The sequence below is a fragment of the Notamacropus eugenii genome, chromosome 3 (genome assembly GCF_028372415.1).
Source record: "Notamacropus eugenii isolate mMacEug1 chromosome 3, mMacEug1.pri_v2, whole genome shotgun sequence".
In the NCBI taxonomy this organism is placed as follows: domain Eukaryota; kingdom Metazoa; phylum Chordata; class Mammalia; order Diprotodontia; family Macropodidae; genus Notamacropus; species Notamacropus eugenii.
This window is the reverse complement of record NC_092874.1, coordinates 285919415-286063593: the sequence shown is the minus strand read 5'-3', so window position 1 is coordinate 286063593 and position 144179 is coordinate 285919415. Positions and strand designations below refer to the sequence as shown.

General features: G+C 39.5%; 1 long non-coding RNA gene across 4 annotated transcripts; it reads right to left on the bottom strand.

Annotated features, from left to right (window-relative positions):
- Positions 1 to 36366: 36366 nt before the first annotated feature.
- On the bottom strand, positions 36367 to 104679 carry LOC140534582 (uncharacterized). 4 transcript variants are annotated; one of them, XR_011977382.1, is made up of 5 exons: positions 104560 to 104679; positions 88688 to 88857; positions 59988 to 60141; positions 48477 to 48528; positions 36367 to 38072 (listed from the first exon to the last, which is right to left on the bottom strand). It is a non-coding gene; the product is annotated as an uncharacterized lncRNA (long non-coding RNA). The 4 variants fall into 4 exon arrangements; XR_011977381.1 differs by lacking the exon at positions 36367 to 38072 and adding an exon at positions 45366 to 48307; XR_011977383.1 differs by lacking the exon at positions 48477 to 48528.
- Positions 104680 to 144179: the final 39500 nt, after the last annotated feature.

Here is a 144179-nt window from a genome sequence, read left to right as displayed (position 1 = left end):
GAGACATGGTCCTCCAGCAATTGGAATGTTTTAGGGGAATGGTCCTTAAAGTACACTCCAAGGAACCCTGAGGGTCCTTTCAGGGGATTCTTGAGGTCAAATCTATTTTCATAATAATACTAAGATGTTATTTCCTTATTAAAATACTCCATTTTCTAACTCCATATCTTCTGATGGTTTACCATTTCATGACAGAAAATAAGATAATATGTTTTTAACTTAGGATATTGAAATCAGGACTCACAATTGTATTGGATTTTAAATTGGTTGTCTTCAGTTATATTAATGTAGTCTTTGCGTATATTATTCTTTTGTTTCTGGTTTCATGGCTCTGCATTTATTCATATGAATCTTTCCAGGTTTTCTTTTCTGAATTCCGCATAGTTGTTGTTTCTTATAAAGAAATAATATTACATTATTTTCATATGCTGCCATATATTCTACTGTTCTCCAATCACTGGAGACATAATTACTTTCCAAGTTTATTAGTCCATATAATGCTGTACTGAATATGTTCTGAATTTTCCTTTCTGTCATTGACTTCCTTCAATGACAAATATTGGGATTAATGAGTGATGTGATCAGTTTATCCGTTTAATAACATTTTCACATATTTAACAGAACAATTAAAAGCCTCTTTTTCTAAAACCCCTTCAGTATGGATTATTTCCATTTTTTATCATCTTTGACAATTTGATGAATGTGAAGAGTTGTTTAAATTTGAATTACCAGAGGTGGGTTGCAAAAGGAGTTTTTGTTTTACAAAATTTATTAAGATGGCCTATCCATTTGAAATTTGTTACAATGGCTGGTTTAAGACACTTTTCTAAGCAGATTTACCACCAAACTACTTTCCAATGATCCTAAATAGCTCTTGTGCATTAACACCTTCTTCTTCCAATTATTTGCATCTTTGGGCTTATCTAATATTACTAAGTAATCATATTAATTTGTATCTGGGCCTAGATTATCTGGTTTATTTCACTTTTCTCATTTTAACCAGTGTCAAATAGCTTTGATAATTACAACTTTATAATACGAGTTAATGATGAAAGTACATCTTTCTTTTAAAAATTATTTCCTTTCTTGATCTTTTATTTCTTCAGACATTATCATTTTATCCAATCCCATAAAGGTAGTTTGAATATCACAGCCCCAAAACTGTTCACTCATTTAGGTTATTGTCATTTGTGTCCTGTCAGCATTCTCTAGTCATGAAAGTGGAATACAAATGGGGTTTTCTGGTGCCAAAACATTTTTGTGCACCATGATGGCCTGTTGCTTGCTTGGCCCTCCCTATTTAGCTTGTATATCTTTACTCATTGCTAATTCAGATTTGTTCATTGCTAAAAGCTGGTTAGTCAAGTACAATCCACTAGGAAATAGGACCTGACTTATCATGACGTTGGCCACTGAGTCTAAACCAAGTTGTTGAATTTACTGAAGTTTCAGGACAACGAAACTGGAACATCTGGATCTGAATCTTGAATTGCATAACAATTAGAGTGAAAATGTCAACTGTCTTTATGGGAGATATATTTTTTTTGCTACAATTAGTTTATGAGGTACAGGCTGGTAGGCGATTCTCAAAGGTCCTTTCTAGCCCTTTAATTTTATAAAGACAGGCAGTATAGCTTAGTGAATAGTATTAGACTTGGAGTTAAATCCTGGGTTCAAGTCTCACCTTAGACAATTTCTAACTGTGTGATTCTGAGTAAATGCCTTAACTTCAGTGAGTCTCAGTTTTTTTACATCTGCAAAGTGGAAATAAAACTGATACTTCCCTCACAAGGTTATTGTGAGAAACAAATTAGAAAAAAAATTATAAAGTAGAGCATATAAACATGAACTATTAACACTACACAGCATTGTGATAAGCAGTGTTGCATTGTGAGTAGAGAACCATCCTTGAAGCCAGGAACATTTATGTTCACATTTGACATCATGTATGTATTGGCTGTGGAACCCTGGGCAAGTCACTTCACCTCTCAGTGTTCCAGATAGCTCTCTGAGACTGTATGTTGGCAAGAAGATCAATAGGCCTTCGTGGATAGAGGGGGTTTTCTCCTTTGGAAGTTTCCTATATAAATGAAATTCACAGGTCCTTTCCCAGTGCCAGAGAGGAAACGACCAATCTAAGGAGGGCATTAAAGGGCAGAGGAAACTTTCAGGGTAAGAAAGCTATGGTGGCATGTTGTAAATCAATCCATAGTACCCATAAGATGGAACTTGATTTCCTAGACTTGTGTTTATAGGTTCCTTCCTAGACTCATATGAACAAAGTAGATGCTACATACGTTACTGTGTTCTGTAACCTTTTTTTACCCGACATCATGTTTTCATGGAACTAATCGATGATGTTAGGGGCAGGGAGGAGTATGCCTGTATAATAATAGCTAGCATTCATACAGCACTTCAAGGTCTGCAATGCACTTTTACAAATATTATGTCATATGATTCTTAAAACAACCCTGGAAAGTAGATTCTAACATTATCCCCATTTTAGAGATAAGGAAACTGAGACAAAGGGTAAATCACTTGACCAGTGTCATACAATAGCATGGGAGGCCAAATTTGAATTCAGATCTTCTTGATTGCAAGTGGATTGTTTCAAACTTGTTTTAGGGGTCCAGAATTTCATCGACATGAGTACAACCTCACTGATATGAGTTGCAACTTACTTTATGTTTCAGAGATAGCTTTCAACAGTTGCTATTGCTAGAAAAAAAATCAGTACCAGGTGCCTAACCTTCTGACAATGAGCCTCTCCAAATATATTTTGGTTGGTCCTTGGACAAGAGACAATTTCCAGGTACATATTCAAAAACTTTCCAGTTGGATTCTACCCCAAATTCAGCGACATAGAATAAATCTCCTTCCTAAAATATCTGAAGATAGTTGAGTTGTCTCTTTTCAGGCTGACCCAGTTCCTCGGTTTCTCATATTAACATGGCTTTGGCTTCTTTCTCTATCTTGTTTATTTTTCTCTGAGTGAACTCTAACTTTTCAGTATGACATCTGGAACTCTACATAAAATTTCAGACATGGTTTGAATAACATAGAGATATGTTAGATGATCATTCCTTATTTTTCACAATAGACCTCTGATAATATAGCCAATTTTCAAATTAGATTTTTTCCTTTTCTGTGTAGGGAAGGAATATTATTATACTGTTGACTTAAAATAAGCTTGCCATTCATTATAAGACATATTGTCTCCTCCAACCTATATTTGGCAAAATGTTTTTTGAATCTAAATATAGGATTTTATATTCATCTCTATGGATTGTTTTTATCATTTCAGTCGTGTCCAATTCTTCATGACTTCATTCGGGGTTTTATTCACAAAGACACTGGCGTGGTTTGCTATTTCCTTCTCCAGCTCATTTTATGGATGAGGAAACTGGGGAAAACAGGGTTAAGTGACTTGCCCAGGGTCACACAGCTAGTAAGTATCTGAGGCCAAATTTAAACTCAGGCCCTTCTGACTCAATGCCTGGCACTCTATCAGGCTAGTGGTGTTACTTAACTAGCTGCCTCTCTCTATTGTATTTATCTTGTTCCATTTGGCTGTTGTAGATTTTTAAGAGAATGTGGGATCTTAAGTCTATCATGCTAGGTATTAGCTACCCATCTTAGCTTTATGACATCCAATATTACATAATAATAATCAATAGATAGATGGTGGCATTGATCCAGCACTTTAAGGTATGCACAACAGTTTCCATATATCCTCTCATTTGAGTACCGCTATGACATTTTAAAGTAGGTGCCATCACTATCATCACCATTTAAAGATAAGAAAACCGAGACAGAGGTCAAGTGACTTGCCCAGGTTCATACAGCTAGCAAATATCTGAGTCAGGATTTGAACATATATTTTATTGATTTCAAGATAGACACTCTATCCACTATGTCACCAAGCTGCCTAGGTAGGGTATATTTCTTCATTTGTTAAATGAGGAAAGTTTAATATGAATGACCTTCAGATATTTGCGTGGTGAAATCCAGTTGGGAAATAAGAAAACTAAACTGATGTGACAAGTATTTGAGGTTCCAGGTGAACTAGGCAGCTTTATACCATTTCGTATGAAAAGAGCAGCTGTATAATAGCTACTGATTGTCCCACCCATGTCCTCTTCATCTCATATAAGTAGTTCTCATTGCCCGTTTTCCCTTATAAGGTCCAGGCTTCCCATACTGTAATGATTATTCTGGACCTAAAGTAGACATCTGTGTATCTTCTTTGCCTGGGCTTCCTAATACTTCTGTTGCCCAGGGAAGCTTGGGTTCTTGACCACTGCTGCCTAGCCTACAGATCCAGATTTCAGATAGGCAAGTCTTCTGATCCTTCCAGGCCCATCTGCTTATGCAAAGACCTCTCTCTGCCTTGTGATAGCTGCCTCATCTGTCCAGCCTTGTCTAAAGACCTAATTTCTCATATCTGTTCCCTTCTCTCCACTCACATAGCCACCAGTCTAGGTCATGTCTTATTCACCTCTTTCTTGAACTATTCCAATAGTCACCTGATTGGCCCCTCTTCATTATGAAAAATTAAGAAATGTGTACAGTGTTAAATAGCAATTAAGTGTCCAGAACAGGATTCCATGTCCACCTGTCCATGTCCATATCCATGATGTACTACAAAATGCTATCTCTCAATTAATTCACAAGATTTCCAAATGGACCTGGAGTTGAGCAGGCATGTCTCAAGTTAAAGGCACTGCTAAATAATTAAATGTATGAACAGACCAATAAAATGAGTGAATAAATGAATAAAAGAGTGAATAAATGATCAACAGACAGATGAGTGAATGGAATGAGTGAAATTGAACATTGGAAAATGTTGAGGAAATCCTTCTTCAGATTGAAAAGCATTTAAAAATATCCTAACTATCTGGACAGCTCTGGAATGAGATGCAAGCAGCTGATTTTCCTTGCTTTATCCCAGCTTCTCTCATGGCCTTGGACTAAAGGAGACAAGCTTGGTGTGGCCCATTTGACATTCAGCTGTTGCTGAAGATGTTAAAGTCTGAGCTAATGTAGCAATCGTTGGGGGACAAAGCCGTTTAATCCATTGCTGACCCACAATTTGTCTGGGATCCTCTGGAGCAGCAGAGAGATTAAAATGTATAAAAAAGAAGTAAACAGTAGGTCAGAGATTACAGCAAAAAAGGAAAACACTTGTCCCCCCACCCCCACCCCAGACCACACACTGACAGTAGCTCTTCTTTCCGTCAGAGATTGTCAAGGGATGGTTCATGTCTCTTTCCCCCTCCCTCCCCAAGACTCCCCTCATTGCTCCTCCACCCTCCAGCCTGGGGAACAGAAGGTTTGATTGGCACTTGTCCCTACTGATAGAGAGATGGAGAGGCATCAAGAGAAAGAGGGTGGCTCTGGGGGCGGTGGGGAACTCAGGCCCGTGTCAAAAGCAGCGCTAGTCAAAAGATGAGTCTTTCTTTCTGCCTGTGTTTTATCTCTCTCTGAATTATTCAGATCTGGGTGGCATCTGAGCATAACTGGCATTTTGACACAGCTTAAAGGATTGTCTCCCTAACGCTATTGAACTGAGGCTGCCATCCCTTTTTAAAAAAATGGATAAAGAGGCAGATCTGTATAATCTGATATGTCTCTCAATGAAAGGCAGTTAGATGCAAAAGGCCCTCAATATTTGGGGACAATTATATCCATTTCTGGCCTATTGTTTTGTTCTAGCCATCTATGAGAAAACCCTTTATTGGTTTGAAAACCTTTTTACTAGAGATTTCTTCAGAATATGCGTACTAGTTCAGAGTGAGCATTCCTTGGTTACTAATGGGAATCTAGCCAGCTGGGTGAGAAGGAAGACAAGGAGTTATCTGAGCACAAGAAGAGTCTTGTTGTTGGAAAGAATGTCTTGAGCCTGGAGCAGGAAATGCGGCTTCTTTCTCTAGTTCTGCCATTTTCTTTTTGTGTGAACCTGGATGCATCATTTTTCTTCTTTTGGTCTCAGTTTCTTCATTTGTAAAGTGATAGGGTTAAATCAGATGGCCTATGAGGTCCCTAAATCAACCATCCATTCTCTGGTTCACATTTATAGTTTACCAAGTACTTTCTTTACAACAATCCTATGAAGCAGACGGTAGTATCCCCATTTCACAGATGAGGAAGCAGAGACTCAGAGATTCTTAGAAGCTTCTCCAGAGCTGTACATGGGAAAGAACACTGCATCTGGAGTCATTGGGTCCTAGATTCAAATTCTAGCTCTGCTGTTTACTATGTGTGTAACCTTGGTCAAGTTAGTTTGCTTCTCTTTGCCTCGGTTTTCTTATCTGTCAAATAGAGAGTTTGGATGCAATGACCTCTAAGATTTATTCTAACTGCCATTCGGAGTTCCCATGGTTACTTGGAATTTTTTTTTTAATTTTTATGTGTTTTAGGGATATCATGCCTCTTCTAACCCAATGTAGGTGAAGCCTAGATGGGTCCAGTAAGATTCTTGGTAGACGCTGAATGTCCTTTCCCCTTACTTACTGATTTCTGTCCTTGACCAGGCCATGAGAAGCTATGGACAAACCATGCTGCAATGAGAAATCATAGGACTTGAAGTCCAAAAAGAATTGGATTTAAATTCCTGACTTAGTCTACTTCTTATTACTCTACTGCTTACTACCTCTGTATCCAGGCATGGGTCCTCAGTTTTATCATCTGTAAGATTTAGAAGGTTGGAGTAAACGATCTCTGAGGTCCCTTTCAGGTCTGGAGGACCATGATCCAATGAGTCTCCACTTTCACTTTCACCTCCCTTAGAGCACTGCTCTGAGGAATGGACTTTGGCAGGGGAGGGAGTATGGGACTAAGAGCTGGGTGACACCTGGGTTCAAATCCTACCTTATTCAATCAAACAAATATTGATTTGTTAATTATCTACTATATGTGAGGCACTAGGGATATATGAGAAAAATAGAGCCATTTCTGTCCTCAAGGAGTTTCTGTTTCATCGGGAGAGATAAAACTGTATGTCCATAAATTAGGATATGGAAGACTGGACCTGTGATCTCATTGGTTTGGGTAACTAACTCTCTTGAAGCAGGTTGGCACTTTTTCTGTAATTTGAATCCTAGGAAGTCGTTTAGTGCTCAGGGAGGTTAAATAATTTTCCCAAGGTCAGAGCCAGTAAAGGGCAAAGATAGGGGTGGAACTCACTTCTTCGTGGTTCCAAGAGAAGCACTCTATTCACCATGCCATGCTCCTTTCTTTAAAACTAAGTATACAAATAATTAATACAAATTAATGTGGAAGTGTGATTGGAACCAGTAGCTGGGGAGGTGAGTAAAAGCCTCAAATAGAAATTGAAATTTCAGTAGAGGTTTGAAGGAAATTAGGGCTTTGATGAGTTGGAGGTGGAGATTGGGGTCAGATTGTGAAGGGCATTGAAAGTTAAGCAATGGAATCTGAACTTGCTCCTAGAAGCAATAGGGAGTCATTGGAATTTATTGAGTAAGGGAGTGACTAAGACACTTATTAGCTCTGTGACCATAGGCAAACCTCAGTTTCTCTATCTATTAAATAGAGCTCATAACTGCACCTACCTCACAGTGCCATTGTGAGATTCAAAGTGATGACTGAAGTCCTTTGTAAATGAATGCACCCTATAAGGATCACCTTCATAAACTCTAAGTAGCAATATAAATGCAAGCTATTATGAATCCATTGTCCATTTCTCTTTCAATTCAGTTCTCTGTATCATTGGGAAAGGATAACTTTATGTGACTTTTAGTTTTCTCACTGGCAAAGTAGAGATAGTAACATTGTACCCCCTCCCCAACCTTCTTGCAAAGCACTTTGGAAATTGCAAAGCCTTATAGAAATGTGCTATATTTCCTCATTAAAATTCAAAGAACATTCCATTGTCATTAAGATGACTTTTCCTGAGATTCATTAACCACGTAGCTAATGGAATATTAGATAACCTGGAATCAAGCATGCCCAGTGCTTCCTGACAGAATAGAACCAGCAAATGTTAAGAGGGACATTAGACAACACCTGTCATCCAACCTTCTTCCATATATGAAAGAAAAAACTGGAGTCAAAAAAGTAATGGGATTTGACCAAGGTCAAAGTGCCAGAACTTAGACTCCAATATGGGTTCCTAGGGGGCAGAGAAAGTATGCTACAATGGACAGAAGCCTGCAGCTGGAGTATAAAATGGACTTCTACTTTTGAATACCCATGTGACATTGACCTTGGGCAAGTCATTTCACAACTCTTGGCTTCGGTTTCTCCATCTTAAAAGTAAGTGAGTTGGAACTGATCGATGATTCTAGCCCCAAATCCCATGAGTTGATAGTCATGGTAATGTTCAATATGTTTTATTACCAAAGAACAGAATTATCCAATTGTAGATGGCTTTTCATCTGGTAGGATGATGCTTGGCAAACAGCAGACACTTAATAAATGCTTGTTGACTTGATTTATGGATTAAAGAATGCATTGATTCTGAGAGGAATGGGAAGTAGTATAACAGCTTCTCAGCCAATAGAGTATAGCAGATAAAGGGTAAGCCTTGAAATCAAGAAGAGCTAATTTCAATTTCTGCCTTTGATTCATTGACTGTGTGACTTACAGACAAGTCACCTAACCTCTCTGTGCTCTCTAAAATGGAGCAGAGAAGGGCTGAGAGGGGAAGAAGTGTGACTAAGTAGAAAGAGGGTTGGGCTTGTAGTCAGAGAACACGGCTTTGAATCCCAGCTCTCCTACTTACTGTGACCTCAGGCAAGTCATTGTACTTTCCTAGGTCTCAGGTTCTTCACATATAAAATTGAGAGGGTTACATTAAATGACACTTAAAGTCTCTTTCATCCTAACCTGCACTGATAGAGACAATTAAGTATGGTGATGAAATCCAACTGGTCCACTGAAGTCCAAACTCTACCATCCCAGAAAGGATCAGATTTCACAGAAGAAGAAACTGACGCACAGAGACATAAGCGATTAGTCAATGTCTGAGTGAGATATCAGTCCTGATTTTTCTGACTCCTGGTATCTGTTGCACCACTCTTCTTGAAGAACCCTATGAGATACATAGCTTAAGTATTGTTTATCCCCATTTTGTAGATGTAGAAATTGGGGTTCAGAAAATCTAAGTTCCTTACCCACAATTACCCACCTAGTCAATATCAGAACCAGCTAGATAACAAGGAAATAAGGATGCCAGGTTTTCTCTACACTAGATTTTTCCTTTTCCATGGTCTAGGATATATGAGGAAGGGGTGGTAGTTAGATGTATTTTAAGCTCAGGAACTAGGAATAAGCAGTAGAAACTATAGTATTCCAACATTTATACTTTATCTGAAGAACGGATATTGAAAATTTCCTGCAGTAGTTTCATCTGAAGCTATGTGAGGAACATTATGAATTATTTACAGGTTATGGAGATCTACAATGCATAGGTTGTAGATTATAGGTCTACAGCTGGAAGGGACATTGGGGGCCCACTAGGGGAACCTCCTCTTTTTATAAAGAGGAAACTGCAGCCCGGGGAGGTCAAAGGACTTGTCCAAGGTCAAACATGTAGTTTGGGATTTTCTGACTCCAGAGTGAATGCCACACTCGGAACTGCAGCCCAGAGATAAGTTATGTGCCTCAGATCACACAGGTAATGAGTGATAAAGCATGGCATTCTGGGTAAAACACAGGACTTGATTTAGAATCCTGGTTTTGCTGCTTACTTGCTGCGTATCCTTGGGTAGATCACAATCTGAATTTCAATTTCTTCATCTATAAAATTAAGAGATTGTACATGATGACCTTCAAGGTTCCTTCCAGCCACATATCCAGAATCCTGTGCATACCAGCATTTGGATTTGAACCTGGGGCTTCTAACTCAAAATGTAGGAGAGCTGGGAGGTATGGGGAGAATAGCTTATACAAATTGAAGTTTGATGTAAGGTAAAAATCCCTAACAAGGAGAACTTACAGAAGAAGAAATGGGCTGCCTCAGAGAGAGGTTGTGAGTTGGGTTCATGGTCCATTATTGTCCTTCTGGACAGCATCAGGATGGTTTCTTCTGAAGGTGAGGGCTCTTCTCAGGGTTACTGCCCTATGGACACTTGCTCCTAGGAATCATGGAAGCAGAGACTAATCAAGATGTCCGACTTAGGAAAGGGAATCTATCCTAGGAGCATTCAATCAGGAGAAGGCTGAGGGGGTAGCAAATTACTCAGATTTTGCAATAGGATGTCATTCAAAAAGCATCTGGTGTCACATCATGAATTGTTTCAGAGGAGGCATTCCATATTAAAATATGTCCTGTAACAATCCAAGACCTGACTTCCTACGTGGAGTTGATCTCTCTATAAAAATATCTCTTGTGTCAGGGTTCTGACATCTCATGAACATGTACAATGCCTACATCATAACTATTGGGAAGGTTGTGACATTTTGGCATGTTAAATATGGACTCCTGCTCAGCAAGGTTCGATCAGATTTCTTCATGATAGTCCTAAGCTGTCAGCTCTGAGTGGCTGGATATTCATCCTGGAAAATTGTATTATGTGGTTTCTGGGATGGTTAATTCCTTGCTCTGTGAAACATTTTGTTCGTCACCAAAAATGGGCATCGATAGTATTCATTAAGATCTACTCTATGCCTACCCTCAGCACTAAAATGTTAGTGTCTGCTGTTTTCTTTATCACAGACACTACAGAGAATGTCTGTGAAAGGCTTCTGGAGCTCCTTGGGAAACAAAAGTAAACAACGGTAAACATCCGACATAATGTGGTAGGGAGAAACACCGAACTGAAGGTATTTGGGTTGGAGTCCTGCCTCAGTTTCTCCATTTGTCCAATGAAAATATTGATTATTTTATTTCTAAGCTCCCTTCCAACTGAAAGGTAATGATAATGATCAAAACTAACATTTATATAGCACTTTGAGGTTTGTAAAGCATGTCACAAATATTATCTCATTTGATTATTACAACAACCCTGGGAGGTGGGTATTATTATTATCATTTTACAGATGAGGAAACTGAGGTTAATAGAGGTTAAGTAACTTGTCTAGAATTACATTACTAATGAGTATCTGAGGTTGAATGTACGTCTTCTTGATTCCAAATTCAGGGTTCCTACCCACTGTACCATGGGGCAGCTAGGTGATGCAGTGGATAGATTGCCAGGCCTGAAGTCTGGATGTTCTGAGTTCAAATTTGGTCTCAGATATTTACCAGCTGTGTGACCCCAGCAAAGTCACTTACCCTGTTTATCTCAGTTTCCTCATCTATCAAATGAGCTAGAGAAGGACATCTTTGCCAAGTATCTTTGCCAAGAATACCCTAGATGGAGTCATGAAGAGTTGGAAATAACTGAAAAACTAAGAAGGAACATTTGCATTCATAGATTGGTTCAAAGGTGGGTGCCTGTGTACTTTTTTCAAGGAGTTTAAGCAATTAAAATTAACCAAAGACCCTCCTGGGGAAATCATTTCTCACAGTCAAAGCACAAGGAAAGAGAATCTAAGGGAAAAAAATATTCCTGTAAACAAAAGTGCTATAATGATAATTCACACCTCTAGTGACACTTCAAGGTTCACAAAAGCCTTGTAAAGTAAGGAATGGGAATATTCTCAGCCCCATTTTGCAGATGATATAACTGAGTTTCACTATTATGTTGACTCTGTCCAGTAAGGGGCAATATTCTTGACTAAATCTTAGACAATTCTCAAACACTTCACCCTCTGAGGTCATATGGACTCTATGCTACATTATATTTTGCTTTAAGACCTCTGAGGGAAATTATCTGGTTAACTCAGTATTAATCTTGAAAACTGGCTCTCAGCACACAAGAGAAAGAACATGAAACTAAGCCATTCTTTCAGGGGCAGTGTTTCATGAGAGCCTGGGTGCATTGTGCGAAATAAGCACTCAGAGAGGCTGGGCTCTTGTCCAGCTACATTAAGCCAGACCACTCTTGGATGAAGAGAACTCCAGTCAGATCAAAGATACGCTTGGCCAATGTTGGAGTCCTGTTTCTGAATGATCACCAATTGTCCTACTCTTTCATTCCCTCTTATTTTACTTTTCTATTTCTAAATTAGAAGATAGGAGCCTGGCAAGTCACAGTCATCTAAACTAACATGAGGATCGAATGTCCCTGGCTTAAGCTAAAATGTGTCCCAAAGTTTCTGCATATTTATTTTAAGCATCTGTCCAAGTTCCATGGTACATCTGGGGGGAAAAAGCACTGGTTCTAGAATCAGAGAATCTACCTTTAAATTCTGTCTCTGAAACTTCTTTCCTATGTGACCTGTTGTGACCTTCTTACCTGTGTGACCTTTGGCTAATGGCTTAACCTCTCTGGATGTCAAGTTTTTTCACACATAAAATGAGGGGGTTGGTTTTGATTGCCTCTGAGGTTCTTTGCAGCTCTAGATCCACGATCCCTATGATCTTTGTTCCATATTAAGAAAGTTCTGAAGACAAACTAATATGAGACAGTCATACCCAGTTATATTTTTCAGTTGTATTTGGTGACTTGAATTTGAATAGAATTCTCAAGAAATAATAGATTTTTAAAAATGTAAGATAGACTTATCAGTTGTCCAAATATATAGATAATATATATCTTGTGAGTGGCATAAATAGATGTAATCTGGGGTTACCTTTGCAGAGAGTAGGAGGAGGTCTATGCTGGCACTACCAGCAGCCCACCTGGAGGAAGGAACAAGAAATTAGGAAGACTCAGGATGACAGAGGTTAGGGTATCTCCTCTATCTTCAAGACAGAATTTTATCTACCTGCCATCTGTCAGGTATTTTTAGTCTAGGGGTATAAGTCTGGGTTTAGAACAAAAGCTACTTTCCTGGTTGCTCTGAAGGGAGATGGTAACCCTGATTTTATAGTCACCATCTTAACTTCTTCCTAACAAAATGTTGTTCACACAGACAACTGTTAGAAATATCAAATATTAAGCAAGCTCATTTAAGGGATATTAACTAAGAAGACATGGCACATTTCCTCGAATATCTGAGGGCACATGATCCCAGTCCCTGGGGAGAGTGGGATCAAACAATACAGCTTCCATATAGTATTCCCTTTCTGTTTACTTCCAAATGTAGCATAGCAAGTTGATGATTCCTCCTTTGAGCTACCTTTGGGGTGGGTCCCAAAGGTCATTCCACAAAGCCTAGATGCTAGACTGGCTGACTGCAGACTAAGTCTCAAACCAAGAAAAACAGCAAACAAAAATCAGTTCCACTGGCTTCGGTAAAATATACTCAATATTACCATCTGGTAGCAAAATAAGATCTCAGTTTAAACCAGGAGAGAATGATCTTACCATGGGTAGCCCACTAATAGCAGTCTCTATTGTTGCAAGCACAGGAGGTCAAGTGATCAGCTTGCCTACAAGTTTGGGTGTTCAGGTCTCCTGGCAGTCATTCATAAACTCAAGCTTATCTCTTGTGATGAGCTTTCTCCAGATCTTCCCTCAAATTCTATCAGAAGTGGAGTTTGGCTGTCATCATTTTCAGCCAATTAGAAGTCGTCTCCCTACGAATTTGCACATGACTCTTCTCCTGACTGGGAGTAGGTATCAAATACTTTGAGAATTTTGTAACTCCTTGAACTTTGCAAAGCCCTTTCCTGATAAATCTATCGAGAAAGGAATAAACTTATTCTCATTTTCATTTTCATGGATGAGGAATGTTAAGAGAGTCTAAACGACTTCAAGGTCAAGGAGCTCATGCATTTCTTCATAATATAATACCCTTTAGTTCTTCAATGGATTTGTGGTCTCTTCAATGCAGTTAGTACCTCTGCAATTGAAGATCACAATCTATCCAGGCTTTCTCCTCATAGGGAGGTGGTGTGGTACTCTAGAAAGGCATTGATCCAGAGGATCTGGGATTGAAGCTGGGCCTTGCCACTTAGTACTTGTGTGATCTCTGAGAAGTCATTTCATCTCCCTAGTTCCTCAATCAAAATGGGGGCAGAGGGAGAGTTGGATTAGATGATCTCAGAGGTCTCTTCTAACTCTAAACCTACCAACAATACTATTGTCTTTAATAATATCAGAAGCTCTTTAGTCCAGCTTACACATGGAATATTATTCCCTGAAAAGTATCCCTGACAAGTAGTTGTCTGGTATTTGCTTGTAGACCTTTAACAATGAAGAACCTGTTGAGTTGGTAAGGTATCCCATGCTACATTAACATAACTTTAACTCATGGGAATTTCTAGGAAATTAGAATACCACCAAAGGCAAGTCCACTGTCTACTAGACCAGACTCTACCTCAAAACTAAAAGCTCAGGGCCTACCTGCCACTCTACCACATAAAAATCTAATTTGAGTTGATGAAAAGCATCTTGGCCACTCACCCAACTAGCTATTACATACACAGTCATGATAAATCAAAAGCCTAATGTAAAAAACCAAACATATTTGCATACAGATCAAATGCATGTAGTAAATGGTGAGTTCACATTGTTCATAGGACAAATCTGAATATGGAATTTTCCATACTGAGATAATTAATGAGGCAAGGACCGTCATTCTTTGAAGAGCACTGTGCTGCAAAGTTTAACTGATTTGTTCCTATTTGTCCAGGACTTACTCCTGTTTCTGATGCCCCATCATAAGACACATCTTGACTCTTGTGATAAGAAGGCATTCACAGAGCAAGAGCCTGGAGAGGTGTATGTGTGTGGGGGGGGGGGGGGGAAGAAGTTTGTCTCTTCTCTTTCTTTAGACAACAACTACACTTCAATCATAAAAATAGCTAGGGTTTGTATAGCACTTTTAGGTTTGCAAAGTGCTCATCCTTATTCTCACAACCCTGGGAGGTAAGTGCCATTATTACCCTCATTTTGCAGATGAGGAAACTGAGGGAGATAGAAACTCTGTGACTTGTCCAGAGTAACCCAGCTAGTAAATGTCTAAGACAGGATTTAAACTCATGTCTTCCTGATTCCAGATCCAATACTGGATCACTGAACCACCCAGCAGCCTAGTCCCTGAATTTTCAGAAATAATGATAAGGCATGTTGGCTTCCAGACAAATGACATTCTCCAGTGATTCATTTAATCCATCAACATCCTTTTGGTGTTGAGAATGAGAAGACAAAACTGTAAAGGGTCTCAGGGGCCACCTTTTCCAGCCCATATCTGGAATTAGAATTCCTTTCACAAATATTTCTACTTAAGTGAGTCTCCAATTTTTTCTTAATGACCTCCAGGGACAAGGGTACGCACTCAACACCTCCTGCTCCAGCTCATTCCATCTGGGGACAGCCCCACAGGCTAGGATGCTTTTCCTTATACCAAGCCTTTTTTTCCTACTGTTTTGTGTTCTGGGAATGATTAGAATGAGTCTACCACCTCTTTCATGTGACAGATACTTAAATGAATGAAGACATCCTTCATATCCCCTATTTCCTTTCTCATTCAAGCCAAAAATCCCAGTTCCCTCAACCAATTTTCAAAAACCATTTTCTACACTGTCCCCTGGACGTACTCCAGCCTGTCACTGCTTCCCAGACTCAAACACACTCTTCTAGGCGTGGTCTAACAATTGGAGAGGCCAATGGAACCTTAACTCCCCTCTGCTCCATACTGCATTCCACTGAATTCAGCATAAGATTTCATTTGCTTGAGGTAGGAGGAGGAAGATTGGAGGGAGAGAGGAAGTAGGAAAGGGTAGGGGTATGCTGGAGCCAGCTCAGGGGTGGGAGAACTGATCCTCACATTTTCAGCACCATTTACACCTTGGATATGGCAAATGCTGCATAACTGGGCTTGGATTTACTGTTTTGTTGATTGTTGAGATTTAAGAAAGTGATAGAAAAATGTTAATATTGCACATTAAAGTTAAAAATCTGTCATGAGCTCCTTCCTCCATCACCAAATCCAGATGTTAAACATCATCCCAGCACTGGGACAGACTCCCCCTAGTCCTGCTGCCACCTCCCCTTCCCCTGCAAAAAAAAAAAGAGAGAGAACAGAGCAGAAGGAATCCTAGCCAAGCAGGGCAGCTTTAGAAATTTCATGGTGAATTTATTCTATACTCCAAAAAAAAAGCAAGTTTTTTGTAACAGAGACGTACAGTTTCACGTGCAATCTTCTCCTCATCGACAATATACAGGCAAACGCTCGCTGTATTTGATGTTTGTTAAGTAAAGGATAACAATGTTGACTCCCCCAGAGCACTATTGACTCTCACTGTTTGTGCAGTCCTCTCGTATGCTTCCCCTTCCCATCACTCCAGTCCTTTTCAGATGAATTATTCTTATAATTTCTAAACCTAAGTTTAAGATTGTACTTGTATTCCTTTTCAAATTGTCTTATGAGATGTAGGTCAATAAACCAGCATTCAATTAATGAACATTTATAAAGCACCCACCATCTAGGTGATGCAGGGAATAGGGCACTGGCCCTGGAGTCAGGTAGACTCATCTTCCTGAGTTCAAATCTGACCTCAGACACTTATAGATGTGTGACCTGGGCATGTCACTTAACCCTGTTTACCTCAGTTTCCTCATATGTAAAATGAGCCAGAGAAGGAAATGGCAAACCACTCCAGTATCTTTACCAAGAAAACTCCAAAAGGGGTTACCAAATGACTGGAAAATAACAAGGTAGTGAGTTCCCTTTCACCAGAGGTTTCAAATCAAAGCTGGATGACTGCTTGCCAAGAATGTCGAAGAGCGTTGTCTTTCTCCTCATTCCCTACCCCCAATAGAGCCAGGAGCAGGTAGCTTATCTCAGTGATGAATTTATGATAGGATAATAGATGCAGAACTAGAAGAGGCCATCCAGCAAATTCAAATCTCTCATTTACAGAGAAGGAAACTGAGGCATGGAAGAGTTAAGAGACCACACTGTAGCTGTCATCTGCATCTTCCTCTTACAGGAAAAATGGATTTTTGCCTCTGCTCTGATGAGTGAATTTTTGGTCCCTTCCCTTTTCTAGTTCCCCTTTATTTGTTGTTTTCCTCTTAGAACATTAGTTTCTTGAGGACAGGGACAACCTTGCTTATGGGTTATTGTATCTCCAGAGCTTAGCAGAGTGCCTGTGGGGGGTGGGGGTGGGTGGGGAGGATGGTGGTATATAGTAAGTTATATAGTATATATAGTATATAGTATATATACACTATATGGTAAGTGCTTAATAAATGCTTTCCCTAGATAATCTTGCCCATGTCACAAATATAAGAAGGTCTTCAGACTCTCAGTCTAGAGTTTTATTAACTGTGCCATAGTCTGTCCACTTCTGCGGTTCTACTATAAACAGGCACCTCTTACACAGTATATTCTGAGGGATGGTTTCTCTTCTTTGGATTCTTGAAAACCCTCAATGACAAATTAAGCAACAAACAAACTTTGATAGCTTGGTTATTATCCTCAAATCTGAATGTGGAGTAAGTTTTGAAATGCACACTGTCCTTCAGGGGAATTTTCCAAACGCCTACGGGAAAGAGATGGAAAGGATTGGCTTGGGGGGTTTGAAAGAGTTTGAGGAGCTACCAGTTCCTTTGGAACTTACAGAAACACACACACAACAACAACAATTCATCTTTGTTCTTGTGAAAATGAGGGTGACTGGGAAAAAAAGAAACTCTGTCCCTGAATTGGGGGATAATTCTTTGACACTCTTGCAGCGGAGGGCACTCAGAATGTCGACGACTAAACCCACTTTACATCACACAGACCTCAGCATCACCACCTGCTTGGAGAGGGAGAAAACTAAACAGGCAGGACCCAAAATGAATGCAAGAAGTTACTCCCCCCTTTCCACCACCACCCGCCCCCCCCCCCCCCCCCACCAAACACACAAGAGGAACATTTCGAGATCAAATGCTACAAATGCAAACTGTATTTTCTCCTTCAAAAAAAATATCAGGACAAGGGAGGAAATCATGGTTGTTACAAGCATTTTCCTGGATTGGATTGGAGAGAAAATCCAAAAGAATATATAGTTCCCCAAAGGAAGGAATCGCAACCTTTTCTTAATCAGAATTCATCCTTTTTGCCCTTTTTGAGATGAAAAAGAAGGAAGAAAAGAAGGAAGGGAGAGAGCGAAAAAAAGAAAGAAAAGAAGGAAGAAGAAAGGAGAGAAAAGGAGAAAGTAGAACAAGAATGAAAGAAAAGGGAAGAAAAGGAAAGACAGGATTATTTAATGTTCTTCTATCACTGGTCACTTTGGTCAACAATTTAAAAGGGCAATTGTTGGAGATCTGAAATTGCTTTTGTCAGGGAGTAAAATCATTTGTGTGTGTGTGTGTGTGTGTGTGTTTTAATGTAGTAATTCTGTAGATTACCATTTCATGCTACATTGCACTCCAAAGAAAGCAACCTGTGTCCTTTAAGCAGAAGTGTGTGTGGGGGGGATGTCTGGGAGGGGCTGTGGGGAGCATCAAGCTCCAGAATGAAATCAGATAAAGCAGAGCCGCCCGGTATTAGGAGGCTTGCTTTGTCCCTGTCCCAGCATCCTCAATGGGCCACAGCGCTCCCTTCATTTGTCAGCCCAGCGCACCTTTTGTACAAATCATTTCCCCTCGGTATTACTAGGCGCTAGGAGTTGATAGCCGGCTAGCCTCTTTGCTTGTACTATTATTTCCAGCAAGCTTGCCACGGCTGTAATAAATCCAGGAGGATTTCTGAGTGGACTGGGGCGGGCTGAGTGACATACTAGGCTGATAAGACCTGGGTTCTACAGGAACAAAAGCTGTTCCTTTTGGGCCTGATGAGGCCCAAGTCACTGCTTTTGAATTCGGGGTGATTTGATCAAGTTTTCCACCAGCTGTCTCAGGGAGCTGAAGCAAATGAGGAATTAATCCAGCTAAACTAGAGCTTTTCTCTCCCTCTCTAATAAGGCTGTGGATCAGGACCTGGGATGAAAATATTCATCACAGTGTGTTCCTTTTCTGCTGTTCAGAGGAGCCATTCAGGGAAGAGGCTCAGGTGTACCGAGGGGCCTTTTCAAGTGATACAGTCAGATGGAAAAGTAGGCTTTGGCATTAAACCAAAAACCTCACCCTATGATGCTTCAGCAGTCACAGCTAGGACCTTAGAAAAGTGTGGAGGAAGAAGGTTATTTGAAGCTTCGCTTTACTGAGCATGGAGTTGCTCAAATGTTAAGTCACTGGTAGGCTAGGTCAACATCCAAGACCATCTCTGAGTTTCTAACTCCCCTCAGTGTTTTTCTCTTTTTCACATTCAACTCCAGAAGCAGTTCTTGCCATGAAAACAATCCAACCCACCAATGATTTATTAAGTTCTATCTATCTCCTTCCTTTCTTCTTTCCTTCCTTCCTTCCTTCCTTCCTTCCTTCCTTCCTTCCTTCCTTCCTTCCTTCCTTCCTTCCTTCCTTCCTCCCTCCCTCCCTCCCTCCCTTTCTCTCTCTCTCTCTCTCTCTCTCTCTCTCTCTCTCTCTCTCTCTCTCTCTCTCTCTCTCTCTCTCTCTCTCTCTCTCTCTCCATAAATCCTAGGTGCCAAAGCCAGAACTTAAGCCTATCTTTTGACTTCATGTTCAAGGTTTTCTTCACTCTCCCATATATCCTTCCATTTTTATGTGCTGGCAAAGCAGTGGGCAAGAAAAAGCTCCAGGGTTCTCAATATTCCTGGACAGTTTCCATTGCTCTGCATTCTTTCACCAACTAGTTTCAGCTACTCAAGCTAGAGTAATCCTACACAGTCTATTTATGGGTGGGGAACCTGTGGCCTGAAGGCCGCATGTGGCCCTCTAGATCCTCAAGTGTGGCCCTTTGGCTGAATCCAAACTTCACAGAACAAATCCTTTAAGAATTTAGTCAAAAGGCCACACTTGAGGATCTGAGGATCTACAGGGCCACGAATGGTCTTGAGGCTGCAGTTTCCCCACCTCTGTTAGTCCAAACTCTCGAAAGATCTTGTTTCTTTCCTGCGTTATCTCATTGAAACACTGAATATTTCTGAGGTGCCCATGCAACAAGTCCAAGGAGACTGCCTACAGAAATACATATCTCAAAGACAGGTAAAGCAATATGTCTCCTATCGTAGTCATATGAACCTTCGATACCACTTTTTCCTGGTCATCTCCATATTTATGATAATCGCATTTTTTTTTTTTTACCTATCCAAGTCTGACCCCTCCATCCTGGGTCACCTCTTAGCCACTCCATGGAGTGACTTTTAGGAAATCAGCAGCTTAAGTGAAGGTGTTGGTGTACTGAGAACTGTGTCATAACACAGAGATCCCTACATCGATCAGTACCCAGGTAGATAGAGCCTAGAGTAAGCAAGTTGTTTTTTAGTCATTTTGTCAGTTGTGTATGACTCATTTCTGGATTTTCTTGGCAAAGATGCTGGAGTGGCTTGTCATTTCCTTCTCCAGCTCATTTTACAGATGAAGAAACTGAGGCAAACAGGATTAAATGACTTGCCCAGGGTCACACAGCTGGTAAGTATTGGAGGTCAGATTTGAACTCGGGAAGATGATTCTTCCTGACTACAGGTTAGGCATTCGTTCTATCCACTGCACCATCTAGCTACCCAAGTTCAAATGTAACCTCAGTCACTTATTAGCTGTTGTAACTCTGGGCATGTCACTTAATTTCTGTCTGCCTTAGTTTCCTCAACCATAAAATGGGGATAAAATAGCACCTACCTTCCAGAGTTGTTGTGGTGAGGATGAAATGAGATAATATTTGTAAAGTTCTTAGCACAATGCCTGGCATAGGAGTTTAATAAATGCTTATTTCCTTCCTTCTCCTTCCTTTCCTCCTCCCTTCTTCCCTTTACTTATCTTTTTCTTTTTCCCTCCCTCTCTTCATTTCTTCATCCATCCCTCTCTTCCTTCCTTCCTTCCTCCCTCCCTCCCTCCCTTCTTTCCTTCCTTCCTTCTTTCCTACCTCCCTCCCTTCCTTCCACCCTTCCTTCCTTCCTTCTTCCTTTCTTCCTTCCTTCTCTCCACATAAAGAAGGAAGAAGGGAACCCAGAGAACCCAGACTGGAAGCCAAGGAGTTAAGCAAATGGCAGAAGAGTCAATCACATTGGAAAGCAGACTTCAGGCTTTAACACTGCTCAGGGTCCCAGCTTCTTCTGGTTGTCTTCAGGTCTTCAGAGCCTACTGCTGATCCCTGGCACCTGCACTGACTGTGGGCACAACCTTGTTAATAGAGAGATAGAAACCTGAAAAGGTTTAGAAAATCCATTCAAGGCTGACTAAGCTTGTTAAAGGTTGAACTCCTTTCCTGGAGATTAAACAGGTGTTTGGGGCCATTATTATTGGAAAGGCTAAAAGAAAAAAAAAAGATTAGTCCTTTGGGCATAGCTGGTGAGTTTTGTTTTTCACTTAAGCACTGAAAAATTGAACATAGATAATGGTAAATTTAGTCACAAAAGCACAAAAGAGAAACTAAAGCCTAGAAAAAGGAAGAGATATGCTCAAAGGTGGTTGTTGTTCAGTCACTGATTTGTGTCCACCTCTTTGTGAGCCCATGAACCAACTGTCCATTGGGTTTTCTTGGCAAAGAGTCTGACCTAGTTTGCCATTTCCTTCTCCAGTTTGCTGTAGGCAGGAGTTCAGTAATTTTTCCAGGGTCGCACAGCTGCTGTACTCAAGGGTACACAGTGACTAAGTGGAAGAGATGAGCCATGATAACTAGGTTTCCTGACCTGCAGAGCAGAGATTCTGCCACTATATCAAGCTGCCTTCTGCAATGATTCCATACAACTTCAATAACCCTCATTTAAAAAGACTGGTAGATCTAGATGCTAGATGCTAGACATGCCTAGCCCTTGGTGTTACTGCCGGAGCCAGAACATTGAAGTGTGCGGGTCAGTGAGTTGAGCTTGAGTTTGAATCCTGCCTTAGACATTAGATATGTAACCCTCAGCAAGTCATATAACTTCTCTGAGCCTCAGTTTACTCATCTTTAAAAGGGGAATGGTAATAGTATCTAATTCATAGGGCTGTTTTGAGAATCAAGTGAGATAACACGAGTAAAGAGTTTGCAACCCTGAAAGCTATATTAAATAAAGCTAACTGTTATGATTATCATTATTGAGATACTGTGGTAATTCTTATACTCTTCTGTTTAGGATTCTGGGTTAATCAGCCAGAGTATTTTAGCCTAAAAGTTAAAATATCACATTAGGTTTGTTCCAAAAAGTATAATATCAGTGAAGCCAAGATATTTTAGGAAAAGAAATGAAAACAGATCCCCCAATCCAATATTTTGACTTAAAGTAATTCTAGAAAGTTTTTTTCTTTTACTTCATTGTTGGGGGAAAAAACCTTGCCAAAATGCCAATCTTCTGGTAACAGAATCACAGACTTTAGGGCTAATAGGAGGCATGGAGATAATATAATCTAACCCTTTCATTATACAGATGAGGACAATGAGACCAAGGGAGGTTTAGTAACTTGATTGAGGTTATATAGATAGTGTATATCAAAGCTAGGATTCAGGTTCCAGGCTCTGAAAAAGTACTGAATTTGGAAACAGAAAACTGGAATTCAAATCCTGTCTCTTCCACTTACTTACTAGATGTATGACCCTGGGTAAGTAAATCACTCTAGACCTCAGTGGCATCATCTCTAAAATGAAAGGATTGAAGGAGACGTATTCAAGGAAATTTCCAATTCCAACTACATGATATTTTGACTCCAAGACTGTCATAGTTTTCAGTATACTCAATGCCTCTGCAAGGTTGATGCTTAACCATTCCAAGCCTTGGTTAACTCTAGATAATTCTTGGCACACACACAGACATGGACATGACAATATCACAGACATAGACAGACACCAACAACACATGATGTGTATGCTCATATTCATATCCATACTTCTATATTCTAGACCTAGTCCTAGACATATTGTGCACTTGTATGTTTTATATGTGTAAATATATGTTCATTTTTACATGGATATGATATCTATACTGTGTTTTACATACACTACCTCAGATTCACTTCCTAACCTGCACAATTTGCAGAATTCACAGAAGGAAAAGACTACTGGGTACAGATTTGCTCCTATACACAATCACATATTACACACACACATGTCTTTTTACTGTACCAGATCTAACATTTACTTTTCTATGACCACAGTGGACATGTCCCTGAACCTCTATTTCCTAATCTTTAAAAATGGGATAGTCATGCCTTAATCCCTGCCTCAAATGGGTAGTTGTAAGAATTTTAAAAAAGGTAACATAAAGCATATTTAAGGTTTACATGGTTTTTTATTTCAACTTAGAAGTGTAGCATATGCATATATGGGTGGCTGCTGCACCATGATGTTCAGTAATTGCTTACAGAGCCATCATGTTGGCACAACCTTTGGGGTCATTATTTACTTGGTTTCTCAAAAATCTTCTCAGCATCCACAGGCACTCAAATGTAAAATAAAGACCATCACCCACTTCAACTTCACCTCTTTCCTCACACGCCAAGAGTAGGCAAAATGAAAATAAACTAAAAACATAATTTTGAAAGGAGAAAGAGGATCTGCAGCCTTTCCAGACCCCTCTTCCCATTCAGGGTAGGGAGAGTGTCTCTTTGGCCTTACAGGGAGCGACCAGCACCTCTGCTCTGGAGTGGTTAGGAAACTTGTTAGCCGTTACTCAGTCTTTTTTTTTTCAGCTAAATAAGCTTATTAATTTTAATAGCTCAGATTTCTATAGGGTTTAGGTATAGGTTTACATACATTATTTCACTTGGACTTAATAATAACCCTGAGTGAAGTAGGTACTAAATATATTATCGGCCCTATTTGACAGAAAAGGAAACTGAGGTACATTAAGGTGAAATGATTCACCTAACAGAAAACACGGGCTTACAAGTCTAATGGTGGAAGTGATCTTTGAGTTTATCTGGTCCAACCTGTTTATTTTACAGATGAGGAAGCAAAGTTAGAGAAATAAAGGAATTCACCCAAGGTCATGCAGGTAAATAATGGGAATATTAGCCTTCCATTCATTACTTCAAGGGAGTAAGTGATAGAGCTGAGATTTGAACTCAGATCTTCTAATTCTCCACCTAGGACTATTTCCACTGCTCCACACTACTGTTGTTTGTTCTTCATTCCAAAAGAGGACTGTGACATCAGGAAGGTGATGCCATGGCTTGCAAATGAATTGCATTTAAGTGAGGCAGGGCTGTGCAAAGTCACCAACCTCATTCTCTCCTTTGGAGCCATTTGGGAGGCAAGATATAAATCAGGATGACCAGAGATAGCCCCACCCGACGCTGGGTTAGTGTCTCAAGTGAGTTTTAAACCATGTATTCCTGATGCTAAAATCAGCACTCTGGGAGTCAGCCCTAGACTAGATGATGATTTAGGGAGACTTGGTTTTAATATCCTACAGATAGCTTAAGTGACTTGCCCAAGGTCACATCAGCAGTAATGATGGAGAATTTGAAATCAGGGTCTGAGATGCCAACTCTGGAATTCTTTCCACATTGTTGGGGATGAGTATGAGAGAGAAGAGAGTCAAGGCCAAGGAAAGACAGTCAGGCTACAGTAGAGATGCCCATGTAAGCACTCCTCGATTCAAGTTTTACTTCTGCCACGTACTGGGGGTGTAACCTTGGACAAATCATTTCTACCCCAACTCCCTTGGCGCTTTCAGGCAACTCTCTAAGATTCAAACCCTAGCCAAAATCCCACCTTCCAGAAGCCTTTCCTGATCACTTTGATGGCTAGTACCTTTCCTTTGTAATTAGGACCAAATGACTCTAGAGAAGACAGTGAGGCTGGTGACCTTGCATAGACCTGCCTCACTTAAATCCAATTCACTTCCAGTTCAGGAAGCTCATATCATCGGTTCTTTTCTAACGTGAAAGACAAACGACAATCTCCAGTCTGTCTCCCCCTTCTACCTTGACTTCCCAAATGTCGCACTCTGGTTTTCTACTGATAGAACTTTGTTCCCTGCTCTTGATCCTCAAGGAAAACAATCAATTTCCTGAAGAAACTCTTTGATAGATGACAATAGACAGGCGTTAATGAGTTAATCAGATAAACTAATCCCTACTTGAGTGTTACTCCCAAATAACAAAATGCCTTAACCCCTAGTAAAAAAAAAAAAAATAACTTGTTTGCTTAAGAAGGCTCTTAAGTAACTTGTACCTGAGATTTCAGGTAACTTGGTGGCCAGTATGGAACATATTTAGAGACAAAGTCATGGTTGTATATGATTAGGGAACAAAAATACCTGCTGCGTATGAGGCAAACCTGGTTGTTTTTTGCACGAGAAATTTTCTTTTAAATATAGCTTTGGTTCTACACTATTTTTTTTCTCACCAGCTCCAGATGGTCCAGACACACCTAAGCATATATACTCTTTTAAAAAAGTATTATATTGATTTTTTTCTTTTTGTTACTGTTCTTTGGTTGTTTCAGTCATATCTGACTCTTTGGAACCCCATTTGAGTTTTCTTGGTACAGATACTAGTGAGGTTTCCCATTTCTTTCTCCAGCTCATTTTACAGATGAGGAAACTGAGGCAAACAGGATTAAGTGGTTTGCCCAGGGTCACACAGCTAATAAGTAGCTGAGGCTGGATTTGAACTCGTCTTCCTGACTCCAGGGCTGATGTTCTATCCAGTACTCCACCTAGTTGACCCCCTTTTCTTGTCTTTACAGCATAATGATTTGTAGGAAAACAAAAGAAATATTCTCTTCAGATTGAATCTTTCTCTCCAACAAAGACAATGAAATAACCACGCCTCTGCCAATGTAAATGACACTCTACCCTACTAGTCCCCAGTCTTCTTCCATGAGGATGGAATTGGGTTTCATTATCTATTTGCCAAGACCATCAAAAGCTTTTTCCATTGCTGACAGTTTGGCTTCTTTTTAATATATATTTGCTGTTGTCATTAGGTATTTATAGGTTGTACCCTATGTTTCATGCGACCTAGAACCTTGGAGACATCCAGTTCAGTTCCCTCATTGTAAAGAAGATCTGGGGACGTTAAGTAACTTCCTCATGGTCACACAGGTGACATCAGAGGTGAGATTGGATCCCAAGACTCCTGACTCCACAAGTTTCTCTAAATTCCTCATAATTATGATTTCTTAAAGTGCAGGAATATTCATGTACATTCATATGCCACTTTTCCCCCCAGGCCATTGCCTGAACAATAGACACTGGATTTATTTTCAGTATAAAATAGACACTGGATTTATTTTTTCAGTATAAAAAGTGCTTCTGGGAATATTTTCTTTTTTTGCATATTTAACCTTCTCCCCCCCTCTCCTTTACTTCTTTTCAGGTGTGTGTGTTCGTCCTTCGTTGCCAAAGAAGACCATGCCATCAGAGAAGTAATGACATGACTTGCACTTGACTTTGTTTTGAGTGAGGGAGGGATGTTTTCAGGTATAATCCCAGTAATCTAGGGATTCCCAGGAATCACCAGGTCTAGTGAGTGTGATCACTTTTTTGGTGTAAAAGCAAAATTGATATCTAGAATGTCTGGATCAGACTCCACCCATAATGTATGAACATGCCTGTCTTCCTACAGTCCCTACAACATTTACTGTTTCTGGTGTTTTTTATTTATTTTGCTTTGCTAATATGTGGGGTAGAAAGTTGTTTTAATCTCATAATTGTTTTAATTTGTATTTCTCTCTTAGTAGGAGACATTGACTGAAATTTTTATATTTTACCTTGGGTAAACAAATCCTTCCAAGTTCAGGTCTTTTGGCAAACTAAGTCAGGGAATTGTACTCATCTTCCATTTTATGGTTTTCTTTTCCAAAAAGTTCTATGGCAGATATAAAGAAGAACTGACTGAGGGCTCAGGGTCTTCCAATGCATAAAGTCACAAGACTGCTTTAAAGCCTGGACAGGTCCAAGTTATGTTACTCTTTGGTTCTTTATGCTTAAGAATCAGTAAGAATTCTGACATCTAGTCTCAGACTCACCTGGGCACAATATATGCTCTAACTTCAATGTGCTCACAGTAGCCACATGACCAGGGCAGAAAAGGGTACTAGTCCCTTTCATAGCACGCCAGGGAGAGGCTCAAATAATTCTAACACCATCTGTAGAAGGAAAAAGAAAAGAGATTGAGAATGATGTCACTTCTTTTTTTTTTTTAAAGATCCACTGAATTCACTGCTTAGTAATCAATAGAGGGAATTGCCTCATTATTTCAAAGCACCAAGCCTTGAGTCACCTATATTCTCAGAGAGATCAGAGGAGCTCTAGTACAAGGTCCATGGAATGAACCTTGCCCTTTCCAATATGCTCCTTGGGCTACAACCGTTGTTAGACTCATATTGTAGAAGAAGCCAAGGTGCAGAGAATTGACAATTGTGACATTATTAATAAGTGTTTGAGATCAGATTTGAATTCAAATCTCTTCTGTATTTATTGCCCTACTAAGTGTTTTGTAGATATTATCTCATAACGACCCACTGATAATGTTAGTATCCCCATATTATAGTTGAGAAAACTGTGGCAAACAGAAGTTACATGACTGGCTCAGGGTTACACAGTTACTAAGTGTCTGGGACCAGATTCAAACTCAGGTCTTCCTGACTCTAGGCCAAGTGCTTTATCCACTGCATTATCTAGTTGCCTCAGGTGCTGTCGAATAGCTTCCAAAGGAATTAAGATCAGAGACTGCATCTTTTAATTGTATCATTATCCCCCCCTATCCCTGAAGTACTTACAACTATACTTTTCATGAAATCAGAAAAAAGAACCAATCTTTGAGGAGAACCACTGAAGTTTTATACATTTTTTAAGGCTATTATGCCTAGGTCCATGGGATCATAATATTTAGAGCTACAAGGGATAGTCTTGGTTGACATCATCCCCTCAGCTTCCTCTTTCTTCTGATTGGAGGGCTGGAGGGTGAGTACCAAACTTTCCAATGCTTTCCTTTATAGAGGCCAGAAACCACACTTAGCTTGTTCCACTTTGCATCTGCTGCCCTGCCAAGTATCAGTCAACTCCATAGAATAAGATGTCCTCATGTGGGTGCCATCTGGTAACCTCCCTTTTCCTGAATCTTTTTGTGTATTTTCTCCTCTGTAAGATTGTAAGCTTCTTGTGGGCAGGGACAATTTTTGTGATTTGTATCCCCAGGGCTTAGGATACTGCCTTGCAACATAGTATGTGTTTAATAAATCCTTTTTGGTTTGAATCAAGTATCAGAGCTGTGATTCAGAGGTCTGACTTGGAATCCCGCTTTCTTTCCACTTCACCAAGATGCCTTTCTAATTTAATTTCTCTTTTCATCAATTTCCATGAAAGTTCCCTTGGATTTATTCTAAGACATTAACCATATGTCCCTTGGAGTCATGATTTACTTGCTCTTGAGGGATATGGGTTATTGGTGAGACTTCATCTGGCTTAAGGGGCTCTCAAATTAATTTTTCACCTTTACTTTTTCACCTCACTGCTCAGGAGTACATCTGTTGTCTCAGCATTTGTTAGCAAATGAAATAGGTCCCTTCTCCTTTCATTCGCACTCCTTTCGTTTCATCCCTAGCTTACTGCCAATTTTCTGTTTGTACCCGAAAATAGAATACTATATTGGAAATTTATCTCATTTGTCACTCTTGTGAATCCCTCCCTGCCATCAGCACAAATCTTCCTTGTTCTTTCTATCATCAACTTCTTTGGCAGTCTGGTGAAGCTTATGAACCACGATTAACGTTTTTAAACACATCAAATAAAGTTGTTGTTACTGCCGGAAACTAACTATGGTGAAATATAGCTATGAATTAAATATAGTTACATATCAATTAAATGTAGGTATAGTTGAAATAGTTATCAATTAAAAAGTAACATATCATAAATGGCAGGTTAATTTCTCAGACTATAAATGCATTTGATTGCTTCTATCTCAAAACAAATTTTAATTCCTTCCTTTGTCAAAAAATACCTAAATCTTTCTAGATGTTTTGATCATGTCTCAAGTTGGTCATTCGTCATGTTTCTCTAAGGAGTAAAAGCCATCTGTCATGCATATCCTCACCTCCATTCTTCTAACACTCCTGTTGTCCGTAGGCATTATCTCTTATTCCTCTCTGATCGTAGGAAGAGGTAGTCTCTCCTCTTGGTAAGGCTGAGTCCTTCCTTTAAGCCTGTAATTCTCTTCTCTTTGATATAAAGTCCCACTTTGGTTCTAACCTAACCTTCCCAACCTTATTTCATATTGTTCCCTCTTAGCCACTCTGTGATCCAGCCATACTGGACTGTTAGTAATTACCTAAACCCCATATACCATCTCCTCTCTCTAGGTACTCCCCCAATTTTTGCTTATGCCTAGAATACACTCCCTTGTGATATCCTTCTTACTAACTCCTTATCTTATCTATCTTATATAAATGTATCTATATATCTATATCTATCTTATCTTACTCCTTATCAGTTCAGGTGACACCTTCTCTGACAAGTCATTCTTTATTCCTTATATTTATTATAAATGTTTCAATTTCATGCAATCAATTTTTAAAAAATCTTCTGTGATCCCTTAGTCGCTTACTTGATTGGAGAACTCCCGCAATTCTACCCCAAATGAAGCTGTGGAAGGTACCTGTTTCGTTTTCTTATAATTATTTTTAATGGTATGACCTTTAATACTAGACCTCATATCTGTTCTGAGCCTCTTGCAGTTTATAGTGTAAGGTACTTGTTTAAACCTAATTTCTGCCAAACCTTTTTCCAATTTTCATAGCAGTTTTTACCGGTCGGGGAGTTTTCTAAATAATTTATGTTCAAACAATGGATTGTTGAGTTTGACTGCAATTGATTGAGTGTTATCTAGTGTATTATACTAATGTACTTTCCTATTTTTTAGTCAGTGCCAAATATTTTTTGATAATTACTGTTTTGGGTATATGATGAGATCTGGAACCTATTTTTCTTTAATCTGACTTTTAAAATCATTTCCCTTAAATTTCTAGAGGTTTTGTTCTTCCAAATGAACTTTGCTGGCATTTTGTCTTGTGCCATATATCCTTGATTATATGATTGGTATGGCATTAAACCTGCAAAATAATTTAGATTGAATAATTATTTTTATTATAGTGACACATCACAGACATGACCACTGAATGTGTTTTGGTTCCTTAAATTGTTTATTGTGTTTCTACAGGTCTTGAGTGTGCTCTAAGGGATTAATTCCCAGATATTTGGTATATTATGTAGACATTTTAAAATGGGATTTCATTTTTTAAAAAAATTTACTCCTAGGTTTTCCTGTTGCTCTGATTCTGGTATTTTAATTTTGTATACGGCTACTTTGCTGGAGCTATTAATTTTCCCAATTAACATTTTTTCCTGTTCCTCTAGCATTTACTTTTTTTCTTTTTTCCCACTCAATATATTTTATTTTTTCTCAGTTACATGTAAGGATAGTTTTCAGCATTCACTTTTATAAGATTTTGAGTTCCAAATATTTTCCCTCTCTCCCCTTCCCCAAGATGCCAAGCTATTTGATATAGGCTATACATGCACAATCATACTAAACATATTTCCACATTATTCATTTTGTGAAAGAAGAATCAGAATGAAAGGAAAACAGCATGAGAAAGAAAAACACAAAGCAAAATGAGAAAATAGCATGCTTCTATCTGCAGATTCCATAGTTCTCTCTCTGGATGTTGATAGCATTTTCCATCATGAGTCCTTTGGGATTGTCTTAGGTCATTGTATTGCTAAGAAGAGCTAAGTCTATCAAAGCTGGTCATCACACAGTGTTCTCCTGGTTCTTTTCACTTCACTCGGCGTCAGTTCATGTTAAGTCTTTCCTCCTCTGAAATTTTCTGTGATGCTATGAGTCAGTAGCAATAGTTCATTTACAGGAAGGAAAAGAGGCATCGTTGCTTGTGCAGATATTCATTTGGAAAGCTTCTAATAATGTTTCCCCATTTCAGATAATTTTAGCTTTTTAGTTTTAGATAGACTTTTAAAAGTCATATTAAATAAAGGTTCTTGTTGCTTGTGCTTTCTTGGGTTTTTAGCATAAATTGGTATTATTTTTAAAAACTTTCTTCTGAATCTATTGATATAATTATATGGTTTGAGATGTGTTTTTTAAGAGCTTAATCATATTGTTTTCCTAATGTTGAACCATCCTTGAATCTCTGGTATAAATCCAACCTGACAGTTATGAATAATTTTTTGCACAGGTTGCTCTAATCATTTGTCAGAGCTTTACTTAGATTTTTAAATCAATATTCATTCATTATATTGATTTATCTCATTCTTTCTTTGTTTTGTCCATTTTTTAAAAAAAATGATAGTAACTTATAATTCTTTTCATGTGCTTTATTTTCCTTTCCCGATTAGGCATTATGTCTCTATTTGTCTCCTAAAAGCAGTTTGGTAGAGGGTCTTCTTTTGAAGTTTTTAACAATAACTTCCGTATTTTAGATAAATTGGTTATTTTATAATACAAGTAATATATATGAAGAATTTGGAGAAACATAGTAAAATTTAATAATAGCTAATATTTATATAGTCCTTTTAAGGTTTAAAAAGGGCTTCAATTCAGTAAACATTTATTAAGTACTACTGTGTGTCAGGCACTGTGCTAAGCACTTGGGGATACAAAAAGAAGCAAAAGATATTCCCTGCCCTCAAGAAGCTTACAATCCAATGGGAGAGACAATATGCGAACAAATATGTACAAAGCAAGCTATGTACAGGATACATTGAAAATTGTTAAAAGAGGGAAAGTACTAGAATGAAGAGAGGTTGGGGAAGACTTCTTCTAAGGGATTTTAGTAGAAACTTAAGCCAAGAAGTCATTTTGGGGCAGCTACGTAGATTAGTGGATAGAGCACTGGTCCTGGTCATTTTACTGAGTTTGAATCCAGACTCAAACACTTACTAGTTGGGTGACACTGGGCAAGTATTTGATTCAGTTTGCCTCAGTTTCCTTATCTGTAAAATGAACTGGAGAAGGAAATGGTAAACCATTCCAGTATCTTTGCCAAGAAAACCCCAAATGGGGTCATGAAGAGTTGGAAACAACTGAAAAAATGGCTGAAAGGGGGCCATTAGTTGGATCAGAGGAAGGAGAGCATTCCAGGCAGAGGAGGCAGCCAGACAAAAAGCACAGAGCTGAGAAGTGGAGTGTCTTGTCCAAGAAAAAGACAGGGGATCAGTGTTATCGAATCAAATAGCATGTGTTGGAGAGTAAGGTATAAGAAAAATGGAAAGATAGGAGGAGGCTAGCTTATGAAGGGTTTTGAATGCGAAAGAGAGTTTTGTATTTGCTCCTGGCAGCAATAGGAAGCCACTGGGATTTACTGAGTATAGGGGTGACATGATTAGACCTGCGTTTTGGGAAAATCGCATTATGTTACTCCATTTGAGCCTCACAACAACTCTGAGCAGTACTATTGTAATCTGCATTTTACAGATGAGGAAACTGAGGCAGACAGTGGTTAAGTGACTTTGCTAGGGTCACAGAGAATAAGAGGGATTTGCCTCAGCCAGGGTTTGAATTTGGGGCTTCTTGACTCAATGTCTCGTGCTTTATGCATTATACTACCTAGCTGCCTACACATGTAACACATTTTCTTGAATTTTTCTGTCCCCTTCTCTCTCCTCTCCCAACTGAAAAACCTTATAACAAATATGAATCATTACTCATAACAAATTCTCATGTTGGTCATGTCCAAAAATGGATGTCTTGTTTTTCATAACAAGTTCATCACCTCTGTCAGAAGGTAGGTAGTGTTCTTCATCACTGGTCCTCTGAAATGCTTTTTGGTCCCTAAAATGGCTGGTTGTGCAGCAGGGAAGACAATGGAGACAAAGAAAGTGAATACTTCTAACAGAATGATAAAACTGGGGAAGGCAATGTAGCATAGCGGATAGAATGAAGAAGATCTAGGTTTAAATCTGACCTTTGACATATGCTGGCTGTGTGACTTTGGGCAAATGACTTAGATTCCCAGTTCCCTCACAGAAGTCTCTAAAAAATCACAGAAATGATGCTGATCAGCACTGATTCCAGTGAGCAAGAGAAAAAAGAGAAATTCCTTTCTGGAACTACTCTACACTGATGAAACCACAAATCCACACTCATGCTCATTCCCCATCCCCATCCCCCAATAGAGTAGATTCAGTCACTACAGTTTGGTGACTTCCTTTAACAGTACTTACTCAGAGGCCAAGCAATAGGAATGGATAAGGTAGACCGTGGGGATAAGTCTTGTTTGAGGATGCACTGGGAAGGAGCAACAGAAGCACAAGGGCTTAGAGACTTTTGAGTTGGAGACTTGTTGAATTGGCTAACTATAGGTTTGGCATTGTTGGTCGCCCTTCATTCTTGAAGAGGGCCATGACATCATGGAGGTGATGCCATGACATACAAGTGAATTGGATGTGAGAGAGGGAGGGCTGATAGGGTCAAGATCATGATGGAACATAACTGAAACCAGGAAAGGGGTGATCAAGGGAGAAAAAAAAAACTATGGTGGGCTGTGACTGAAGGGAATGGTGATCCTGATAAGGATGAAGAAGATGAAGTGATGAGAAGGTAAAAGGTAAAAAGAAAAGTAAGGCTTTTTAGCTTCTTTCATTTTTCTTGTTCAATTGAAGAATGACTTTCCCAGTCATTCTTCATATTTAGACATGATCCATCAATCAACATATGGATATTAAACATCTACTCCCTGGAAATATTGCCTCATGGATATTGTCTCCCCATCCCTGCTGGTCCAAAAATAGAACCTCATTTTTCTTCTCAAGATTCCAGTAAACCTTTCAATAGATTAGTGGAAACTTACCTGGGAATAGCTGGGAGTGATTTAAGTATAGAAAAGAACATTCAGAATTCGCATTTTCCTGTTAGAGCATGAAACATATGTCTCTACTCTCAGCAGAGACATGGGGGGAGCTCTGGGTATAGAATGCCGTATATATTGTTGGATGAAATGCTGGATGGCTTTGCTTCATTGCTTTTCTTTGTTACAAGTAAGAATTTTTTTAAAGGGGAGGGAGGTGTGGAGAAAGTTGTGTTAAATCGGGATATGCCTGGGCATCAATAAAACAAAAGAAAATTCCTTTGAATACCTATAGTATCTCAATTCAAATTTCCTATACATTATATATGGTGGTTCTGTCAACCTGCCTATTTAGGAGGGGTTCTTAAAATCTCTTAGAAACTTTATTTATTATAATTTCTACCCTGTAGTTTGAAATGGGATGATAATGATGGTGGCAATCCAGGCATGGCCTGGAAGGTAAAGTTTTGGACTCAGAGTTGGGAAACCTGGGTTCATATCTCACACTTACTATGTACCCTCAATCAATTCATTTCATTTCTGGGCCTCAGTTTCCTTATCTATTAAGTGGATGAGTTGGACGAAATGTTCTCTAAGTTTTGTTCCAACTTGAAATCTAGCATCACATGATCCTATATGTCCCTTCACCTCTCTGGCCTTCAGTTTCCTCACTGGTAAAATGAGGATTTGCAATCAAATCACAGAATCTCAGAGCAAGAAAGAACTACAGAGGCTATCTATCCAGATCTATAATTGGTAGAAATTCCCTTATACCATGTAAGAATATCTCTTGTTTATGTATCAGCTTAAGGTTTACAAAATGCTCTCTCTCTCTCCATCATGTCTGTCCATCCATCCATCCATCCATCCACCCATCCATCATCTATCCATCCAGCTATCCATCTATTGGTCTATCTATCTATCTGTCTGTCTGTCTGTCTATCTGTCCATTTATCCACCCATCTATCCGTCCATCTATCCATCCATCCATCCATCCATCCATCCATCCATCCATCCATCCATCCATCCATCCATCCATCCATCCATCCATCTATCCATCTATCTATCCATCTATCTATCCATCTATCTATCCATCTATCTATCTATCTATCTATCTATCTATCTATCTATCTATCTATCTATCTATCTATCTATCTATCTATCTAGCAATATTCCCAACAACCCTACAAGGAAGGCACTGTTACTATATTATTATTCTCAAACTCAGATTCAGAAGGGTTCAGTGATTGACCTGGAGTCACATAGTCGACTAAGCTTCTGAGGCAAGAGTTGAAGTTACCTGACCAATTGTCTAATTTATTGTCCTTCCTGGCTCTAAAATTCTGTCCTCTGGGACTTGGTTTCCTCATTTATAGACTTAGAGGATTGGGCTAAAGTAGTCAGTAACTGATTTCCAAGGTTCTTTATAGTTCTAAATCATATAATGATCCCCCCCCCCAAACCCACAACAATAATGATATTTTAAAAACCAGTTTAGGGGAATTTTCATTTTCCATTTAGTATAGACCCACCTTGAAATACATCCTACCCTTTCTTTTTCTGTGTTCCTTGTCCTTTCTATTTCTTCTCAAATCCCCCAACTTCCTACAATATCCTACAAGAATTCCCATCAGTAAGCAACCTTTCTATCTAGAAGATCTTTTTAGACTACTCCAAAAGTTATCCAATCATATTAATAGATTTTAAGAAGCCTGAAAGGTGATCCAGTCCAGCTCCCTGCTTTTACAGAGGAGGAAACTGAGGGACAGAGATATGAAATCACTTTCCCAGTGTCACAGAGATCCAAAGCCAAGATTTGAACTTTGATCCTCTTTGGTATCTCCAAACTCAGAGATCTTTCCAATGTGCCATGCTGTTTTAACTTCCACAATTCAAAACCATAGATTGACATCCTCCTGAATGGACAAAGGTCTGAGTGTGTCACAACTGAGAGCCACAAAGCCACTTTAGACCCTCTCAGGTCAGAGTACTCCAGTGCATCCGCCATGCTAAATGAGCCCCATTCTTCACTTCTAGTTGACTTAATGACCTGAACCAGGTGAAAAGACAACAGTCTCAGAAAGCTCAACTGCACAAGAAATTTTTCCAAAGAGGTGGCTTATTTTCTCATCATGGTGGGCCTTGTGACGGGACTGAGTGAACTCTACTTTGTAAAACTGGGTCTTTTATGTTGAAGAAAAATTACCAAGGGACCATGAAGGCGAGTGGACAGAAAGGGAGCCCTTTGATGGAAGTACTTTACACTTTTTATTCTTGGTTTTGTTTTTGTGCTTTCTTGTGGTCAACTTTTTTGGCAAAATACCGCATCCTCAGCCAGGAGAAGTTGGCCAAGCACAAAAGGCTTTGGAAGCAGGGGAGTGTAAATCCAGACCCCTTTTCTCCCTTTCTTCCCTTTCCATTCTGCCCCACCCCTTCAACCCCCTCCCTCTCTACTCTTCTCCTGTGTCTGTAGACAGTTAAGCAGAAATAATGAGCACCAGAGTTTGCTGCCCACGTCCCATGAATTACCCGAACATCAAATGTAACTTTAGAAAGGAGGCTAGCTTTATTCTGTTGGGTCCAAAGTGCCCCCCCTCTCTCCCCACCCCCTAACACCCACTCCATTCTCCACTCTTTATTTACATGGCGTGAGGCTAAGCAATGTACAGCCAGTCAGAACACACGCGCACACAGACATACACACACACACACACACACACACACACACACACACACACACACACCAGACCATTAAACAAATTAAAAGGGCTAGCTAGGGAGTGACTAATACAGTAATCTTGGAATTTCCAATTCGATTAGTCTGAGTTTCATACACAAAAGCAGCGCCGAAGGAGGAGGGCAGCCACACGGGCCCTTTAATAACTTGAGACAATTAAATTATGGCGATGAATTTCACCATTCTGGGCTTCTTAAAGGAGCCTGTTATCTGATGGTTTCTGAAAGAAAGTCAGTATTTTCATCAAGGCTGTTCAGCTAGGCCACAGGGAGATACATACAGTGGTAGTTTTATATTTTAGTGGCTATTTTTCTCCCCCACCCCCAACTTCCCTTTGTATGCCTCTCGTGTTTCTCCAGTAATGTCTCTCATGATTATTCAGATGGCTTTTGATGGCTCAGAGCAATCATCCTTTGGCCCTTTTAGAAATCTGGAATAATAAAGGTCCAAATGTAGGGAAAGAGGTCTGCTTTCCACTTGGAAAACAGTAGGTAGGGACTCTGGGGGGGAGGGGGAGGGGGAGGGGGATATATGGTACAATAGCAGGGTGGTGGAGTATGCTGGAACTATTTTTTATGACCTAAGATTGAGAAGAGAGTTCATCTCCTCAGAACCCCATGACCTGGTGTTAACCTCATTCATTCATTCATTCTTTTCCATCCATTAATTTACTTTTGGTTTAGACTTATGATCTAATCTATGTGTAAGACTCCAAGTCTGGAAATACCCTGCACCAGTGAAGATTGGAAATGTGGGGAATCTGGATTCAAATCTCACCTCTGACCCTGACCATCTCTGTAGTCTTGAACAAATTGCTTCCTCTCCCTGAACCTTAATTTGGACCAGATGGCTTCTGAGGGTCCTTCCAGCTCCAGAACTATGTCCAGTGACCTACTTATTGAATCTCCCGGGGTCTCAGGTTCCTTATCCATAAGTAGCATGTATCATCTATGCACCATCCCAGAAAAAGTTCAGCTATATCTGCTCCTCAAGATTTCAGGAGTACCCTGTAATTATGTCCAACCCACCTCCACTGTTGGGAGCCAATAAGTAGTACCTTACATCTGCTTAACTGCTTAACATTGGTTAATTCTTACAAAAGGAATGTTTATTTCAAAGCTAGAACCAAGAACAGAAGCACAAACACTTGAGGTGTCAAACTAGTCTCCCAAAATAAAATTGAGAAGTGCTTAACAAAATAAGTAAAAATATAATGCAACAAATATAATGTTAATTTGTGGTTTTCTAAGTCAATATTGTGGTCTACGGAGATCCCTTTGTATTTGAGTTTGATTCCAATGCTTGGAGAAGCTTGGGGAACATTCTCATGTGAATGGTCACTAGGGAAAATGGGCTCAAACTTAGCTCAATTTCTACATAATATTGGTCTCACCAAGATGGGGTATGAACCTTTGTCTCAGCCACTGCTAGTCTGAGTCTCAAGGGTCACTCTTGAGAAGCTTGCTCTTATGGGCATTGATGATGGACTGGCTACAGATGTCCTGGGACACTAGGACAAAGGATGACAAGATGACAGGATACCAGGACACTTGCTGTCTTGAACTTTCAAACTCTCAAGGTCAGAGGATTTTAATCCCTTGGCCTAGAATTGAAAAGAGGAAACACTGGGGTTTATTTATCCATACATACATTCTATCCCCCCCCCAACCCCAGATCTCCTACCCCACTGAAATATAAGATTTGTTTGTTTCTGTTTTTGTCTGCATCTCCTTAGGGCACAACCCAATTTCTGGCTTATTGAAGGTACTTAATAAATGTTTGTTGAAGGAATAGATGTTATTACTACTTTTTCCCTCTGGTTATTGGTGAGCATCTTTTTTTGTTGCTGTTTTAGTTTCCTCCTAAGAATTTATGACCTAAGGTTAAGGAGAAAGTCCATTCCCTACATGTCTGTAAGTCTTTCTGTCTGTCTTTGTCTCTCTGTCTCTCTATCTCTGTCTCTGTCTCTGTCTCTGTCTCTGTCTCTGTCTCTCTCTCTCTCTCTCTCTCTCTCTCTCTCTCTCTCACACACACACACATACACACACACACACACATACACATTAGACATGCTCTTCAAAAGTCATCTTCTATAATGAGAAGTCATGGGATCATTGTGCGAGGATCCAGTTCACACTCTGCATTTTATAGAGGACACAACCAACATCATGAGGAGGAGTGTCTTGCCTGAGGCCTCACAGGATGTAAGTGGCCTGTGATACTAAACCCAGTCCAGTGACAGAGTTTCCACTGTGGCTCCCAACTTCAATACCAGAGCTCGGTTGACTAGAGGATTAGAGATTGACTAGTCTGACTCTGATCTTGGGAAGTTAGCATTCCTTTTGGGAGGAATGAAGTAAAAGAGACTTTTTAGGCAATGATGTACACAATCTTCAATTGTGTACCACAAATCATATTTGGGGAAGCAGCTTAGGGAAGGAAGGAAGGAAGGAAGGAAGGAAGGAAGGAAGGAAGGAAGGAAGGAAGGAAGGAAGGAAGAGAGGAAGAGAGGGAGGAAGGAATGTTGGTCAGAGGAATTGGGAACTGGACAGCAGATATGCTCTAGGATGCTCTGCTTCTTCAGATGCAGAGAACGTGGGTTCCAATCCCACCTGGGATGCACTGTGTAGCCTTAGACCAGTCACTCAACCTCCCTGGACCTCAGTTTTTCCTTCTGTAAACTAAGACTATTGAACTAGATGGCCTCTGAGGTATTTTCCAGCTTTAGATCTATTATTCTATGATCCTCCTTTCTGCCCTTACATTGGCTGGGTGACCAAAAACAAGTACGCCAATATCTTGGCATCCTACTTTGAGAGCTGAGAGGGACCTTAGAGGACCTCTAGCCCAGCATCATTATTCTACAGAAGAGGAAGCTGAAGCCTGTGGAGGTAAGGTGAGAAGGGATTCGAACCCAGGGCTTCTTGATTCCCGAAAAGGAAATCTTTCCAATGAAGTATGCTTAAGGGTTTTTAACTAAACTCCACATTGCCTTCCAATCTTACAAAAGACAGACTAGAATAGAAGGCTGGACTTGGAGTCAAGAAGACTGAATCCCATCTGGCCCATCCCAGATATTAGCTATCTGGCCTTGGATGAATCAGCTCATCTCTTTGGGTCTCTTCAAATAAAATGGGAATAACTATAACAACTTAAAGAATTTTTTGCATTAAATGTGATAATATGTGAAATGTATCTTTGAAAACAAAGAAACAAACACCACCCTAAAGTGTAATATAATCTTAGCTATTATTATTTTTATTCTTAGAGAATATTTTAAGGGGAGAGTTTGAAAGAAAAAAAACATTATATTTGCTTCTCTTACTCATATTAATTTCTTGTTTTGTGCAAGGCTAGAGAAAGAAAAATATTTTTCAGTATCTAATAGTTTGGGGAAAGAATTATTCAGTCATCTTCAGTTGTGTACAACTTCTGGTGACCCTTTTGGGGGTTTTCTTGGCAAAGATACTGGAATGGTTTGTCATTTCCTTCTCTAGCTCATTTTATGAGGATGAGGAAACTGAGGCAAACAGGATTAAGTGACTTTCCTAGGGTCATACAGTTAGTAAAATTCCAAGGTCAAATTTAAACTCAGGTCTTCCTGCCTCCACAACCACTACTCTATCCACTAAGCCACCTAGCTGCCCCAGGGAGAAAAATTGGAGCAGCTATAATAGGAGAGTTAAGGCTCTTGTGGTATAAGGAGGCCAAACTAAAAGTAGCCAAAGAAAATTGCCACCACATGCTCTTTGTCCATGGCTGAATTAGTCTAGTGACTACCTGAATAAATACTTATTGACTAATTGGCTCAGCCCTCTCCCTCGCTTGTGTCACGGTGTCTTAACCATCCATCCTTGGTCTTCCCAGACAGGATATTGCAGGAGAAGACAAACTGGCAAATGTTCCTTCTCATGGTTCACAAATCCAATACCATCTGGTTGTACAATACTCTTATTGTTTTTCTCACCATTTACAGACTCATTCTGGAGAATTGGGGATGGGAATGAAGTAGAATCCCTTCCTTTTTCTTAGATTTTACACATTGGTAGGCAACTGTGCTTCACTCCCTTTTATTGGGTATGGGCAGAGAGAACTTTACAGAGAAGTACAGCCCTCCCTTATAATTCATCCATTCTTAGCATGGGATCACAGATTGAAAACTGGAAGAGACTTTAAATATTATTTTATTGATGAGGAAACTGAGATCAAGCAAAATGGAGTGCCCTGCCCATGGTGTGCCAACAATCTGGATCCCACATGTATTTATTAAGTACCTACTATATACAGGTACCACATAAGAAATTAGGGATGTAGAGTCTTCCCCTCCTCCTGATTCTTTACGTCAAGAATTTTACATTCTAAGGGATGCAACATGTAAGCATAACAATACGTATGTGATAATTTAAGGAAAAGGGAGTAAACGTTAACAACAAAGGTCACAGGGATAGTAATTAAGAAGGAGAAAATTCTAGTTTAAGTTCTTTTTCCAAATCCAGAATTCTTTCCATTATACCAACTCCTTCTTTCTTTTTATCCAGTAATTAATACCTGGCTAGTATTTTCCTACAATATTTCCAAGCCACGTCTCACCCTTCATCTGGCATTTTGAGGCTAAAAAGGGTATGATTTTCTTTCTAATTAACTTTTTCAGAGCAGGACCTCATTTCTCCTTCATCCTTCAACATCATGATTTCTTTATGATTTGAAAAAGGATTTTGCCCAAATCATGATTATTGAAAAAAGTTAAATATAAATGATAATCATGGACCTGTGAATTTAACAGGGTTGGGAATAAGGAACTCATAGTGTGGAAACTCCCTCCGATGTGGAGATTAGTGATTCACCTTGTATGTATTATCTTAAAAAGTCATATGATTCACTGGGAAGCAAAGTGACTTGCTTGGGGGGGTCACACGTGATAGGACTTGAATTCATATTTTCTTGATTCCATTATCAGTCTGGTGGTTACTATGCCTTACCATCTCTTAATAACAACAATAATAATATCTCATCTCATATAGGAGTTTAAGATACAGGTTTTTATTCATATAATAATTACAGTAATAACATAGTGTGGTGTAGTGTGGCATAGTATAGTATATACCTTATATTGTATTGTTGTATTTTGTATATTGTAGTGTTGTATCGGGTAGAATAGGACATCAATTCATTATTGTTATACATGGCAGAGTAATTATAATTAGGTGCAGCTAGGTAAGTGATAGAGGGCAAGCCTGAAGTTGAGAAGACTCATTTTTATGAGTTCAAATCCCTCCTCAGACACTAGCTGTGTGACCCTGGGCAAGTCACTTATCCCTGTTTGCCTCAGTTTCCTCATCTGTAAAATGAACCCGAGGAGGAAACAGAAAAGCACTCCAGCATCTTTGCCAAGAAAACTCCAAATGGAGTCACAAAGAATACAACTCAACAACAACTACAGTCAAGTGATTCCTATGGCTAGACCCCTAGTTATTAGCCTGCAAATCTGCTTGTCCCTACAGTAGGTATATGTAGATGCTGAGTGAGAGCTCTATATATTTATATATTAAAGCTCTATCATGTTAATTAGGATTTTTAGGTTGCTGCATGGGGCAGGATCTGTCTTCTTATCCTGTGGAATTAGTTGCAATTATTTTATTTTGGTGCATAATTCGGTTCTTTTGAGGTTCAGGGATTGAAGATGTTTGCTGAAAGCAGCTGTTACACCACATTGGTGGTCCTGTGATGGGGAGTTTTGTAGCAGAGGTATCTCTGCAGGAAGAGCTTGGACTAGAGATCTCTGAAGTTCCTCCCAGTCCTGAGATTCTCTGGTTGTAGTTTATCAAGTGTTTCTTCACAGCAACACTGAGGTAGACATCCCCAATTGATAAATGGTCAAAGGATATGAACAGGCAATTTTCAGAGGAAGAAATTAAAAGTATCTATAATCATATGAAAAAATGCTCTTAATCACTTTTAATTAGCGAGATGCAAATCAAAACAAATCTGAGGTACCACATCACACCTAAAAGATTGGCAAACATGACAGAACAGGAAAATGATAAATGTTGGAGAGAATGTGGAAGAGTTGGAACACTAATTCATTGTTGGTGGAGCTGTGAGCTCATCCAACCATTCTGGAGAGCAATTTGGAACTATGCCCAGAGAGCTACAAAAATGTGCATACCTTTTGACCCAGCAATATCGCTACTAGGACTGTATCCCCAAGAGATCATAAAAATGGGAAAGGGTCCCACATGTACAAAAATATTTATAGCAGCACTCTTTGTAGTTGCCAAAAACTGGAAGTCAAGGGGATGCCCATCAATTGGGGAATGGCTGAATAAATTATGGTATATGAATGTAATGGAGTAGTATTGTGCCATAAGAAATGATGAACAAGAAGACTTCAGAGAGGCCTGGAAGGACTTATATAATCTGATGCTGAGTGAAAGGAGCAGAACCAGGAGAACTTTGTGCACAGCAATGACCACAGTATGTGAGAGTTTTTTCTGGTAGACCTGGAACTTCGTAACAACGCAAGAACTTAAAAAAAAAAATTCCCGATGGTCTTCTAAGGCAAAATGCCTTCCACATGCAGAGAAAGAACTGTGGAATTCATTCACAGAATGTAGCAGATCATGTTTGTGTGTGTGTGTGTGTGTGTGTGTGTGTGTGTATTATATTTTGATTTGTTATATGATTTCTTTCATTTATTTTAGTTCGTCTACACAGCATGACTATGGTGAAAACGTGTTCAATAGGAAAGTATATGTAGATCTTATATAGAATAAGTGCCATCTTGGGGAGGGAGAGGAGTGGTGGGGGACAAGTGGGGGGGGAATCTAAGTTTTATGGTAGTGATTGTAGAACATTAAATAAATAAATAAATATAAAAAGAATAATGGGAGCTGTAGCAGATGCCAGGCAGGATCAACTTAATTCCAGGATGTCTGGAATTCTGTGCCAGGGTTCTGTGCAGAAAGTCTGAGATCAGCATGATCTATAACATTCCACTGACATCCTACAACAGAGGACAGAATCAATTTCTAAAAGGGGAGAATCAAGGAATCCTAAGAACATCAGAGAGGATTAAATAAAACAAAGAGAAATCCAAAAAAAACACTGAAGTAGATAAAATAATAAGCCAGTGTCATCTTCACTAGAATGATGTACAAAATCTAGCATAATCTAGCTATGTGAAATTGGTTTGGAGAATGGTAATGCTGTGTTTGACTTGTTCAATTCTGCAAAATAGAAATTTAAAGTGCACCTATGGGTTATGTCCAGGAGTAGTATTTACAGTAAAGACTGGTGTTAGGTAGCAGAAAAAAATATCTCCATAATTATGCAATATTATAATATTCCACAAAACCTTAGAATTTCTGAGTGAGAAAGAACCTTATAAGAAATTTCCAGTAGAGTGAGAGAAGACAGAAAAAAATTCATGCATTTATAAACTCACAAAACAACTACGATTGCATTCATATTGGTATAGTAATAAATGACCTGGGTTCATTTCCTACCTCTAATGCCTGCTACCTTTGTGACCTTGGTCTGGTGCTTTGTATGGGGAATTCCTGGTTTGTTAGGATTTGACCCAGGGGGACTTTAAGCAGTTTGAAAGAACACAGGGTTTGAAATCAGAAGACCCAGGCTCAAATCTTGTCTCTGCCATATTCTACCAGTGTGACCTGCAGGAAAACACATCCCTGCTCTGGGTCTCAGTTTCCCTTCCTATAAAATTTGGAGATTAGGCTTGTTGACCCTGAAGGTCTACTCCAGCTCTAAATCCCATGACCTCAGATTTTATGGTTGTATGAACACATCCATTAGCCAGGACAGCTTTTCACTGTCTAATTACATTCCCTGGCAATTTTTTTTTTCATTTTTCTTGCATCTAGGAAGTACTTGCCAAATTCTCCTAAACCTCTATTTCAGGGTCCAAACTGTCATTAGCTCCTTTCAGAACTGGCTCAGAATAAACATTTGCAGACTATGAGCTCCCTCCCCAATTCCTCTGCCCTCCTGCTATTAGCATCAAAGTCTCCCACAGGCTCATTCCACTCAGTTTCACAGGACCACAGAACACTAGATTTAGAACTAGAAAAGACCTCGAGGACATCTGGACCAAGTCTCTCATTTTACACATGGGGAAACTGAGGCCTAGAAAGTTGAGGTGACATCCTCTTGCCGGACTACATATCCCATTTCTCACATATTCTGAAGAGAGAACATTTTTTGTGAAAAGCAAGCTGGTTTGTCAGAGGAGCTGGATTTGATTTCTGTCTACATCACTTACCACTTGTGTGATTCTTGGCAAGTCCCTTAAACTCTCTGGATCTTTTTTTCCTCTGTCAAATGAGGATGTTGGAATCCATTTTAGAGCTTGATCCTATTCATTTAGTGTCGAAGGTGTCTTCCTATTATGCATCTGTTATCCAATGAACCTCTGCGGGACTCAGTTTCCCTATCTATAAAACAAGGGCATTGGACTAGATGGCCTCTAAGGTCCCTTCCAATTTTATATCTATGATGTAATTAACTTCCAGGGGGCAGTTAGGTGGTTCAGTGGATAGAGTGTTGGACCTGGAGTCAGGAAGACCTGGGTTCAAATTCAGCTTCAGACTTACTAGCTGTGTGACCTTGTGCAAGTCACTTCACCTTGTTTGCCTCAGTTTCCTCAACTGTAAAATGGCCTGGAGAAGGAAATGGCAACTCACCCTAGTATCTTTGCCAAGAAAACCCCATGGACAGCATTAGTGTGCTATGGTCCATGGGGTCATGAAGAGTCAGATACGGCTGAATGACTGAACAGTAACAATGCTAGGGAACAATAAAAAAAACCAACAGTCCACACTCTCAAGAAACTCTTACTCTGTATCAGGGTAAACAAATTGTATGTATCTAAGTACTGTTATTAATAATAACAATAACATGTAAGATTTACAAAGTGTTTTACATTTATTTTTTCATTTCCTCTCCACACCCTCTGAGGCAAGTGTTATTATTATCCCTATTATACAGATGAGGAAACTGAGGCTGGGAGGAGTTAAATGACTTCCTCATGGTCATGCAGCTAGGAAGGATCCAAGACAGGATTCAAACTTGGATCTCCCTCATTTCAAGTCCAGTGCTCTACTCATTGCACCAACCACCTGTCTATATGAAAAATATATGCCAAGGAAATACAAAAGAAGTGGAAGACCATAGCAGTAAAGGAGAAAAGGCATAGGTCTCCTGCAGAAGGTGACTTGAGCTGACTCGTTATCCTGTGAAGGAAACTAGGGATTCTTCAAAGCAATGGTGAGGAAGGGTTATCTTCCAGTCATGGGAGATAGAAGCTTTCCAAGACTCCAGAAACAGAATGTTTTATAGAGTTTGGCAGAACTGTTGAGTATATGAAGGGGAGTCATGGTAAACTAGAGCCAGATGATGAAGGGGTTTAAATGCCCAACTGAGAGGAATATATTTTGTACTAGAGGTAATAGGGAGCCATTGGAAGTTTTTGAGCTGGGAAGGAACATGGTGAGATACTTATGAGAAAAGGACACATCATACAAAAACCTATTTAAAGGAAGTAATCTCCTTTGACTGGCAATATGCGGGTCAAGCAAGCTAACACTGGCATAGAGATTGTGTGGGAGAAACTTTAATCGTAAACTCATGTGGTACAAGTCCAAAAGGTATCCTCAATCACATTGAGATACAAGGAAGGAAGAATTTGGAGGTTAACTTTAGGACTCTATCAGCAATCTCTGTTTTGGGGAGCAAAATTCTGAACATGGAGGGTTAGGGGCAATTATATTAAAAGCCTATACAGTGTGTTCAGTGTTACCATGGCATAGGAAAAATATTTGCTTAGGAAAGGCTGTGCTAGACATCAAATTGTAGTTGCAGTATAATAATTTACCCACAAGCAAGATTCTGACTACCTTTGGAGTTCCTTAGGTGGACTGGGGATTTGAATTTGGAGTCAGAAGACATGGGTCCGAATCTTGACTCTGTTACTAATCATCTGTGTGACCTTAGACAAGTCACTTCAGCTTCATGGGGGCCTCAGTTTCTTCATCTGAAAAATGAAGAAATTGGACTATTTGTCCTCTTGAGGTCTCATCTAGCTCTAAATATAGCCTCTTTTGTTCCTAGCTCTGTGACCTTCAGTGGGCATTTCTTGATCTGTGTGGTTGTGATGTGGCAGTGGGTTAATGTCCCTTTCAACTTTAGATCTGTGGTCTAATGACTCATCATATGAGGAAGTTTGGAGGAACCTACCTGTAGGAGGTTTTCTTCTTTTTTGTGGGGCATGACAGCAATGCTTTAAGAAATTATTTCTAAACTAAAGCTATTCCCATCAATTGGGGAATGGCATTTTATAGATCAACTACCATATATGGTTGAGGTATAGTATGATTACAGTGGAAGAAATTTTGAAAGAACTGGGTGCAGACAAACCTGGTAAGACTTGTACAAACTGATGCAAAGTGAAATCAGAAGAACCAGGAGAAGAATTTACAAGGACCACAATAAAGGAAAGGAACAGAACTTTAAGAGGCTTCAAAACTCTGATAGATTCACTGACCAGCAAACTATACCTTCTGAAAACTAATTAATGATGAAATAAATTTGAAGATGTCATTTATTTTTGACAAGTGTAAAATTCTTAATGGATAGTAGGGGGAGACGGAGAATAACCACTTCAAAACAGAATCTAGAGGTCACATTGAACCAGTGGATGAAAGTGCACTTTGAGCTATTGTAAGCAAGACACATTGAAATGAAACCAACAAGGAGAACACTGTGACTGAGTATGGTAAGAGTCTCATTGGCATCCTGAAATTGATACTGGATTATAAGACTGGAATATCCCCAGTTTTCCGAGTTTTCCATCTCAGTTGCTCTGCGCCATCCTCACTGTCTCTTACTATTTCCCATACAGAATATCAGCATCTGCCTTGAGTTTTCTACTATTATTCTCCCCAAATTCCAAATGGAAGGGCAAAGCTGAAGAGATTATATTGCTTTGGAGCTCAATGCCTAATTTGCTTATTTAGTTTTATTCAACAAGTCTTATTTAGTGCCCAATATGTATCAGTTACCACATAAGAATCGAGGGCTACAAAAAGAAAAAAATAGTCCCTACCTTCAAAGAACTTACATTTTACTGGGTATGAGTAGTAAAGGGATAGAGAATGAATCCGTATAAGCAAATCCAAGATAGCTATAAAGTAATTTCAAGAGAGAAAAGATGCTAATAATTGGAGAGAAGGGAAGAGTGAGTTCATGAAAGGTCTTCTCTGGGACATATCACTTGAAGAAAGCTGGGATTCTTTAGAGCCGTCTTGATTCCTTTGAACCACATAACATTGTGTGTAGCAAAAACATCAGACTTGGAATCAGAAATGACCAATTTTTAAGTTCTGTCTCTGATATTTCATAGGTGTGTGTGTGTGTGTGTGTGTGTGTGTGTGTTTATGTGTGTGTATGGATGTGTGGTAGATACGTGTCTGAGTATGTGTATGTTGTGCATGCAGATGTGTATGTGAATGTGTATGTGTATGAGTATGTTGTGTGCACATGGATCTCTGTGTGTGTACGTTAGTCTGAGGAAATCACTTCACTCCTCTGAGGTTGCCTTTACTCTTCTGTAAAATGGAGATGACGATATTTGAAATGCCCTCCTTGTCCTCCTCCTCTTCCTCTCAGGAAACCATTTGGTAAATCTTAAAGTCTGGAAGAAATCAGTTCTCACTAATTGTCTGGAGTCAGAAGAGACCTGGATTTTATTGCTGACCAACACTGAGCAGCTGTGAGACCCTGGGCAAGTCACTGCAGCTCTTAAAGCCTCAGTTTCCACATCTGAAAAAATGGAGATAATACTACTTAATACTAATACTTACACCACCAGGTGTGTCTCACAGAGTTGTTGAAAAACAAGCACTTATCAGGAAGTATTTCACAATGAAAAGAGACATGATGTTAGAATTAGAAGATCTAGATTTGAATCTTTGGTTCTGCTGCTTCCTACCTGTGTGACCTTGAACAAGTCATTTTTCCTCCATGGGCCTCAGGCTCCCAATCTGAAAAAAAGAGAGAATTGGACCAGAAGCAGCTGAGCTCTTTTCTACCTCTTTGTGACTCTATGAATCTTAAATGTTATTGAAGTCTAACTTATTATATAAAGACAGGTATCTTCCTTGTTTTTGAGATCCACTCTAATTTCCTTAAAAAATTCATCATAGGCTGTTTATCCAGGTAAGTAAAGAGTGTAGATTTGAAGATTGAATCTCATCCTGATGCCTAATGCAGTGACTAGACCAAGCTCCATTCTCCTGCCCAACCCTTATCCTAGCAATCTGTGACATCTCAGGCATTTGCTTCCTTCTCTGAGGTAGACAGGGTCAAGATTCGGTAATCCTATTTTGTCATTGTCCCTGGAGTAGGTCAAGCAATCAGCTGATTTCCTTCATACTTTACGCCAGAACTATGGATTTCAAAATAGAACCCTTCATGCAGCTTCTAGCTGTATGAGAAATAGTAAGAGACAGTGAGGATGGTACAGACAAACTGAGGTGCAAGATGGCCAGATAAGAGAGACACTTGCCCACTTCATACTTAGATCAGATGAAAGTCCAAACAGGATGGAGTTAGTAACTCAGTTCCTGGCTTCTTGAATGAAGAAGTATCACCCACAGTTTGCTTGCTGAACCTTCAAAAATCCAGAAAAAAAGGCATTGTTTCTGTTGGAATTACCTTCAATCCCTAATGCCATATTTTCCCTGCTGTCCCTGGTCTGATGATCAAACACTTCACTCATTAGTTGAGTTGTGCTTTTGCTTGAGGATGTATATATGGCATAGATAAAACATGCAAATTGGAAATGCTAAGCTTCCCTTTTTGTGGAGTAAACATGGATAACCATTGGCTTTGATTCAGGATTCAATGTCCTTCTAGATTAGCTTGGCAAGCTCAGAGAGGAGATTTTGGAAAGTTAAACCATGCAATGTTTTCTCCGCAAAAACAAAACAAAACAGCAACTAGTATTAGAGATCTCAAAGTGAGCTGTCCAAAACTGCAAGAGCTACATGATGTAGGAGGAAAGAGACCTGGATTTGAAATCAAAGGAGCTGGGTTTAGTTCCCAGTTGTGCTGCTTACTAGCTGCATGTACTTAGAAAAGTCACTTCAACTCTCATCTGCCATTTTCTTTTCTGTAAAATGGAAGGGCTGATCTTGACTGTCAACCCTTCTCTTGACCCTTTCTCTTGATGGTCTCGAAGGTCTTTTTCAGCTTGAAATCTATCATATCCTAACTCATGGATTTCCTAATTTTGGAGGTAATCAAAAGGAGTCTGGTAAGGAGTATTAAAGAGGAGAAGCCTGAGCAGTCATGGATCAAACTAGATGACCTCTGAAGTCTTTTATATTGCTGAGATTCTTTGAACTCAAATGAAATGTGTGTGTGTGTGCACATGCATGTGCATGAACACAGTGTGAGTATGGAGAGAGGAGAAAGAAAAGACTAAACATACTTATTAATTTCATTACTTTACATAAATTTCAGATCAAGTAAAATTCATTATAATAATTGACAAAAAAAACTAGGAATTAAGGAAGAATACTATCTAATTCCATGTTCTGTGTCTTGTCCCGCTACTACATGTTTCCTCTTTTGTAATCCGACTGATTCACTTTTACCAGTGACTTTTTAGAATCTCCATCCTTCAAAGATTGACTCAAGTGCCACCTCCTACATAAAGCCTTTCCTGATCCTCCATTTGTGAATGCACTGGCCTGCCCCTTCTCCATTTAAATTTGAATATATTTTGAATTGACTTATATGTGTGTGTACTGTTCACACACTCAGCCCACAAGTAGGATGCAGGTTTCTTGAGGGCAGCAGGAGTTTCATTTTTTGTCTGGTCCATTGTAGAACTCAATTAATTTTGAATTGATTGTTGAATGAATATATAGATGTATATGTATGTATATATATATATACATACATACATAGATGTGTGGATGGATTGATGGTTGGATGGATAGATGAATGATTGGATGGATGGATGGATGGATAGGAAACCTGAGATCAAAGTCAAAGGTTGTGGCTTAAAATTCCAGCTCTGCTCTTTATTGCATGTACAACTTTGGAACAGACAATAGAATGAACTGCAATGTACATTCAACTTGGAGTCACAGAACCTGAGTTCAAATCTCAGTTCTGTCACTTACTACCTATGTGATCTTAGCTAAGTCACTTAATCTTGATTGGCCTCAGTTTCCTCATATGCAAAATGAGGAAATTGGGCTAAATGATTTCTAAGGAATTTCTTCCCTAAATCTGTGATCCTACTATGTCTCTGAGCCTTAGTTTTCCCCTCTTTAAGAGAATTAGACTAGATGACCTCTAAGTTCCCTTCCACCTCTACATTTCCTCTTTCTGTGCCTCAGTTTTCTTATCTGTAAAATGAAAGGACTGGACTAGATGGCCTTTAAGATCCCTTTCAGTTTCAATTCTATGATACTGCAATCCCATGAACTTCAGAGTTCCTCCCATCTCTCAATTCTATGGCCGTAAATATCTTTTGTATCCCCAGCAGCTAAGTCCTAGACACTCACCAGATGCCCAATAAATACTTTTGAATTGGCTTATTGGCAGGAGTGGATGGAATGCAGGTCTGAAAGGCTTTTCCCTGAACCAGTGCCACTTTATCTCTCGATAGCATCCACCTTCTTTCCCTGCCTTCGTTCTTCCCACTCTGCTCAGTGTCAGATCCCAGGGAGCTTCCAGGGAGCATGACACTAGCACAAAAATCATGTTTTCAAAGTGGTTTGGTGGAGGCCAGGTTTTTTGGCTGCCATAAGCCCCACTGATCTCTGTGATTTCTCTTCCTAATGTCAGGTCACCCTTCCATTTGCCACTTATTAACTGCACTTTCTTCCTTAGTGGCTAGGGCTCTCTTGGTGAGTTTGTGCTACTGAAATCTGTTTCTCAGGCCTCTGGTGAGCTTAGGGTAAATAGATAGACTATTTGTATTCAATTAGTCAAGCTATTTCCCTGCTTGTCCAACTTAGAAAGAGAGGGAAGCATGAAGCCCTGGGTTTTACGGAATATTCATGTAAAAAATACCAGCTACTGTTGGCGGAACAAGACTGACAGGAAGAGATTGTGTGAATACTAACTTTTTTTTAACCCACTTGGAAAAAAAAAAGAATGGATTTCAAATATAATTTACTGTTTTCTACCTGGTGAAAAGGGCATCTCTCCACATGAACTCTGCCGCTGCTGAGCTGAGCAGCGTTTCTTTTGAGAAGGCCGTGTTCCCAAATTAACTTGTTCGGATTCAAAGCAGAATTGTGACGATGCAGTCGCCAAGCAGGACAATCGGCCCCTCGCTCTGGTGGCCTGCCTGCTGCTCAGCTCAGTCCGCTTTGGTTCCAAGTCTTGGCTGGGCCTGGCAAGCTGGCTTCATACTGTGGGTCTCTGGGCCTCAACTCTGGCCAAACCAGTGACAAAAAATGGGAGCACACCGGGAAAGCTTTTACTGTGCCAGATTTGGATAATTCGTTTTTGAAGGCCCAGAGCCAACCTCCGGGAATGAAAGCAAATAATCATGGGGCATATTTTGATTGGTTTACCTTTAAGAGAGAGACAGACAGACAGAAAGAGAAAGAAGAAAGGAGATTGGAAATGAATACATCTCCCACCCTCTAAAATGTCTAGCTGCTTAGGCCTACTTTGGACTTCCAACTGAATGAGAATACATTTGAATAGCCATTTCAGACATGACCTGGGATTTCCTTTGGCCTTGGGAAGTGGGCACAGTGTGGGGCTTGGGTGCTCATAGCTTTTCTTCAGCCAATCCTAGTGGGTCTGAATTGGGCCATCGAAAATGATGGGGGACTCTGGGTGGCACAGCAGCACATTCGGACCATCCCGTTGCTGTCACTTCTGACAGCCCCCGAAAGATGTGGCCTCTGGATCGAGTGCTTCCTGATGCCAATCCCCCTCTCAGGGGACCCAGGACAAAGGCACACGCTGGATCTTCACATTTTAGAATGAGGATAATCAATCTTGCTCCCTGTATAGAACAGACCTAATGTTCAAGAAGCGCAATAAACATGACCAGCTGCTCTGGGGCACTTGAAAGGGGTTGGGGAAGAGGGGTGGGAGGGAGAGTTGCCTTTTTTTTAACCTGTGGGAAAAAGATTCCACACCAGATTATTGCACAAAGAGACCAGGAAAGGGGAAAATTTTCTAAGCACACAATGGAGTTTAGGGACAAAATAAATAAAACAACTTTGTTCCTCAAAATGGAAGCAAAACCAAATGTGTTTGTGCTTCCTAAAAGCCAGACATGTTCCTGGACAAAAAGAGTACTCTTGTGTACATGACCCTTGTAACGTGGCCCATCAGGCAGGCTGAAATTGCTTGCCAAGGTCAGATAGGTTTACCTGTGGGTCATGATAACTGGACAGTAGAGAGCTTTGAGAAAGTTTTGAGAAGGGGAAATGCCACTTATTACCAGCTCTACCATTTCAATTTATTTTTAATTCTCTGTTGTGAGTTGTTGTTCCTTACTCCATCTCTCCCATTCATTCTCCTTTCGTGGGAGAATTCTTTTCAGTTTAATATTATGGGTTTGTTTATTCAGTTTGGCTTTTGGTGCTTCTCTGTGATACTTTCGTGTCATTTATTGGTACAGGTCAGCAACTCATTTGCAACTTTTTGTATAGGATAGTAGTTGCTTAGGATACTGAGAGTTGTGTTTTTAGTTGTGTTTGAGTCTTTGTGACCCCATTTGGGGTTTTCTTGGCAAAGATACTGGCATAGTTAGCCATTTCCTCCTTAGATCATTTTACAGATGAGGAAACTGAGGCAAAGAGGGTCACATGGCTTGCCCAGAGTCACATAGCTAGTAAGTGTCTGAAGCCATATTTGAACTCAGGAAGATGAATTCTATCCACTGAGCCATCTAGCTACCCTACTAAGAATTGACCATGGCCAGATAGCTATGTCAGAGGCAGGACCTGAGCCAATCTCTCCTTACGTGACCCTTTATCAGGCTACTTGTCATAGTACAGAGTGTAACAAAAACGATCTTTCCCAATGGCTACATAGCTGCTCAGGATTAGTTTGTTTCATTTTGACTTTGGGAGCTGGGAAGACCATGGTAGGGCTTGGGGCACAGTGATTCCAAGCCATTGGCAACTGCTAACCTCCATCACAACTCTAGGTTAACTCAAGAGCTTTAAAAACTTGAGGCAAGACTAGAATAGTCTTGGTAGTCTCAACGCACTGAAGGTGGAGGATGCCAGAGTTGGAAGAGACCTCAGAGGACAATTAGTTCAAGACAAAAAGAGGAATTCACTCCCCAAGTCCATTAAAATCCACTGGAAGATCTCAAGGGAGAAGGAACTCAGTATCACATCAGGTAGCCTATTCCACTTTTGTATAGGGCAGCTAGTTGAAAGAATACCTGCCATGGAAACAGGAACACTCATCTTCCTGAGTTCAAATCTAGCCCCAGACACTAACTAGCTGTGTGACTCTGGGCAAGTCACTTAACCCCGTTTGCCTCAGTTTCCTCATCTGTAAAGTGAGTTGAAGAAGGAAATGTCAAACAACTCCAGGATATTTGCCAAGAAAACCCTAAATGAGGTAAAAAAAAGTCATACATGACTGAAAACAGCTGAACAACAAGTGGTTAGTGTGTATGTGTATGTCTATTTTCTGTCAAACAGGAAAATTTCTTTCTGCAAATTCTAGTTTCTATCTTTGTGTCTAAGCAGAATAAGTTTGATCCAACTTCCCCTGGGTAGCACTTTGCATATCGGAAGACAGCCATCATCCTTTCTGCCTGCCCTGAGTCTTTTCCTTCTGGGTTTAAATATCCCCCAGGTCCTACAATCAATTCTCTTACAGCATGGTCTCCAGCCTCTCACCATCCTGGAGGTGAGCCACAATCGTTGCCACAGTTTCTCTATGTCTTTCCTAAAATATGGGGATCAGGATGCAACAAAATAATCTAGTAAAGTCTGCCTTTTGATTTCTTCAGCCTAACAGTCCATTTGTTTGCATGGATGCCATGTCATACTTTTGATTCCTATTCAGCTTACAGTCCCCTACAATCCCCCGTTTTCATATAAAATATTGCCAAACAAATAATGGTTCAGAAATCTTAAAGCCTCATATATATATATACACCTAACTAAAAATAAATAAATAAACAGAAATCCTAAAGTCTTGTGGAAATGTGACATTTATTATAGCCTAGTTTTCCTCATCTTGTACTTCAGAAATTGATTTTTTGAACCTGGGTATAAGACTTTATATTTATATCTGTTGCATTTTATCCCATTATATTTGACCCATTGTTCCATCATATATAGAGATCTGGGGAGATTTGAGTATCCTCTACAAATTTGATCTGGAGAATGGCATGATACAATTCCATTTCAGTTGAGCCAAGAAACCTTGTTCTTTCCCAGAAGAGAAACATTTTCCCTCAAAGTCCAAGGACTGCCTAGTAGGAAACAGACCACCTTTGGGAGACTAGGGTCTGATCAGATCCCCAGACTGATCTGGGAGATCAGATCCCCCCAAATGGCACTAATTTACTTAAGAAGATCTGGGGTTCAGAAAATCAAGGAGACCTTGAAAGGCTTAAGATTACCCAACATAAAGTTTGTTTACCATAGAACATCGTTTCTTTACAGTAGACCATAGTCTAGTGGCACATAGGTGCTCAATAAATGCTTATTCTTAGGATTATAGATTTTAAGCCAGAAGGGACCTTTAAGGTAACTGAATTCAAAGCCCTTTTACAAATAAGGAAACTGAGGACAATGACTTACACAGAGTCATCCGGTTAGTAAGTGTCTGAAGCAGGATTTGAACTCAAGGGTCACAGAGAGCCAGACACAACTGAAAAAAGACTTAACAAACAAGTTACTGAGTCCAAATACAGTGTTTTATCCATTAAGCCACCTGAGTGGCTTGCTCATTCATTTGCTTGGTTTCTGTTTTAGGTTTCTTAGTGAGGCCCCAGATTAACAAAAGATTCTAGTTTAAATACATGACAACTGATGACTTGATCATCCAAGATTGTTTTTATTTGTTTGGATGGAAAGAAAAGAGAGCTTGCTTTTCATAGGACTATATATTTAGAGCTGAAAGGCATATCTGATGTCACTGAATCCAACTCCCCTCATTTTACACATGAGGAAATTGAGTCCCAGAGAGGTTGTGACTTGCCCAAAGGCACCTAACTAGGCAGCATCTGAGATAGAATTTGAATACAGGTCTTCCTAACACCAAGTCCAGTGCCTATCCATCATACCACGGTGCCTCTCCAGAGCTGAGCCTATAGGGGCCAATGAGGTATTTGGTCCATAGAGTATGGGTTGCTTGGCATTGTGAATCATAGGATCTTGAAGTTTCAAGGGACTTTAGGGGTAATTTTATAAAGCCTATATCATTTTATAGAGAAGAAACTGAAACCCACAGAGTTGAAGTCACCTGACATCTCATAAGGAAAAACTTCATCCATAGAGCTGTCCCAAGGATAAATTGTTACATACCACATAGAAAAGTGACCCATTCCCTTGCCCCAATGTCCAGTCTGGTTTGAATCCATTCCCAGAGGTGGAGTTGGGAGGCTTACTCCTTTGTCAAAATGGTGAGCCAAAGTTCATTAATCAGCCAGTCAATTCTTACTGAGTCCTACTGTGTGGCAGATCATCAGACCTCCACTAGGAGACTTTCAGGGCTCAAAAAGAGCAGGGCCAAAGGTCAGTGAGAAGCAGTCAAGAGTACAGTCAAACAGTATGTTGTCAATTCTAATTCACCATGACCTCCTCTCCTCTGGTCTTCTGTGTTTATCTGCTCTGTGTAATAAGCTGACATTGAGACTCCACATTCCTTCAGTACTTCTCTCTTAGCTTAGTGGATTCAGAACCCTATTCCTCCTGTATGCTAGAATGCTCCTCCCATTTCACCCCTTTCCAGATGTTTAAAACATTTTTTTTCTGGTCTTGTTTCCTTAGTACCCCAACCCCAGGGTTCCAGCCACCTGGCTCTCTGCTGCCCTCTTGTGTTATCGTAAAAACCATTAGTTTCTGTCCTATTCTGTACTTGAATCTGGTAGTTCAAGGCTTCTTCCTGGCTGGGCTATGAGTAAGTTTTCCTAAGTAGAAAGTATGGCCCCTGCCGTCAAAATCTGGCCATCTAACTGGAGATAAAGAATACATTCATCCTTATAAAAGACCTGAAGTATCAACTGAGGGGAACTTATCACTAACACATCTAATACAAAATGATAATGTGCTAAAAAATGTAAAAGCCACACTTAACTAGTGTATTAAGGCTTGCAATAGTCCAAACTGGCTATGTTAAGTGTAGGTGGAATGCCAAGCGAAGGGAACAGGTAGATCTTCCTGCTTATGGTCTCTCTCCTCTACTCAACTCCTGAAACAGCTGGCAAAACAATCATTTGAAAGCAGAAATCTGGCCATCACTGCCTTCCTCAGGATCTTCAGTGGCTCCCAATGGCCTCTAAAATGACCACTTTGGCATAGGAAGCTTTTCAAACCTTTCCAGACATTTCACATAACCCCATCTTCATTCTCCCTACAGCCTCGCCAGACTGTTCTTCTCTCTGAAATTTGCCATTCCAGCTTTTGCCTCGCCACATTAGCCTAGAATGCCTTTTCTTCTCACCTCTACCTTTACAAATTCTTAGTTATCTTCAAGATTTATCCCTGAATCTTTGTCCTTTGTTCTCCCCCAACGGCAACGTTTCTTCCTTACTCTGTCCTGGCATGTCCTCAGTGACTGATAGACTTGTTAAATATCACGAGCTGAACACCACATAGAAAAGTGCCCTGTTTCCTCACCCCATTGGTCAGCCTGGTTTGGGCTCGTTCCCAGAGGTGCAGCTGGGAGACTTATTCCTTTAGCAGGACAGTCTCAGGATCAGTCTTTCTTGATCCCTTCATTGGTTTCTAGGTGCTCCTTCCTCAAGATAGCTTATATTTACTTATCTCTGTTCATGTTGAATCTGCTAAGTAGACTGGAAACCCCTTGAAGACAGGGACTATTTTGTGTTCTTGCCTTGATCTCTCCAGAGCCCAGTAATTTTTTGGTGCTTAAAAAAATGAATTGTTAAATGAGATAGAACAAAACAATCACTCATTAAACAGTACTAGGTACCAGGTACTTTGCTTTACAAATATTATCTGATTTGGTCCTTGCATCAGCCTTGGGAAGCAGATGCCATTACTGCCTTCATTTTTTACAGGTGGGGAAACTGAAGCAGATTGATGTTAAGGGACTTGCCCAGGATTACACAGCTGGTAAGTGTCTGAGATTAGATTTGATTAGATTAGTAGGTTTTACCAACTCCAAGACCAATGCTTTATCCACTAGGTGACCCAGATGTAGAATATGCTGAAGTTTGAGGGAATTTCTAATTATAAACCATTTCTGAGAGGGTGTCAGTTTGGAGGATCATAGGATTCAGAGCCAGAAGAATCTTTAGAGACAGACTACCTAGTTCAGACTTCCCATTTCACAGATGAGTAAACTGAGACAGAGAAAAATGACTTGCCTTCCTCAAAGTCATACAGATAGTATAAGTTGCAGGACCAGAATTAAAACCTAGGCCACCAGACTCTGAGTCTAGTGCTGATTGTTGGGGCAGCTAGGTGGTGCAGTAGATAGAGCACAAGTGCAGGAGCCCAGAGGACCTGAGTTCAAATCTCACCTCAAATACCTGACACCCACTAGCTATGTGACCTTGGTCAAGTCACTTAACCTCCATTGCATCATCCTGGGTCGTCATCTCCAGTCATCCTGATGAATATCTGGTCACTGGATTCAGATGGCTCTGGAGGAAAAATGAGACTGGTAATCTGCACAGCCCTCCCTCACTCAAAACAAAGTCAAGTGCAAGTCATGTCATCATTTCTCTGATGGCATGGTTTTCTTCAGCAACGAAGGACAAACACACAGTGCTGATTGTTGGAAAGCCAGGCCCTATTAGGGGCTCATTTGAGGGGACCATCTAAGTTCCTAAATGATATGGGCCTTATGTTCAAATGAAATGGCATATGATTCTCCAGGTTAGCTTCACTTCCAAGGCAACTGAGGCTATGAAAGTTTATGTACTTTGCCCAAGATCACACAGGTAATAATAGTGCCCGCATTAAAACCCAGGTGTTTCAATCCTAACTCAGTTCAGCACTCCGCATTACTCCTCAAAATCCTTACCCTGGTAGTCAAGCATCTCCATCATCTGACTTTGAATAACCTTTCTAGGTATTACTACTACCTTCCTCGCATGCCATACTCCTACCAGGCTGGACTTACCATTTCCCATACCCAGCCCACCAGCCCCTTCCTTTGCTCACACTGTTGACAAGCTTCAAACTCTGCCTGGTGAAATTCCACTGAACCCTAAAGGTCATTCTTAGATCTCTCATAACCAAACTGCACTCACTGAGTCAGAGTTAGAAGGGAACTAGTCCGTTGAGTGCAACACCAGTCCAATAAAGGAAACTCCCTAGAAGCCTACTCAGTAAGTGGTCCCCTGAGAAAAATAACTAAGATGTCTGATCAGCACAATACACTTTTATAACACACTATACATAAATAGTATATCTGTCTATGTTTGTCCTTCGTTTTCGAAGAAGACCATGACACCAGAGAATTGATGACATGACTTGCATTTGACTTTGTTTTGAGTGAGTGTAAGGTCACCAGCCTCACTTTCCCCTCCTGAGTCATCTGGATCCAGTGACCAGGTATACATCAGGAGGACTGGACAAGGCCCGGGATGTAAAGGAAGACCTTGGCCTATTAAGATACTCACTTAGAGTGAGGTAATGCCCATTCAGTGAATAGGCCTCTTTAAGAACTAATCAGGGAATGGCCGCTTTAATGAGCAAAAGAAAAAAAAACAAGTAAATCAAGCTGAGAGGGAAAGAGCAACAGTTACTATTGATAATTGCTCTGAAGTCATATATAATTATAAATTCAACATGTACCTTTCATAGCTGCTTATCTATATTTTTTCCTGACCTTCCTTATTTTTTCTTCTGAGAATTAAAAAAAAAATACTTCCGTGACTTTCTTTTTTTCCCCCTTTTTGAGGGGCAACCTTACCATGATCCCTTCTCTGCCTCCCCAAAATTGGAAAAAGAAAAACAAAATCCTTGGAACAAGAAGGGATCATCAAAAAAAACCCTAACAAACCCCACATTGACCATGTCCAAAAATGGATAGGTAACAGAATTCTTCATCCTTGTTTTGGAAATATGGTTGATGTTAATCACAGCTTGTCTTTCAAACTATTTTTCTTAAAGGCCCTTTCTAGTTCCTAACCAATGAACAGAGTCCTGCAAATACTGGTATTCCACTGAGTTTGCCATTCAAATAAGCCTTTGAGTGAATCTTTGAATTATTTGTCTTATTCAAGCTCATCATATGTTATTTAAAAATTACTAAATGTGCAGGTCATTTGTACACTACTTGGCACCTTTTCCCACTTTTTCTGCAAAAATCCAAGTGTCGGTTGATATGCCGGATTGTTTCCCCAATTAGGGAGGCAGAGCAGTTGAGCTGGAAGAGCAGAGAGGCAGCCATCAATGCCAGGAGTCCTAATGAGAGTTCCAGTCTCTCTCAGAGAATGCCTGCAGGCAAGCAGATAAAAATGGAGACAGTGAAATGGTGATACAACTGACTGCGTTGGAAAGAAGAGGGCAAAGGAGCCTGGTATGACCTCTTCTTACCAGAAAGAATGGCGCTCAGCACTCTGGGTAGTTTTCTCTCTGCAGCTGTGTTTGTTTGTTGACCTTAGAAAGTCTTATGAGTTGGACCACGCAATAAATTGCCAGAGATCTTAGGAGAACGAATTAAAAGACTTGGTAGTGACTCCTTGCTACTAGGTGAGCAATGGCTTGGCCACACCCTCCAAGCCCTTCCATTATTTTTCAGGTATTCATGGGACTATGTCAGTCAGCAACCAGGGATACCTCAACACAAATATCCAAGTGTAAGGTCATGACAAGTTAAAAAAAAACAAGCTAACCAACACCAAACCTGATCTGTTCAAACATCCTGTCTATGATAACAAAGCTTAATGAGTAAGGATTACGTTGAAGATTTCAAACACAGATAAGAAATTGAGAAGCAGTTATGGGGGAAAAAATTACCAAAATGAAAAACTGAAAATAAAACGAAATTTATTGACAACTTCTACCTTTGTGTCTTAGACTAAAGAGTACAGGCACAAATTAGAGCTTCAAAGTGTTATAGAAATATGATTTTAGATCGAGATGGGATGTCAGAGGCCATGTAGTCTACTCTCCTCATTTTGCCCATGAGAAAAGCAAAGCTGAAGAGGTTAAATGATTTGCCCAAGGTCATACAGGTAGTAAGAATTGGAGATGGGATTTGAATCTAGATCCTTTGACTCTAGGAGCAGTGTTCTTTGCACTATAACATACTGCCACATGAAATATGAAAGGTTTGAGGAAGGGCTAGTATAATTATAGTGCCTTTGTTAAACAACTCTGGCAATGTGGCGTGATAGGAGTACTATTGGATATGGTGTCAGAAGAACTGGGGTCAAAGCTGAGCTTAACTGTGTACTAGACATAGAGCAGCAGCATGGCGGACTGTGTAGTATATTTGTGTCAGGAGAAAACCGGGTTCAAATCTCCTCTCTTCCTCTCACTATATGACTCTTGGTCAAGATACTGATCATTGACATGCCTTAGTTTCTTCATTTGTAAACTGAAGTGAAAGCTTCCATGGTCTGATGAGGAAAGCAGTGAATCCGGGGCTGGAGAATTTTGGTTCACATTATGGTTCTGGTACATACCTACATAACCTATGGCCAATCAATTAACCTCTCTGGGATTGTTTCCTCGCCTGCGAAATTTAGAGAATTGAAATAGATGACCCTGAAGCCCTTCCTAGCTCTAGATTAATAAAACAATAAAGCCTGTGGCATCTACAGTTATGGTTGTAACTTCATGGGGTTACAACGAATAATTCATTAATGTGTATATAGCTTTTTGCAAATGTTAAAGCACTATATAGGAATCGTCATTGGCTGTTCCCCCATGTTGGGAATACTTTCTCTCTTTAACTGCCTCCTGGTTCCCTGACCTCCTTTAAGCCTCATCTGAAGCTCTAGCTTCGATAAAAAGCTTGTTCCAGTCTCCCTCATTCTTAGTGTTTTCCCTCTAGGACTACCCCCAGTTTTTTCCTGACTCTGTCCTCTTTGCATATAGTTATTTGCATGTTATCTGCCCTCATTAGATGGTTAGCATCTTAAGGGCAAGGACTCTTTTTCTTTGTCTTTCATTGCACTCCCAAGGGTTTAGCACTTAATCCCATGCTAACTGACTAATTTATATATAGACCCTTAAGCAAAGCACTTTTCAGATATTTTCTCATTTGATCCTGGTACTATTACTATCTCTGTTTTACAAATGAAGAAACCAAGGCTGAGGGAGGTGAAATGACTTATGCAGGTTCATGTGGCAAATAAGTGTCTGAGGCAAGACTTGGACTTTGGTCTTTTGATTCCAAATTCACCCTATCCTCTCTGCCTTCTAGCTAACTGGAATCTGATCAACTTTTGAAATCAGGTGAGACTGGGCATATTTAAGGTGGTAAGGCTGCACTTATTTTGGACAAGTCTCTCTATCCTCAGTTTCTTCCCTTTTGCAAAATGGGAGCAATTGTACCTGGCCTGCCTATCCCATAGGGTTGAATAGCTTTGTGTTTCGACAGTGCATAGAGGGCTGTATCTGCAAAAGTTTTCATTGTATTGTACAAGTGAAATGCCCTTGGAACTGAAAATGATGAGGCAAGCCCAAGCTGAATTCATGTTAGCCAAAGGATTTTAAGTTTAGAGCTGAAGGGAACCCTAAAAACCATCTCATCTAACTCCCTCATTTTACAGTCAGTCAGGAAGCATTAATTAAAAGCTCCCACTATGGATCAGATGCCGTACTGAGTGCTGGGGACTCAATGAAAGGCAGAAGACAGTCTCTGCCCTGGAGAAACTTGCAATCAAGTTATTTTTTGCAGATCACTTTTACAGAAGAGGAAACTGAGACCCAGTGTGATGAAGTAACTTTCCCAAGCTGGTAAAGGTAATTAAGGGAGGGCCAGAATGGGATGTGAATTCAGGTTCATTGATTCCAAACCTGCCCCTCTTTCCACTGCTCCAAGCTTCTCTCTGCCATGGCAAACACAATGCCCCATGGGTATTCAATGTCAAGGCCCTTTCATTGTAGGATTCTAAAGTAATCGGACCTTATCAGGTGCTCGTATCCCCCTACTATGCCCTTTGTATCCCAAAAAGATGATCCCCGGCAGAAAGCGCACATGGCTTTAAACAAAAATGCTATCTAGGAACTTCATTTTCCATCTGTCGGCATTACTGTGTATGATAATTAATACACAACCCAAAAGAGGGCCGCCCCCCAGTCTACGGCCGTGCCGTATTTAACCGACTGCCCATCTTTTGTGTGGTCACTGATCACTTTAAAAGGACGATTCCCGACATTTACTTCTGTCTCTCCGTATTGTCGGCAGCCTTTGTCTGGAGTTCCTGCTCGGCAGAATGTGCAGCCTCGAGGTCCGTCAGGCTGTTTGGGCTGCCTGCCTGGGCCCTGAGTAAACAGGCCTTTTCCGCTCCCTTCCTCCCTATCCCCCTCCCTGCCCACCCCCGCGCATTTTCTGTTCTTTCTCCATTGTAACATCTGAACAGGGGTTTTGAAAGCACAGACACAGAAAGGAGCCGGGGAGCTAAACACGGTGACATGTACCGTACCAACAGTGGGAAGGAGCACCAGCCAGGCACAATCGGGGCTTTTACAGCCCGCACTCGGTGCCCTTGGGACTGTTGTGCGAAGCAGACGAGGGAGGGGCCGCCCGTGAGTCCGGTGGGCTACATTCAGCGGAGACCCACCAAGACAATTGGCCAAAAGAAGGGGAGGTGGGCGGGGGGAGCTTGGGGAACGAGTCGCTTTAGAAACACAAAGCTGCGCCAACCTCAAGGTCACAGCCATAGGTTTGCTCCAGAGAAATGGGCCATTCACAGCAGGACCCTATCAAAGGATGCATACTCAGACTCAGCGAGAGGCGAGTTCTTGATGGGAGGGGGGCCCTTTCCCCGCACTGACCTGCGGGTTCTGCGGAGGCGCACGCCTCAGAAGACAATTGCCCCGAGTCAGGAGAGGGCTGGAGAGCCCGGCCGTTTGTCGTCTTCCCATCCAATGTCATCCGCACCCCCATTCTCAGGACCTAGGGTCTTTTGGGGTCCCTTCTTATTCTGTGAAACCACGGAGAAGCTTGCCTTTCACAAGCCTTTAGCAAGCACCTATTGTGCGTCATGTACTGGACTAAGGGATTTAAAGACAGAAGTGAAATCATTCGTAGCCTCACAGAGCTGCAGTCAACCAAGACAGAGTTAGGAAGTGCCTACTATGGGCCAGGCGCTGTTCTAGGTGCTGGCAAATGAGGCTGAAAATACAAGAATGAAACAATCCCCTTCTCTCGGGGTGGGGGATTCCAGTCTAACAGAGGAGATAAGGAGATGAGGAGGTATCTGCATACAGAGAGACAGAGATACACATGTGAAAATGTATGCATATATTTATACATATGTATATGCATTGTATAGATATCAGATTGATTTCCATATATACACATATTTCCACATATATGTATATAAAACACATATACACATATATATGTATGTGTGTGTGCAAATATATACCCACTCAGACAGCTGCCACCTTATTTCAGGCCCTCACCACTTCTTGCCTGAATTATTTCAATAATCTCCTAATTTCTCTCCCTGTAATTGTCTCCCCATTCCAATTCATCTTCTACTCCGTTTCCAAAGTAATTTGGAAGTTCCTGGAATATACCATGTATAAACGTACGTACACACATATTTTATATATATATATATAGATACATACATACATTCACACACACAAAGGAAAAAAGGAATGGGGAAGGAAGAGAGGAGAGGATGAGAAGTAGGGGGAGAAAGAGATAGAGGAAAAGGGCCCAGGACAGAACCTTGGGGAATGCCCAAAGTCTGAGGGCATGATAGGATGATGACCCAGCAAAAAATGCTGAGCAGGAATGGTCAGACAGGTAGGAGAAAAACCAGGAAAGAGTATTCGAGAGAGATTCAAGTTGCATCCTGACTGTGTGACCCTGGACAAGTCATTAACCTCTCAGTACCCCAAGCAAATATCTGAACTTCCCAATTTCTGCTCATTGTTCTCCCTGCCTTAAGTCTCTCTCCACTCCATCGTCCCTCCATCCAATAGTCAAAGTGATTTCATCAGTATAGGGAACTTCCAGGGAGCAGTGCCCCCCTTTCCCATACATATTGGCACCTCCTCTACAAATTACCATCCTAGCTAAATGAACAGCATTTGTTAAGTGCTAACTGTATATCAGATACCGTGCTAGGTTCAGAAACCCCAAAGAAAAGGTAAAAACAGTCTCTTATCTCAAGGAGCTATTATTGTGTATGAATATACACACATGTACATAAAGTGGGCACCTACATGATACAGAGTAGAGAGAGACTAGCCTTGGTGGGGATGGCAGCAGTATGGTGAGGAGACAGCCTGGATGTGGTGTGGAGGCCTGGGCCCTGGCAAGATAAGGCAAAATCTCACTTATCACAGCTGGCAGACCCAGGGATGGAGTCCAAGGTTATGGTGGGAGGGAGAAGGGGATGATGGAAGGAGGGCAGACTATGCATGGTGGGAAGACAGCCAGGAAGGGGCATTTAGTTATGATCTATTAATCAGGCCTCTAGTCAACTCTCCAAGACTATAAATTGCAGATAAAATGTCGACCTGACTTGATAGAGGGAGTTTTCTCACCAGGGAGTTCCCTATGCCAGTGAAATCATGGGTCTAGTCCCTCTCCCTATTAAAGGCATTATTGTCGAAGGGCCTTCCTTGGAGCAACATTGTATGCCTGGAAAACTGTTTGGAGGTGCTCTGAATTCTGATGAGGTACAGGAATAGGCTATCTCCTCTCAAGTGGGTTGGGAGACCAGGACAGATGAAAGAGGGGCAGGGGTCAGGACGATGAGGGAAGGCTGGCATTGAGTGTTTTCCCTTCAGTCTCCCCAGGAATCGACGGCTTCATTCCAAACTGTAAATTGCATACATTCCTACCTGACCATTTTCAACCCCCCACATTCCAAACCAGCTATTTCCCAAGCACCTATAGGACGATGTCTACTTTCATGGGTCAAGGGCCTTGAAAACTCCATGGCAGGCCTGAAAATAATGATACCCCACAGAGCTCACTATTAGGGACTTGTTTCTTCAAAGATGTAAAGTTGCTCCAATATATTCTCTCTGTTTTTCCCCGGGGGGTGGGAAATGGGGAGGGAAATAGAAGGCTTGCAGACAATGACCTTGTCCCCTGTCACGTCCAGTTGCGAAAATGTGTCATTTATAAGCAGAGATGTCTAAAACCCCTCAAGGGCAGCAGGGACACTAACCTAACTCTTCTGTTCTTTCACGGTCCAATATCTTATAACATGCTTTTATAGATCCAGCCAAATCCCAAATAATTGCCACTTGGAATTTTGTTGACTCATAGTTAAAAACTTTAGAGACTAGCGATGTCTAGAAGAGGTTCCTAGCCTGGTTCATGAACTTAAAACACATTTTGATAAATATATTTCAATATAACTGGTTTCATTTATAACCCAATGTATTTTATTTTGTGCATTTAGAAATATGATTCTGAGAATGGGTCAATAGGCTTCATCAGATTCACAAAGGAGACCATTTCTCTCTCTCTCACATGCACACACACACACACACACACACACACACACACACACACACACACATTTAGAATCCCCGGTCTAGTTGGAGTCTAGGGAAAGTATTTATTTTTTAATGACCAGTTCCCAAAAATGTCAGTTTGTAGCAAAGTTGGTTTTAAACACAAGGTTAAATAGGTGCACTTGTTATAATTTGGGGTTAGTCCAGATCTTTCATTTTCAGTAAATAAAAAACTAAACAATTAAGAACTAAATAATAAAGCATAAAGAACTCCTAGGGAGAAAACTCTCGCTCCCAATTTATGTTGACTTTTCTTAGAAAATATTCTCAGAAAGTTGTCTGGAATACCAAGTTAAGTGACTTGCCCAGGGTCACCCAGCCTGTATGTGTCAGAGGAGGGACTTGAATCAAGGACTTCCTGGCTTTGAGACTGGTTCCCTAGGCATTATGCCTTACTGCCTCTAGGTGATGCAGTGGAGAGAGAGACTGTAAGCAGGAAAAACTGAGTTCAAAGCTGGCTTTGGGCGCAGCTGAGTGTCTCTGGGCAAGGCATTTAACCTCTGATTGCCTCAGTTTCCTGATTTGTAAAATGGGGGTAATAAGAGCTCCAGGGTTGTTGTCATCAGGATCAAATAAGATAATATTTGTAAAGCGCTAAGCATAGTGTCTAGCATATAAGAGCCATATAAATGTTAGTTATCTCCCTCTTTTTATCCATCTCTATCACTCCCTCTACCAATACTGATCAATGCTCGTTTTGCAACTTACTTTCATATAGTTGCCTGGGGCACTGAGAGGTTGTGACTTCCCAGGGTCACACAGGCAGTTTGGATCAAAGCAGGGTTCAAACCTAGGGCTTCTTGACCCTCTTTATCTACTAAGCCATATTGTTTCCCTTTAATTTAATCAATACAAAGAAAGATATTCATGAAATTTTAAAAATTCATTTTGGTAGCAATTGATGATTGTTTCCTGACTACTGTAACAGTATTTTTTTGATTCAGGTTATAATTAAAATGAAACTTTGATTCAATTTTTACAGAGCATCTCCTACATGTAAAAATCTGGTAATCACTGTGTTTACAGAGATTAAAACTAATACAATTTCTGCTCTCAAGGATATTGCAATTTAATAAATGGAAGGAGATATGGATACACTAAGTACAAATCCTACTTATAATGGTTATTATCTTTGTGACCTTGGGCAAGTCATTTAACCTCTGTGAACCCCAATTTTCCCATCTGTAAAATCAAAGGGTTGGACCTAGATGACCTTTCAGCTCTCCATCTGTGAGGCTCCAATTCAAAACAGAATATGATTGGAATAAAGAGGACATCCAGCAAAGCTTTCTTGGAGAATTTTTTTTGGATGAGTAGAAAGAAATTATCCCACTGGGGAGTTTAGGGAAAAGTGAAGGATGTTGCATTTGGACTGGACCTTGAAGAATGATAGAGATTTCAACAAGTACAGATGAAGAGAGATCATTCCCTAGCCTTGGTGAAGGGAGGATGTCTTTAAATTTCTAGAAGGGCAAGAAGAAAGGACAGAAATGAGGAACGATCACTCGACTGGAATGTAGAATGTATAAGGGGGCAAATGTCAGAAAAGGCTAGAAAGATGGATTGGAGCCAGATTGTAGAAAATGCCAGGAAAAGTTATTGGTTTTATCCAGTCGGCAATGGGGAGCCACTGAAGGTATTTGAACAAAGGAATGACATACTTAGATTTCTTCATTGGAAACTTATCAAGGCAGCCATGAAAGAACGTGCTACTAGTAAATGTTTAACAACTGGCTCTCCAAAAAAAGTCTGCATGACACCCTTTTAAGTTTGATCTGCATTATTGACATTTTCTCCATCACTTTCTTAGGTCTAGATAATCAACAAAACAAATAAATCAGACCTTTTTTTATGTGACATCATGCTCACTTTCTTCCTTCCTTCCTTCCTTCCTTCTTCCTTCCTTCCTTCCTTCCTTCCTTTCTTCCTTCCTTCCTTCCTTCCTTCCTTCCTTCCTTCCTTCCTTCCTTCCTTCCTTCCTTCCTTTCTCCTTCTTCTGTCATGTCCAAGTGTTCATGACTCCATTTGAGATTTTCTTGGCAAAGATACTGGAATGGCTTGATATTCTTTCTCCAGCTCATTTTACAGATTAGGAAAGTAAAACAATTAGAGTGAAGTGACTTGCCCAGGGTCACAAAGTAAGTGTCTGAGGCAGATTTGAACTCATGAAGATGAGTCTTCCTGACTTCAGTATACACTGCACCGCCAACTGGCTACAATACATCTCTGAAACCACTGGAAGGAGAGAGACCAATTAACAACCTAAGAAAGAGGTAATGATGCCCTGAACTGAGAGTGATTGCCATCGCAAGTTAGGAGGGGCCAGATAGAAGATACATGCCAAGACACAATCAATAGGAACTTGGCAGAGGATAGAAATAAAAAATAAAATAGAGGAATGGATCAATCATGCTCTTGAGATCTCAAGCCTGAAGGACTGGGCAAATAGCAATACCTTTAACAGAAATCAGAAAGCTGAGAAGTTTGGGAATATTAAAGCATTGTTTCCGTACTCTGATGAAGACGTTATTTATTACAGCTGCAAGGGATGAGACAGATTCCAAACAAATTGGTGGGCACCATGGCCAAATTCTCCTCTAGCTGAACATTGTATAATCTTCTGAAATGGGTTGGTAAGACAAAAGAAAATTGGAGATTGTACAGAGCTGGAAAACCCACAAGAATAATAAGTAATACATTAACAAGATATAGTTACAACAGGTTGAATGGGAACAAACTTTCCCATGGGAAAGAAAAATATCCAATAGTCATTTAACATATGACAAGTCATTTAACCTCTGTGAACCTCAGTTTCCTGATCTGTAAAATGAAAGGGTGGGACTAGATGATCTTTGAGGTTCCTTTCAACTCTTCATCTGTGATTGCCTCAGTTTCCTGGTTTGTAAAATAGGGATAATAATGTCCAATATCTACCCTGCCCATGGTCTTTTGCAATAATGTCAAGAAACACGATAAAAATAGTTGTAGAATCCTGGTTCTGTGGGAATAAAGATGCTGAATTTCTTTGGAGATACATTGAATTTGACATGTTGGTAGGATGTCCAGGTAGAAGTGTCCAGCAAGTAGTTATAAATGTAGGAGGGGAAGTTAGAAGAGAGGTTGAGGCTGGAGATACTGACTTTAGAATCACTGGCCTAGGGAAGATTTTTGAAGTCATAGAAGTGGGTAAGATGACCAAAGGAGAGAAAAATGAAAAATAATAAGTCCCAGGGCAGAGAGCATTGATCGGGGATGGAGAACTTGTGGCCCTGAGGCCACACATGGCCTTCTAGGTCCTGAAGTGTGACCCTTTGATTGAATCCAAACATTTGAAAACCTAGAGGGTGAAGTTTGGATTCAGTCAAAGAGCCAACACTTGAGGACCTACAGGGCCACATGTGGCCTCAAACCTGCAGGTTCCCTAACCCTGGCCTTGATCAATGCCTATCTATAACACTAAGGGTACAATGGAATCAGATTTAGAGGAAGCCATTTTCAAGGTCAATCAGTCTAATGTTTTCATTTTACAGATTTAGAGAGTCAGGATTTGAATGCAGGTCCTCCTCCTCCAAATCCAGCACTCTTTCTATCATCTTACTGTGAAGTATCTTATCTAAGATGCCATTTTCAGGACAAGGCACCACCTCTCTGGACCTTAGTTTCCTCCTACCAAAATGAGAGTTGAACTCAAAGCTCACCAAGACTCCTTCTATCTCCAACATTCCATATTTCTTCTTTTATCTCCCTTCCCTTCTCCTTCTACACTGGGTAGAAAAGCAAAAGTCAGCTTTGAAGATGGCAAGTTGAGCATTTTTCAGTATGATTTGGACTAGCCTCACTCAGTCATTCCCTTTGGTTTGGCATGGATATCCCCATTTGGCAAACTGTTCATTGCTAGAGAAAGGTAGTAGTAGCCAGTCACGTATGTCCAGAGTAGAACCTGACATAACTCCCCCTTATCTCTCACTCTAGGCCTTGACCTTCATCACTTAGGTTGGTTGGTCAGATGACAAAAGTAGTTATTAATGATTCTTTCTCATCTCAGAAGGAGATCTGCAGTGGGGTGCCCTAGGAATCTGTGCTTGGCCTCCTGTTGTTTAAGGATTTTTATCAATAACTTGAATATAGACAGAGATAGAGTGTTTATTACGTTGAGATGTCACCAAGGTGGAAGAACTAGCTAACAAGGATGACAGTGTCTAAATCTCCAATGACGTCAACAGGCTAGAATATTGGGTTGGATCTCATAAGATGAAATTTAATAAAAATAAATGTGAAGTTTTATATTTGGATTAAAAAGCATCAGGTTCACAAGTGCTAGACAAAGAGGGTCAAGCTAGGCAACAACTGGTCTCAGAGAAAGATCTGGGTTTTTTTAGTGGTCTGCAGGCTCAGTAGCTAGGAAGCTAGGTGGTGCAGTGGATGGAGTACTGGACCTGGAGCCAGGAAGACCCATCTTCAGAGTTCAGCTCTAACCTCAGACATTTACTAGTTGTGACCCTGAGCAAGTCACTTAACCCTGTTTGCCTCAGTTTCCACATCTGTAAAATGAGCTGGAAAAGGAAATGGCAAATCACTCCAGCATCTGTGTCAAGAAAACCCCAAATGGGGTCGAACACAACTGTTCAACTAAACAGTAACATGTACTAGATCCTGTGTTAGAGGCTTAGAAATACAAAGATTAAAAAAAGCATACTTCCTGTCCTCAAAGAACTTATATTCTAATGAGGGAGTCATGTATGTAAGCAAGTATATAACACATACACAGACAAGTAACTCCCAAGGGGAAGATGAAGAGAAGTTCCTCACTTCTCTCTCATCTGGTCCCCTTCTCCCACTCCCCCCCCCAAAAAAACACCCAGCCAACCAAACAAGCTTTACTCTGAAAACAGTTGTGGTAAAGGGTTTCCCCAAATTCAGAATATTTAGCCCCCCACAGACCCTTGCATGCTAGCTTTCCAACATAACAGCCATCCTCTCCAAGATGCATCCATGTTCCCCTCCCGCCATGATGCTTGTGGATCATAGAGACCTCCCATTCAACACTGGGCATTTGACATCAGGCCTCTTTAGTGTGTCAGGTTCATAGATGAGGTTTTCTCCCCACCCCCAGGTTGTTTTGTTCTCTATGGTAATCAATCTTGTCTCTGCCTCAATCAGAACACATTATCTTCTTCTTTTCCCTCCTCCCCCTCCTGTGAGCAAGGCAGCAATCTGTTCCCTTTGAAATCCTTCATCATCCTGGCTCTCTTCATCTCCGCTCGCCCAGATTTCCAAGATTGTTGATGATTATGTAACAGATGGCCTACCAGACCTCCGACTCTTTGCTGGGTTAGCTAGCTTGGCTCTGAACATAGCAGCACTGCAGTAAACATTCACAGGCATGGACGCTCATGAATTTTAACTCCTCCCTGACAAAGGAATCCAAAGGGAAAAGGAGCCAATCTATCAGGGGCCCAAGTAATTAAAAGGCTTAGGTTGGCTCTCGGCTTGCTTGCTGCCTTCCATATCTATTCAGATATCTTCAATATCTCCCCTTGCTGGTTTTAGCTATTCAGACTAGCTACCATTCATCACTAACCCACAACAAAGCATCCAAGTGGTAAGATGGCTTCATGCAGATGCCAAGGAGCTGCCATTGGCCAATCCTCTTCCTTTGGCTCTTAATCAGAAAGGATTCTTGACATTTGCTTAGTATCTGTTCTTATAAGAAATTCCCTTCCTCATGCACCTTTCCCTCCTTTTTTTTTTTTTTTTTTGCACACACTGTCCTCATGCCTGGAATGCACTCCCTCTTCATTTCTGCCCTGTTGCCTCTGTGTTCAAATACAAACCCATTTGTCTGGTGCGTAAAGTCCTTCACAGTCTGGCTCCAGCTCATTCTTTCAGACTTATCGTGCCTTGTTTCCCATTGCACATTTTGTGCTTTAGTCAGCCTAGCCTAGTTCAATCCACCAAAAAGCTTTTATTGAACCTAGTATATAGCAAGCACTGGGTTAGGTGTTGGAAATGTAAATACCAAAAAAGGTACAAAAATATTTATAGCACCTTCTCTTGTGATGGCAAAGAATTAGAAATTGAGGGGATGCCTATCAGCTGGAGAATGGCTGAACAAGTTGTAGTATATGAATGTAATGGCATACTATTGTGCTATGAGAAATGATGAACAGGAAGACTTCAGAGAGGCCTGGAAGGACTTATGTGAACTGATGCTGATGAGGTGAGCAGAACCAGGAGAACAGTGTACACAGTAACAGATACTTTGTGTGATGACTGACTTTGATAGACTTAGCTCTTCTCAGAAAGGCAAGGACCTAAGAAAACTCCAAAGGACTCATGATGGAAAGTGCTGTCCACATCCAGAGAGAGAGAACTATGGAGTCTGAATGCATATTGCTTTCTCTCTTTCTCATTTCTTTTTTTGTGTATTTCTTTTTTCTTGTGGTTTCTCCCATTGAAATTCTTCTTTACAACATGACTAATATGAAAATAGGTTTAATATGTAAGCCTATGTCATACACACTGTCTTGGGGTGAGGGTAGGGGAGAGATGGGGAAAAAATTTGGAACTCAAAGTGAATATTGAAAACTAAAGATAAATTTAAAAGATCCAATATTTAATAAAAAAGAAAAAAAGGAGCAATTTCTGCTTTCAAGGAATTTACACCCTACTGGGGGAGATAATGTGCATAAATATTGATCAGAAAACATTTATTAACACTAAACTATTAAAAGGCACTGTTCTAAGCATTGCAGTATAAGAGATCAGAAAAGGCTCTGGGGAGATGGCACTTCAATTGTGAAGGAAGAGAGAGACTCTGTGAGGTGGAGATGAGGAGACAGTGCATCCCAGGCATGGGGCAGAGCCAATGCAAAGGTACAGAGATGGGAAATGGAGTGCCACATATGAGAAACAGATAGAAGGCCAGTTTGACTGGATCACAGAGTATGAAAAGAGAAGCAATGTATAATATATAAAGAGAAGCAATGTATAAAGTAAAATACAATGTACAATGAAAGGAAATTTGAATCCAAGTCATAAAGGACTTTAAAAGTAGGAAAGTTTATATTTGATTCTGGAGGTAATGGAGTATCACTGGAGATTATTGATTACATTCTGACATGGTCAGAACTGCGTTTAAGGAAAATCAACTTGGCAACTAAATGGAGGATGGATCGGAGTGGCGAGAGATTTGAGGCAGGGAGGCTGTTGGAATAATCTAGACATGAACCTGACGTAGGATGGTGGCTGTGTGAGTAGAGAGAAAGAGATGTATAGAAGAGACTTTGTAGAGAGAGAAATGGTGAATTTGGCCACTGATTTTATGTGTAGGGAGAGCGTGGAGCTAAGATTAACCCTGAGGTTACGCTTTGAGAGACTGAAGAATGGCGGTGTTTGCTGTATATGACATTCCATCTTTCATCTCCATGACTTTGCCCAGATTATCTCCCATTCCTAGAATGCAAGGTCTTCCTTACCTCTTCCCCTATTACCTCTCATCTCAAAGTTTTCTCTCTACCATATGACTTCAGCCTATTTTTCCAGGCTTATTCTACATGAATCTCCATATTCATCTCCAGTACAGTTGACCAGATCTCCTTGCCGGCTCTCACACATAGCACAGTCTCCTATCTTTGTGTCTTTGCTCTATGCCTGAAGTTGCTTCATTATTTCTCAATCAATTAGTAAACATGTATTAAGCACCTACTATGTGCCATGCATCGTGCTAAGAGTGGGGATACAAAAAGAGGCAAAAGACAGTCCCTGCTCTCAAGAAGCTTACAATTTAATGCACCATTTTAGAATCCTTAGTTTCTTTCAACTCCGTTCACATGCCACCTCCTACCATGACCTTTTCTGATCACCCAGGTTACCAGTGCCTTCCCCTTGAACATATTTTCCATATTTTGCGCCAACACACCAATTCAGAGCTAATACTAGGTGTCCTTGCCACCATTAAATTTTTTTTCTCTACTACCTTCTGATGACTAGAAAGTGACCTCAGGTTCTCAGGAGAAGACAGAGTGAAGCTCTGAGAGGTTAAATCCCCCAGAATAGGTTCAAATTTAGGCCTGGAAGTTGGCATATCTTCAGAAGAATTCTTTTTCAATTTTGGGGGGGGTCTAGAACTGAGATTTTATGGACATAGGAGACTCCCTTTATCAATACAGATTTGCACTTTTTCTGCTACTTACAGTCTTCGAGTTTCTTGGGACACTGAGAGGCTAAAGAACTTGGCCAGGGTCATATAGACAGTATGTATGAGGTAGGACTCAAACCCAGTTCTTCCAGAATCAGACGTTCTTTATTTATGACTTCATGCTGCCTTAGCATCAGCTAAGGATTAAATAAAATACTGTTTCCTTTAAGTCTTGGACTCCTATGTGTGATTTCTCCCATGAAAAAATTGTTCCCGTACCTTCTCCCTCATAATAGCAAAACACATCACCAATCTAGCTCTAGGTTATGTAGTTCTTAGAGGGAGGAGAGTGGAGTGAGGAAGGCTTAAGTTCAAATCTGGCCTCAGATACTTACTACTGAGTGACCCTGGACAAATCACATAACTAACTGTTCAGTGCCTAAGTTTCCTCAACTGTAAAATGGGAATAATAGCACCTCCCTCCCACAATAGTTGTGAGGATCAAATGAGATAATATTTATAAATGACTTGGCACAATGCCTAATACATAACAGGAACTTAATAAATAATCATCTCCCCCTCTTATCTAGCTTTCCTCCATAAAGATCTAACCAGGAATTGTTGGAGATCAACATTATTACAAATTTCAATGAGGGAAGTCAATCCAGAAACATAGCATAGAACACGCCCAGAGTATTTGGACTCAAAGTGAGAGAGAAGCTTTTTAAAACTACTGATCCTTTAAAGTCAAGTTATCATGTATCTATATCTATCTATCATCTATCCATCTATCTATCTATCTATTTATCTGTCTGTCTGTCTGTTCATCTGTCTGTCCGTCTGTCTGTCCGTCTATCTGTCTATCTATCTGTCTATCTATCTATCTATCTATCTATCTATCTATCTATCTATCTATCTATCTATCTATCTATCTGTGTGTATGTGTGTGTATGTGTTAAACCCAGGTGTGCTACAAGAAGGTAAAAGGGAATATTTTAGCACTATGGGAATGAAGCAAAAATACAGATGAGAAGCAAGTATGATGTTTATATATTAACAGGTTCATGGCTACACGTGAAAGAAAGTAAACTACGCAAAACATCCAACTTCCATAAGAAAATAAGCTAACTTAATTCTAACTTAAGAATTGGTAAACAGACCTAAAGAAGGAAAGGTACTTGCCCAATGTCTCACTGGTGATAAGCAGCTGAGCAGAGATTTGAACTCAGGTCCTTTAACTCCAAATGTAGTCATCTCTCCCCTGCTTCTGTTAGACCCTAATCTTGATGATACCTTTTGCATTTTACAATTTTCTAACAACTTCCAAATATAGCATATCATTTGATCCAAAGGAGCATTCTGTGAGATGAGCAGGGAGTATTTATTAATCCCCCCATTTTAAAGAAGAAGAAATTGAGGCTTAATGATATTAATCAATTTAAGCAAGATCACATGACTAACAAATGACTAAATTGGGACTTGGATCCAGGTCTTCCTAGTCTATGCTTCTACCTCACTATTGATAGCTCATATCATTTGTGGGTAATTAAAGAATGCTACTAGGTATTGATAAAAAGAAAGGAGGCTCAGCAGCTGGGCTAGCTCATACAACCCTGGTGTGTTCATTGTGCATTCGAGTGTACATCCAGGGAGTAGGGGATGGGAAGCATGAAGAAGAGTCCACAGACATCAAGGAGGCAAGATGGTTCAGAGACAGTTGGGGCGGGCACTAGAAAGGGGCACTTCAGTAGCCCCCATTGGGCTCATAGGAAAATCAATGCAGAGGAGTATGGGAAATTGGTTTGATGCATTGTGGCAGATAAGGGCTGGCATGAGAGCCCAAAATGTTGCCTGGAACTTGGGATGCTGCAATTCTGAGAGAAGACAGAATCATGTTTGGCCATTCCATGAGATAATAGATTTCCCTGGCTCCTGCCATTTTGATGCCAGTCACAGAGGAGGAGCAAGTGACATTATGGAATGCATTAGGAGCCAGAATGGCCCCATGGAAAGGGCACTGACTTTGAAGCACTAGGATATGGGTTCAAATCTTTCTTCTGACTGCTACTTCCTATATGACTCTATGGAATAACCATGGTATCAGTTTCTTCATCTACCTCTGGTTGGACTAGATGTCTTCTGAGGTTCCTTCTAGATTTATAGTGACATGGGTAAGACTGTGATCTGGCTTCCAGTACCCCCCCAGGAGATATTAGTATGAATAAATGATGAAAAGCTTAATATCAAATCCAGTATAAAAGTTTATTTGTGTCATGGCTATCTATCATTTGCCAGATATTGCTCTTCTGAGTGGAAGTTAAGGAAAGGGAGCACATTGCGTGAGCACACAATACAAGTGCTCAGAAAATCTATGGTACCATTGATCTGGAGATAGAAGGGACCTCATAGGCTTCCAGTCCAACGCCTTCATTTTATGGATGAAAAAACTAAGCCCAAGGAGACCAAGGGACTCATCTGAAGTCATGTAGGTAGGAAAAGTCAGTGGTGGGATGTGATTCCAAGCCTTTGACTCATGAGTCAGTGCCCTTTCCATTATACATGCTGCAGTAACGAGAACATGATGACTTGGAACACGGGGCCACAAGGAGCTAAGAGAGTGTGAAGGGGAGTTATTGTTAAGCAACAGAGAAAATATCCATCTAGGAGAGTGTTAGGCACATGGTAGGTTTTCCATAGATATGTTGGTTGATTGAATAATTTGAGGGTCATAGGAACTCATGGTGAATGAACTAAATAAATATTTAGAAAGAAAATCTCTCTCCCCCACCTTTCTATCTTCCTTCTAATCTGCCTCATTCCTGGGCAAGGGCCAGCGTCAATGTACCCTGGTACCTCTGTGCAACAGGCAAAGTCCACTGTTAAAGAAACAACCACTGGCAAAATGGAAAGCAATCTGGCAAAAACTAGGTAGAGACTACCATCTCACACTATATACCAACGTAACCTCTTAATGGACAAACAGAACTAAAAGAAAACATTGTATACAGTAATGGCAATATTCTTCAAAGAATAATTGTGAATTACTAAGCTATTCTGAGTAATATGAATATTCAAATCAACTATAAAAGATTTATAAAGGAAGATGCTATCCATCTCCAGAGAAAGAACTGATATATGGAAGTATGTATGGTATGGTTCCACATATATATCTGCATCAAATGTCGGTCTTCTCTAATGCAGGGTTGAGAGGGAGACAACTTGCAACTCAAATTATAACCAAAAAATATATTATATATATATATATTTAAAAATCTGTACAATTTGATAAGTTATTAGTCAATTGTAATAATGATGTAATCAACTAGGAATATACTAAATTTAGTCAATAAAGATCCAATTTAAAAAAAAAAAACAAACAACCTCCAAACATCACTCCATCTGAGAGGATTACTGGCTGAGTGAGCTGGAGCAAGTGACTTGAGTCCTCTAAGCCTCTGTTTTCCCATCTCTAAAATAGGAATAATAGTATCTCCTCTCTCACAGGGTTATTGTGAGAATCAAACCAGGTAATAAATGTAAAGTACTTTGCAAACTTCAAAACACTGATACAGTGTTTTGAATACATAAGCTATATATTCTTATTAACCATTAATTGCTTGGTTTTTCTGGGTTCCAAGGAGTCATTTTGTTTGAAGTTTCATGACCAATTCCTCAACAGATTAATAGGTCTTTAGGATTATCTTTGAATAAAGTATAATGCATGGGTTTTATCAGGAGGTCACAAATAGTGTGCATTAGTGAAGACAACATTGGCTTTGGAGTCATAGACATGTGAACTTACATCCTGGCTCTGCCATTTACTACCTGTATGGCCGATGAATAAGTAACCTCTCTGAACCTCGGTTTCCTTATCTGTAAAATGAGGGCTCATAGGATCATAGATCTAAGACTAGAATGGATGTTGGAAGCTATGTAGTCCAATTATTCATTTTACAGGTGATGAAACTGAGACTCAGACAGGTTCAATAACTTGTCCAAAGTTATGAAGGTAATTCATGCAGACCTAGCTTTCAAACTCAGATTGTCTGACTCCAAATCCAGCACTCTGTTCCCTGTGGCCCATAAGGAGCCTTCCAACTCTAAAACTATGGGCTTACAATCTACAACTTAAATTTCTATGAGAATGAGATTCATTAAGGACTTTCCTCTTGCCATAAGGTGAGTAAAATGAGGATTATCATTCCCACTTTTTTGAGGAAAGGACTGAGACACACAGGGCTAAAGTGATTCATTCATTGTCATATAGCAGGTAAGTAAGAGAGGTAGAATTTGAATCTCAAGATTCCTCAAGTCAATGTCCAGCACTTTTCCCCACTCTACCACTCTATCAAAGGTAGAGACCACTGAAATAACTTGCCATCTAGGAAGCTGACGTTGACGGATGAAAAATAACCATATCTTGAATTGTGATAGTCTCTTAATGTATCTGAAACAACTGTGATTTCTGCCAAGATGAAGAGCTTCCGATATGGGAATTCCATTGGCACATGGACAAATCCCAGTGAGCTTCCTGTGGCCAACAGAGCTTAGTTAATACCAGGAGCAGAATTTGAACCCAAGGCTTCCTGATAATAGACCCAACCATCATGGTTCTCTGTACCAAAAAATTATCAATAATTTAGGTGACAAAGCACTGACTCTGGAGTCAAGAGGACCTGAGTTCAAATCTGTCCTCAGATAGTAGCTGTGTGACCCTGGGCAAGTCCCTTAATCCTGATTGCACCCAAAAAACTAGCAACAATTTAGGTGATAAGGTGGAAAGAATACTGCTGTAGGAATTCAGAGAAAGAAGATATCAATCTAGGTTCTGATTGGCTAAAAAAAGACTGTCATAAAGAATTTTAAATATATTGCCTCATTTAGTCCAATCTAATTTAGTCCATCACTCAACCTATTTGCCAGGCTGAGTGGACCTGTACAACAACCCTATAAGGTGCTTGTATTATTGCCTTCATTTTACAGATGGGGAAATTGAGTCTTAGAGGGGTTAAAGGAGTTGTCCAAGGACACATAGATAGTAAGCAGATTTGGATTCAATCAATCCTCTGCTATTCTCATTGTGACTTAACCTATATATTTTTTTCTGTTGTATGCTCCTACTTACCCTTTTGTACAAAATAATTCCTCCACAGATGCCTTTCCTATGATCTGTTTTTTGTACCCCTCAGGAATTTTTTCGTTCACATCCCTAGTCCCTTCTCACTACTTACCCTGCATGAAAACTTTCTGTCTCTTGACTTCCCTTCAAATCCCATCCACATTCTCTCATATCCTTATTCCAAGAATCAAAATAATAAGGTGCTGAAGGACCCTAGAGCTGGAAATGAATCACCATCTAATCCACCTACTACCTAAAGCAGAAATTATATCTTTAGTATTCATGACCAGTGATCACCCAGCTTCTGACTGAAGAACTCCAAAAAAGGAGGTGTCACTACTTCCTGAGGCAGCCCATTCCTTTTTAAAATTTTAATTTCATTTATTTTTTGTGACAACTTAAGTTCTAAACTGTCTCCCTCCCTCATGCCCTACTTCATATTACAAAAGGCTACCATTTGACAGAGAAAGAGAGAGAGAGAGAGACAATGAGAGAGAGAAGGAGAAAGAGAGAGAGAGAGAGAGAGAGAGAGAGATGTAAAAAGTCATACTATGCATACTTCTATTTATTATTTCTCTGGATGTGGATAGCATGTTCCTTCATAGGTCCTTTGTACTTGATTTGAGTATTTATAATCAGAATAACTTAGTTGTTCACAGTTGTACTTCAGACACTGTTGCTGTTACTGTATACAATGTTCCCTTGGTTCTACTTATTTCACTCTTCGTAATTTCATGTAAGTTTTTTGGTGCTTTTCTAAATCCAGCTAGCTCATCATTTCTAATAGCATAGTTATATACCATCACAATCGTATACCAAAACTTGTTTAGCCATTCCCCAATTATTGCATATCCTCTCAATTTCCAGTTCTTTGCCACCACAAATTCTGCTACAAACATTTTATAACAAATAGGTTCTTTTCCTTTTCCATGGATCACATTGGGAAACACACCTAATAGTGGTGTTGTTGGGTGAAAGAATACGCATAGTTTTACAACTCTTTGGGCATAATTCTAGATTACTCTCCAAAATGGTTCGATCAGTTCATGGTTCCAGTGTATTAGTATCTCAATTTTTCTACACGCTTTCCAACATTTGACATTTTCCCCTTCTATCATTTTAGTCAATCTGATCTAATCAAAAGTGACTTAGAACATTTTTTCATATAATTTTGATTTCTTCATCCAAAAACTGCCTGTTCATATCCTTTGACCATTAATCAGTTGGAGAATAACACATGTTCTTATAAATGACGAAGTTCTCCCTGTATTTGATATATAAGACTGTCATCCAAGAAACTGTCTATAAATTTCCTCCTTAATTTTTTGCTTTCCTTCTAGTTTTGGCTACCTTGGTTTTATCTGTACAAAACCTTTTTAATGTAATGTAATATAAGCCATTTTGCATCGCACAATGCTATCTCTTGTAATGCCCTATCTATCTATATATCATATTAATTTATATCAATGCTTTTAACTCTGTCTCTATCATAAATTCTTCTATCCATGTCTGATATGTTTCATGTATTTTAATTTTTTTAGGATATATCCAGGTCATGTATTGATTTTGACCTTATCTTGGTAAATTGTGTAAGATGTTGATATCTACCCAATTTCTATTAGATTGCTTTTCAGTTTTCCCAACAATTTTTACCAAATAGTGAATTTTTATCCCCAAAGCTTAAAGCTATATATTTGTCAAGCACAAGATTATTATAATCAATTACTACAGCGTATTGTATGTCTGCTTTTTTCTACTGATCAGCTCTCTTGGTCAGTACCAGATAATTTTGATTAGTACTGCCTTATAAATAATTTAGGATCTAGTACTGCTAAATCTGCTTTCTTTACATTTTTTCATTAATTCTTTTAATATTTTTTACCTTTTGTTCCAAATGAATTTTGTTATTTTTCTAGCTTAATAATTTTTTTGGATTTAATTGGAATGACACTGAATAAGTAGATTGGTCTGGGTAGAACTGTCATTTTTATTTTGTTGGCTTTGCCCACCCATGAGCAATTAATATTTTCCCAGTTATGCTAGTCTGATTTTATTTGTATAAAAATCTTTTATAATTATGTTTATACAGTTTCTGGGTTTGTCTTGGGAGATATAGTTCTAGGTATTTTATGCTGTTTATAACTATTTTACATGAGATATTTCTTACTATCTCTTCTTATGTGGTTTTGCTGGTGATATATAGAAATATTGGTGATCTATGTGGATTTATTTTATATCCTGCTACTTTGCTAAAATAATTTATTATTTCAACTAATTTTTAGTTGACTCTGTAGGATTTTCCAAGTATATCTTCATATCATGTGCAAAAAGAGATACCATTCTGATTCCTTCACTTTTTCTTATCTTATTACTGGTGCTAGCAATGTTGAATAATATTGGTGATAATGGGTATCCTTGTTTCACTACTGATTTTGTTGGGAAGGCTTCTAAACTATTACCATTACAAATAAAGTTTGCTGATGATTTTAGGCAGATGCTTCTCATTTTCAGGGAAAATTCATTTATACCCATGCTTTCAAACATTTTTTATAGGAATAAGTTGTATTTTGTCAAAAGTTTTTTCTGAAGGCCCCATATGTACAAAAATATTTATAGCAGCTCTTTAGGTGATGGAAAAGAATGGGAAATGGAATGCCCATCAGTTGGGGAATGGCTGAACAAGTTGTGGTATATGAATTTAATGGAATACTGTTGGTCTATAAGAAATGATGGCCAGATGGATTTCAGAAAAAAAACAGAAAGACTCACATGAACTGATGATGAGTGAAGTGAACAGAACCAGGAGAACCTTACACACAGTAACAACAACACTATACAATGACCAACTTTGATAGACTTAGCATGCAACGATCTAAGACAATTCCAAAAGATTCATGTTGGAAAATGTTATCCACATCCAGAGGAGTCTGAATGTCGATTGAAGCATACTATTTTCTCTCTTTTTAAATTTCCTTCTTGTGGTGTTTCCTTTTGGTTCTGATTCTTCTTTACAACATGACTAATGTGGAAATACATTTAATATGATTGTACATGTAAAGCCTATATCAGATTGCATGCTGTCTTAGGGAGGGGGGAGGGAGGAAGGGGAGGGGGAGAATATTTACAACTCAAAATCTTATAAAAGTGAATGTTGAAAACTAAAAATAAATAAATAATTTTTAAAGCTTTGTCTGTATCTATATAATAATATGCTATTTGCTATTTTTGTTATTGGTATAGTCAATTATGTTAACTGTTTTCCTACTGTTAAACCATCCCTGCATTACTGTGAGAAGTACCACTTGGTCACAATATATAATCGTTGTGATATATTGTTGTAGTCTCCTGGCTAGTGTTTTACTTACGGTTTTTGCATCCATATTAATTGATGAAATTAGTCTGTAATTTTCTTTCTCTGTTTTTGCTCTTCCTGATTTAGGTATCAGTACCATATTTATTTCATAAAAGGAATTTAGTAAGACTCCTTTGCCTGCTATTCCAAGCAATTTATTTAATATTGGAATTAGTTGATCTTTAAATGTCTGCTAGAATTCACTTTTAAATCCATCTGGTCCTGATGCTTTCCATTTTAGGCAGCTCATTTATGGCCTAATCAATTTTTTTTCTAAAATAGGCTAATTTAAATATTCTACTTCCTCTTCTGTTAATCTAGACAATTAAAATTTTTGCTAATATCCTCCCATTTCACTTAAATTGGTAAATTTATTGTTGTACGATTGGGCAAAATAGTTTTTAATAATTGCTTTGATTTAATCTTCATTAGTGGTATATTAACCCTTTTCATTTTTGATACTAGTGATTTGGTTTCCTTCTCTCTTTTAAAAAAAATCATATTAACCAAAGGTTTATCTTTTTCATTGGTGTTTTCATAAAAATAACTCCTGGTTTTTATTTATTAATTTAGTGATTTTCTTTCACTCAATTTTTATTAATTTCATTTTTAATTTTTAGGATTTCCAATTTGGTGTTTAATTGAGGATTTTAAATGTGTTCTTTTGCTAGTTTTTTAAATTGCAGACCCAATTCATTGGCATGCTTTTTCTATATTTTATTGATATAAGCATTTAGATTTAGAATACAAATTATCCTCTAATTACCACTTTTGTTGTATCCCATAGATTTTGACATGTTGTCTCAAAATTGTCATTCTCTTGAACAAAATTATTTATTGTTTGTGTAGCTTTAAAGTTTGTGTTCTTTAACCCATTCATTCCTTAAGATTAGGTAGTTTAGTCTCTAATTAATTTTTAATCTGTGTTTCCATGGTCCCTTATCATATCTAGCTCATTTAAGATTCTATTGCTCTCCTTGGTATCTTTCTTATTTATTTTTTTGGTTAGATTTATCTAGTTTTGAGAGGAGAAAGTTGAAGTTCCCCACTATTACAGTTTTGCTCTCTATTTCTACCTATAGTTCATAAAGCTATTCCTTTAAAAAAAATGTGATGCTACAGCATTTGGTGAATATAGCTTTAGTACTGACATTCATTATCTATGGTATCTTTTATCATAATGTAGTTTTCCTGTTTATCTCTTTTAATTAAATCTTTTTTAGCTTTCACTTTGCTCTGAGATCATGATTGCTACTTCTGTTTTTCACATCAGCTGAAGCATAATCAATTCTACTTCAACCTCTTATTTTTATAAGAATTCCTCCCTATCCTCTCCCCTTACCCTGCCATTCCTTAATCTTTCCACCCTTTGAAGAGTATTCTCCTTATCCTCTCTCTTGACCCTCCTATTTCCTAATTTGCATGCCCTTCTAAAAGTTCCTCCCTTAGTCCTATCCCCTCACCCTCCTCTTCTTTTGTCAGTTAAGAAGACTTTTATACCCTTCTAGTTGTATATGTTATTCCATCTTTAACCCAGTTCTAGCACTATCAGCCCTCCATCCCCTTTGACTCCACTAAAACAGTTTTTCTATTCATGTTTCATTTGTGTGAGATATTTGTTCCATTTTATCTCTCTCCATCCAATTTTATTTTTTAGGATCATTCCATCTTATTCACCTCAGCCCCTATCTATGTATGTTCTTTCAAACTATCCAAATAATGATGTTTGGTTGGTTGTTATCCTTTGTTCTTGAAGATGATCAAAATGAGGGGTGGAGCCAAGGTTATAGAGTAGAAGCATGGGCCTACTCAAGCTCTCCCCCCAAAGCCTTTAAAATATCTGTAAAAAATGACTCTAAACAAATGACAAAGTGAAACAGATTTCTAGCCCAAGACAACCTGGAAGGCCAACAGGAAGGGTCTATTAAACTGGACTCAGAGTGGAGCACAGTCTGGTGTGTGCTGCACTGACACAGACAGGACTGGAGCAGGCTTTAAGGTGCTAACTCATGGGTAGCTGCTGTGGTTTCCAGATTTCTCAACCCACAAACACCAAATACAGCTTCAAAGGTCAGTGAGAAAGCTCTTTCACCTGGGTGAGAGGGGAACTTGGTCTGACCCCAGCCCCAGTGCCAGGGTAGTTGCAGTCACTGCAATAGCAGTGGTTGCTTCTGCAGCTCTTGGCCTACAGACCCTGGGGGAATTGAGCAGCTGATCTGAGACTCAGTACTGAGTCGTTGTCCTGGGGTGAGGAGGATCTCTAGTGGTGATTGTGGAGAGGGAATCATACTCGCAGTTCCTAGGCAGAAAAGAGTGCTTGTGGTTGCTCACAGATCAGAGCACAGGCCAGAAGAAGAGTAAACACCTCTCCCCTGATTATGTCATCTTGGAGAAACTAAGAACTTATAGGTGCCTAGACATATCTTGGAGAACAGCTACACAAAACCTTGGAAGCCTGAGGTAGTATACCCTACACTTGACTTCAAAAGTCAAGTAATTAGCCAGGAAAATGCCCCAAAAGGGAAAAAATAAGATTATAGAAGGTTATTTTCTTGGTGAAAATGTATTTTCTTCCATCCTTTCAGATGAGGAAGAGCAAAACATACAACCAAAGGAAGACAAAAGCATAAAACTGGAGGAAGATGATAATAAGGTCAAGGCTCCTACATAAAAAGCTTCCCAAAAAGTATAAAATGGTCTCAGATCATGGAGGAGCTCAAAAAGTATTTTGAAAATCAAGTAATAGAAGTGGAGGAAAAATTGGGAAAAGAAATGAGAGCAATGCAAGAAAATCATGAAAAACGAGACAACAGCTTGCTAAAGGAGACCCCAAAATGCTGAAGAAAATAAAACCTTGAAAAATAGACTAAATCAAATGGCAAAAAAGATCCAAAAAGTCAATGAAGAGAAGAATGCCTTAAAAAGCAGAAATGGCCAAATGGAAAAGGAGGTCCAAAAGCTCACTGAAGGAAATAGTTCTTTAAAAATTAGAATGGAGTACATGGAAGCTAATAACTATGAGAAATCAAGAAATTATAAAACAAAACCAAAAGAATGAAAATATAAAAGACTATGTGAAATATCTTGTTGAACAAACAACTGATCTAGAAAATAGGTCCAGGAGAGAGAATTTAAAAGTTTTTGGTCTACCTGAAAACAACGATAAAAAAAGAGCCTAGATGTCATCTTTGAAGAAATTATCAAGGAAAACTGCCCTGATATTCTAGAACCAGAGAGTAAAATAGAAATCAAAAGAATTCACTGATCACCTCCAGAAAGAGACCCCAAAAAGAAAACTTCTAGGAAAATTGTAGTCAAATTTCAGAATTCTCAGGTCAAGGAGAAAATATTACAAGTAGCTAGAAAGAAACAATTCAAATATTGTGGAGATACAATCAGGATAGCACAGGATTTAGCAGCTTCTACACTAAGAGATCGAAGGACTTGGAATATGATATTCCAGAGGTCAAAGGAGATAAGATTAAAACCAAGAATCATCCACCCAGCAAAACCGAGAATAATACTTCAGGGGGGAAAATGGAATTTCAATGAAATAGAGGACTTCCAAACATTCATGTTTAAAAGACCAGAGCTGAATAGAAAATTTGGCTTTCAAATACAAGAATCAAGAGAAGCAAGAAAAAGTGAACAGGAAAGAGAAGACTTTTTCAGTATTAAGGTAGTTAGAGGGAATATATATATATATATGTAGGTATGTATGGGTATGTGTGTGTATGTTATATATGTATATGTATATGTATAGATAAATATATATGGGTGTATGTGTGTATATATATGTGTGTGTGTGTGTGTGTGTACACATGCACATATACACACATACACATAAATAAACAGAGGGCACAGGGTGAGCTGAATATGAAGGGAGAATACCTAAAAAACAAAATTTACTATTGAGTGAAATGTACTGGGAATAAGAAAAAGGGAGAGGTAGAATGTAGCAAATCATCTCACATAAAAGAGGCAAGAAAGAGCTTTTACAATGGAGGAGAAGGAGGGGGAGATGAAAGAGAATGAATGAGTTTTACTCCCATGGGATTTGACTTAAGGAGGGAATAACACATACTCAATTGAGTATGGAAATATGATTTATCCTGCAGGAAGGCAGGGGGCAAGGGGATAGGAGAGGGAAGATAATAGAAGGAACAGAAAATTTGGGGAAGGGATAATCAGAAACAAATGCTATTGTGGGGGGATGGTTTAAAGAGAGAATGGAATAAATGGAGGGCAGGACAGGACAGAGGGAAATATGGTTAGTCTCTCACAACATGACTGTTATGGAAGTGGTTTGCATGTCTATACATGTCTAAGCTATATCAAATTGTTTGCTTTCTCAATGAAGATGGGTGGTGAGGGAGAGTGGTAGAGAATAAGGAACTCAAAGCTTTAAAAATAAATGTTAAAAATTGTTTTTGCATGCAACTGGGAAAGAAGATGTACAGGCAATGGGGCATATAAATCTATTGTGCCCTTCAGGAAAATAGAGAGGATGGAGAAGGAAGAGGGGGTGATAGAAAGAAGGAAAAACTGAGGGAAGAGATGAATGGGGTGCATGCTGTCCTGGGGTGGGGAAGGTGGGAGAGATGGGAAGAAAATTCGGAATTCAAATTCTTATGGAAGTGAATGTTGAAAACTGAAAACTAAATAAATTATGCATTTTTTAAAAAGATGATCAAAATGACATCACTGTGCTAGACTCAAGTTTCAATATGTCTGACTGTGGCTGATCAGACCAATGCAAGTTTGTAATGCTCTACCACAGGTTGGGCACAAATAGTCTGTGTGAATATTTGGGGTGGATTCCCTAAATGTGTGCATCCTGTATTCACTTTGAGCTGTTTCAATTCTGCTTTACTCATAGCACCTTCTCTGTTGTGGCATGCCATACCAAGTGGTCCTGTGCCAATGTCTCCCATGTCACACAATCAATTCCAAAGTTCTTAAGAGAGACCTTGAGAGTGTTCTCGTATCACCTCTTCTGACCACCATGTGATTGCCTGCCCCATGAGAGTTTTCTATAAAATAGTTTTTTGGCAAACATACCTTTTGTATTCGAACAAAGTGGCCCACCCATATGTGCTCTGAAGCATAGTTTGAATGCTTGGCAGTTTAGTTCGAGGAAAGACCTCAGTGTTTGGTACCTTATCCTGCTAGGTGATCTTCAGAAACTTCCTAAGACAATTCAAATGGAAGCAATTCAGTTTCCTGGCATGGCACTGATATACTGTCCTGGTTTCATAGCCATACAAGAATGAGGTTAGCACAATGCCTCTGTAGACCTTCAATTTGGTAGTCAGTCTAATATCTCTTCTCCTTCATACTTTCCTTCATAACCTCCCAAACACTAAGCTAGCTCTGACAATGCACTCTTCAACCTCATTATCACTGTGTATATCCCTGGAAAGTACACTAACAAGGTCAGGGAACTTATCCACAGAATTCAAAACTTCTTCATTTTCTATAACCCATGGTTTCACATATGGATAGTATGGTGGTGGCTGATGTGTTTTCTCAGTGTTAATTGTTAAGCCAAAACTAATACTTTGAACTGAGATCTACCTCCCTTTACAAGTTCCAACTACTTTCTCTTGTTTGGGGGGCAAGTAGAACAAGTGTAATCTCCCTTCCACACAGAAGCCCATAAATTACTAGCAGAGAGGTATCATTTCCCCTCCTTTCCTCCCTTTACCTGTCCTCTCTTCTCTTTTCCAGACCAGATATCCTCAGTCCTGTCAATCCTCATGTGGCACGATTTCTAGTTCACTCAGCATCCTGGTGACTCTTCTTTGGTTGTGTTTCTTGTCATGGTTTCTTCTAAGACATTATGTGCAGGATCTGAAGCAATGTTCCAGATGTCATCTAACGAAGGAAGAGGACAGCAAGACTATCAGGTCCCCTCATTTTGAACATGGTCTTCTATTCATACACTGGAAGACTGCATTAGCTGATTTTGGCTCTTTATCAGATTATTGATTCATATCCTTGCATAAGGTCATAAGTCCCCAGCAAATTGGATTTTGCAATTTCATAATTTATTAATGAAACACTGAACACCATGAGAAAGCTGAAGTTAACAACACAAGGTCATTCCTTACCCTGTTACTCATTAGAATCATCCTGTTGAGAAAGTAGCATCTTCATAGTCAATTTCCTTGACTTCCTTGGGCTCTCTTCACTTTTCACAAAATCTTTCCCTTTCCAAAGTAAACATTCCCCTGATGATTCCTACAGAAGTGTCATTTCCATGTTGAACTGAAAAGAACTTGACTATTTTTTCACAATTTACACAGTTCATTAACAAGTTTTTATATTTGCATTTCCTAAATATTACTTCATACCCTCAAGGGAGGAAAGTTATGTCTGTCACTGTCCATCCCCCATGCCTAGAATGTTGTCTCTCCTCATCTCCTCTTCCTAGCTTCCTTCATGTCCCAACTAAAATTCAACGTTCTGTAGGAGCCCTTCCCAATTACTCTTAGCTCTACTCCCTTCCCTCTGTTGATTGTTTCCTATTTATCCCAAATATTGCTCATTTGTATGCAGTTTCCCCCTTTAGATTGTGAGTTCCTCGAGGGCAAAGACTGTCTTTTGCCTTTCCTTGTATCCTCAACACTTAGCATAGTATCTGACACATAGAAAGTTTTTCAAATAAATATTTGTGGACTGACCTCACAACAAAGAGAATTAAATGTTACTTTAGGGAGGCAGTGTGTTTATCCTTCATTGCCAAAAAAGACCATGCCATCAGAGAAATAATGACATGACTTGCACTTGACTTTGTTTTGAGTGAGAGAGGGCTGTGCAGGTCACCAGCCTCACTTCTCCTCCAGAGCCTTCTGAGTCCAGTGACCAGATATTCATCAGGATGACTGGAGATGATGACCCAGGATGAGGCAGTTGAGGGTAAGTGGCTTGCCCAAGGTCACACAGCTAGTCAGTGTCAGGGAGGTAGTATGATACCACGGAAGAAACATTGACTCTGGAGTTATAGGACCTGGGTTTGAATCTGACATCTGACTCTCATAAACTGTGTGACCTTAGCAAACCCTTTACCTATATTTCAATTTCCTCATCAATAAAATGGGCACAATGACACTCATAGCCCTTATCTTGCCAGTTGTGAGACTCAGATGAATGAACACATATAAGGCACATTGCAAACTTTAGAGTGCTATAGAAATGTTGACGATGATGGCGATCATGTCAACAATGGCGGTGGTGTTAATGATAAAGACAAGGGCAATGATGAAAGTGATGATGACTGGTTATGATCATGATATTGGTGATTATTGCAATCATGGTGATGATATGTATGATTGTGATACCGATAACAAGGACAATGGTGAAGATGGTAGTAGTGCTAATGCTGGCAATGATGATGAAATGGTGGTGATGGTACTGATGATCAAATATACTCTTGCCCAGGAAAGAAAGAGGAGGAAGGCTACGAGAAAGGCTATTCAAGGAAATAGGCTGGGGAAAGATAAGATAAGTAGATTTTCCTCTGGTTTTCTCCAGATTCCTGACTTAGTCAAGTAGCTAGCTCTATAATTTCTAGAGGTCCTTTCTTGGAGCAAGACCCTTTATTCAGCTTGGAGGAAAAACAAATATTAGATGTCATATGAATGTGGCAGAAATAAAGGGGGTAATAATAAAATCCAAACTTTAAGGCTAATGTGGTAAAGGGATGAGAGGGCTCAGAACTGGAGACATCTAACTTGGAAGAGAAGAGCTTGGAAAGGGAGGAAGGAAGGAAGGAAAGAAATAAGGAAGGAAGGAAGGAAAAAGGAAGAAAGGAAGGAAGGAAGGAAAGAAGGAAAGAAGGAAGGAAAGAAGGGAAGAAGGGAGGGAGGGAGGGTATGATTTGACAAGACTATAAAACACAGTACACCAAGCAAGCATTTGGACCCTGAACCTGCCTTTGGGACAACCAGACAAAACCCCAGTTAAACAAATATGAATGTACTCCAATTACCATCATAAATCATGAACTTTCTCTTTGAAATGTAGGGGTAGTAGTTAGACACAATAACATATAGTGAAAAAGAAGCTCTGGTAAATGAGGTCAAAAGGAGTGAGACTTAACAATATACACAAGAAAATCCTAGTGGACAAAGAAGGTCAATTGGTCAGATCATGATGGGTAGTTGAATGGACAAACATCATTTCAATATTTGGGACAGAAACCAATGGTGGACAATGAGTTGGACCCAGAATTAAACAGAAGACACAGAGCAGACTGCTCTACCTTCTGCAAATTACAGTTCTTTCAATAACCCCAAACTTGAAATGAAGATCTTTTTTTTAACCAATGATTCAGCAAGCATTTGTTAATTCTCTCACATGCCAAGTACTGTATTAGAAGTAGGACATACTAATACAAAATTAAGATATTCCCTTCCCCAAAGGCATTTACATTGTACTGGGATCCTAACATCTCACAAGAAATATGGATTGTTCTACAGTTTCCTGAGTTCACATTTGAACATGTATTTGCAATTAGATGCCCCTCTCACAGGCATCAAGCTCACCAATTCCTTTTTTAAAATTTATTTTTAACATTCACTTTTTAAAATTTTGAGTTCCAAAGTCTTTCCCTCCCACCTGTCCTTATCTGACCCCCATTGAGAAGGCAAACAATTTGATGGTGATTATACATGTGAAGTCATGCAAAATATATTTCCATATTAACCATGTTGAAAAACAACAATGCAATGGATAGAGCACAGGACCTGAAGTCAAGAGGACCTGAGTTCAAATGTAGCCTCAGAAACTTAGTAGCTGTGTGGCCTTGGGCAAGTCATTTAACCCCAATTGTCTCCCCTCCTCAAAAAAACAAAAACAATGGAAAAAAACAAGAAAATAAAGTGAAAAAAAGTGTGCTTCAAGCTACATTCAGACTTTTATTAGTTCTTTCTCTAGCAGAGGATAACATCCTTTATCATGCATCCTTTGCAAGAGTATTGGATCATTTTTTTCTTGACCACAGTAACTGAGTCTTTCTCAATTGATCGTCATTATAATATTGTTATTACTATGTATAATGATCTCCAGGTTCTGCTCATTTTATTTTGCATGAGTTCATATAAAGATGTTCGGGTTTTTCTGCAACCATCCTGCTCATCATTTCTTATAGTACAGTAGTATACCATCACAATCATATACTACCACTTGTCTAGTCATGCCCCAATATTCCCCTCAATTTCAATTCTTTGCCACTATAAAAAAAAGCTGCTGGAAATATTTATATAAAAATAGGTTCTTTTCCATTTTCTTTGACCTCTTTGGGAAACAGACTTAGTAATGGTATTGCTGGATCAAAGGGTATGCACAGTTTTACAGACTATTAGACACAGTTCCAAATTGTTCTCCAGAATGGTTGGATCAGTTCACAACTCCACCAATAGTGTGTTAGGGTTCTTATTTTCCTACATGTGCTCTAGTATTTGCCATTTTCCTTTTCTGTCATATTAATCTGATCCCTTTCAGAGTTGTTCTCATTTGCCTTGTTATTGTCCCCGCAGGGATTATTCAGCCAGTCTGCTCCCTTTGCTCTGTACCAGGACAGAAAATTCTTCCCATGTTTCTCTGAATTCCTCATAATCCAGACACCTCCTTATGCCATGATGTTCAGAGCATGAATAGCATGTGCATTATGCCAAAAAATAAGAACCTTCCAGAATTCCCAGGGCCTGTATTTCCACTACCTCCCCTCTCCCCATATATGCACACATAGGCTGACACCATCCATCACACCATCCAGTCCCTTTGGGCTAACTGAGCGTCTCAGAAACATAATAAAGTGACAGCTTTTACTGATCCTGGGGCTAAGTCTACACATGTAGGAAGAAGAAAATGAAAGAAAATAAAGCCCTACCATTTGGCTCCAGTTATCAGAATACTTCAATTGAAAGTGCTTTTTCACCTGATTTTCTAGAAAATAACCTCCATTTCATGTTAAATATAGCTTTCCCCCCAAAAGTTAAATTAAATTATAACCATTTTCTCCCAAGGACGGCAGTTATACTTCTAATCAGCAATATTCTTCAGTATTTCCACTTCTTCTTTCCCAGATCGACAAGTAGGATGCAGTATTTAGCCGCCTTACCCTACAGTCTTTCATTGCTGAGTGTTCTCATAGGGCTGGAGGGAAGCCTTGGTCTGCTCTCTAGCATGTTCTGAATATTAAAACCACAAAAGGCTTTGAAATGCCACCGAGAATGTCTGCTCATTGGCTTCAGTGTGATTCATATTCGGGGGCGCCAGGACAAGCAGTTCTATAACACTGGGGTTATCCTGATAAAACTTCACACCAGAGAATTACCTGAGGGCAAATCTGTGTGAGTATCGGATTCTTCTGGGACGGCTGGGCTAAAAATAGTGTGCTCACTGGGGACAGTCTGTTAGTGTGGGCCCGGTGGGTCAGATAACAATTCAGCCTCTCTCTCCTTCTTCTCATTGCTGCTGACCCAGTCCATCTGCTTCTCCCCAGCCAGATGGTGCAGAAGAGGAGTGGGAGACTGAAGACATTTCAGCTTGATGCATCTGAATGTTCTTCGGTTTCACGAAAACCCCAGAGAAATGACATTCCTGAGAAGGGTGGCTGTCCACAACTGAAAATAATGAGGGATGGTTTTCTTTGTGTGCTAGGGAAGGACGAGAGAGCCATTCTCTTCATTTAGTTGTCTCTTGGTGTTTTATTGGAATCGTATTTAAGCTAATTGTACCTAGTGACTGCTTTCTCCATGCAAAGAAAGGGAACTGAAGGGAATGAGCATTTATTAAGCTCCTACTAAATGTCCGGCACTATGCTCAGTATACAAATCTGATCTCATTTGATCCTCGTAACAACCCTAGGAGGTAGGGACTATAATTATTCCCATTTTACAGTTGAAGAAACTGAGGCAAATGGATGTTAAGTGATTCACATAGCTAGTAAATGTCTGAGGACAGATTTGAAAACAGATTTTTCTGACTGAAAGAGCCTGCGTTTCTATCCACTGTATCACCTATATGTCCATATAATAGCAGGGCAGCAATCTGTCCCAGGACCCTTTCTGTCTGAACCCCATTGTAAAATGTGAGAAGAATGAGATAATAACATTAATTTTCTTTTTCTAAATAGATATCACCATCCTGAATTCTCATGTAGCACATAAACTCTGGGTTTGCTTTCCTCACATACATTCTGAAAAGGAGGTTGAGTGTCCAGAGCAAAAGGGTGATGCCCCCTTTGGGATTTTGGAGTGACTCTGAGGAATTAGGGCTGACTTTGTAATGCTATTTTGCACAAGACCCGTCCCCCCAACTGGTTTATTCCCTCTCTATTTTTTTGTTGTTCTTTCTGCATGACCCCATTTGGATTTTCTTGGAAGAAATATTGGAGTGGTTTGCCATTTCCATCTCCAGCTCATTCTACAGATGAGGAAATCGAGGCAAACAGGTTTATGTGACTTGCTCAGGGTCATACAGCTAGTAAGTATCTTGAATACTAATTTGAATTCAAGTCCTCTTGATTCCAGGTGCTGAGCTCTATCCACTGGGCCACCGAGCTGCCCCTAGGTTTGTTCTTATCCCATGCTGATTACCAGTTAGTATTAAACAACTGGTTTTTATAAAGGGATATTTCCTGAGAAGGTATAACAAGGATCAAAGTATGACCACTTCCCAAACCAGGAACCTTACCTTTATATCTCTACCAGCACTTAACCCAGTGTTCCATATATTGTAGACACTTCACAAATTTTGATTGGTAATGATGGAGAAAGTGAGACATGCAGCGTTATTTGTATTCACTCTGCCAAGAAGGATGAATTTTAGACTAAAAAGGACAAAATAAAAATGTGTAATAGGAGTTGTGGAGAGAGAAGGAGGGAGGGAGAAGGAAAGAGGGAGAGGGAGAGAGGGAAGAAGAAGGGGGAGAGACAGAGAGAGGGGGGGAGTTTTTAATAATTGAAAAATTATAAATAATAAAGGCTCATTGGAAGGGACTTTAGAAATAACGCAATCCAGTCCTTATCCAAGCTATGAATCCCAGCTAACTAACTAGCATAATGGAGAGAGAACAACTTTTTGAGTCAAGGAGACCTGAATATGACTCTTGACTTAGATACTTACTAGCTGTGTGACCATGGACAAATTATTTTACCAGTCTGTGCCTCAGTTTCCTTAACTCTAAAATGCAGGGGTTGGACTCAGTGGCCATTAAGATCCTTTCTAGCTTAGCTCTATGATCCTACGTCCTCATCTATAGTATTCCTGGAAAAGCATCAGCCAGCCTCACGTGAAGCTTTTCCCCAGGTCAAAGAAGTCATTACTTTGCTTCTAGAGGGAGCTGTCCACTTTCAAGTGCCAATGAAACTATTAAGTATTATACTGATCTGGAATCTTTCTCATTCAGTATGTGTTTTGTTCATATTCCCTCTGAATAAAGAGATGCAGTCTAATTCATCTTCAATATGAAAATCCTTCAACTATTTCAAGAATGAATATTCATTCATTCAAAATGCATTTCTAAACACTCCTAGAATGCAAGGCAATTTATGTTTCTTGAGATAAAGATGGTTTTGGATTTATGTTTATAATCCCCAGCTTCTAACACATTGTTTGAGATAGAGAAAGCACTGAAAAATAATTTATATTGGTTATATATTGATTGGCTGTGGAACAACTTGTTCTTAATGAATTCATGCTGACTTTTAGTGATCACTTCCTTCCTTTCTAAGTAATGACAAATTGTCCTTTCCATAGTGGGTTCTGGAATTTTACTATAAATTAGCATGAGGCTTATCAGTGAATAGTTTGAAATTTCCATGTTATAAATTTTTATAAAGTGGAGACATATGTCTCCAATTCTGGAATATCTCTCCCATTCCTCTTAAATTTTTTTTAAAGATAACCTACAGTGGCTCACAATCAAACTTACTAGAGTATTTCCCCCTACTACTCTGGGATGTAATTCATATAGGTATTGTTTATTGAAATAATTGAAGCAAAGTATGTGCTCAATTACCATCTTCTCAATTACCTTTGGTCTCAACTCTCCATTATCCACTTTTTCCTTTGTCTTCCCAGTTTGATGATTTTTATCCTTGGTAGGGAAAACAGGAGCAAAATGAGAGTTGAGTTGTTCTGCCTTCACTTTGTTGTTTGTTTTTGTGAATGGTCCTATGTCTTCCTTCATTTTCCTTTGGTTTTCAGCATAGTTAAACCGGTCCTTTTAATTATCTTCAATGTTTGTTACAAGCTCCACTTTAAACTAGTCTTTACTTTCCTGGAACTATTATCCCAGGACCACATTATCTATTTTGTATTCATTGACAATGACCTACACACATCCCCTCCCCTTTTATCTCTTGTACACAACCTTTGGAAACCTGACTTGTTGGTCTGTGATATTGCTTAATATTGACAGAGGTACAGTCCTTCCTACTATTCTTCTGAAAAGTAGTGGTACTCCTGAAATGGAATAAGCCATCTGAAATGTAGTATTCCTCTTTCCATGCTGAAATTTGTCTTCTTTTGTGTCTCACCTCAAAGAGAGAATGCTTTATAATGGAACTGCCTTTAATTACCCAACTGGTATAGATCAATCAACAAATTAACTATACCTAGTCACTGAGTTAATCAGTAACATAAGGGAGAAATAACTCTAATGAACAGTTGATACTAGGGAGATTATACCTAGCTTAGGGCTTAAGCCAGTTACATTAGAGGCATTGGGTTTTTTCTAATGTTCCCAGTCATTAGCGTCTTCTTATGATTTTATTTTACAAAAGGATGTTTAATAAGAAGATACTATAAGAATAGCAGCACAAATACATCCTCTAAAATCAGGTACATTCTCTCCTGTATCACCTATCAGTCCCAGGGGACAGTGGGCTCAAACTTAAAATTGTTGCTACATTATTTTTATTTGAATGTTTATTCAAACATTTATTCGACCCACCAAATTCATTTCCAAATATGGATCAGACAGTGGAAGGAGTCAGTCCCTTGCTTGCAGGACTGGGCCCCCAGAGTCTTGGCTCAACACTAAACATTCCCTAAGTGCCTTCTATATGTCAACCAGTGTATCAGACACTGGGCTGCAAAGACAAAGAGTGAAACAATCCTTATTCTAAATGAGCTTGAATTTGGTCTACCTATGAAGCATAATCAAATATTTTGTGATTTCCATCTGAATTTTAGAAGAAGTATTAATATTTTAGGACTTTGCCTAAATCATAAATAACTCCTACCTGAAACTTAAATTAATATTTGCATATAACTCCTTTCAGTGGAGCAGAATGTATCAAGAATTTTGAGGATGATTTGTTTGAAAAAAAAGCTGCTTTGGGGAATGTGAAATAAACCTAGATGACAATGTCTAGATGCATGAACTAAGGAGAGTCCTCATTTTGATTTCTTTATTTGTTTTGAGAGGATGCTGTACCTTAAAACTCTGGGAAGTGCAAATATTTGATGGTTGCTGGATGAGTTTGCTTCACTCTGTTCAATACCTGACTGAGGGGCAAGACGTGGGTGGAGTGATGGGTGGTGAGTTTGTTGTCATACCTGTGGGCAGAACCAAGGTCATGGAAGCAAGTAATGACTGGTGGGAAACCAGGGAGACTTCAGCAACTGAAGATAAACAATTCTTAAGGTTTTGCCAGCAAATCCAGCAACCAACTTTAGGGTGGGTGTTCGGAGGCACAAAACATGTGTGTTTGTGGTGGCTTCACTAGAATAAGGAATTGAATAAGGAACTGGATAATGAATAAGGTCTCAAGTTTCTGCACACAAATTTCAGGAAGTGAAAGTCGAGTGGGCTTCTTGGGAGGCAATAGATTCTTCTAGTGAAGGTGGTCTTGAAGCACAAGCTGGATTCCTTTTGATATGGTAACTGGTGGGAGGGATGTGTGTTCAGGTATGGGTCCACTATCCACTGAGATCCCTTCTAACTCTGAGACTGGGACAAGCTCTGCTAGCAATACTTCTTACCATTGTATTGAGGTTTGGGACTGATAGGAGTTGATATTATCCAGACCTGTGTTTTCCCTGATGTAGGTACCTCTCAAAGTGGAAACTACCTGTACAAATACAAATCACTATCTCACTTAGAACTTATAGTCCCAGAGAGTTGCTGAGAGGTCACTGAGAGGTACATAGCAAAAGTAGGACTTGAACTCAGGTCTTCCTAACTTCAAGATCAGTCCTTTATCTGTCATGCCATATTGACTCCCTTAATATTCCATATCTGAGACTGGAAGGGACCTCAGAAGCTATCTAGTCAAACACTTTTAATGTATAAATGAATCCCCCAGTAAACCATATGCTCATTCATTTAGGGCTAAAAGGAAACTCAGAGGTCATCTAATCCCAATGCCCTCTTTTCACAGATAAAGAAACTGAGTCCCAAAGTCCTAGAGGAACTTCATGGGCAACACAAATGGTCCCCAACTACTAAACATAGAATGAGTTGGAGAATAGGGAGGTCTTTTTGTTAAACTGGGTGCCCACTTTAGGACTGGCCCCATCCACAACCATAAAAATAGCTATGGTGAAGATGTAAGGACAAGAGAGAAGTTGGAGTAAGACCCTTCTTCTACCTGAAATCTAAGCCCAAAGAAGCCCCAGGTAATCCTCATCTTTGAAAAGGTAGAAAGCATACTATATTTGAAGTCAGAGGTCTTGGATTCAAATTCTAACTCTGTGTGACCTTTGGAAAATTATTTAATTTCTCTGCATCTCAGGTCCTCATTTGTAGAATGAGTGTTGGGGCCCAGCTCTGGACCGTGGCCTCCTGTATGGAAAGTTGAGACACCTGGAGGTGCTAACCAGCTTACGTGGCACTAACTGGTCTAGTAGGCTATGTGGTACTGGGAACGCCTCAGTAACAGGATAGGCTCCGCCTACAGGGAGGAACATGGGAGGAACTCAGGTGCCCAAAGATATACTGGGGCATTGGGGGGATCCCCGGGAGAGTGATGTAACCATTAAAGAATGTGCAGCTGCCAACTCAGGTGTTCTGTCTAGTTATTCCCCTCCCCCACCAGAGGGGCCAGAGACATCTGAAGACCAATAGAGATCCAGATCTTGAGGTAAGATTCCAAGCGAAGCCCAGGGAGGGAGAGCTAGCGTAAGGAGCCTGGGACAAATGAGGAAATTGGATTACATGAATTTTAACATGAATTATTGCATCAACAAGTTCTGCATCAATGATCCAATTGTCTTATGAATAGGTGCTAAATATTACTGTGGATAGAGCACAAGACCTGGAGTCAGGAAGACTTGAGTTCAAATAAAGCCTCAGACATTTGCTAGCTGGGTGACTCTGAGCAACCACTTAACCTCTGTTTCCCTCAGTTTCCCCATTTATAAAAGTGGAGATGATAATAGCACCCACATCCCAGAGTTATTGTGAAGGTAAAATATTATAATATTTGTAAACTGCTTTGCAAACCTTCAAGCATTATATAAATACTGGTTATGATGAGGAGGGTCTTCACTTCCTTTTTGAGTTTTTAGGCAATGTGGGGTTGAACAGAGAAGGATGAATAAATGGCTTGGTGTCACCAAATAGTTAAAAGCCTAAAAGTTAAAGAGCAATTTTGAAAATTCTGAAACTAAATCATAAGCCCTTTAAGTGTGTGGTTCTGTCTCACTGATGTGCGTATTGGTCAATCAATGGGCATTTATCAAGTGGCTGTTATATACAGCATGTGAAGGGCTAGTGAGACAGAGACAAAAAAAGAAAATCCTCCATGTCCTTAAGGAGTATATGTTTATATATTCTCTAGAAGTCATTAAAGTGTTATGTACTTAGTAGGAATCTAATAAATAGTCCTTGAGTAAATTGATAATGATCATTGTTCTATATTAATTATATCTTTTTTTAATTTCAGTTTTTGATGTTCAGTCATTTTCCATATGTGTCCAATTCTCTTTGACCCCTTTTTGGGGTTTTGATGACAAAGATACTGGAGTAGTTTGTCATTTCCTTCTCCAGATCATTTTACAGATGTGGAAACTGAGGCAAACAGGGGTAAGTGACTTGCCCAGGGTCACAGAGCTAATGTGTCTGAGGTCAGATTTTAACTCAGGTCTTCCTTCTTCCAACCCACCTAGTTTAGTTTAGTTCCTTATTCACTGATGTCCAATTTAGGATCACAGTCAGAAAAGTTTAGGAACTACTTCCTAATTTATAATCTGTAGATATGAGGAAATTTTGATGAAAACTGATGTCAGTTTTAACTAGATTAATAGCAACATTAGCAAGAGAGGTCTAGATACTCCAACACTGCAGTTGATCTATGATCTCTTCATTCATTCATTCACTCACTCATTCATTTACTCAACAAGAACTGAATGAATAAATTTCATTGATTAAGATACGTCTCCAACAATGCAGATCAAAATGCTCCATTGCTTCCTACCCAGTATTATTCTCAATGACTTTCATCCACATCCTACCCTAAATTCACCATGAGAGCCCCAACCAATATGCTAGTGGACCTTTTCTGACTCCCCCTGATACTACATGGTTCATTAGTTATCCCTCATTCTTGCCTTATACCCAGCCCACCTTTTTCCCAGGTTCCAACCTTAGCACTGTACTAGACACCAGAATTTCAAAGGACGAAATGGAATAATAAAAGCCACTGATATCCAAATGCCTTTTTAGGTTTGCAAAGTACTGTACATTCATTATCTCACATAATTTCTATATCAAAAAAGTTAAGGCTCTGAGAGGGTGATTAACTTACATAAAGGCACACCTCTAGCTAATGGAACCCAGAACCCTGGTCTCTTGACTCCCAGACCAACAATCTTATCATTCCACCTTAATGCCTCTTTTCCTTTGTGCCAGATTCCAATAGCTATCTCATGGTGAAAGGTACCATCATTGGTGAGTGCTCAGAAAAAGTTTGCTCAGGTCACTAGTTAATTGGGGATATTTGGATAAGTTAACATATTAATCCACTGTCTCATCAACTGCAAACTGCCTTTCCTTTTTCCCAGAAATAAAAATTACAAAGCTTTGTGTTTTCGAAACAGAATGGTACAATGGAATGAACACTGTCTCAGAAGCCAGATTCAAATTCCATGTCTGCCCTTTACCACCTGTGAGATCATGGACAAAGTACTTATCCTTATGCCTACACTTCCCCACTGTCAAATGAGCAGGTTGAACTAGGCAGTCTCTGAGGTCCTTTCCATCCTTAGATCTATGATCTTATGTGCCCTGGGATGGATAATGTGATTATATATCACACTTTCTCCCTCTGGGCTTCAGTTTCCCCATCAGTCTTCACATGAAACTACATGGTTACAACAGGGATAGGAATATAATGAACACAATCATGGCACTTGTGAGGTCTGCAAGAAAATACTATCAAAAGATGATAAAGGATAGGAAAATGGAGTCAAAGAGAAATCATTTGGAGTGGTGTGGGAGCATTCTGGCAGCTAGGTGGTGCTACAGTGGATAGAAGACTGAGCCTGAAGTCAGAAAGAGTTATCTTTGTGAGTTCAAATCTGGCCTCAGATACTTACTAGCTGCGTGACCCTGTGCAAGATACCTAACTTCTCAAACACCCCAGATAACTCTGCAAGATGGTCAGCTTCCCCAACAAAGTATAAGCTCCTTGACGACAGTAACTGTATCATTTTTGCCTTTGTGTTCTCAGTGCCTAGCACATGATAGCTGCTTAACAAATCCTCTTTGATTAATTGATCGAAGAGGGAATTCATCAGTTTCATAGAAATGAAATCATAGTGCCTAATACCAAAAAATCATAAGTCTAGCCCGTAAAATGAGATATTGTTATCAAAGTCCCAGCTCTGCAACCATGGTCAAATCATGTCATCCCTTTGACCCTTAGTATTTTCATCTATAAAATGGAGATGGAGGGGCATGTTTGTCTCCAAGCCTCATCCTCTACTGCCAGCTCCCACATTCCCTTATCTGAACTCTGCCATGGCAGTGCTACTGACCCAGACTGATAAGGAGAGTCGATGGAAAAGTAACTAGTAGACTCAAAAAAGACAGAAAAAATAACATTAGAAGGATTTATGTTTGGAGCCTTTTAGGGTAGGAACTTTTTAAATTTTTCATTCTATTTTTTACTTTATATCCCTGCAACTATCAAAATTCATTGCACAAAGTGAGTGCTTAATAAATGTTTGTTGAAACAAGTTTTGTGATTAAGATGATTGCACTGTTGTCCTCTGCTCCGATCAGATGACATCTGGCACGATGTGTTGGGTTTAGGCAGGGCATTGATAAGCCAGAGCATGAGTTGGAACTGGAGACCATGTCATATAAAGTTTAGTTGAAAGGGCTGAGGCTTGGAAAGCCTTGGGAAGGCCAGGCTTAGGAAGGCTAGGACAGCATTCCAGGAGTATTTGAAGGACTGTTATGTGGAAGAGCATTAAAGATGTCTCTGGTACCAGAGTTCGGAATCAACCAATCAACCGACAAGCATATGGCTGTTGACGATTCATTTCAGCTGTGTCTGACTCTTTGTGACCCCGTTTGGGTTTTTCTTGGCAGAGATACTGGAATGGTTTATCATTTCCTTCTCCAGGCCATTTTACAGATGAAGAAACTGAGGCAAACAAGGTTAAGTCACTTGACCAGAGTCTCATAGCTAGTGAATTTCTGAGGTCGGATTTGAACTCAGATCCTTCTGACTCTAGGGCTGGTACTCTATCCACTGCACTGCTTAGCTGCCCAATAGAAGCATATATTCAACCCCTACTATGAGCCACATATACTAGGTGCTAGGGATAGAAGTACAATGAATGGAGATAACAGCATCGATATTGTGTGTTTGTGTGTGTGTGTGTGTATACATATATCTCATATAATGTTAGCATTATGTGACATTGCCATGTATGGTATATAGTATATTACTGTTGTCTCCATGGATTGAACTTCTATCTAACTATCTAAGTTCTGGAAAGACAGACTTAGGTTCCATGTTACCTGCTAACAAATAGTTATCCAAAGTGTAATAGGAGAAAATAAGTTCTCCACTTCTATCCTCTGCCTTACTTAATAAAGGCTTTTCAAGCATATGCTGGATAACTACCCCTCAGGTATGCTGCATGGGGAATTCTTGTGTAGGTATGGGTTGGACTAGATGGTCTTCCCAATTCCTTCTAGTTCTAAGAGTCTATGATTCTGTGCCATGAAAACTGTTCACTTTGCTTGGCTCCAGGAGTCTGTAATGTTGCTAAGTTGACTCCCTCTTCCCTAGGCAGAGAATATTCTCATAAGGTCAGAAGCTAAACTAACCTTGATATCTCAACCAAAGCATCTTCTAAGCATCAGATTGAGTAGAAGGCAGACCACTGTCAAATAGCCTTCTTTTATTTTTTTTTCTTTTTATGCTGGAGAAAGGAAGACTTAGGAGCATGACAACTGTCTCCAATTATTTGAAGGATTGTCACATGGAAGGGGGATTAGATTTATTCCATGTAGTTAAAGAGAATGGAAAAAAGAAGCATTGCGTCTAAGCCAAAAGTCAGATTTGGGTTCAGACAAAGCAGCTTTCCCCATCTTCCTTAATGCTAATGGCCTTCCCTCTGAGATGAGCTCCAATTTATCCTATACATAGCCTGTTTGTGTATGGTTGTTTGCTTATTGTCTCCCCCTTCTACTACAAAGGATTTTGGCTTTCTTTGAATAACCAGGGCTTAGCACTGTATCTGACACACCATACCTGCTGTTTAATAAATCATTGTTACCTGACTGATCTCAATTATAGTGAGAAGACAACTTTTGGCTTCTCCAGTCAGTGAGTGTTGGACAAAGAGTTGGTGTCCTTAGAGTACGAACAATTAACAGTTGTTAAAGATTCTTAGTATTCTTAGGACATAGACTTGAAATATTTCAAGCGTTTTACACGTGGAGAGCCTGAGTGTTGTTCTCATGGAGAGTTTTACAAAAAAGACCCAAAGAGAAACCTATAGCCTGTTAGGTAGAATCTCCATGGAGGATTTAGGGAAAGATTCCAATAAAAAATTATATAAAATTAAAGAGCACAGATAAGTCATGATCTATATTATTTTGGAGGGAATTCTTGCATCCATATGATCACAAAATCTTTGAAACATTGATTTAGAAGGAAGACTTAAAAATCAGAACTGTACAAAATAGCACAGTTTATCTATTAAGAAATTATATGATCAAATTTCATGTCATGCTGTAGAAGCATTTTAATTACGTTTCTAAAGAACCTGAAGGTTTATAAAGCATTTTTCTCACTGCCTGTGAGAAAGATTCTATTAGGTACTGTTCATCCCCATTTTAGAGATGAGGAAAATAAGGTCGAGAGAGGTTAAGCGAATTGCTATGGCCACACATGTAGTAACTTTTAGAGGTAAAAATATAATCCAGGTCTATTGACTCTCTGATCAGCCTTCTCTCTATAGCAAAGGACTGAGGCTGCAGTTAGGGTTCTAGACAGTATCAATAATTGCCTTCCATTCTGAGAGTCAATGATTCCCCCCCCAAAAAGAACTTGAGGCAGACTTCTTTCAATCAATAGGCAATATCAACATTTGACTTACTTTTTACATTGCTCCACATGGAAAAACCAGGGAAGATAACTCCATTTTTATATGTTCTTCATTCTTGGACTTTATCGGCAGGATTGAAGTTCAGTGTACAATGTTATCGGTAGGACTGGTTAATTTGGAAGAGAATTATGCCAAGATGCAAACATTCCCTTCTTTTTGTCATTATTGTTTTTGCACAACTTGCAAGTTTTCTTGTTTTTCCTGGTAAATAATAAACTGCTTCTACAAATCTGCTATCTAAAGGACAGGGCTAAATAAATGTTACCATGACCTGAATCAGCACAGATCACAGAATACTGACCTTCTCACAGTGGGCTATGGAGAAAAAAAAGGTTAGGGTAGCATTATAAAATGAGAGGTCTACACCGAGAATATTAGCTGCACTTGATGACCTTAACTGGTCATTCATAGGAAATGTGAAGAAGACTTTCTTTTTTTCTTAAAACAACTCATAGTATTTTAAGAATTCCTTTGCATGAGCTTCCATTTTTATATTAATTTCATTTACAAATTTTCAGTTTGGAAAAAGTGTTTTTTTTTTTTTTTTACATCATCCCTCTGGAAAACAGAGATATCTCTAATCTTGATAAAAAGGGTTGTTCTGAGAAGGAGCAACTATGTTCCTTAGCATGATCTAAACTGAGAATATTGGAACACAGATGCTAAATTTGTCAAAAGGCATAGTCTTATTGGTTAAAATGATTGTATAAGTTTATTTATGTGAATGCATCCATATTCTAGTATCTATATATTAAGCAAAAGAGCCCCAAAATTGGTTCATCCGGGAAACATTAGATTTCCTTGCTAAGTAAAGAAATAAGGGTTGTCCAAGGAAACAATGATTTACAGCACAAGTTCATTAGCAAAACATCATAGAAGACAGCAAGTATTTTAAGCACTCTTTCCTCTTAGCCCAGTGAATAATAACAATGGAAAAAAATGAATCCATGAAAGAGCTTAATGTGTGAATAATTGACTAAGATAGATCATACCAAGAGAAGACACAGTTAGAACTGATAGAACAATAAATAGAAGTGAAAAGGGAACAGATTTCTTAGCATATCTATAGCTAGTATCATCAGTGTTAATAATGGAACTCTCATGTTTGAACTCAACACCTCAGGACCTGAAATATCACTTAAGAAAGTAAAACAAGAAAGATCAGACAGTCCAAACCAAATCCCTGGAGAAGAAATTCATGCTGGAGGTGACAGAATTTTAAATATACTCAGAAATAGATTTTCAAAGTTTTTCAGAGGGGAAAATTCCCCCAAATAGAAGTGATCATGGATGGTATAATTACTGAAGAAGTTCACTATGTGCTAAACTCAACAAAAGTAAACAGAACTTATTATCTTTCACACACACACACACACACACTTCTTCAGAAATTCCCCATTACTATCACTCAGTTCCCCTGTATAGATCACTCCAAAAAGTTGCCAAAACTTGTCATTTCTTGTTCCACATCTCTGGTATAAATCTCCTTCCCTCCATTCGCATGGCTACCATCCTAGTTCATCACTTCTCATAAGGACTATTGCAAAAGTCTCCACACTGTCCCCTTTACCTTGTCTCTTCCTACTCCAATTCAACCTCCAAAGAGCAGCCAAAGTGAATTTCCTAAAGTGTAAGTCTGATCTTACCACCTTTTTCCTCCCTCTTGTGCAACAAACTCTAATACTTCCTCTTGTCTCTAGAGCACATACACATATCTTGTGTATGTGTATGTGTACATACATATTTTTATATGTATATATGTATGCATACATATAAGATACATATAAATTAGATGGAAAGATCAAAAGCCCAGAATCTCACAGCTGGTGTGTGACACAAGGGGACTGAATCTGGATCTGACACATTATGAGGTCAGCTCTCTGTTCGTTATAATTCTGCTGCTTCTACCAAAGAAAAGTATATATCTTTTTTTTTTAAACAGTAGATGGAAGATATGGGACAGCTAGGTGGCGCCATAGTAGAGAGAGCATCTAGGCCTGAGTCAAGAAGACTCCTCTCCTGAGTTCAAATCTGACCACAGACTCTTACTGCTTACTACTTACTGATCCTGGGCAAGTCACTTAACCCTGGTTGCCTCAGTTTCCTCATCTGTAAAATGAGCTGGAGAAGGAAATGGCAAACCACTCCAGTATTTCTGCCAAGAAACCCCAAATGGGGTCCCACAAAAAGTGGGACATGACTGAAAAATTACTAAGCAACTATGCAGATGGAAGATGGCCTTGGAGGGGAAATACACACACACACGCACGCACACACACACACACACACACACACAAACACAAACACAAACAAGCACTTAATGAATGATTGTTAATTGATTAATATGCCCATTTATTTTCAATCAAAATTGGTCAGGAGAATAGTCTTAGAACACCTCAAGGGTATCCTTGATGAAAATATTAGAAGACAAAAAGTTGTCTCAAACAGATGATTTTATGTAATATACTATATTTTTATATTATGTGACTACACAGTTTTCTAAAAGGTAGAGATGATCCAACTGTAGTTTTGTGGGTGTTATTTTTAGGGGAAAAAGTATTTGACTCAGAATGGTAAAACACAGTTTTAGGAAGTCTGCTCAATCAACGTGCCTCTCATGTGTATATATGTATGTAAACACATACACATTTTATATATATATAAACCATAGAGATAATTTTACTCAATGAATCTCTGAGAACCTGCATTAAGTAAATCATAAAACAAAGAAACATTTATTTGCCAAAGGAATTCCTCAGGATCATTAGAGAGTTACCTTTGCCAAGTTGAAATAGAAGAGGGATTCCTTATAGATGCCCATTTTCTATAGACATCTGTCAAGGTATGGTTTGCATCAGGGACTAGAATTCCAGAGGAAATTCTACTGGAATTCTACCAGTGAGAGAAACATGGTACAATGAAACAGATGCTATATTTGGAGCCACAGGAACTGAATTCAAATTCTAATTCTGTCACTTACTAGCTATATGACCTCAAGTGATCATTTAACCTGCCTGGGTTTCAATTTCATCCATAAAACAAGAGAGTCAGACTAGATGCCCCTTCCCATTCTAAATCTATAATCTTATGATTCTTGAGACCACTCAGAAGAGATCAAACCAATTATTCACTCAAAAATGCACATAGTTTGAAGAGCACACATTAATCACACTATGGTCATAGTTAAATGGGAATGACTTTTAGAAATTTTCTTTCAGAAATATGGATTTTTTCATCACTATCATTTCACAATTACTTCCTTCATCCTAAAATTACCTGCTTGACTTTTCAATTAGAACCTCTTTGCATGTGGCTCATTTTATTTTTTCCTGATTTTTATTGGTATCTTTTTTTAAACATGTTCATTTCCAAATAGAAATTCTCCTGCCTCTTCCCAAAAAGGCATCCTTTACAATAAAGAATAAAAAAAAGAATGAAAAAGGAGCACTTCAGCAAACAAACCAACACATCAAAAGAGTCTGTCAGCATATTAAATGGCATCTTCCCTTGTAATGAATAAATATCCAAGAAAAAAATTAGCACATTTTACATATCTAAAGATATATTCCTTATTCTATGCCAGTTGCCACTGCTTGTCTGTTGAGAATCAGAAGATATGTTTCAGTGTCAAAAGACCATCTAGTCTAACACTGTCATCTTACAGGTGAGGAAACTGAGGCTCATAAAGTATAAATGATTTGGTCAATGTCACACTAGTGACACTAGTGTGATGTGCAGAATGTATGGTGGAATTTTAAACCAGGTCATCTGAATCCAAAGCCAGTATTATTTCCACTTCATAACTAAAGAGAAAGAACAAGACTAATTCTATCTTGGAGCAACTTTAACTATTAAAACTCATCTAACAAACACGTTCTTATGAAATCGCAAGGATGCTTATGAAGCAAAATGGTTTAGCATGTGAAACATAGATATCATAGTTTGAGAATGTCAGCATAGAAACCACAAAATGTTACTACATCCTTGACGTTTCCGCAGTATTGCTTAATCTATTCTCCCTTTAAACTTAACAAAAATGTAAAGTAGTTTCATGTGGAATTGGAACAATGCTCATAGAAATCTGACCTGGTTTTCTTTTGTTTAAACTAGTAAAATCTCTTGACTCATGTGACTGTGATTCAGCTAGTTTTTTGTACAGTCCTCCAAAGTCATGATTGATCACTTCGTTGGTCAGTGTTAAAGTTTTCCAAAGATTCCTCCAATTGGATTAGTTACAAATTTCAGATTGTCCCCTTCTTTAATTCACTTCATATAGAGTCAATTTGAGCTGAGACTGATTCTTAGAACTTTCCTTTCTTATTCACTATCTATAAGGGAAGGAGCTGAAGGGTGAGATACAAAAGCAAAGATATACTAAATTTAAGTCCCAGTGATTAGAAACAGCTAGACATTCTACTAGATCCAGTAGTACTTTCCATTAGTGGAAAGTGTGTTGGATTTGGATCCAGTGGAACTAGATGTGAATCCTGCCTTCCTAATTTGTTACTACATGTCTGACCTTGGGCAAGTCATTTAGCTCTTTGGGTCTCAGTTTCTCATCTTTAACCTGAAGGAAAGAGTCTACGAATTGGTTTCCAGTTCTAAATCAATGACTATTTAGAATCTTTTTAAATCAATATGTCCTTTCATTTACATTTCAAGACCCTATAAAATTCCTCAAACGTCTTTTTGTTGGCTCATGACCCCTAATCAAGTGTTAGCCTCTTAGAGTTAGAAGAAATCTCAAAAGTTGTTGGCTGCAATCCTATACCTTTCCCTTACTTAATTACTTCTCCCTACCCCAGGGAGACATGCCTTGCCATGCTTCTACTCTGGAATAAAAAATATGCCTGGTTAATTTTTAATGAAAGTAAATTTAGAGTCATTTGGAATGGAATGGTGATGAGCTGGTTTCAGGTGGGTTGATAGATCAATAAAAGTCTAGGAATTTGTTTTCTCCTTAATTGTTGTCTAAATTTTATTGGTTTGTTGATCAGAAAATGAAGTCCACCTGAAATCTTCATAGCTTTCCAAGAAGTCCCAGGCCAGAAATGGAACAGAATAGATTTTCTTTGTATTTCTTATTGCTGACTCTATAGGGTTGGTTAAGTGATACATAAAAAGCATCCAAGTAAATATAAAACATTCTAACAGCTAACTTGTCATGGTCTGTCTTTTGAAATAATGTAGGCTACTCTTTATAGAACTTTGGAAGGATGGAGCCATAATCTTGAAAATTCTGTGGATTTTTGCTTGATGGAATCAAATCTCTGGTAAGTACATGAGTTGCTTAAAATATTATCCTATTCTACAAGATATTCCCTTTAATGTAAAGACTGGAAGAGACAAGCCTTCTCTCAAAGTAATTTCAATACTTGTGAAACTCTGTTGAATTTCCTCAAATGAGTTAAACACATTGGAGAGATGAGAGTTGGAAGACAGCACTGCTAGTTGGATTCAGAAATTATTGAGTGATGGAATCTCAAGAGTGTTGATACGTAAATTGATGACAAGTCTCATTGGATACCCCTTCTCCTCCCACCCTCTTTGATCTAGCCAAGCTGTCCTTCTTTCTTTTCCTCACACATAACACTCCATCTTCTTCATCTGTATCTTTTCACCATCTATCCCATGTTCCTCTGAGAATCCCTCTCACACTTGGTACCTTCTTCTTAATGGAGCCTTTGCTGATCCCCCTCAAAGTAAGAGCCCTCCCTTCAAATTACTTTGTATTTAACTGCTACTTAAGTATTTGTATTTATTCCCTTTATATTTATGCTGGACATATTTAGACATGTCCCTGTTGTCCCCTCCATTACAATTAAACTCCTTGAGAGTGGAGATCATTCCATTCTTTGTGACTGTATCCTGAACATGTATTATAGTGGAAGGTATAAATCCTGCTTGGTTTAATACGGGGTCAAAGATTTAGAGCTGGAATGGATCTTGGAGGTCATCAGCTTCAACTCTCACTTTCTAGACAAGCAAAGTGAGTAATGAGATTACTTGCCCAAGATCACACAGTTAATAAATTTCTGAGTTCAACTCAGGTGTCCCTGATTCAAGACTCAAAATCCAATGCAATATTACATCATTCTGTCTCTCACATCTCTCAGTGCTTGCTCCTGTAAGCCAGCCACATGCCCCTAAGATGCCTTGTTTTCCCCACATGCTCTCTCTTCCAATTTACACAGCATAAGCCCACCAAACAATCCAAGGTGAAAAAAGGCAACCTACAAGTCAATTCTAGACTTCTGTGTCATGTAAACAAAAATATGACAGACTAGATATTTTTTTCTAATTCTAACATATCAAACTTCCCTAAAGTAGAAATTATGCACCAAAAATGAAGCAACTCCAGCTATTTCCATGGTCTAGGGCTTCAAGAATCTAAAACAAGGTTAAAAAAAAACCCAAACCCAGGAGCTGATGCTCACTGACCCAGAATTCACTCAACACTCCTCCCCCTACCTCCCAAACTACCAGCATCAAAGCTGTACTAGCAGACCTAAGGACAATACCTAGGCTTACATCAAAACCCACCCCTATACCATAGTCCTACCTCCCTCTTTCCAGTACTATAGAGAGCTCAGCTATAGGCTCTGGAACTTTTCTTGGACACCGATAGCCAGCTTGGTCATGGTCCTCCAGGAGCAAAAGCTCAGAACTTCTGATAACTCTACTGCTGATGCCACACTGGGACAAAGAAGTAAGGAACATTAAAAAAAATGGAACAGGTCACCAGGATAAGACATTGTGCATATGAGGGGCTGTGCAGAATTCCACCAAACCTGAAAGAAGAGCACAGCATACAGCTGAGGCCAGTTTGGACCACCCAAAAGTCACTTGGGACAGAGACCTATACTGGTGAACAATGAATTGCCCAGTGTGTCATCCAGTCCCCTAAGAAATCACAACCAAAAAGGAGGGAGTCATAAGTGAACAATTTAGAAAATATGGGAGGGGATGATACTGAAAAGTACCAAAGATTCTAGAAAGAAGAAAAAACAAAAATCTCAAACATACTATCAAATTTTTATCAGTGACTTAGATGGAGTGAATGATTATCAGTAACATAAAACTCTAAATCACTATTGATTAGAAAAAGGCGAATTCAAGCAACTCTGAGTTACCACCTCATACCTATCAGAAATGACAAATGCTGGTGGAGATGGGGGAAAATAGGCACATTAATGAACTGTTGGTAGAACTGTGAACTGATCTAACCATTCTAGAGAACAATTTATAACTATGCCCAAAAGGCTAAAAAACGGTGCATGTCCTTTGACCCTGAAAAACCATAACTAGGCCTATATCCCAAAGAGATGAAAGAAAAACCAAAAGGACCTAAATGCACAAAAATATTTCTGGCAGCTCTTTTTTGAAGTGGCAAAGAATTGGAAATTGAGAAGATGCCCATCAATTGAGGAATGGCTGAACCAGTTCTGACATATGATTGTGATGGAGTACTACTGTGCTATAAGAAATGATAGGGGAGAAAATATAGGGAAATGATAGGTTCAGAGAAACATGACAAGACTTATATGAACCGATGCAAAATGAAGTGAGAACTGAGACTTCATTATATACAGTAACAGAAATATTGACCAACTGTGAAAGACTTGACTACTCTGATCAATACAATGAACAAAGACAATTCCAAAGATTCATGATGAAAAAATGCTATCCACCTCCAGGCAGAGAACCAGTGAAGTCTGAGTACAAATTGTATTATAATTTTCTCACTTAAATTTTCTTGCTTTTTTGTTATATGGCTGATATGGAAATATGTTTTGCATGATTTCATACGTATAACTGTTATCACATTGCTTGTCTCCTTGGAAAAGAGGAAGAGAATTTAGAATTCAATTTAAAGAGAAAAATGTTAAAAAATTAATAAATAATTTTTTTAAAAAATGACATGGAGCTGGGTGGGACAATTAACGTATAGGATGATAAAGTAAAGATGCAAAAAAGCAGGCCAATTTGACCATGCCAAAGAGTAGGCAGTGATGCATAATTAAGTTCAAACCATTCATTTTACACATAAGGAAATAGAGGTTCAGAGAGGTGAGGTTGCCTAGGGTCACCCAGCTACTGAAGGTCTGAAGTAGTCTTTAGATCTAGGTTTTCCTGACTCTAGACTAATACTTTATCTCCTACATCAAAGGGCATCTATCATGCTATGGCAGTGTTGCTACCTAAGCTAGACCTGTAAGCTGATCTAGATATGAGGTGATGTAGAAAATAGCTTTTCACATTCAGATCAGATTATTTGCCTTCTAGAGGTCAAATTTTGGCCTTGATTTGGTACAGACAGATATTTGTTAATTCACGTGAGTTATGGGATGCTCCTTTCATCCATCAGAAGTTCATCTTCATGGTCTCCTGGACCATGGAGGTGGAGATGAGCAAAAAGTCAGGTGGGATGATCACATGGCAAGAGTGAGAGAAGACCATTTGGCAATTTGTGTTTTCCATTGATTTCTTGAAAGTAAGGAAGAGAAAGCAAGAAAAATCTTGAATACTTAGAATGATGAACTCCTAGAAAGCAAGAATCATGAAGGATGGGTAGACCTGGATAGGTTAAGGACAGCACCATTAGAGGTAATTCCCACTCGGATGAGATCACAGGCTGGAATAATTCTGTATTGTAAGGTCCTCTTGGGAACCTACCCAACATACTAGAACAGTCCAGATCAACTTCCCAGAACCCATACTAATAGCAGATATTTGCCAAGCTGGGGAAGAGCCAATTCAAAAAGAAAATGAATTCCTGGAACACATAATAGGTTAGTGGGAAGAATGTACACATCTGTGAAAAGTGGAGACTGCAAAACAGAGGGCAGAGATTGTAAATCACAAAAAAAACAAAAAAAAAATTAGAATTGTTCTCTGATTTGGGGAAAGACTATAGTGATTTCACTATTATAGTGATTTTAACCAATCTCTTGAAGCATTCCAAGACATTGTGAGGAGCACCATGAAAGAAGGGCATATTCTATTTGCTCAAGCTTTACCCCACCCCTATTTTGATATCCATAGACCTTCATGAACAATTGATTATAGAGACAAATGCATCTATTATTTCCACAGTAACCATCTTCTCCCCAGTCACATCATGGTCTTGTGTATACTTATCCCACAATGTGACCTTGACAGGAAAGTGATAGCCTATTGGGAAAAGAAGCCACTCATAGTAAAGGTGACATTTAAGACACTATATAGAGCAAGGTTCTTAACCTAAGGTTCATGAACTTGATTGTTTTTTTTTTTAATATGGTATTATTTTGATAAGTGTATTCCAATGTAGTTGGCTTTCTTTGCAAGTCTATGTATTTTATTCATTTAAAAGAGTGATTATAAGAAGGGCTCTATAGAATTCACCAGGGGAAGTCTGACACTAACAAGGCTAAGAATCCCTGCTCTAGAGGGATCTTCTTACTCTATCTTTATCCATATTGACCATTAAAATGTGGAGCACCTTCAGCCAGCATCAGATCCATTGAGCGTTATTTTGTAGGCAGCTAAGAGATTCAGTTGGGCTTCTAGTTAGGAAAACCTGAATTTAAATCCTGTCTCTGACAATCACTAGCTGTGTGATCCTGGGAAATCTCCATCAGGCTCACTTCCTCATCTGTAAAATGGGGATAATACTTATCACTTGGGGTTCTTATTAAATTAAATTGATTGATTAAATGCAATCATATGTGTGAAGTGCTTTACAAACTTTATAATGCTATGTAAATACCAGCTATCATTAGAAGACTTCATTTTAATATGTATATTGATTGTTAAGAGCAAAAGAAGACAGCTAGGTACTACAATATTGAATGTGAAGTCAAGGAGACGAAAATTCAAATTCCACCTCAGAAGCTTACCAGCTATATAGTCCTGAGCAAATCACTTAAATTCTCTGAGCTTCTACTTGCTCATCAATAAAATGGGGATGATAATAGTACCTACCTCCCAAGGAGAAGACAAGTGACTTCCCTAGGGTCACACAGCTAGTGTATGAGGCTGGATTTAAACTCAGATCTTCCTGACTTCAGGCCAGGCACTCTATCTACTTCACCAAGTAGCTGCCCACATATGGCTTATTGACTCTCATTTCTATCTGAGTTTGATACCACTGGACTAGATGAACTCTAGGGTCTTTTTCAGCTCTGAATCTGTGATTCAAACCTTGAGCAAGTCAATCTTCCTCCATGGAACTAAATTTTCTTCCCTATAAAATGATAAACTAGATGACTGTTGAGGACATTTCTAATTCCCTGAACCTATCAAAAAACTCTTTGTGCTGTAAATCTTGAATCCATATTTGCCAACAGGTAATGCCAAACTGTGACAGATAAATGGTATTAGGTACATGCATAGTAATAGCGCTATCCTTTATTTTGATGATTCACAAGTTTTTTCAAAAGAAAGTAAAAGCCATTTTATAAGGATCCTCTCATTTTCTAGGTAGCTAACTTGCTACAAGTCCATATGGAGAGAGAAATAGGACAGGACACAAGCATAGACTAGCTCCCGAGTGGGTAATGGTACCCTGCTATCTTGTCATTAGAGATGGCTTTGAGTCTTTATCTGTCCATGAACTCTAATTAATGATCATTGAACTATACTGTCAGTCTCGTTTAAATTTGAGTATTGCCAGTTGCTTCCTCCTTGGACCAACCAATAGCAACGGGGAAAGTCATTCATGCATACCATTGTCCTGGTGGCTCTGGGCCTATAGCATCCCAGTTTAATAGGGCATTCAGAGCTCATTAGCAAGGAAACACATCAGGAGTGACCGCTCCGGTGCCACACGTTGCAGCTAATAGCCCCGTGGAACAGAATCGTTTCTGTTTCTGCTCACTTGTTGTGAAATCCTTTCAATGTCAACAAGTAGTAATGCCGGCAGGAGCCCGCCATCCTGCCCAGCAGTTTTATCCGTTGCTCTCCTGAGCCAGACTTGTGTCTTCCTCCATTGTCTGACCCCACAAAGGGGCCTGAGCAATTACAAAGGCTTCACAGCCATTCATCATCAGCTCACAGATTCTGAGGGCCATGTTGCCCGCCAAAGCTTGGGCCATCCTGCGGGCAGAGCATGTGTGAATACCAAGGCAAGGCTCCGGCGTACGCCACTGGCTTGGGGGCTTTCACAACACAAAGTCTTCTAAGAGATCTTTTCTGGCTCTTTCTTTCTTTCCGGGAAGGGGGAGTTAGGAATGGTAATGGACAAAGTCAACACTGGGAAAGGATGTAAAGAAATGGAGAAGAAGGAAAATCGTAAGTGGGGTGAATTATTTCATTAAGGAAAAATAAATATTCTACAAAAAAGGAAATATAGTCAAAGATATGCACAAGGTAGAGGGATGCCATCTTAATTTTTTTAAATAAGTTTTTCCTAATTAATGAAAATCTGCCTTCTCTCTCCTGCTTTCCCTCCCCACTTTAAAGAGAAAAACAAAATCCTTGTAACAAATATTACAGTCAAGTAAAACAAATTGGTCATATCCAAAATATATATATATAACTCAATCTGTAGTTTGTGTTTATTATTTCTCTCTTGGGAGGTGAATAGTATGTTTCATCATCAGTCCCCTGGAATCGTATTTGGTCATTGTGGGTTGACCAGAGTTCTTAAGTCTTTCAAAGTCGATTTTCTTTACAATACTGCTGCTATCGTATAACTTGCTCCCCTGGTTCTGCTCGTTTCTCTCTGTGTCAATTCATACAAATCTTCCCAGGTTTCTCAGAAACCATTGCCTCCATCACTTCTTACAGTACAATGATACTCCATCACCTTCACATACTAAAACTTGTTCAGCCATTCCCCAAGGGATGGCCCTTCTCAGTTTCTAGTTCTTTGTGAACAGGATGCAGTCTCTAAGATTATCCAATCCTAGTAATAGGGATGCAAATGACTATAAAAATAATGATCATTGGGTGAAAAGAGGCTCTGACCTTTTTTGCCCCTGCTAACAATGGTCTCCCACTCTCCCATAGTCTCTATCTGACCCCATGGGAAACTTGTGTCTAGCAGAAGCCTCTCTCAAAGTTCCCTTTCCAACTGTTTATTCCCATTTTATGGATTTAGAAAGTGATCCTCATAAAACTGAAGTGATTTGCTCCTTGTCACATAATGAGCAAGATGTACAGGCAAGGTCTGAACTCAGGATTTCCATAGTCCAAGTCCAAGATTCTATCCAATACACTCCACTGTCTTTTGATTATAAGAATCAAAATGGTTTGTATCCTTTTAGCTTAAATTGATAAATGAAAGACAGTACCATAATGGATTGATGGTGTTGGACTCATGAAGGTGTCCATGCAAATCCTAGTTCTGATACATATTGACTGTGCAAATTCAGGAAAGACACTCAAATGTCTGAGTGTATGTTCAGTCATTCAGTCATGTCTGACTCTGTGACCCCCATAGAGTTGCTTAGACCATGCTGTCCACTGGGTTTTCTTGGCAGAAGTACGGGAGGGGTTTACCATTTCCTTCTCTAGCTCATTTTACAGATGAGGAAACTGAGGCAAACAGTGTTAAGTGATTTGCTTAGGGTCACCCAGCTGGTAAGTATCTGAGGCCAGATTTGAATTTAGGAAGATGTGTCTTCATGAAGATGAACCTGGCTTTCAGCGTTGCACTTTATCCGCTGTGCTACCTAACTGCCCATAGTAGAGAGCACATAGTAGGTGCTCAATAGATACACAGAGGTGGGATAGTGGGTAACATATACCCTATAGGTATCTGATAGAAAAATCTTCTGACTGCTAATTGATACTCTTGTTTCCATACACACACACACATACACTCACACACACACACACACACACACACACACACACACACACACACACACACCCCTACCCATGTGGTTTGTTGTGCTCTGTTCTATATTTGCCCTGGGATCCCACAGCATGTCCCAGAGGAAGTGATCCTGGATAGCTATTAAGCAGCTTTTGTCTCCTATCAGAGCGGGTGGGGAGGGGAAGGCATTGTAACAGATTTCTTTGGGGAACTTTAAAAAGGGTAATTGAATTGTTCAAATCAAATTTGGGGCCCCCTGTCACAAATCATTACCTTGTCTTTTCTCCATCTATCTCCTTGTTCTTTGAAATTAATGGTATGTCCCCCTACACTGACCTCCATTAGCTTAATTTGGTTGAGACATTTTCCAGCCCCTACCAGCAGAAGAAGAGAGAAAATCGGGTTGTAAGGGACTGTCTCTGGATTGCAAATTGGAAAAGGAATGGGAATTTTTCTCTACTTAATCTTCTGCTGTTGTTAGCCTATTGCAGACCACAGGAAATGTCATCTTTGCCAACTCAGGATATCTCTAAGACCTCTGACTCATGTTTGGTGACTAAAGCAGGTAATCACATTATCTACGATTATAGAGTATCTTGACTCCTTGTGGCAATGTCTTTGTACCAATGCAACGTCTTTGCACCAACGCAGATCTGCAATGATGAGTAATTTGTAGCTTTTGAGAGGTGCCTAGGACACTGAGAGGTTGGGTGACTGGCCCAGAGTCACACAGTCACAATGGGTCAGTGGTAGTTAATCCTGATTCAAAAGCTAATCATTTAGTATTTAAACCAGGATTCTTCCACTTCCTATATATAGCCCTACAAAGGGGTTGGAGTGATTGAAGCGTGGTGTAGAGGGGGAAAATACTGGATTGGGAGCCAGAGGATCTGGTTCAAATCTTATCTATGTCACTTACTAGCTGTGTGAATTTCAGCAAAATCTCTGAGCCTCTGTGCTCTTGTCTATAAAGCATGTATAATAACACTTGGGAAAAATGCTTTGTACATCTTCCAGCACTTTAGAAATGGGAATTATTCTTCTAAAAGGGAAAATATTTTATGGCTACTCCATCTACTTTCTCTTATTGTCCTGTCATTACGTTTTCCTCTTCAAATATGTCACATCTGTTCCCTCGTCTCTACCTATGCAAGTCTTCATCCCCACCTCAAACTATTCCAGTGACCTCATTGGTCACCCTGCCTAATATTTCACCTCTGCAATCAATTCACCACAGAGTCACCAAATTTATATTCCTGAAGAGCTGGTTTGATTTGTCCCTCCTCTGCTCCAAATCTCCAGAGGCTCCCTCTTACCTTTAGAATGGAATATGAATTCCCTAATTCACAAAAGGTTTCCAGACTACCTTTCCCAAAGTGTTACACAAAACATCACCTTCACACATTCAATATTCCAGCTACTGGTCCTCATACATAGAATGCCATTTCCTATCTCTGTTCCTTTATATAGACTGTCCTGGATGCCCACTAGACATGCCATCCTCATTTCTACTGTTCACTCAAAGTTCAGCTCAAATGTCACCTCCAAAATGAAGCCTCCCCTGATGCCCTCAAGGTGGTCATGCTCACCTAACCTTTCTCGAGGGTTTTGTACATTGTTTATATTTACTTATATTCCTATCTCTTGTTGCCTCAGTAGACTATAAGCTCACTGAGGGTGGAGATTTTTCTTTTTCTTTTTTAGTCCTGGTATCCTCGGTATCTAGCACAGTGCAAGGAACAGAGCAGGAACTTAATAGATATTTGTCGATTGGATGATTGATTGATGAACAATAATAATTAATCATGTTTTCCTTAGAATGCTAAGGTTTGCAAAGTGCTTTTTTCACAACAAAAGGTAGCACAAGTATTATTATTTTTGAGGTGAGAAATCTGAGGTTCTGAGTCATTAAGTAGTGAGTCAATGGGCCCCTCCTGAGTAAGGGTCTGAGGTAGGATTTAAATCCAACTCTCTTGGCTCCAAGCCCAGAGGGCATGCTTTGAGAGGCAATGGGTATAGCGCCGAACTTCAAGCTATAAAGACCTGGGTTCACATTTTGCCTCTGAATAACCTTGAGTAAATCACTTAATCTCTCTCACCTCACTTAACTCAGTTATAAAATAAAGGTATTGAACCTCTGAGTGTCTTCCAATTCTAAGAAGTTATGCTTCTATGAATAGAAGAAACCAGGTAGAATATTTTAGAAATCTGAGGAGCAAGAGATCACTTTCATTCTAGGGATATGGGTTTGTTGGGGGAAAGAGGAACAGGGAAGGCTTCTATGGAAGCACAAAAGTTTCATGGAGAAGATGGTGCCAGGGTTAGAGGAATGAGCTCCATGAAGAATTCCTTCCAGTACTCAATGCATTCCAGCCTGTCAAGGTTTTTGGACCCAAGCCATCTTCTATCTATCACCCCACCATGCTGGAGAATGAAAGGTGTTTTGATCAAATTGGAGAGGTTATGTTTTTAGTCTTTCAAATACATTTCTCAGAACCAAGTCTGTCATCTCATACATTGTGATAGTATATGATGTCATGGTCCTCTTTGAGAACGAAGGGCAAACACACACCAACAGCATATTCCATGTTGAGTGACTTGATCCAAATCTGAGAGACTTAAACCAAAGTAGCACATGCTTATCTAAATGAAAGTAGGAAAGGACTATCTCAGGTCGGGAGAAGTAAGGACGGACTGTGTACTATGAATTGTCAGTCTATGGTTTTTTTTCTTCTTTTATTTTATTTTTTCTCAATTATATGTAAAAGGTCAATAGCATTAAGTAAGGTGGGACAACAGGGGCTTTGTCCAAGAGAGTCAAATTTCAGGGACATGGAATGGAAATGATGCTCACAACACATGAATTCCCTCAAGAGAGGTTAGCACCTGGTTGACTATGATGAATGAGCTACTATAAGGAGCTATTGGAATGGCACATTGGGGGAACTCTTCATTCTCCCTGTCCTCCTATCTTTCTAGCAACTCAATGTCTGTCTCCCACCATGGGTTGGTGTTATGTCCCCCTATCCTTCAACTCACAGTGCCTTTCATGCCCCTTGCCCCACATGTAATAACTTCAACATACTCTTCAGGTTCACTAATATTTCCTGCATTTGGATTACTTCCTCCCAGAGCTGTCCACAAGCTATCCGTAAATATGTCTGCTTTAAGCCTCTTATCAATTGTACTGAATAATTCACCTTAGCAATAAATTCAAAGGTGGCTTTCAAAGTGGTCCTATTCAGGATAAAGTGGATAAAGTGCCGGGACCTGGAGTCAGGAAGACTCATCTTCATGAGTTCAAGTGGGGCCTCAGATACTTACTAGATATGTATCCCTAGGTGTTAGCCCCATTTGCCTTAGTTTCCTCTTGTGCAAAGTGACCTGGAGAAGGAAATAGCAAACCACTCCAGTATCCCTGTCAAGAAAACCCCATTGAGGTCAAGAAGAATCAGACATGACTGAAACAACTGAAGTGATTTTTTTTGACTAGGTAAAAAGGCCATTCTCTGCCTCATTTCCTACCTATCCTTAATCATTGAATGGGCATTACTTCAGTCATACTGAATTAGCTTAAAAAAGATCAAGATCTCCCACTGCATTCAGGGCCATCCTCAGCCATCCTGATTTAAATCTTGCTCCAGAAGAGAAAGTGAGGCTGGTGACTTCGCACAGCCCTCCCTCACTTAAATCCAATTCACTTGCGCATCATGGTGTCACCTCCCTGATGTCATGGTCCTCTTCAAGAATAAAGAGCAAGTAAAACAGCAGCAGCAGCAGCAGCAACAAATAATGAGAAAACACATGTAGTATTAGTGCGTTGGGGGAAAAAAGTCCTGGATTTGTGGTCTGGATTTTACCTGGGTTAAAATCCCAGCTCTGCCTCTTCTACCAATGACCTTGGCCAAATTGATAAAACTCTCTAAGAGTCATTCATTTTATCTGTGAAACAGCATATTTGGACTAGATAAAGTCCCTTCCATTTCCAAATCTTTGATCTCATGATCCCTTCTTAAAGGGTCTTTGAATAAAATCTAGCTAACCACTTGTTGAGTATGACCTTTGAGATGCGTTTTTGCGTTCAACCCAATGGCCCAGCATATCAGATTTGCTAATATAGTTACACACAGTTTGGAGATCTGGTGCTTTTCATATAATGCTGAACATTTCCATGTGACCCTGGGCAAGTCACCTAACTTTTGTCAGTCTCAGTTTCCTCATCTTTAAAATGGGGATAAAAGAAAGCCCCTACTTCCCAGAGTTGTGAGGATCAAATGAGATAATATATGCAAAGTATATTGCAAACCTTAGAACACTATATAAATGCTAGCTATTATTATTATTAATTACACAGTAATATTTAAATGGCTGGTAAGTGGAGGTTAAGTTCTGTTTGGAGCTTATATGAAATTTTAAGCTTCTTGTCTAGCTTTTGCTTCCTAAATAACTAAATGGTTACAAATCTAAAATACAATTTTGTCTAGCTTAAGTTGACTGTGTCTTTACAATATATTCGCTGCTTTTGAAACCTTATTACTACTTTCCTGCAGTCTATAATCTAGTTAAACTATCCTTGTAACTGTGCCTCAAACAATACATTCAGCTCCCCCAACCTTGCCTTGCAAATGGCTGTTCCTTATGCCTAGAACGCAGACCCTCCTCCCATCAACTTCCTTTGTTTCCCTCAAAATTCTATACAAGTGATTAAGAACATCTTTCCTGCTCCTTCCCGTTTCTCATAATACCCTCTTCCTCAAATGAACTTGTATTTGCTTAGTTTATATACATATGCTCTTATATACGATATGCGTATTGATGTATAAATTGTCTCTCCTGTTAGAATGAAAAACTCTTAGAAAGCAGAGATTGCTTTGTTCATTTATTTACAAGCCTAATATCTAACACAGGACAGCTCCCTTCACATTTCGTACTGGAAGCGGGTTTGAATCAGCTTTGCAAGTCAAAGGACTCTACGGAAGTGCCAGTCTCCTGTTGTTTCTCTATGATTCTCCAAACTTTTCACCCTTAGACCAGTAGACCTCCCACCCTAGAGATATCTGCATCCTTTACCCCTCTTCTGATTGTTGCTTTTCTTGCCCAGGATGGCCATTTCATAAAGCACCCTTGTCATCCATGTGAACATCTCTCCTGCCTTTGCTCCTGACACTCTGGACTCTTTCACCTTGGTACCTTCCCCTTCTTCCATCCCTTTTACAGTTTGTACTCCCTCATTGGAATATAAGCTCCACGAGGGTAGGAATTTTATTTTTAATTTTGTTTTTCTCTGTCTCTATCTCTCTTTGTCTCTTGTCTCTTCACACACACTGCCTGTTTCATAGCATGTGCTTGAATTTTATCGATCGATAGCTTGATCAAAGGTCTTCCCATCCAGATCCTTTGAGAATAAATCTAACTTAATGGTAATATACATACAAATTCTCTCTTTCTCCTTCTCTTTCTCCCTTTCTCTTTCCCCTCAGCCCCCTTTTTTCTCCCTCTCCCTCTCTCCCATTGTGAATGGAAACTCCCTGCTTTCATTTGTTTTTAACTTATAGTCTTGGAGAACTGCCTAGGACTATTGAGAGATTAAATGGTTTGTGCTTGGTCACAGATAATATATGTCACAAATGGGACTTGAACCCAGGTCTCTCTGTCTCTAAGAGATATGTCCTTAGACCACTTATTGGGGATGGGCTCTGAGGTCTTTTTCTGTTTAAAATCCTATGATCCTTTGTGTTACATTTGCCCAACATACTATCACCTTCTCCCACAAATCCTGCATTTCTTTTGATTGCTGATTCTTCCATACGCTCTGGATGAGAGACTTCTCTTCCGTCTAACAGACACTATGCATGACAAACCACTTTCCTTTGGGATGGCCCCTAAGAAATTCCAGGAATCCCAGAATGCTATTCTTTTCCCAACAAAAACAAACAAAAAAATCTGTTCTTCTTTTGAGGGTGAAGCATCCCTCTGTCTCCGCAAGTGTTTCAATCCCTCCCCTGACATAGCATCTGTCACCATTGCCATTGATGGCTTCCAACCTCCCAGGGCCCCTCTGGGGGCTTTCTTTTATAGTGTGGCCTCTGACAAACTCATAGATGAAATCACTTATGAGACAGCTTTCATACTAGGATAGGAGTTGGATTTTCTGCTCTACATGGGATTTGGCCCTTTTGGAAAATTCCAGTTAATTATTGTCTATAACACTTCTAAACAAAAACTTATCTTCATCTTAAACCCAAATTCAGAAAGGCTCTGAGTAAGAAAAGAGTGTCCCCACATTCTCCTTTTCAAGATGAAAGTGGGGAGAAATGCGGAATTTCATTGAAACCAGGGGTTCTTAACCGTTTTGTGTTGTGACCTCCCTCTGGCAGTCTGGGGAAGCCTATGGACCTATCTTCAGAATGTTGCTTTTAAAGGCATAAAATAAAATAGCTAGAGTTACCAAAAAAAACTCGATTATATTCAAATATCCCTCTATAGTTTTTAAAAGTTCCTAGACCCCCACTTTAAAGCCCAGGGGTTATCATTGCACTGTTAACAAGAAGGTATTTCTTCGACCCTTCTGCATGCCTTCTGTCTATAGCATAATCCCAGTTTCTAGATGAATGATGGATTTCCATTTCCTTTATTTAATCTATTAAAAGTAGAGAGTTGCCTGTTGTTTTCCTTTTAGAGGGAAAATTTACTTTTCCTTCCCTTCTTTCTCCTCATCCCACCCAAACCCAGAGATATTCCACTGTTCCCCTGACCCTGCCAAACTCCCCAAACCAAAAATGGGCAGAAGGTATAGTAAGTAAAACAGAGAAAGCACTCACTGACCCCAAAGGAACTGTTTGTTCTTGTATCTTTTCTTGTTTAAGCAAAGAAAGAGAATGAGGGAGGTGGGGTAAAAAAAAAAAAAAAAAAAAAAACTTCACAGAGAAGTAAACCTGAGACTGATTCAAGAGGCAGACATTTGAATGAACAGTCATCGGGCGAGTTTTTGACAGGTGCGGCTGCCTGCCTATATCTGGCATATAATCATTACCATTTTAATAAGGCTCTAATAGGGGGCTGATCATTCAATGGGGTGTGAGGATCCTAATTCAGCTCCCAATCCCACATGAATGTGCTAGAATTTGCCGGCTTTGTTTTCCTCTTTTGTAGCCCTGAATGCCAATAATTACTGGCTATAGATTCAAAAATTCTTAGAACTGGAAGCTAAATTAGCTCCCCTAATGCAGCACAAGAATGTCAATACTCATATAAAAAAGAGGGGAAGCAAGTGGTTTTTTTGTATTTTTTTTACACTTGGGGGTATTGTGAAGACTGGCTGCTGAAGTGGGCCGGCCGGCTTACAGCATGAATAAGGACATTACTGTCTGTCTCACATGAAGATTTCCCTCCACCACCATCTCCCACTCCCTCCCCCACTCCAGTCTCTTCCCCCACCCCTTCCCCCAGGAAGAAAAAAAAAAGTTGCTTGTTGGTCTGAATAAAGCCAGTCTTTCTCAAATCATAAACTGCTCAAGTCCAGCTTTGGGCTGCCATTGTTGGGGAAGTCTCTGGCTTCCTTTCCCCTTTCCTGCTCTGTCATAATGGATTGGCTCAGCTTTGGAACCTCTCCTGGTAGGCATTAAGAAATGTTAAAAGGGAGACTTGGATTTGGGGAAAGATGGCCCCTGATTTGATTCACTATTCCTATGCTACTATTAACTGTGTCACTTGGGGCAAGTCACTCCCCTTCTTTGGACTTCATTTTCCTACTCTGGAAAAATGAAGGCAGATGGTTTAAGCAGCTTCTTAAGGTCCCTTGAGGCTCAATATTTCTGATCCTGTGACTCTGGAGAAGTCATTTTATCTGTCTGAGCCTCAGTTTCCTCCATAAAATGAAGTATTGAATAAAATAATTTCAGAGGTCTCTTTAGATCTCTAAATCTATTGCAAATTGGAATGAACAGAACCAGAAGAACATTCTGCACAGTAACATCAATATTGTACTATGACCAGTCTTTCACAGACTTAGTTACTCTGATCAGTACAACCATCCAAGACAGTTCTATAGGATTCATGATGACTTGACTTCTCATGGGGTGAGGGAAAGAATTTGTTACTTACATTTTTTTAAATGACTGTTTTAATTTTGTTAAGAACTCTACATCTACTACTTGAAATAATAAACAACTTTGGCAAAGTTGCAGGTTTCAAAATAAACCCACACAAATCTTCTGCATTCCTATATATAAGCAACAAAGTCCAACAGCAAGAGATAGAAAGAGAAATCCCATTTAAAGCTAGAGTAGACACTATAAAATACTTGGGAGTTTACCTGCTGAAACAAACCCAGGGGCTATATGAACACAATTACAAGATACTTTTTGCACAAATAAAGTCAGATTTAAGTAAGTGGAAAAACATCAGTTGCTCATGGGTAGGCTGAGCTAATATAATAAAAATGAGAATTCTACCTAAATTAATTTACTTATTTGGTGCCATACTAATTAAACTATCAGATAATTATTTTCTAGAGCTGGATAAAATAATATCAAGATTTGTGTGGAAGAACAGAAGGTTTAGAATATCAAAAGGACTAATAAAAAGAAATGCTAGGGAAGGTGGCCTAGCACTACCAGACCTCAAATCGTACTATAAAGCAGCAATTACCATAATCTCTTGGTATTGGCTAAGAAACAGAAGGGTAGACAAGTGGAATAGACTTGGCACTCAAGACACAGTAGGCAAGGAATATAGCAACCTCCTGTTTGATAAACCCAAGGACCCCAGCTTCTGGGATAAGAACTCACTGTTCGACAAAAATTTCTGGGAAAACTGGATAACAGTGTGATGGAAACTAGGCATAGACCCATGCCTGACACCGTACACAAGAATAAAGTCCAAATGGGTACACGATCTAGGTATAAAGATTGATACCATGGACAAACTGGAGGAGCAAGGAATAGTGTATTTATCAGATTTATGGAGAAGGGAAGAATTTTTTTACTAAAGAAGAGATAGAAAGCATTATGAAATGCAAGATGGATAATTCTGATTATATTAAACTGAAAAGTTTTTGCACAACCAAACCCAATGCAACCAAAATTCGGAGCGATGTAGAAAACTGGGAAAGAATTTTTACAGCTAATCTTGGGGATAAAGGCCTCATTTCTAGAATATATAGAGAACTGACTCAAATGTACAACTATACATGTCATTCCCCAATTGATAAATGGTCAAAGGATATGAACAGGCAATTTTCAGAAGAAGAAATTAAAGATATCCATAATCATATGGAAAAATGCTCTAAATCACTTTTGATTAGAGAGATGCAAATCAAAACAACTCTGAGGTACCACATCACACCTATAAGATTGGCAAACATGACAGAACAGGAAAATGATAAATGTTGGAGAGGATGTGGGAGAGTTGGAACACTGATACATTGTTGGTGGAGCTGTGAGCTCATCCAACCATTCTGGAGAGCGGTTTGGAACTATGCCCAAAGGGCTACAAAAATGTACATACCCTTTGACCCAGCAATATCGCTACTAGGACTGTATGCCCAAGAGATCATAAAAATGGGAAAGGGTCCCACATGTACAAAAATATTTATAACAGCACTCTTTGTAGTTTCCAAAAACTGGAAATCAAGGAGATGCCCATCAATTGGGGAATGGCTGAATAAATTATGGTATATGAATGTAATGGAGTACTATTGTGCCATAAGAAATGATGAACAAGAAGACTTCAGAGAGGCCTGGAAGGACTTATTTGATCCGATGCTGAGCACAAGGAGCAGAACCAGGAGAACTTTGTGCACAGCAACAACCACAGTGTGCGAGAGTATTTTCTGGTAGACTTGGAACTTCGTAATAACACAAGAACTTAAAAAAAAAATTCCCAATGGTTTTCTAAGGCAAAATGCCTTCCACACTCAGAGAAAGAGCTATGGAATTCATTCGCAGAATGTAGCAGATCATTTGTGTGTGTGTGTGTGTGTGTGTGTGTGTGTGTGTGTGTGTATGTGTGTGTGTATTATGTTTTGATTTGTTATATGATTTCTTCCATTTATTTTAGTTCATCTACACAGCATGACTATAGTGAAAACGTATTCAATAGGAAAGTGTATGTAGATCCTATATAGAATTGTATGCCATCTTGGGGAGGGAGGGAGTGGGGGGGATAGATATGTGGGGGGGTAAAAATCTAAGTTTTATGGTAGTGACTGTAGAACATTAAAAAAAAATAAATAAAAGAATAAAAGAATCTTAAAATCAGCAGATATCCTAGGGGAGACTATATATTTTATGTTTCAAAATAATAAATCAGTTTTGTTTGATGCATTTCCAAAAAAAAAGAACTCTACATCTATGCTCTTTCTTTCCCCTTTTCTCTTTCATTCTTCCCAATCCAGTTTTAAAGTCTAAAGGGGGACACTGCAGTAGTCAGACTCTGCCTGGATCTCAGGGCATATCTGAGGGGCATACATCTGAGCTAGGAGGGAGCTTAGAAAGTTGATGCCTTCATTTTTTCTCTGAGAGAGCTGGTAGGTAACAGAAGGGGGATTCAAACCAAGGTTCCCCAATTCTAGATCTGACCCTTTTTTCATAATTTATTCTGGCAAGCTATATCATCAGTCCAAATTGTGCATTTGGTAGTCATTCCATTGGAGATGAAAAATATGTTAGTGAACAGAGCTCTGGAATTAGAGTCTGAAAAAACTGGACTCCACTCCCACCTGTGGCACTAACCACATCATCTTCTCTCTCTGAGATGGAGTTAATGATACCTGTAGTATGCTAACTTTTTTTCCAGATAACTTTATTTTCCACCAGTAGCTCTAACTAGATGGAACTCTAAGAATAACTCCATGCACATCACTGCTTCCCATCAGCTACCCTCAGGAACTCCTCCACCCCTTTTAGCTTCCTTTTATGTTTTATCTTAACCCATTAAATTGTAAGCTTCTTCAGGACAGGGACTGTCTTTGTTCCCATTTGTATTTTTATCCCTAGAGCTTAGTACACTGTCCAGCACATAGTAGGCACTTAATAAATGTTCATTGATTATTGACCATGACATCAGGTCAATAAAAACTTTGCAAAGCTAATAGTCTTATAACAATTCATCAGGAGGCCCCGTTGTCTTGTGGGTAATTTCATACAAGAAGAAGACATGTTTTCCCCAAAGCTGCCAAGCAGGAATCAGTCTCAGAAAGGAACTCCAGAAGTGTGTTGAGCCACTCTGTTGAGGTTGGTCATACATCAGCTAAAGCCAGAAATGGAATCTACTTCTGCTAGAAAGTGTGGTTCAGTGGAAAGAGTCCAGGATTTGAAGTCATATGACCTGTATTCATAGGATGCCTGGATCCTAAATCCAGAGGTAGAACAGGCCATGGATTCCAACTCCCCTATCCTACAGAGGAGGAACTAACGACCAGAAAGGGTGAGAGATTTATTTGAGGTCAAATTTATTTGACATCAGATTTCCCCTCTGATGTTTGTTGTTGGTCTGACCTTGGGCAAAGCACTTACCCTACTCAGGCTTAGTTTCCTCATCAGGGGATTATACTCTGAAGTCCTCTCCAACTCCAAGCCAATGATCATACTTTCCAAAGCTTTCACATTAGTATATACTGTATGGGCTCATGATGAAGTGAGAAATCCAAACCCTAGTTAGTCTAGGCTTGTTGGTCCTTAGTTTCCTTCTTTGTAAAATATGATCTTTGAGGTGATTCCTGTCTCTGAATTTATGACATGGGTTCAAATCATGGCTCAGCTGTGTGACTTTGGGCAAGTCATTCCCATTCATTGAAAATGTAGAGATTCAACTAGATGGTCTTTGGACTTTCATCTGGCTTTAAAGCTATGATATGAGTTCAAATCCTGGTTCTACTGTATAAACTTGGGTAAGTCATTTGTCCCTGAGTCTGAGTTTTCTCAACCATAAAATATAGTGTTGGAACTAAAAGGTCTCTGAAGTCTCACCCAAGATCTATATCTTATGATACTTTACCTAGAATTTCTGTCCTTCAGTTATTAGCTTAAATGCCCTCCATTACCATTCAGAGAACTCAAAGTCTCAGGGAAGAAAAATACCATTGGTGATTTTTGTTATTATTGTTCATTTGTTTTATTTATATCTGATTTTTTTATGACCCCATTTGGAGTTTTCTTGGCAAAGATACTGGGATGGTTTGCCATTTTCTTCTCTAGCTCATTTTACAGAGAAGGAAACGGAGCAAACAGGGCTGAGTGATTTGTCCAGGGTCACACAGCTAGTAAATGTCTGAGGCTGGATTTGAATTTGGATTTTCTTGACTCCATGTCCAATGCTCTATCCACTGTACCACCTAGCTACCTATTGGTGACTGGCTAACCCCAAATATCATCTATCTTTTCTGATGATTTACCATATTTCTGTACTTCAGGACTTATGCCACAAGATCATGGGCTTTCCTAGCCCAACATAATCTTCCTCCCAACTAGGAAAAAAGTTGCTGACATTATTCCTTCATCTCACTAATCACTTTAAGAAGTGTCTAACACATTTTACGTGTTATCTCAATTCACCGTCAAAAGAACCCTATGAAGTAACTGCTGTTCTTATTCCATTTTACAGATGAAGAAAACTGAGTGTCAGAAAGGTGAAATGGTAATCGATTACACCCAGGCTCACACAGCTAGTAGGTCTCTCAGATTTTCCTTACATACAGGACTTCCTCTCCCAGTCCAGCACTCTGTGAACTAGATTGCTTCTCAGAAAACTAAAGACCATATGTCGTCTCAGGGAGGGAGTGGGGAGAGAAGGAGGGAGGAAAAGGAGGGAGGGGGAAAAAATCTAAGATATATGGAAGTGATTGTAGAACACTGAAAGCAAATAAAATAATTTAATTTAAAAAAAAGAAAGCTAAAGACCGAGCCTTATTGGAGGACCTGCTAATAAATAAGGCGGCCTTTTTTGGTTTTTTATTGGGTGGGGTACTTCTGTACTATTAGATTTTAGACTTCAGGAGAGCAGAAACTTTGTCTAATTATCCTTTGCCAAGATGCACATAGAGGCTTAAGAATCCTTTGAGTTAAATTGAATTCCGCAACTAAAATCCCCTTAGGGAGCACCTGGCAGCCCCTTATGCCAAAGTCTATGTCTTATCATTCCTGCCCTGCTGGTTTGGATTCTATCCTGAGATTCCTGATGAACCCCACACTTTTCAAATCCTTAAAAGATAATGGAGACGGCAGGAACTTTAGGGAAACATCTTGTTCAGTCTCTTCATGTTACAGACAAGGAAGCTCTGGGCTAGGGAAGGCAAATGATGTACCTAAGGTCACACAATCCTAGCTTTGGAGGTGGAAGAAATTATAATGATCATCTGGCCAAACGTCATTATAGAGCTCTGAGGTTCATTCACCCAGAGTTGGAAAGGAACTCAAGGGTCATCTAGTCCAAGCCCCTCATTTTTACAGTTAAACTGAGGTTCAGCAAACCAACCAGAAAATCAAAGCAAAGAGAGGTGAAGAGATGTTATCGCTCACAGCTTGAGTCACTTAACCCCCAGTCTTTCAACTGTACCACGACTTGAAAGAATCCATTCCTAGGATGTGTCAGAAACCCTTCTATGTAGGAAGTTTCTTCCTACCTTGGGCACAGAGCACATATATTTTGTCTTTAAGAAACCCTGGGATTTAAAAAAAAGAAACTCCAGGATTCTCTAGGAAATACATTTACCCATTTCGTGCTAGGTCTTGCCTTCCAAATGACTTATGTGTCATTGGTCGGTACCAAGAAAATGTTAACACAAATAAAATGCTTTCGTAATAGACACAGGAAGGGAATTTTGGCAGAAGTCACTTGAAGAGAGGTTTATCCTTCAAGGGGAATCATGTGGTTCTTAAAATTCTACTGCTCAGGTAAAGTTTGGGGTGTCCAGATATTACCAGTTTCCTCAACTGTAAAATGGAGATAATAATGGCACCAACCTCACAGGGCTACTGTGAAGATCAGATTATCATGCTAGTACCATGCTGGCACAAAGTAGGTACTTAACAAATGCTTGTTCTTTTCTCCTTATCTAAAAGAGACCTTTAATTTCTGACTCTGAGTAAATCAGGAGGATTCAGCTTAGAAACACTTGTAGGCTGAGAGAGGGAGTGAGTATGACCTAATGTAATTACATGAAAGAATCTCACTTGAATTTCCCAGTATCAGTCTCCACTGGTGTGCCCGACCATTCAGAGTTTTGTAGACAGTAAGTGATCAATAAATGGGTTTTTGTTTGCATTGAATGAACAGTCTCTATGGTCCTATACCCCCTTTTTTTAAAACTTCAGAGACTTGAAGAGTGTCAAGGTCACTTAGGAGAATTTTTTAAAAGTACGTAGGACTATTGAGCTGGAGCTATAACATGGAAATGCTTTTGTTCTTGGTGAGCTGGTTTTGTGACCCCATTTGGGATTTTATTGGCAAAGATACTGGAGTGGTTTGCGATTTGCTTCTCTAACTAATTTTACAGGTGAGGAAATTGAGGCAAACAGGGTTAAGTGACTCACCCAGGGTCTAATAAATGTCTGAGGCTGGATTTGAACTCATAAAGAAGAGTCTTCCTTTGATTTTAAGCCCAGAGCTCTATCCACTGTGCCAGTAGTTAATGCTACTCTGGCATATTTGAGTAAGAGTCAGTTTCTCCCTTTGTAAAGTGAGATGAAAGTAGGCATCTGGAAAGCACTGGACTTGAAATAAGAGGACTTGGGTTTGTGGGATCTTGGACAAGTCATTCAGTGTCTCTATGCCCCTGCTTCCTTCCCAACAAAATGAGACAGTTGGATTAGATTGGCCTCTGAGTTCCCTTTCAGCTCTGGAGTTTGAATCTAGTCCAAAGTTCCCATTTTAGAGAGGAAGAAACTGATGTGGAGAGAAATAACTCATTATCCCTAGTTTACTCTAAAAGGAAGGAACCAGCTGGGATTTGAACCAAGGACAGATGACTCTCAATCCAAGGCTCTTTCCCATTATACCATGATGCCCCCTACAATAAATTAGATGTGGGTGTTATTGGGGTCATCATCAACTGACCTCCTAACCAGATTTAGTGCTTTTTGATGACAGAAATTAATCATCAGCTACTTCAGGATCAGAGTTGCTTAGATCCTTACTATAATAGGATTCTTGTGGTAGAACTTGTTTATAGGGGAAAATACTTTATAATATAGTCCTTTGCAGAAACATAATCATCACCTTTTCCCAGAATGTCTCCTTTCTCACCTCTTTCTCATAGAATCCCTACTTTTCTTAAAGGCATTGATCAGGAGACACCTGTGCCAAGAGACCTTCCCTGATTGCCCCCAGCTCCCTCCCTCCTGTCTATCCCTAGCCTCAGTACAATGTAAATTCCTTGAGGACTAGGATTCAGTTCTGTCTTTATGTCCGCAGTACCTAGCCTGGTTACATTAAGTGCTTAATTGAAATGAAATGAAAACCATGGCACCCTAAAGAAAAGGGGAGAGAAACATGGAAAGGACATTGGAGGGGGAGTTAAGGTGACTTGAATTCATGGTCTGCATTGGGCACTTACTGCTCTGTGATCCTGGACAAATCTTTTCCTCCACCTGCCTCAGTTTCCTCATCTGTCAAATGGAGGAGGAGGCCAAAGCGGGATCCCTTCCAGCCCTAAATCTACAGTCCTATTGTCTAATTGTGTTGTCATTATTCAGTCAGTTTTCAGTCACATCTAACTCTTCATGACCCCAGTGGAGTTTGTTTTTATTTTTGCAAAAACTCTGGAGTAGTTTGTTATTTCCTTCTCCAGCTCATTTTACACAGAAGGAACTGCAGCAGAGTTAAGTGACTTGCCCAGGGTCGCACAATTAGTAAGTGTCTTAGACTGGATTTGAACTGAGGCCTAGCATTCTATTCACTGTACCACCCCTAGCAGTCCCATATTACTTGTGGCATAGTGGGAAAAGAAATGAATTTGGAGTCTTCCGAGTTCAAAATACATCTCTGCTGTTTCTTGATTGTGTGTCCCTCTCCATGGTCTCTTTCATTCTATTTTGGAGCTCATTATGGAAATAGTCATTAAGTCATCACTAAGTCATTAGTTAAGTCATCTCTGGAAACTGTCATCGTTTTGGTGACTTACAAAAAGCAAAAGTTAGGTTGTTCCATCAACTCAGAACTCTGTTCCTAGACAATCAAGCTCCCCTAAGAGGAGAGTAAGCTCAGATCAGATTGCAGAAAACTACTCCTCTCTGTCACTTTTCTCCTCTGACATATGTCTCACCTTTCCACCAGAATTAAGAAGAAGAAAGGATATAAATCATAACAAGGTAAATTTTAGCTCAAAGGAAAATTTTCAAATAACTAGAGCTTTTCTGAAGCAGAATGTTGGGAGATAATGAGTTCCCCGTCCCTCAGGGGCTTCAAGGGGAACCTGGATGATCACTTACATAGGGATTTTCTCAAGGGGATACCTTTTCAGGTATAAGTCGGAACAAATGGCCATTGAGCTGCCTTCCAGTTCAGGAATTATATGACTCTATGTTTCTGGAGTTGAAATGTGGAAATGAGCTATGAGGTTAATGCTGCTTGAATTTATTTGGCCGAGTCAGTTTCTCCATCTGTAAAATAGGATGAAAGTACCTCAGCTGAGTAACAACCACCAAATGGTATTCTGAAGCTCTCAGGTTAGAAACTAAAAAGCAACCTCTGGAGTGCAGGAGTTGGTTCAATATTAGGAAAACTATAAACATTAGAGACTATATTAATAACAATAACAACATAAAAATCATATGGTTACACCAATCACTGCAGAAAAAGCTTTTGACAAAATGCAGTGCTGATTTTTATTAAAATAAACAAACTAGAAAACATAGGAATGAATGAAGCTTTCCATAACGTTAGCATTTCTTGAAAAGTAGGAACCAGCATTATATGTGTAGGGGAAGTCTGGAGCTTGAGTAGATCCTATCAGCTTGTTTGGTTGACACAACCTCTCCATGTAGAGAGTGCTTCCAAAAATAGTAACGGAAGGGAAGGGTCTGTAAATTTATTTGGACCATATATAAACCTTGCGTAATTGGCTCTGGTTTGCAAGGTTCATAGGGAAGAGATCTTTGATTGGCTTTGTAGGTATTTTTAAAAAAGGCCTTTGCCTTTTTTATTTTCCCTTTGGAGTACAAGAGATTAGAGTCTCTGGTCTTGGGAGTTGTGAAAGGTGAGTGAACCATAAGAATGTATTACAGGCTAGGTTTTGCAGCCAGCCCAGCACTGATGCCCTGAAAAGCAAGCCAAACCTCTAAGATTGACCTTTGGGACCCATCCCAAAGGAGGCTGAGTTGAGAACTCAGCCTGCAGAAATGCCTTCTTTGGACATGAATTTTGTGGGACCAATGCCATATAGAAACTGAATTTAAGTATTCAGTCTCTTCCCTGAGAGACCAAGGTGGTACTAGGGAGAGTATGCCCTCCAAAGCATTAAGGAAAAGAGAAATCTTTGTATTTCTGTTCCTGTTCTATCTTTGAAGTAAATATCACTTTATAAAAGGTAATTGTCATAAAGTGATTAAATGGAATTGGGGAGCAAGTCACAATCCCTTAACAAAGGCACAAACATTTGGTGGGGCTCAAGCTAATATCAGTAGAGAAGAGACATCCCACCCACCCAGGGACCCCCCATCAACAGATGTGGCATCGTTGTTCTGGAAGACAGACCCAGAGCATACATTTTACATGTGTAATGGGGAATAAACTAGAGCTATTTCCAATAAGATCAGGAGTAAAACAAGTCCATTATCACCATACTATTTGCTACAAAGCTAGAAAGGATAGCTATAGGACTAACAGAAGAGAAAAAGAGAGAATGGGTATAAGCAAAGGAGAAACAAATTATTCATTTTTGTCGATTATATAATGGCTTACTTAGAGAACTTTAGAGAGTCAATTGAAAATTAATTGAAACTTAATAACTTTAGCAAAGTTTCTAGATATAAAATAAATTAAAAAATAAAACATGAATGTTTCTATGTAACACCAACAAAATCCACCAGGAACAAATAGAAAAGAATCCCATTTAAAATAGCTACAGAGGGGCAGCGAGGTGGCACAGTGAACAGAGCACTGGCCTTGGAATCTGGAGGACCTGAGTTCAAATTTGACCTCTGATATGGGACACTTACTAGTTGTGTGACCTTGGGCAAGTCACTTAACCAAAATTGCCTTGCCTTCCCCCCTCCAAAAAAAAAATAAAGTAAAATAACTGTAGATCATTTACCATACCTACTAAGACACACACACATACTTACACACACACACACACACACACTATATGAATAGAATTACAAAATGCTCATAAAAATGAGAGACATAAATAATTGGAAGGAGAAAAAAAATGCTGTTTGCCTCCAGTCAAAGACGAAAGAATACTGACTGGAGTTAGAGAACCTGGGTTCAAATCACACCTTGAATACTTATTACATGTATGACCTTGAGCAGGTCACAAGCTTTATGGGCCTTCATTTCTTTATCTCTAAATGGGGAAGGGGACAACCTTTGTGTTTCCTTCTAGCTCTAGATATTGTACTTAATAAATGCTTGTAGATTGATTGATTCTCTGACCAAGGTTCTCGTGCCATTGACAAGAGTGGATCCTGGAGCCTCAGTTTTCTCATCTATCAAATGGGCACAATTCTTCTCTCAAGGGATTACTAATGAAGCAATATATGTGAAGATCCTGGACTAACTAGAAAACACTGTATTCATTTGTGAAATTTTTTTTTTCAATTTAGATTTCATTTGGTGTGATTTCATGGGAGATGGTTCATTTAAAATAGTCAATGCAATGTGGGCACCTGCTCTGCAATCTAGTCTTAGAAAGTTGCCTGGGGGCACTAGAAGTACTGTGACTAGCCCAGGGTAACACAGTCAGTATATATAGAAATGGGACTAAAACCCAAATCTTTCTAATTCCAAGACTAGCTCTCTATTTGTTTTTTGTTATTTAGTTAATTTATTTGTTTTCAGTTTTCAACAATCATTTTCATAGGTCTTAAATTTTCTCCCCCTTTCTCTCTCCTCCTTCCCTGAGATGGCATGCAATCTCATATGGATCCTACACATACATTCTTATTAAACACATTTTCATATTAGTCACGTTGCATAGAAAAATTAAAAAGGAAGGGAGAAATCATGAGAAAAACCAAACCAAAACAAAACACAGCACAAGAGAAAATAGTCTGCTTCATTCTGAGTTCTAATTAAATAGTTCTTTCTCTGGATATGGATGGCATTTTGCCTCAAGAGTCCTTTGGGAATGTTTTAGGTCCTTGTATTGTTGTGAAGGGCTAAGTCTATCAGAAACAGTCCTCACACCCCATGGCTGTTACTGTGCCTAATACTCTCCTGGTTCTGCTCCTTTCACTCAGCATCAGTTCATATAAGCCTTTTCAGGTTTTTCTGAATGTTTGTCATTTCTTATAGCACAATAGTATTCCATTACATTCATATACCACAACTTGTTTGATTTCCAGATCTTGGCCACAACAAAAAGCTAGCTCTCTATTTGTCAGGCTACAGTGCCATTATTATTATATACATTCAATCCAAAAACACTTTTTAGGCACCTGCTATGAACCAAAGATGTCTATTATCACTACAATTGTTTGAAATAGAGTTAGAAATACTCACTATAGCAAGAAGACAAGAAAAGGAAATTGAAGGAATAAGCACAGTCAAGAAAGAAAAGAAATTCTCACTTTTTGATGATATGATGCTTTACTTAAAGAACTAAAAAACAACTTACTCTTAATTTTTGGAGGGAAAGAGTCAAGCATAAAATAGCCCCTTCCCTCAAGGAGTTTATATTCTTCTAGGTTCCTCAGTAACAATAAGCTTGTCACTTTCTCTCTAGGAGTAAGCTTTAAGATGGGCATTGCCAAGGCTTTCATCAGAGTTAGAATTAGAACAGATGGCAACGAGAAAGGGGAATAAGGATGTTTTTGCCAATTTTAGGCCTCGTCTTGACTTTGATAGTGTGACCTTCAGAACTAAAATTAAGTCTTCCTGGCCTCAAACTCTGCTGAGCTCTCAGAAAAAAAGTGATTTCATGATGCAAAAATAAAAGGCTTAGAGAGAGAAGACTCAGAAGGCATCTTGGATATCAAATCTCTCTTACAAAACACCATTTTGGATGAAGGCAGGCGTAAGGGAATCAGAAACATATGTATTAAGTTTCCCTCTAAATACCCCCCAGGTTCCAAGCTCAAGGAGAAAATAATTGGGAACAACGTGGTGTGGAGGTTTTCCAGGACTGTCTGAACCTCCCCCTCCACCTCTAACTCCCCCAAACACACTAGAGAGATGCTGTTCATTCCCCTCCCCATCAGGAAGTACCAGAGCATTCACAAGACTTTCTCTTGGTGCCAGAAATCCAGATTTCTAGATCAAAGGGGTTCAGTTAAGTCCTCAGACAGAGGGAGGCTTATCTGTACTGAGGCAATGTCCCCAGTGAGGCCTGCCACCAATTAGAACTAAGCCCCTTGCTTGCCCATCTGAAGCCAGAAGAATCAGTCAAGCTTGTTTTTCTTTACTCAGACCCAAGTCAATCAAATGTATTTCTCCCATTGACCCCTCAGGAAGTTTCCAAGTTTGATGATCTACAGTTTACTCACATGGTGACAGCAGAGCCATTTTCCTGGATCCAAGATCATAGGATTGTACATAGTGGTTAAGAGTTCTGGATTTTGAATTAAGGAAACCTAAGTTCAAATCCCAGTTCAGATTTTTACTAGTGGCCCTTGCCCAGGGTTAAGGTTAAGGGTTAGAGCTGGACGTTAGTGAGCATCTGAGGCAGGATCAAGCTTGGGGCCTCCTGACTGTAATCCAGCACTTTGTCCTCTCCACCAAACAAGGGTGAGGAATTCCTAATGCTCTTAAAAGGTTGGGAAGGGAGAGTGCATTCAGACCTGTGACTTCATCCACATAGAGAATCCAAAGAAATTCCCTTCAATAATGGAAATTGGCATCTGCTCTGCCACCCATAGTCTTAAAGAGTTCCCTGGGGTCATCGAGGGGCTTAATAACTTGCCCAGAATAGCATAGACAACTTGTCAAAGTCAGGACTTGACCCCAACTCTCCCTACTTCAGTGATCGATTCTATCCAAGACACCAAGTCGCCTCTACTTATAACTTATTTAATTCAACAGACATTTATAAACAATAGAATAGAAATTTTAAAGGGCACAGGGAAAGGAGAAGGGAAGGGAAAGAAAGGAATAATCTTTTATATAGAGCCTACTGCATGCCAAGCATCATGCTGAGATATTTTTACAAATAATATTTCAATTGATCATCACAACAACCCTTCAAGGCAAATACTACTATTGTTATCCCCATTTTCCACCTGAGAAACTGAGACAAACAGAGGTTAAGTGACTGGCCCGCGGTCATACAGCTAGCGAATGTCTAAGCCCAGATTTAAGCACGAGTCTTCCTAACTTGTTCATCTCTCTATCAACTTTACCACTAACTAGAGAAGAGTGAGAGAGTTTCAAGTTATACAGGGCACCAAAAAGTTAATTCACTTAGCAAGGCTGCTCTAGCTAGTATGTGAGTGGATTCAGGTCTTCCTGACTCCCAGATAGGATCCTCTATCCACTGCTTCTCATTTATGATTCAATTTAATTTAACAAGCATTTATTAAGTTAGATGTTATGGGGAACTGAGTTCAAATCCCACTTCTGACAGTATATCTTCCACTTTGGGTAACCATTTCACTGTGTGCTTTAGAATTAACCTCACTGAGTCCCTGTTTCTGCCTCTGTAACATGAAGGCATTGTATTAAATGCCTCTGAAACCTCTTTCAACTTTAGACCTATGATCCCAAGGGCATATGTGCCAGGAGTATTATTTATTAAAACAAATAACTTTACTTTCAAAATATACTTGTTTTAATTCACTACGATCTAAAAAAGCAAGTAGATGGTAAGTGGAACTTTTAGGAAAGGGAGGGGTAATGGAGGAGAAAGGAACGTGGCATCCATCCCAGAGAACTAATCAACAAAAGAGCTTGCTCTAAGGCCCCAGAGTTTTGTGTCATTGGACAAATTAAGATTAGTTTTAATTCCAGCAAGTTTTGGAGAATGTTCACCTAGGATCTTGGCAAAATTGGCCAGTGGGCCCTTAAAAAACGGGGTCTGAAATGTTTTATCTGTGTTGTCCTTTGTAATTAGGCCGCTGAATAACCCACGTATTATCACACCAGGGTTAGAGCCAGAGGATTACCCAAAGTTTTACAGATGGGATGCTAAAGGGGTCTGAGCAGGTGCACACACAAAGAGTGAGCGAGGGGGAAAAGTAGGAGAATGAAAGCTGAGGCCGTCTACTTTCAGCCACATAGGAAAATTAATGGTTTCTGTAAATGAATGGCATGCTTAGATTACCATTGAACTTGTAAAATTAGAGGAAGGAGTCAGAGTCTTCATTACACAGCTTTTTTTTTCTTTAATTTGAGCAAAGGAGGTCGACCTTAATTGTCCTTCCTCCCCCCCCCACCAAAAAAAATCTTTTCATTAGAATAATTTTGCAGCAGGCAAAAGAATTGTGCTATCTGAAATCTTTTTAAAATTTTTTCCCCCAGTACTTCCCCTTGTGACCTGTGTGTTAGAGAAATAAAGGAGAGTACAAGTTTGAATGAGCTCATATTCAGGGAGTTGGGCTGGGGGGAGGAGAAGAGGAATCACTTCTTTTCTAATAAAAGGTGAAAAAGAAAAGGCGAATTGATTTCATTTAGACAAAATCAAACGCTAATGACTGTTTTAAGTGGGCACCCTTGTCTAGAATTAATCACAAGGGATTTGGAAGTAGAACTTCTGAATTCAAAAGTAGGGTGACTATGAGGTACCCTCAGGTGGCCTGGAGTTAGTTGTGATCTGGGATTTTGGGATTTTGTGCTTTTAATGTTTCCTTATCCTTTGCTAAAGGTGCTAATATGCATATGATCAACTATTATGTTAACCATTATTACTATTAACATTATACAAACTGAATTCCAAAGAGACATCAAAAAAAAAATTCTCTGCAAACCTTAAGGTATCTTGTACATTTCAGCTGTGGAATAGTCCAATGTATCTGTGAAGGTGCTTTCTATTCCTTCACTGAAATGCACTCTGAATTGAATTACATTGAATACTTTAATTCAATTGACTTTTACTACTATTTAAAAATAACTAAAAAGGTTCAAAGAGGTTTTGGTAAGGTGATTTGCATTTCTTAAAGCTGCATGTAATACTATAATTCTCCACTGCATCTGTGAAAGTACCTTATGACCCTTCATTGAAAACCAGGAATAGGAGTCCTTTTGGTTTGTGCCATCAATTAATAGTAAAAGTTGTATTTAGTGGAGGTAACATCTCTAGAATACTCTGAAAACCTTAATGCAAAATGTAAATGCTAGCTGCTGTGTACTCACTATTCCAATGGACAGCTCAAAGATTCACCAGAGCATTTGAGTATTGGGGGGAAAGATTGACATTGTTCATAGAAAGTACACCTTAGACTGGATGGAGCTCAAACGGATGGTATGTTGGATGGAGTTGCTTGCTCTTGTCTTTTTTGTCTCTGTAGTACCAATACTGAACAGTACCTGGTACTAAAAAACAAAAACTAGATTTGTGATTTCATCAATGAAGGGAGTTACTAGTGAGGAAATCTCCTCTACCAGCGTAAATTAACACCTGCCATAATTTAGGGTCTTAGAGAATTATCTGGGAGCAGTAAGAGTTTAAGTGACGTGATATATACTATTTTTGTTACTGTTCGCTTGTTTCAGTTTTGGTCCTGTCTGACTCTTCATGAATGCATTTGGGGTTTTCTTGGCAAAGATACTGGAGTGGTTTACCATGACTTTCTCCAGTTCATTTTACAGATGAGGAAACTGAGGCAAACAATGTTAAACAACTTGGCTAGGATCACATAACTAGTAAGTGTCTGAGGCCAGATTTGAACTCAGATCATCCTGTTTTGTCCACTGCACTAGCAAACTGCAGAGAGATAGATGGATGGATGGATAGATGGATGGATGGATAGATAGATAGACAGACAGACAGACAGACAGACAGACAGACAGACAGACAGACAGACAGACAGATAGATAGATAGATAGATAGATAGATAGATAGATAGATAGATAGATAGATAGATAGATAGATAGATAGATAGATAGATAGACATACAGACATGTAGGTAGGTAGGTAGGTAGGTAGGTAGGTAGGTAGGTAGGTAGGTAGGTAGGTAGGCAGGTAGGTAGGTAGGCAGGTAGATATGTAGGTAAATAGGTAGGTAGGTAGACAGAGAGAGATGTGTGTGTGTGTGTGTGCATAGCCTGTATATATCAGAAACAAGACATGAACCCAGGCCTTCCTCACTCTGAGGCCTACCCTTTCTCTATTCTGCCATAGTGCCTGGCACACAGTATCCACTAAATAAATTCTTGCTAAATTGAATTTAACAAATCAATTCAAAATGTCTATAGTGCATCCATGAGTGCAACAATTTGGGCATTCCCTTTAATGGTGCAAATAGTGACCCATCCACACCTCATCCTGTGGGGTGCCTGCATGCTGCATGCCTTCCCAAAAGTTCTCTGTGGAAGATTACCGGTGTCCTCTAGCATATTCCATAATTAAATTACGAAATTAAATAAATTCCTAAAATGTTAAATATTTTAAAACACGATTACCTTGATTAAAGTAGAAATAAGGGATTTTGAATCCAAGGAGTGAACCTTTTTATGGATATTCTATCACCAAAAGACACATAAGGGCTCTGTATCTATGTAAGATTTTTCCTGATCCCCACCAATGGCTAATGCTCCCCCACAAAAAAAATCTTGTACCTATTTTGTATCTTACTACATATGCAAGTGAGAGGTAATGTGAAGCAGTGGGTAAAAACTATCCCTGGAGCTAGGAAGACCCTCCTTCAAGTCCTGTCTCTGATACATCCATCTCACCTCTGACATCCACTGGCTGTGTGCGTCTAGGAAAGTCACTTAGCGCTCTAGGTGGCATTAGTGGATAGAGTGATGGATCTGGAGTCAGGAACATCTGAGTTCAAATTCAGCCTCTTACGAGCTGCGTGTGACCCTGGGCAAGTTGTTTAACCATTGCCTACCTCAGTTTCCTCTTCTGTAACACAGGGATAATGATACCACTACCTTCTAGGGTTGTAAGGATACAATGCTAGCTACCATCATCATCATTTCCCCTGCTTCTATGAGGAGCCCCTTGAGGGCAGGGATTATTTTTACTTTGGTCTAAGTATTCTTGACACCTAGCATAGTGCCTGTCAGTAAGGGAGAGGAGGATCAGAACTAGGCTGGTGATTTCATGAGGAAACTCCCTGTACCGATGAAGTTTAGCACCTTCTTTGCAATGTCTTGTCTTAATAGAGGTGCCCAAATCATTGAGAAGTTAACTGAACTGCTCAGGGTCATCCAACAAATCAACAATCCAACAAACATTTATTAACCATGTACTGTGTTGCCAGTCCTAGAGGCCTGAGGGCTACCCGAGTCTTACCTTACCTGTCCCAGGTCTTCGGTTGGCCAAACCGGATAAACGTATGAGAGAAGAGACTTTCCGGAGTCGAATAAGGGTTAGGCTTTATTCAGGGTCCTGGTTACATGTGCAGGGGAAGCTCTTCCTTAGGAGGGAGCGAGGAATCTCCCAAGGAGGCAAAGATCTTACAATAAGAGATTGGAAGCAGAAGTGTAAGTGGGGAGAGAGGGGGAGCGAAGAGAGAAGGAAGAGGGACCTTCTGTCCTGTAAGGGCCCCTCCCGCGCTGAGAGCGCCTTCAGGCTTTCCTGACCCTACTTAAGCTCTCCTGCTGCGTAGTTTGCACCTGAATACCGTGCCTGTTAGATAACAATAGGTGTGCCCAGATCTGGGTCAGTCTCGAGGGCGGGGATGCTCCTCCCATCACGTTTCTCAAGGGAAGAGGCGGAAATACACGAGATAGCTCGGTCTCACTCCTCGATTCCCTGCTGTTTTCTGGGGGGCCTCATGAGAACTCTAAGATTTAGAAGTTCCCACCTTTACCCGCCCGAGACTGTCCACATGGAATTGAGCTTCCACCCCCAACACTGTGTTTCAGAGAGAAAGACTTAAACTCCAGTTTTCCTGAAACTAAAGCCAGGTCTGTAAAATAGCAGTTGCTTAATAAAACGCAGGTTGATTGATTGATACAAATGACTTTGTACCTTGAATCTGCAAATAGCTGTCACTTGGCTCTGGAAGGGGATGCTCTGGGAAGGAAATGTTATGCCAATATTTGAAGGAAAAAATTCATTAATCAAAGGTCCTTGGTGGCCACACTTCAAACTAGCAAAGACCATCATTGGACTTCTATTGAGTCAGTGAATTTCTCTTGGCCCTGTGCTGTGTTCTTCCTAAGAAATCAGGTTTCAACTCATGTGGTCAAAAAGTAAAACTGAGGGGTTTTTGAAATAAATGATATATATATAATATAATCATATATTTATAAATAATATAAAGTCAGACAATACTAATCAACAATCAGACTGAAAGCCATTGTTTGACCTTGTTTTCCTCTTTTAGAAAGTTCACAGGTTACCTTCATCTAACTTCTGTGTTGCACCTTCCATTGAGAAGTCAACACATTCCCTAGGACTCTGTGCACCCCAAAAGTTCCCACCTAAAATGTGGGTAAATCTACTTTTCTTCTTCTGGCTTCTAGCTAACATTTTAATTCATTAAGGACCCAGTTGAAATGAGGTGATAAGAACAATGGCTCTGGATTTAGATAATCT